The sequence below is a fragment of the Cupressus sempervirens genome, chromosome 3, assembly GCF_028749045.1.
Source record: "Cupressus sempervirens isolate cs-2001-9-10 chromosome 3, ASM2874904v1, whole genome shotgun sequence".
Lineage (NCBI taxonomy): Eukaryota > Viridiplantae > Streptophyta > Pinopsida > Cupressales > Cupressaceae > Cupressus > Cupressus sempervirens.
In genome coordinates, this window is record NC_143120.1 from 45,638,545 (window position 1) to 45,782,723 (window position 144,179).

A 144,179-nucleotide genomic window follows, 5' to 3' on the forward strand; every position below is an offset into this window, starting at 1 on the left:
GCTACTATCTCATAACCATAACTCCCATGCACCCTTGCTGGTGAAAAGACATCACAAGATAAACAACAAGAAATGGAACCCAAACCAAATTTTCCATGAACAAGTGATACAACCCATTGTGACTGATCATGAGCTAAGTGAGGAGATGTCATAGCCAAAGGAGTAGAATCAATAAAAACACCTATTGAAGCATCACTCCAAAATTCTTGCTTTAAGTCATGTATTATCAAGCTATCAACTGCATAACCTATTGCCATGTCGTGCCCATCACAACTCTCATCTTGAGGCGTCAAACTATCCCATAACTGATGATAAGCACTAGGAACCAAAGTACATCTCTGTATCATCATCTCACCAACATGGTCATCAAAGGTAAATTGATGAGCATACCTCACAATGTAATGTCGATAGAATGCCCCAATCTTAGTTAGTGGCTCAGACTACAATCCAGATGTAACTAGCTGCAATCGATCACTAATCAAGTTGGAACTGACTACTACCTTTGAAGACATCGCCAAGGGAGTAGTATTACTAGTAGGAACCATGCCAACTATCATCTCACCAACATCACACATGGTCTTTGATACAACATCTCTAGTCTTTGTGCCATTAGTGCTAGAGGTCACCACCATGTCAAGCATACCACAACAATCTGTTGCAGCACCCAACTCAACTGAACCTGACTCTAGTGGGGATGAACCCGATAGCCAATGTTAGTATCAAGGATGGATGCATCCCCATCTTCACTATCTTTGACAATCTCAACCATGGACATCCTCGGATCATTAGACACCATAGCTTCTGACTGTACATAATCTAGTAAAGACTGTAGTTTCTCTAACTCCATGGTCACCTTAGCCAAATGAAACTATGACTCCTTGAAAGCCAACTATGTACTCTCAAGAATCTCAGAATTCACCTCAAGTTTCTCAGTAAGCTCACTCAACTCATCTTCCTTGGCCAACAATGCATCATATGATGTATTGCCCCACTCCATAAGATAATCTCTGTCGGCTACCAACTGCATATAATCCTATCTCAGAATCTGGATAGCCTCCCATAAAGAGTGGAACTCTGTCAAGGAAAGATAACTGCCTCCCTATTCATCACTAGTAGGAGAACCCCATCCATAAACTGCTAACAATTGACGAGCAGCATCGAAATGTTGGCAAGCGATAACAATGTCTCGCTCACTAACTCTCAACTAATTAGACACATGATGGCACTGGCTTGACTGTCTCCTACAAACCTCCTCTGATGCACTGTCTAAAGGAGTATCCTCAAAGTTACTAGTCTCTAGAGTATTACCATCCATATCCTGTGAATCGACTCTAAAGCTCATATCAACATACTTAGTATCAAAAATTGTAGCACTGTTGTCCAACTCCTTTGTACCCAAGGAAACTAAGTCTTCAAAACTGCCCAGTGCATCCTCCTGGATATCATCAATGCCAATATGATCCTAGGACTCATATGTACACACTGCCAAATATGAAAGATCATCAACACATTCCAGCAAGTATGGTCGACTGGATATATGAACAAAGCCCAACACCGGTGTATAAAAACTAATACCAACATCGGACAAGTTGCTAGCACAAGAAAAGACAACACCGTGCAATTTGCTAATCAAATCCATGATAGCACCCAAACAAACACTGCTACCAAAAAGTGTTAAAGATCTCAGTCAACTGAATCCCAAATGCCAATATAACAATCTCGAGTCCATATCTGTAAACTAGAATCGACTGGTAACTCAAGAAAAATCCTCACTTGAGTAATATAACCAATACCAACTAACTCCACATACCTGTCATGATGAGATAATGAAGTCACAATACTATCTTTGTTCACTTCTAGCTGGTTGGACAAATCATGTGAAGTACTACTAGCCTTAACCTCATGTGACGAAGCATCTAACTATGCTTGGTACTCTTTCTCAGCAAAGTCATGAATGCTCAATGTCTGCTCATCTCTACCAGGCATCTCACCATCATGCACAACAACATCCTCATAATCATCATCTAAACCCACTATGCTGTAGTCACTACCTGTTGTAAGTATACCATCCTGAATACCTGTGATATCACCCTTTAACGACCTGTATACAATTGTCTCAATTTGAGTATCAAGTTGACCATTACTATCAATCTGTGTAATATCCTTTCTCACTACCTCCTGCGGTGGAGTAGAATCTAAGACCTCTTCTTGGCTATAAGCTAGTTTCTCAAACTCCTCATGCAAGTTCTTGGTAATTGTGTCATCTGCCCTGTGGGAAAATCTACCAAATAGAAATCTAGTCAACTTATCCACCTTAGCTAGGTCGGACAACATGTCATTCATCATACGATGGTGCTCAACCAACTGTTTAGACATGTCATGGCTTATTTTCATAAGTTTATCTCTAATGTCTAAATAACCATCATTTCTACTGTTCTGACTCTGGATATCAATTGTCCAAGATCGTGTCCTCTAAGACTCTATAATATACCTGTCCATTCTGGATAAAGTAGAGTGTAACCGCAATAGGTTATAACTTCTTCAAACACCAAGAACTAACATGCAAATGATTAGAAGTAGCATGCAACCATAGATTTTGACATGCAACTGATTAGAAGCAACATGCAACCACCAAATTCACCAAGAACTAACATGAAAATTATTAGAAGTAGCATGCAACCATAAATTTTGACATGCAGCTGATTAGAAGCAACATGCAACCATAAATTTTGACATGCAAGATTTGGGTAGTTGTAAAAACTGACATGCAAACTTCTACAAACCCTCAGGCTGGCAAGATCATAGCTCTAATACCACTGAAATGTCCCTTCCTCTAATTTTATATGATATTTCAAGCCTCTAATCAGATCTTTAAGATCAAACAACCAATTTTCCAAAGATCCACCAATTTCTCAATAAACCCCAAATCGGGTATGCCGAAAATAGTGCCAAAAACTTCACAGCTTCACATATTATTCGTAAATATGAAAGTGGACATTTTTATAGAAATTTCAGCAGCATAACAGCCTATAAAATGAAATTTTCAGATCTATATAACATTTACACAACAGCTCCCAAACAGAGGATAAAAATAATGCTCATCGGGCTCCCGAAAACAACATAGAATAGCCCGAAAAACCACAAATCTACACTGTTCAGCACAAAGGTAAACTCTGCATGAGCATGCACATGGAATGGCTTCAAACTCCCATCCTTAGCCTTCTTGGAAACCTACAAACTCCCGTTCTTGGGTCTCCTTCTCCACAGGTTTGGCAGCCTCTGAAGAATAACAAAGAAATGAGCAAAAATCAAGTTCTGGAATGAGCCCAAAATGCCTCCAAACCCCTTAAAAGAGGGCATAACCCTAACTCATGTCCAAGAGGGGTTAATAAAACATATTTTAATAATAATTTTCATTTATTAGTCCATTAGCTTCCAAATATTATCCCCTTTTTCCAAAACTACACCTTTTTGGGCCTGCCTGCCTTAGAAAAGATTATTATTCTTAATTATTTGAAAAGGGCACATGACAGACATGATTAGATATTAGATCTCAAAGGATTAAGATCATAAGGAGCAGATCAAGTGCTTGAAATTAGCAATTGAAGATTGTAAGCAATCAGGTCAAAGGTTTCTAATACTCTCTAGCCATTGTATTAGATAGTGAAAATCATATGTTGATAGGTTAGCTTAACAACTACTTTGTAGATCCTTTAAAGAGGTGACTAAATCTTTTAAAAGGGTGACACTTCATGTAAAGTGTTTGTAAATCCTCTAACCAAGTCACTATTGACATAGTGTAAAGCCTTTAATAGGGTAGGCCTTTCACAGGGTAGACCATCAGAAGTGGTCAAACATTTATTGCTACAATGATTTTTGTGGGTATCATCCACACTCCAATTTTACCTTCTTATTCGTAGAGGGTTTCTGGGTTACCAAATTTGGTGTTATGTGTGTTGTTGCATGTGTTTACTTCATGTTCATTTATATGTTTACATGCATGTAGTTTACTTTTCAATTATATGTTTTAAAGGATTGAAAAAGGTTAAAAGTGTGATACTTTTGATTCACCCTGCCCCCCCCCAGAAGTACTTTTCCCATTTTGAACATTCCAACAATGTTTCCTTGGTGAAATCCTTAGTGCAGGGTATAAGTAGTTGAATTATCAGAGCCACTTGCTTGAATGGTGGTGTCAAACTTTTCAAGATCTTCCATATAGCCTCATCTTCTTCCTTGGTTCTGCCATGAGTCTTGATTCCTACAATAATTTTTGGTTGTGTTCATTCTCAGGAAGAGCTGACAGTAATGCTTCTTTGGTTGTTACACATGAACAAATCCCTTTCTGCTTCACTACAGTCTTCAAGATTTTCTTTTTCAACAATTTTCTTGCTAGCTTTTGTCAAAATCTAATAACTCGAACCTATGCAGAACAAATGAATCTTCATCCTCTCCTTCCAAATTTCATAGTTGGCCCCATCAAATCTAGGACTATCATTTCTAAAAGGATTCACCATTGATCTCCCAAAGCTATTAAGCTTATCCTTCAAGGACTTGATGCTCTAATACCAATTTTTAGAATATATAGTCCAGTAATTTTTGAATTTTACAGTGTTACATTTAGGTACCACCTTTGATTAAAAAGTAATTCAAAAATAATAAATAAGCTCATAACACTGTAAAATTTAGATTTCCTAAATTAGGAGAGAGAGAACTCTAATGGGTTTTTGTTTCATAAGAAAAATTGATCAGGAAGACCCTCTAAAAATTCTAGCAAGGTGTGAATTTGTCAGTTCAATGCCTTAGCCAAATCTTGAGAGGTCAAGGCATAGGCTGATCTCACTACGCCTATCCTAAAGCAAAATTTAAGGTAGGAGAAAAAAATCCCATCCCATTTTGTATGAAATGGGCACTTGTTTGAAATTCAAAAAATGGGTGCTTGTTTTGAAAAAGTCAAATTGGCATGTAAAACACATTTAAAATCCCCAAAAAAAATTTAAAAATTTGATTTTTTAAAAACGGGCACCTGATTTTTGAAAAACAGGTTCTTGTTTTTATTTTTAAAAAATGGGTGCCCATTTTTATAAAAATTTAAATTTTCTATTTAAAAAAAAACTGGTACTCATTTTTTGAAAATAAAAAATAGGCACCCAATTTTTAAAAAAATAGGCGCCCGATTTTAAAAAATCAGTTACCCATTTTTTGAATTTTGGATCGGACACCTGAACCTACTATGGGTACCCGTTTCTAAAAGAGCATGATCTCAATCCATGGACTTCTACGGAATTGAGACCAAACTTCTCGCTTCTACCCATTATTCCTTGCAAAATAATAGAATGAGATGTATTTCCTTCCTCTTCCTTTGTCCTATCAACCAAACTTCTTGTTCATATCTTATAACCAGATCACAAAAATTACATTCAATAATCTCTTGGATCGCTTACTCACATTCAGTAAGCATTCTGCTCCTTTTCGCACTTCACACTTCTTCACAATGATTAGACTTGATACACACTTACAAGCAAGGAAAACATCTTTCCTTTATACCTTATCTTCATAATAATTTCTTGAGTCAGCTTAGAGGCTTTCCCAATTAATTATAATAAGATAATTAATTAATTACAATTACAATAGCACTGTCGACTCATAGTCTAGATACAAAACTTCATACGTGCAATATTAGGGCTTGCACACTCGCTAACATCAATGTATGACTACCCTCTATCACTGGCTGACTATGCACTTCTTCATTGCATCTCAGATGTAAGATAGCAAGCAAACATCAGAACATTGTTCTCCAATACTCTATTTTTGTACTACTCTTAATAAATAAGGTACAACTACCATATGCTTTTGACTTCGACTCTGTGCACTTAACCATGTCATCAAGACATTGTTTGGAACATGTCCTTAACTGCACATCACCAGCCAATCAAACCATTATCTATACCAGTAAGATCTCGTACTACTATTCTCCTGGTCTTTATGAAAATAATACTATGTTGAAATCAATGACAAACACAGTCATGAATGCAACATGTCAATACTTTCCAATGCTTAGGATATTCCCCCAGTGTAGTATCATCAACATTCATGCTAACAAAGCCTACTCTTTACATTAAGGCAACAGATGGTAAGATTCTAATTATTGTCTTATATATTGATGATCTCATTTAAATTGGGGATTATGATTTCCTTATTGGTAATTTCAAACAAGCTATGAAGAGTAAGTTTAAAATGACAGATTTAGGAATCTTGAGATACTTTCTGGACATAGAAGGTAAACAAACAAATGATGGGATTTTCATTTCTCAAGAGAAGTAAGCACATCATATTTTATAAAGGTGTAGAATGTTGAACAACAAGGCAGCCCCAACACCAATAGTGGTAGTTCTTAAGTTGAGTAAGGAAGATTACAACAACAATGTAAATCCAACTATGTTTAAAAGTTTGGTTGGAAGTTTGATGTACTTAACGTCAACTAGGCTTGACATTATGCATGCAGTGAGTTTGATTTCTAGGTTTATGGAAACACCAAAGGAAACTCATTGGCAAGAAGGCAGGAGAATCCTAAGGTACATGAAAGGAACCAAAGGATGCAGTATTTTATATATTGCTGAAAGTGATTCTAGGCTAGTTGGCTATACCGATAGTGATTGGATTGGAAGTCTAGATGATAGGAGGATCACTTAAGGCTATGTTTTTTATATGGGTTATGGTGTAATTTCTTGGTCTTCTGAGAAGCAACCCACAGTTTTCCAATCTACAACTGAGGCTGAGTATATTGCAGCAAATGTGGTAGCATGTCAAACGGATTGGCTAAGAAGGATCTTAGCTTATTTGAAGGAAGAACAAGTGGAAGCAACCACCATATTTTTTGATAATATAACTTCCATTGCTTTAACAAAAAATCTTACATTTCATGGTAGAAGCAAGCATATACAAATCAGTTACCATTTTATCCATGAAAAATTTGAAAATGGTGAAATACATATGGAGTTTTGTAGGTCTGAGTAGTAGCTAGCAGACATCTTCACCAAGCCTTTAAGAATTGGAAATTTCTAGCAACTAAGGAAGATTTTAGGTGTAGATGATTTAGATCAAGCATGATATTTTGAGAGTTTTTTTTGATGACCCAGACAAAGGGGGAGTGTTGGAATTTAGAAACTAAATTAGATTGTCTAATTCTATTCCTGAGTAGCTCATTTACTTCCCAACAGCTTGGAGAAGCTTGAGCAACTTGAGTTGTTGAACCATGTCAGTAGGACAATATTAATTGATGCTTAGAAATCTTATTTCGTGTTTCCTTGTAACTTAGCAACTAAGTTTTTGAAGCATCTAGAGAAGGAAACATTCCAAACATAGCAGTAGAGGAGCAGAAGAGCAAAGCATATAGCAAAGAGTAAACAAACCAACCTTCCTCTATTTCTCATTAAGTGTTTATAGGAGCAGTTTTAGCTTAATGTTTTATGTGTGTCTGTAGAGAAGTGATTGCTCCAGACTATTGTAAAGCTCATAGAAGCTTTACTAAACTTAGTATGCAACCATTGAGTGCTACACTGGTTACAAGAAATCGTCACTAAACCATCACTCCAAATGGTAAAATGCACAGTAATTTTTTTATAATCATAAAAAGCTAATTTTAGTAAATTCATATATTAATTTTTTATTTTGCATTCATTATATTCCGAGGCTATGAATATTTGGAATATATTATCAAATATTTGAAGAAATAAAGGTATATAGTTATAACCTCAATTTTCTCATAGTTATAGTAATGATCTATAAAGATTCATATGAAAATTCTAGTTTATAATCATGATTCCTATTCCCTATATATCTCATGTTTTTTGCCCTCATTTTGACGTACAAAATAAAATAATAGTATTACAAATTTTGATGATGTTTTCATTCACCACGCAAAAGCCTAATCTGCATAGTTAGAAATATCATACAAAACCCTACTGACATCTTGGAATATCTTCTCCAATGTCCATAAAATTGCCAAAGCACAAATGTGTACCTACCAAATGTGATATAAATGCATTTTGATACAATATGAGTAAATTAGAAAAACACAAAAAAATATTATTTGGGGAAAGAAAAACAAGTTGCATTTGCAATTTTCGCAAAATGTTAAAAATGTTCAAAACACTCCATTAGAAAAGTAATCCAGTTACAAATATTGATACCAAGGTATTTTTTAGTGGCTAATATTCGTTAATTGGTTAATTTTAGAAATTTTTGACTGATAATTTGGTTAATAATTTATGATTTAGCACAACCTTAATTGCCATATTTTTATAAATTTTAGCTCTAAAATATTTAAAATCGCTCAATAATTTATTTTATTAAAAAAATTATATTCAAAGATTCTCCATAATATTCGATATATGGTAATCTTTAATTCACCTAAATATTATATATTATTGAAGAAATTAAAATTATTTCACCAATAATTATCATAATTATTAGTTACTTTAGAGATATTTCACCAATATTTAGTTTTCACTATTGATTTAAATATAATGTAATGATCCTCATAATATTCCATGAGTTAAAAAATATTCAGTTTTCATTTGTAACATTCTATAGTGATTAATGAAATCTCTATTATTATTAGTGAGATTCACCAATATTTTATATACAAAAATCAGGACTCTAAGATTGGCCAATATTTTATATTTTTTTTGGAGGGAGATTTCTTTAAAATTACCCTAATCGATACAGTTCTTTATGTAGACTTATCAGTGCGTATGGAAACGAATATTATATCATGACTTAATTTCACTAAAACGACAGAAAAGATTGTAGAGAATCGTGGTGCACTAGATTTAAAAAAACCAGTAGTGAGAAAATTTGAGAACCCCGATGTTAGCACTCATAGCCCTGTCTTACTAACAGCATTTCTTTGTACCTCTATCAGATTGATTTTATTGATTTTTCCTCAAAATGATCCCTTGAAAGATTATTCAACAGTAAATCTGAAGAAGAATATTTCCAGTGACTATGCAAATAATATTTTTACCACCAAACTTTGTGATGCGAACAACAAGATGTATCTCATATTACAAGCCCGCATATAAAATACAAAATGACTTTTCACACTATTTTAGTCCTTCAGGTTCTCTTCCTCAATCATCTCCACAAAAGTAGACAGGAGGGGGATGTAGAGGAGAAGTTGCAGAGGAAGATCCTCTGCCCAGTGGTATAAAAAATTAAAATCAATAAGAAAAGTTTCTACATTGTTTTTTAAGCCATCACAATAAATATGGCCAATGCTTATACGGCTACCCAGTGTAATGAGATATTCTTACGTTAAAGGGCTGGCCAGAAAGCTATTGTTTTTGTTTTGTGGGGGTCAATCACATTGTCATTACAAGCATACAGAAAACGCTGGAAAATGGAATAAATTAAAAATGGCATGTGCAAAAAGAGCTATAATACAAACTGAAAGTAGAAAATTGCTTGAAGGAATAGATTAAAAAAGGGCAAATAGACATGAATCGCATTAAAAACCCTAGTTTCAGAAGTTCAAAAATAAAATGGAAAACAGAGGATTCTTTACCATTTGAGATTTTCAAAAGTCAAAAGAAGTTGAAACATATGCAATAGACGTTCCTCAATCAGACTAAGCCCAACGGTAGATCAATACACCTGAGTAAGAGTTCCAATTTTAGGAAAAAATTTCCTAACTTTAGAAAAAAGAAATGGAAAACAGAGGATTATTTAGGGTTTGTGATTTTCAGAAGTCAAAAGAATTTCAGGTACCTACAGAAATAGATGTTCAGCTAAATACTTGACACTAGAGAAATTTATAAAGATGTCCATACCATGTGATATTGTTTAAGCAATCAATCCATAAAAATCGGCCACATATATGAGATGGAGAGGGTGGACCCTTGGACCAATGCATTTTCCTTGTGACTCACTAATAACATTAACACTGATAATATGCACACTGCCTCACTGCTCTTCCGCGTCATCAGTAGCTGGTAACATTTGGGCCATCTGCTGATCAGACGCTCCTTGAGCAAGCAATGGGATATCATTACTAATATTACTAGATCCCAACATTGCTTGCACACTCTCGGATTGCTCTTCTGGATCCTCATTCGGTGGTAAAATATCGAGCCGTTGATCAGCAGGAGACTCATCAGTCACTCGTGCGTCGGGATTCATGGTTTTCAAGTTATAGAGGAGATTGGAGAAGAAGAGCATTACAGCCAATGTTGATACCGTTAATGTAATTATGAACCAACCCGAGAAATCCTTCACGCCTAAACTGCAGGGCGTCTCTCCCTCGTCTGGGATGATCTGCAGCAAAAGGAAAGGATCATTGAATAGCACGCTCTAGAATTGCATTAAACTCGGGATCGCATACAAAACTGTTGGCATAGCGACTATATCTCCGATGAGATCCCTCTCCACCATCAGTCCGTGCTTTTGGTGTGATGGCAAAATCTACAAAAACAGTGAAAAGAGTCATGAGGACATACACGATAGGCTGTGTAGCCACGGAAGTCATGGTAAGAATCACGATACACTTCCATCAAAATGGCTGCCACGCCTCCTATCTTTGGACCTTGTGAAAGTGCCCCCAAACACTCCTCTTCTGTTGCATATGCTTTCAAATTTCCCTGCTCACTTAGGTAATATTGTATGCCCATAAGCTCACTTAGGTAATATTGTATGGGATCATATTGCTTGTTTAGATAGCCTATTGGAACGACACTTAGCCGTCCACGAAGACTCTTGGTTGTAATTGATGGATCTGTTTCTTGTGCATTCAGCCTCGAATTGAAATTGGAGGAATAGCTGGAGACGATGATGGACATCACAACAAGCCAAACTGCAATAACAATTCGACCTGACCTGCTCTCGATCCTCACATCTGCAAAGTGGTATTTTTCATATTCAAATTAGACCAATATTTTTTGCATTTTTAGTAACTTCTAGGGATTTGAAAAATTAGGAGAAGACTTACTTTGAGATAACGACATAGTGGAGACTGCAGACCTGTAAACGTTTGGGAAGCAAAGAAGAAGAAAGAAAAAGTGACAATGAGTTTGGGATTTTAATTTTTTGTGAAATTGACGAGAGAGAATATCAAATTCTAAAATACCAGATGACAAGGAAGACTTCCATTATGGACATTTCTCTGTTGGGGGCAGGAGGATTTATTTTTTGCTCAAGAAGCCACACCACAAGTGCCGTATACATCATTATTGCTCCTGTCGCCCCCCACATTGCTGGGGTAAATGGTTTCACGAATGTCCATATTCTCGCTTCGTCTCCTTCCTTAGAAGCCACCATCACATAATAATTACGTGCAATGCGGGCGGTAGAAAATTTATCTTCGTCTGTATATTCTTCCTGTAACATTTGAAGGAGAATGGTGAGTGGATAATATTTGCAGACAAAGATATTTAGTTAACGAGAACAAAATAATCGCAACAGTAATAGGAGTCGACTCCTCTGGAAACTGTAACAGTTGAAGGAGGGCAACGAGAGGACAACATTAGAGGTAAACAATTAATCAGCTAAAAATAAGCCCAATAGTTAAAGTTCATCTTATTTTAAATGTTGCCGATGCTAATAACTTACAGTGCTAAAACGTTTCCTTTCCCGTAAAATTCGATGCGCAACAATGAGTTGATATAGTAGCACTGTTAAAACAAAGATAGTTAAAAGCAGTACTAATTTTTTTACTGTCACCCGCATCTTCTTCGACTGCAATAACAGACTGTTTTTTCAGGGATCACTTCACTACAATCTTCACAAGGCTCTTTAATCATCGTTATTTATTAATCCACAACAGCTATTTGTTTTCTAGGGGGGCAGTATATACCGCCTTTCCCTGAAGTTTCTTGGTAAGTATTTGGAAGCGCAAAGAAAATTGCAAGAATCTTCCCAATGTCAATGTTCCAGCTGGCAAAGAAAATGAGAGGATGCTTCCCAATATCCGTTAATTACGCCGAGATGGAGGTTCTTCTTTTCGACATCAACGGTGAGCAGCAGCGTAGAAGGCATGGACGACCATAGAATTGATCCTGGCCGCCGATGTATTTCACCTGCACGCAAACATAGTTCTACAACTAGCAATCGCATCTTAGTGTGCAATAGGTACGCCGCATTTTGGTGTAATTTGTTTTGCCTGACTATGACAAAGAGACATTTTAATTGTTCTTTACATTTAATACAATATGTTTGGTAATGAACAAACACATAGATAATTAGGTGGGAGATGGAAAGTAGCAAATATTATTGTGCAACACACTTTGATGAGTTTTGATTTTCCAATCCATCTTGTGTCTGGTCCTTTTTTTGTGTGTGTATGCAATGTCATTTACACTTGCGTAGATTATAGTATTTTTATGAGCTTGGAATTTGTAGAGTCTAATTTGTAATGTATGTATAGAAAAAGTAATTCAAGCTTACCTATAGTATATGTGTCACATGTGAGATTGTTGGAGGACTTGTATTTGATAATCCTTGAAGGCGCTTCTCGTCTTCTTTCCTTCGTGCAACAAATGGGTTTCTTTGCATTCGTGCATATCTTTCAAATGTGAATGTGGGTTGAATGCGGAGGTCAGTAACCTCACGTACTCTTGATATTGTTGTGAATGTTAGCCCCTCTGATTTGTTTTCCCAATGTCGATTGTCGCTCTTTGTAGTGTCAGTCCTTGCGACTTGTGGATTGTTAGGGCCCATGCCATTTTTAAAGGTATTTGTCTGTGAATGCCACGACTTATTGGTAGAACTAGAATATTTTGTAGGTTGTTATGGTTCCAGGGTGGCCCAATGTAGTTTGGAAAGTCAACAACTACAAATAAAGGGAGTTGAGGTGGCTTTTCACCAACATTATAGACAATTTCTTTTACTTGTCCAAGTGCGCCATTGACAAGTCCAGTTTCTACTTACAAGTTTGCACAGAGCAAGTAATATCATATTATTTTTTTAATATTCTAAACATGTATACATGCTCTTTTAATCTATCTATAATTTAAGATTAACATAATTATTCTATCATAGATTTAACTCATTAAAATTTACATCAAGGACATTTTTATTTGAACTTATCTAATTAAAATGGACGATTGAATCTTCAAACATATGTAACAAGATTAAATTGATCTCAACAATCAAAATTTCAATTATCTACCTCTTTTTTCTTTTTCCATTGATAGGAGAGAGCACTTATTACTTCTAAAACATGGATCAATGAGTTTGACCCTAAAACTACACATTGGAATCATGAAACCAATATCACAATTTGCGACAAAATATCTCCTACTCATTAATTGATGAGATTAAGGGGTTTTATATTGAATTGCTCATAAGGTAAACCAATTATTGAATGTTCTCCAATGAGATTGCAAGAAAAATGAGCTTAGCCTTAAAGAAAATTTTGTGGGTAAGCGCACTTGAGCTAGACTAGTACTAGGATGGATGGGTGAGCTCTTACGAAGTTTGGATGCTTCAACTCATCACCTAGATGCAATGAGTGCTAAGTATTGCATCAACTACTACTTACTATTGTTATTAAATCACACGTGATTATAAAATGAAACTTAAGGGCCACCATACACTCATTATAAACCTTGTTTAATTTTTTGGGTCAAGTGAGCTCTAACCTGTTGGAAAGTTATATGTATTTAATTATAAAAATTTTAATACCATATTTTTAATAGGTTTATTTATGTAAGATATATTATTTGTTCTATATCTATCTAAACATATATCCCTCTCTATACCCATCCATCTCTCTTCATTTTATGTATGTGTGTGTGTGTGTGTCAGTCTCCATCTCCACACCTCTCTTTATCTCCTTGCTCTCTCCTTCTCTTCCCTCTACATCACCCCCTCTTTATTTTCCCTACTCTCTCTCTCTCTCTCTCTCTCTCTCTCTCTCTCTCTCTCTCTCGTTTATAAATATTTTCTATATAGTATTAATTAAATTAATATCAAGACATTAGATTCTAGAAATTATTAATAAATTACCTTTCATAACTAATATACAATATATTTATAAGATAATAATTTAAGAGATAATTTATTATAATTTAACTATATATAAATGTTATAATATACGATTATAGTAATATTATAACCTAGTAATATTTTATGAATATGATATATTCCCATTAACATATTTTATTCATCGACAGATATGCAATATATATCATAGGAACTACAGACATTGATTAATATAGAGAATCTACATTGATATTTAGGTTATTCATATATAATTATGCTCTTTGATTACTATATATAATGTATTTATATTACGATATAAATATGAAATAAGATTATAATAATAACATTATATTCTTAATATAATAAATGGTACTAAGATTATAATGTTTTAATGTATAAAGGTATAAATATAAGTAAAAACTAATACATACCAATAATCTTAACATGAACCATAATTGCAATTACATATCTATAAATCCTATGTATAGATAGTGAGATATAAGATAAAGTATTGTATTAAGATTATAATGTTTTAATGTATATAGTTATAAGTGATATCATCACATATATGGTAATGTAAATATTGATAATATATAATAGCTATATATTTACGCCGTACAACTCTAACTTGGTGCAAAATCTGCTGGCCATCAAGGAGAAGAACGAGTTTCGATTGAAGGACAAAGATGTGACCGCGCTTGAGCAGTTTTTCAATGATTCATATTTGAGACGTTCAGAAGATTGATTTTGTCAATATGAGCACGAACGATGGGTAGCTGACCTGTGCGTGGGTACACTCTACTCGCTCGATCGAGGGGCTATGACTTCTCTGTCCCTCATCCACACCACAGTGGGCATAGTTCGTGGATCTCCTCCCATGTTTAAAAGCTCAAGAAGGTTTCTTATAAACGTATTTCTCATTTCACATTTCTTCATGGCAGAATGGTTTCGAGTATTGGATTGAATTCCTCCTACTCGCTTTGTTGTTCGGATGCCTCGGATGCCTGGTCTACCCCACCGATCGAAGCCTAGAATCCACCGCTTTGATTGCAAAGACAACCTTCATCGATGCCGAGTCTGGCACATATCTCTCCTACACAACACTACGCCACAATGTCAAAGCCTTGGAAACGGGTCTGGAATGCCTAGGGATTCACAAGTCTGACAACAAATCCAAGCCATTTATGGGAGATCTCAAGAAATACAGACGACATGTAAAACAAGGTTGCAAATTTGCCACATTTTTTTTTGGAGCATGTCTAGAATTGGATGGCAGCAATGGCAGTCTTTCGCTTTTGTACTGTATATGACATTTCTAAAAATTCGTATGAACGTTAGGATTGTTAGAAATAGTCAATAGTCATGCTATTATAACCAAATAACAAGTATGCCACACATTTCTTATTAAATTGGTAACAAGATAGGAATGTCCTCCATGAAACTAGGGCATACAACATTATCCTAAGAAGATATGAATGTCCTCCTTGATACTAGGTCATACAACCTTATCACCTTATCCTCTAGAATCATCTTCTCATCTCATGGGCTCTCTATAGAAGATGATTCTAGAGGATAAGGTGATAAGGTTGTATGACCTAGTATCAAGGAGGACATTCATATCTTCTTAGGATAATGTTGTATGACCTAGTTTCACGGAGGACATTCCTATCTTGTTACCAATTTAATAGGAAATGTGTGGCATACTTGCTGTTTGGTTATAACAGCATGACTATTGACTATTTCTAACAAGGATGTGGACAAATGAAAACAGTGACAAGCAATCCAATGGTACACAACCCCTCTATGGTGATAAGGGATGATAAGTATTGAAGGGAAGAATTTCACAATGAAAAGGTGAGAATCAAAATTGTGAGGTTGTAATCGGAGATAGGGATGAAGCTTTCCAAGCTGGAAAATCTGGTTCTGCCCAAAAATCAACTCAGTGGGGTGATTCCCAAATCTCTGGGCAATTGCTCGAAGCTTTCTGTGCTTGAATTGGCCTAGAATGAGTTGAGCGGGGTGATACCTGATGAATTGGGTCATCTTCTCTGTCTGACCAACCTCAATTTGTTCTGCAATCATCTCGTGAGCGGAAGTGGAAGTGCAAATGGTATTCAAATATTGAATTCACTTACTAATTGCTCCCGGTTGAAGAGGTTGGATTTGACGGACAATCATCTCGAAGGTACTCTACCTCCGTCCCTGGGTCTTCTTTCTCCGCTTCTCTCCACTTTCTCATTAGAATGCAATGGTATAATTCACAGATCGGCAATCTCACAGGACTCACAGAATTGTATTTGGGCGGCAATTTCTTGAACGGAGCCATTCCTTCTACAATTGCAAAGCTTCCCAATCTGGCGTTGTTAAATCTCAGTCGCAATCAATTGAAGGCTCCATTCCAATGGATTTGGGGAAGATGAAAAGCCTGGAATTCATCAGTTTGTACAACAATTCGCTCTCTGGAACAATCCCCGAGAGCTTGGGAAGCCTCGAGCATCTAAGATGGCTGGATTTAGGCATCAACAAGCTGAACGGAAGCATACCGCCGCAACTTGGAGAATGCGCAAATCTTGAGCTCCTAGATGTGTCACACAATTGTCTCACAGGAACCATTCCATTGGAAGTTGCCAATCTTCATATTATTCAGCTCTATTTCAATCTATCCAACAACCAATTGACCGGGCCAGTCCCTAGATCGCTTGGGGAGATGCAAATGGTGCAAGCAATTGATCTCTCGGCTAACAAATTATCAGGCCTAAGTTAACTCTAGTTAAAGATTTAACTATCATGGAGGACGCCGCTTCTGGGTGAGCAAATCAACCAAACTACGCCATGAAATAGATTTGCATAGACAACTGTGTGGCTCTTATTTTGTTTTACCATAATGCAGAGATGAGATTTTATCGAGACTATTTGAATGCCAAAATGCCAAAAATTCAAGGCTCCGAGTGATCATTTCAGATTTCTCCACCTGTGGGATCACACCTATTCAACTTTTATGTTTGACGTCTAATCTGGGGAAACTAGATATCATTGTGCAAATCTCCGAGGGATTTCATTTCAACACGCAATGGAAACTCAGCAAGTGACAAAATCAAATGTCAATTGAGTCAATATAGTCAGAAGGAAATATGTAATGTGATTATCTCGTGCCTGTCCAGTCACCCAGTGGCTGCTTTAATTCACGTCGAATCCACCGTCAGTGGACCTTTTTTTTTTTGTTGAACAGTGAAAAGATAAAGATCTACGTCTGATATCCTCTCAATGGCAGTCATTCGCTCTCCTCGATTGTCTACCGTTGGATGTCAAACTGAGCCTCTCAACTTCATAGAGGAAACACCTACGGCATAATTATGATACCCACAAGTCGCCGACGACCATACAATTGCTTATGCTTCCACATTTTATACAGGCTTTTGGCAAGCAATTATTAAAGGCATTCTGTCAAACAGTTCATGTTCATTTTCCATCCTTACACATTCAAAATGTGTCTGCTAGAGCAGTTCCAACTCTAAAATATAGAAAACTCACCCAGCTATATAACACCTGGTTTGCTCACGTCCTCTTTTAGTCTTCTGGTTGCTTTCGCACAGCCAGGGAGGACGCTTGCAGATGTTGCAGAGACTAGATTTACACCAACCAATCGAATTTATTTTAGAGTTCACTTTCAAATCTTGCCCATAAATCTTGTTTAATATATATTTTCTAATTATAGCGTTCTACTTGAGCACATGTATACGAGAAAAGTGTAGGAGACGCCCCCCGTTTCCAACACAAGATGACAATGAAGATGAAGTTTGGGGTAAAAGATAGTATTCCCGCGAGCCCTATAAAGATTACAGTGAGTTATCCTTCTCCAGTAAAAATATCCATGTTTCTAAATAATGGTCACAGTGTTATCAAACATTAAACCTCCATGCAAGCCTCTTTCGACTGGAGGATTTTTCTGCGATGGCAACAAGCATAGAATGCAAAATAAAGATGAAGACTGAATGTCTTATTTTTTATTTTATTTGGGAAGAAAATTGACCGCCCTTTCTTCGCGTCAGGTTTTACTAAATTCTTGGCTCGGAATGGGGCCTTTCTAAATTGAAAAGAGCGATTTGCTATGAAAAATATTTCTTATTTGTCAATTGATGGGTTTAAGGGGTGTCTAATGAATGGTTCATAAGATATAATACTTGGTGAATGTTTTTTAAATAGGGTTGCAAGTAGAGTGAGTTTAACAATGGAGGAAACTCCATAGTTCAGTGTTATCAAGTTTGAATAGTACTTGAATGGGTGACCTTCTGAGAGTCTTGGTGCTCTAATGTGTACTATTAAGTGTTTCATTCATTATAATGAGAGATGGGTTTGTGTAAACCACTACTCATGAAATATAGGTCAATGAGTTTGACTCAAAAACTACACTGTTGAATCCTGATAGCAATATCACAACAAGTCTTACCTTCTTTGAATAATCTGATGGGTGTACTCAAAATTGACAATGACACTATGGTCATCCACTCATTAAGAAGTTTTAATCAATTTAAAATAGTTAAAGCCAAAAAAAATTAAAATTAAAATATCATTCATTCAAATAATTATAATCACCATTCAAATAATGCTAAGCTTACATTGAATACATTACATTAATTGTTAGTCATATAATATAATTTTATTAGTTTATAATTTATTGAATAATAAGAAACAAAAACAAACACGTTATTTTATAATTATTTTTCATACGTTAATAAAATCTGAATTTATTGTGCCATACTAAGATAAAAATTAAAAAATTTAAGCAATATATCAAGAATTTAAATTAATATATAGAAAGTAACTACTTTTACCCCAAAAACATAATAGTTGAAAATTTTAAAAGGAATGAAGGCAAAAATCTTCTACACAATTTCTCCTATCAAGAATTACTTGTTATTAGAGGAAAGTTCATTCTTGCATTCATAGTATTAGTAGAAGTTATTAACAAGTATTTGTAAGAATGCATATTTTCTAAATCTATTATATATATATATATATATATATATATAGAGAGAGAGAGAGAGAGAGAGAGAGAGAGAGAGAGAGAGAGAGAGAGAGAGAGAGAGAGAGAGAGAGAGAGAGAGAGAGAGAGAGAGAGATTTGATTATGCCATCAATTTGCAACACGAACTACACAAATTATTAAAAAAATAGACCAACCTTTTCTTTTTCTTCTAATTGACCTCCCACAACATTTCAACATATCCATAGCACATTAAGGTGCAATTGCTAGTTATTAATTATTGGAGTTACATCACTCGTGACCTTCACTACTTTGCATTCATGTCTATATTGCTAGTGCTTGTCAGTTTATGCACTAGAGGAACCCTTTTTCCATATTTCATACCCTAGGTAATGTTGCTCACAACTTCTACATTGGATACCATTTGCTCCTTGAAAGGCCAACAATTTGTGACTAGTTATTCTTCCTAAATCTGGACAAGGCTGGCCAGTCCAAAGCATTGCTTCCCTTTCCATTGAAGATTTTCCTTTCAAATTGCACAAAGTTTTAAAAGAAGTAAAAATATAAAGATATATACTTCGAAATAAACGTTAAGAAAAAATAGTTGGTGAGAGATTAAAATTATGAGAGTATATATGGTTGAGAATAGATTGAAGAAGCTAATCAAAGAAGGAGATTGTTGAAAGAGGGAGATTGTCTACTTCAATCATTATTTTGTCATTGATGTCAAACTTGCTATTTGCTAGTAAGACAAATGCTTATAAGATTTAAGTACCATTACTTATTTGATTGATGAAGAGGATTTGATCAAAAGATGTAACAATAGCACCTAGAGGAAAGGTTGAGTTATGATTATGTAATGAAGTACAAGAATCAGTTAAGACAGTGAGAACATGATGTATTGATAATCTACTTAAGGTTACAAATGTTGGCTACACTAAGAAATTTTAGAAGAACAAGTTATACAACGTTTGTTTGCCAAGCTTGATCGAGTGAATAGTAGGTGTTGAGCAAAGTTAGCGCAAGTTGAGCATTAAGTTAGTTGGAGCCGAGTAAATGCTTATTCTAGTGGATGCCGAGCAAGATAGTTGATGCTGAGTAAAGTTTAGTTGATCCTGAGCACCAGTAAACTTTAGTTGATGCCGAGTGATTTTATAAAGGATGTCAAGTAACATAGTATGTGTCGAGCATCAGAAGCAAGATAGTGCTAAGCTCCTGCATTATTTTAAAGATTGTGGATTCAATGAATTTGAGCTGACAAGTTTATTTTCTTGGATTGTGTGAACTAGGTGGAAGATAAGGATGATGAGATGGTGGCACAGAATTCAAGGTAAACTGATTTTAGGCAAATTTAAAGAGGATTCAAGGAGAAGTTTCTAGAAGAGATATGGAATATGGGGTAGATACATTGTATCCTACCTAATTTGTCCTAACCCTAAATTGGATGATGGAGAAAGAGTAGCAAAAGATCTTAATTTCCTATTCATAGGAATGACTGGTCATGAAGCAAAGGTTGTCATGTGCGAGAACTTGAGGAAGAGAAGGAGTTAAGGGTTTTGCTTCATCAAGTGACCTAGAGAAGAGTTTGCATTGGCATGTTAAGCAAGAAGGCTTAAGGAGATGAATGCTTGAAGGGTGAACAAGCTATTAGAAATTGAATGAGTGAAAGCCAAGTAGAATGGAGGACTAAATAGTGGTTTGTAATCTACAAATGAAGTTTTAAGTTGTATCAGATCAAAGCCTTATTGCTACTCTCTAACAATTGTATCAGTCTAGGGTGAATCCTTTAGATTAAGGTTGACCTAATAGTCATTTGTAAATCCTTTAACTAGGTGACATTCCAATCAAATGATCCAAAGTCCTCTAAAAAACCTCACTCCTAATAGGGTAATTGAAATCCTTTAATAAGGTCACATTTATTAGTGTTTATTGTAACCTTTAACAAGGTTGGCCTTTCACAAGGCATCACTTCAAAAGAGTGAAAAGAGTAGCATGTTACTAGTGGTTTTTCCCAAATTGGGTTTCCATGTCAATCATTGTGTCAAGTGTGTTGATGAATCTGTTATGTTTCATGTTTACATTTTTGCAAGTTGATTTGATAGTAAGCTATAAGTTTTAAGTGATTGCATAATCTTATGGATGCATGCATAAGTATATATGTTTTATGGGTTGACTAAGTTGTGAAAAGTTTTATTTATACATCTGGACCTTGGATAACTGATTCGCCCCCCCCCCAGTTATTCTAAAGAGCTCTAACATATATATTTTTGAAGAAAAAAAAACATAGACACAAAGGAAAACAAGGGAAAACAAAGATAAGATTTATGTGTTCATTGTTGTGATACAACAGACATCAAATTCGATTCTCAGTCCATAATGAGTCAATTACATGGACTCTCATTTATAGAGTTTTTGACAATATTCATGTCCTTTGGGTTACCTTTTTTGACTTTGGGTACCTTTTTAGAATACTGCTAGTCTTTCTTAACTTTATAGTCTTATATTAAATATACAATCGAATGTATTTAATTTTGAAGTTGATATATTTATGATTGTACTTGCATTGTTAATGAATATGGTTGAATCTTATAATGTCACCTTCCTATTTAGGTTTCTATATAATAGATTGCCATAATCTCATTTCTTTAAGGCAATACTCTCATTTCTTTAAGGCAATACTAGGCTTTTGCATATTTCTTTGTTTTATAATTCACAGATCATTAGTTGAATGATTCAGTTGCTTTCATCTAGTATCAAAGATAGGTAGAGAAAAATCATTCTTAAGATTCATTGGCAAAGAAAGATAGAAGATGTTAAAGAGTGCAAGAGATCAAATCCAATGTGAGTTAAAGTTTTTATCTAATAGTGAAGGAGTGAAATAGAAAAGAAACAAAAATCATTGATTGCTTTAGAAACATAGTTTTTTTTTAAAGAAAGAAAATTTCAAAAAATGAAAATGTGATAATTGATAATTATTTTGAAAGTGAATTTATTGTAAATTGATAATTCAATATTGTGTCATTAAGTGCATTATCGATTGTAATTGGCAATTTTTTCAAAAAAGAAAAACATAATAAAAAGGAAAATATTAAGTGTGTGGGTCTCATTTGAAGGGATGTTGAGAGTATTCATTTGCAAAGATCTTTCATGAACTATGTTGAACATTTGGGTCACTGAGCATATTTAATGACAAATATGATAGGCAATGCAATATCCAATGTGTTGATTCCCATCTTTGAAGGTGATAATTTTACATTTTGGTGTACTAGAATGCAAATTCTACTCAAATCTAATGATTTGTTGGAGATTGTTCAAAATGGCTATGTTGAGATTGTAGATGTAAATTCATTAAATGATCAACAAAAAAGGGAATGTAAAGAAAATATAGAGAAAGATAACGAAGTTCTGTTCTTGATTCAAGGTACAATCACTCAAGCTATCTTTCCTAGGATAAGAGGTGTTATTCATTCCAAGTGAGTGTGAAAAATACTACAAAATGCATATCAAGGTGAAAAAATTGCTAAGTTACAAACAATGAGGAAGCATTTTCAAAATGTAAAAATGACAATTCGTGAATCTGTCAATGAGTTTTTGACAAAAGGTAGAAGCTCTAGTGAGTCAAATGAAAATACTTGGGGAAGATTTGGATGACAAGCATGTCATTGAATTTTTTTTTAGAAGTTTGATTCCAAAATTTGAAAATGTGGTCTCTACAATTGAGATATCTAAAGATCTTTCAAGCATGCAAATTGATGAGCTGAGTGGGATTTTACTATCTCTCGAAGAACTATTGAAAGACACTGAAGAAATCTTAGAATGAGAATTTTCCTCTAAAGAAAATATGAGAGGAAAAATAAACACATTCTTCAAGAATCATAGTAAAAGGGACGATAATAGAAAGAATGAATAAAAATGTGAATCTAGCAATTTTAGAGGAAGAGGAAACTATTCCAGAGGAAGAAGTAGCAATTTTAGAGGAGTTGGAAGGGGAAGAGGTAGAAGTAATGTGGGAGACAATAGTAAAAAGAATGTTCAATTCTTTCATCGCAATAAGTTTGGATGTTATGATTTAGAATGTTCCACTAGACAAGGTGAAACAAAAAAAGGAAGTGCTCATAACAAGTTATTGAAGATAAGTAAAATTTATTCATTTCTTGCTTCAATACAACTGTTTGTGAAAATTATTTTTTTTATATATAGAATTTCAATTTTCTTCACATGTGATATCTAATGGGAATATGTTCATCGATTTGGCTCAAAAGCATCAAAGTATTGCAATACTAGGTGATAATAATTCTTATGGAAGCAAAGGTAAGAGAACTATTACAGTTATAATTGAATATGGTAAAGTGAAGCATATCAATGAAACTTTATTAGTTCCAACACTAAAAAATAATTTATTATTTGTTGGATAAATGCAAGAGAAAAATTATCTATGACTATTGATAAGAATGAGTGCATAAAGGACATGTGAAGGATCACAGTGTAACAAACTACAGTCTTAAGTGGTAGTGAAAAATTAATAGACTAGGGTTATGTCAACTTGACATGCAATTTTGAACTAGTTATGAACTTTCTATCAAAAAGTTGTAAGAAAATAATTTGTTGAAAATTTAATATAGTTTCTAAAATACTAGGCCTTATATGAAAAAAAAATTGATTGGTCCAAAATTTGGATTTTAATGCAGTAGTACAGGAATTTTAGGAGAAAAATAAGTAGGTGTATGTCTGACCATCCTAATCAAAATCAAATAATAATATTTTTAAATAAGATTCTAGATATAAAAAGTAGACTTGTTCTCAATTGTGATGCATATTTTTGGGTATTTTTATTCTAAATCAATAATTAATTAAATTTTTTATAGTATAACATTTTTAGAATAGAAAAACTCTCATATCAGACAACCCTAACTAATTGAAAACTTTACAATTTTTTTTTTTTTGTTTTTTCTCCTTATAGTAGAAGCATAGAATGTGACACTTCTTTCAAATTCAAAATTTTTCAAAATATTAAATAATATAATAAATTCTTATTTTTTAATAATACATATGACCCTTTTGATTACCATTAATATTCATTTCTTTAAATTATGTAGGATCCTTAACCATACATATCAATGTTCCAAAGGATCAAAAGGGGTCATAGGGTACCTTGTGACCCCTTCTCCCCATTCGATCACTATATGTGTGCTTAGGGGTCCAAGACCCCTTACCACATAGATAATGTATTTAATGGGTCAAAAGGGGACCTAGGGTATCCTATGACCCATTTTGTTCCATTCAATATTATTAAGTATACTTAGTTGTCATAGGACCCCTACCCACATATATAATGAGGTCTCATGAGTTAAAAGGGGTCATAAGATACCCTATGTCCCTTTAAGATCCATTCAATGACATTAAGTGTGTCTAGGGGACATAAGACCCCTAACTACATAGATAACATGATATAATGGGTCAAAAGGGGTCATAAGATACCCTATGACCCCTTTTATACATTTGATGATATTATTTTTAAAAATAGAAAATAATAAGAGGGTGGGTGAATTAGTATTCCTCAAACTTTTTCCCAACTATGGATATCATTAACAATCTTGTAACTTTCATAAAAAATTAAACTGATTAACCTAACACTAAACACAACCATAACATAATGCAATGTGCATAACACTATTATTTGTTTACTAGGGAAACCCTAGCCAAGAAAAAATACCGATGGGGATGGTACCCACAAAATGATCCACTAATCAAAAGTATCTTGTTAAAGATATTGACCCTATTAGGAGTCTATTACATTCATATAGTGTCTCGGTCCTTCTCAGAGGATTAAACCTTGTTAGAAGCCTCAAACTTGTTAGGAGTTGGTATTACAATTACAAAATGTATACAAGATGATCCCACTATCCAAACATGAAATATAAAATGATATTTATGTTGATCTTATTTTGGTTTTGACAAGGCAGTGACAAAACACTTACTTATTATCTAGTAGAATTATAGTGCATGTCGAGTGATTAGAGTGAGTCAAGCAATCAATGTGAGCTGAGTGATCAAAGCATGCCAAGCATAAGTTTTTAGACAGTACATGCTGAGTATTATGACTAGTTAGTGTCAAGCACCAATATGTGGCAAGTAGATAGTATGTGTCAAGTCACTCAAGTGCTGAGAAGTCTATACATGTTGAGTAATAGTTAGTGCCAAGTTCTAAAAAATCTAAGTTACAACATTCAAGGAACAATGAAGGACTAGCATCAGAGTCTTTAGATGTCGGGTGAACAATTTTTGGCATAGTTGTTGTTAGAAATGCTTTAGAATAACTAAGAGGGGGGGTGAATCAGTTATTCAAGGTCCAAATGTCCTATTAAAACTTTTTCATCAAGAAAAGTGAGCCTATTAAACTGTTCATTCATCCAAGCTTAAGCTTTCTTACTTAGCAAGTTACTGTAAATCAACATGCAAGCATAACACATGAAAGACCAACACATAACATAGTGATTTACATAGAAACCCAATTTAGAAAAAACCACCAATAACATACTAATCAATTCTCACTCTTCTGAAGTGATGCCCTATGAAAGGCCTGCCCTGTTAAAGGCTACAAAACATTGTTAAATGTGACCTACTTAAAGGATTTAACCACCCTGTTAGAAGTGGGCTTGGTTAGAGGACTTTAGAACATTCACTTGGAATGTCACCCTGTTAAAGGATTTACAAATGGTTGTTAAGCCAACCTAAATCCATAGGATTTTACCCTAACTGATACAATTGCTAAAGAGTAACAATAAGGGGTTTTGACCTGATTACAATTCACAACTTATCTTGTAGATTTCAGATCTCTATTTAGCTCTTCATAATTTTCCTGGCTTTTAGTCTCTGCAGCTTTGACAACTTGTCCTCCTCTCAAGCTTTATCTCCTTGAGTCTCCATGCTCGATATATCAGTTCAATCTCCTATATGACCACTTATCAAAGTAGAGTCTCTATGCTCTGTTCTTTCTTCTCCTTGATGCCTTCTTCTTGACACCCTTCAACCACTTCACAATTTTGGCACTCTAGCAACTCTTACTTCTTGGTCTATGATTTCTTAAATAGAAGTCTGGAATTGCTTTTCCTGCTCAATTCTTCCCTCCTTTAATCTTAGTCTAAATGGATTAGGTCGGATTCAATGAATCTAACGCATATCTTGTTCCTTCTAGAAACATCATGAAGAATCCTCTTGAATTCACTCAAAAATGGTTTAAATAAAATTTTGTGCCACCAACTCATCATCCTTATCCTCCATATGGTTCAAAAAATTCAAGGTAACAAACTTTTTTGGCTTAGATTTGGTGAATCTTTGACTTTTCCAATGATCCAGTAGCTTGGCACTACTAAAATTTTGGTGCTTAGCACATACTGTGTTACTCAGCATCAACTAAGTTTTACTGATGCTCGACCCCTGTTACTTTGCTCGGCACCTGAACACACTCGGCTCCTTTTGTATCACTCGGCACACACTAGATTTTTCATTTGCTTGGCACTAACTAAAAATCTACTTGGCTTAAACTAGCTTGCTCGACACTCGCTAATGAACTTTGTTAAGTTTTGCAGACAACATCATTACAACTTATTCTTCTAGTGTTTCTAAGTGTGGCCAACATTTTTATCTTCAAGTATATTATGGATTCATATTATGAATCCCTATGCAATACATACAACCAATCAAATTAAGGGAATTTTAAGGCTGTAATCAAAATCAATCATAGTCATTGATTGTTACCTAGCCCATCTCCACCATTGCCTATTTAAGGAGGTAAAATCTTAGAGATTTTATGGATGAGTGAGGAGATGAATGCTAAGAGTATAGAGATCATTCATGGTGGATGTGGTGGCTATGACAAAGTTATGCAAAGAAGAATCAATCTAAGAGAAACAAAGACAAGTAATAAGAGGTTTAGAAAAGATAGATATGATCAAAAGGATCAAAAGACAACCAACAAAGAGAAGATCTGACATTAAGCAACAGAGTGTTAACTAAAGGATCATATGTTGAATCATTCTAACAGGTGATGCAAAGTAAATCTCTTAATAGAGTAGTCCTAACATGCTATTGTATATCTCTTAACCGTGTGCTTACTTAATTGTGAGTTTGAAATCCTTTAGCAAGGTGAGACCTAATACTCTTGTAACCCTTTAACATGGTAGACCCCTTACAAGATAGATCTTAGCTTATGAAAAAAACTTTGTAGCCATAATTGGCCACACTTTACAACTGCAGCAGTGAAGATTTGTGGGTGTCATCCCCACCCAATTTTACCTTCTCCTTGGATGGTTTCTAGGTAACCAATTTATTGTGTTATGTGTTATTTAGTTTATGATATGGATGTAATGCATGTTAAGTTATTTTAGTTTATATGTTAAGTTATGTGATGGATGATGGTGACATGTTTTAGAGGCAAAAATTTTAAGTGTTGATTCACCCCCCCTCTTAGAACGTACTTTCCCATTGTTATGTTAAACAATTAGTATTAGAGTTTTGTTATATTGAAGGAAAGTTTGACAACTTTGGAGGTAAGATCTTAAAGATGGAAGTCTACAAATTAGGAAAGACTATTGAGAACTAGAAGATTGAGATACAACTTTCTCTACATCAATTCAAGGAGGCAAGATATGAACTACAACATCCATTGAAGAGAAGGAAAGAGATAGCTATTCAACATGATGATACTCAATATCGAGAAGTAGACACTATTGGATTATTTGAGGATAAAAACTAAGAAGAATTTGATGCAACAATTATATATTTGATGGAAAAGAATGGTGCCCTAAATGAAGAAGTTAGGAATATAAAAGGGGAATAAGAAGCACAATCAATACTTTTGTGTGAGACAACTAAATTGAAAAAGAAAGCCGAAGAAGATAGAGTCACAGTTGAAGAAGACACAAGACTTCGAGCTAATAGACTTGAAGAGAAGATATTAGATGTGCAAAAGCTTGCAAACATGCAATTGGATATAATGAGTCAATTGATGATTGCAAATCAAGAACTTAATAGGAAATCCATTGATATTAAAAATTTGGAAACATAGAACACCCTACTACAAAATAAATTGAAGATTGAAAAATAAAAGCTCAATAAGCCTAGTGAAGCCATCAAGTACTTTGAGAAACTAATGGAATCACCAAGGTCAAACAATTATACTGCTAGTCTAGGCTATTCCACAAGTGAAAAAGGAAAATCATCTACTAGTGGTGAATAAAGGAGCAACAAGGGAAAGAACATCAAGCCCACTTGTCATCATTGTGGAAAATTGGGTCTCATAGAAAATGTTTACAATAGCAACACTATAAATTAGAACCCTAAGAAGAAATTCAAAAGGACACTTTCATAAATGCAAGAAACAAGGACATGAGGCACATGAATGTAGGACCAAGACCACCAAAACTTAGAGATTTGAAGGTTATTTCTAAAAATGTCAAAATTATGGACACAAGGAATATGAATGCAGATCCAAATCCAATTGGACATCAAACAAGCAAACAAACGTAAACCACAATGGACATTCTTATGATTAGGATTACAACACAAGGTACAATTCTCACTATTGCAAAGAATATGGTCACATTCCTAAAAATTGCATAAGAACACATTTCAGAGGAAATTATAATAGATGGTTGAATGGGATTGTATGCTTTACTTGTCTTAATATTGGTCATGTCAATAGAAACTATCCAACTCGGTCACCTACACCAAGAAATGAATTCAACAGAGGCAAAGGAAAGATTGATGCTACAAAGGTAAAGATCCAGATGAGCAAGACATGGAAAAAGAAGGAAGATTATAGCACATCAAATGTAGATGAGGTCACTTCATCCAATGGATTAGGTGATCACATCATCCCCAACTAGGCAATCAAAGGTATGTGTGGAATTGACACTTGAAAAGTTATATTATGCATCAGTTACAACTATCTAAGATCTAAAAAGATTATATATGCATCAATCAAGATGCAATAAAGTGATCATAACCTAGAGAAAATCTATCATATTTTTTTATTTTCTATGTTGTTGCCAAGCATGGAAAAAATTATAGTTATTGTCGAGCATGGAAGAAATTTTATTTATAGCCAAGTAATGGAGATATGGTAGCGAGTTCCAAGCTCACTATGTTAGTTGAGCATGTTGAAAAACCTATGATAGCTGAGTTTATAGCTATCTAAGAACTGAGAAATTAATGCCAAATTTGAATGGTTATATAGTCATTTTTTGACTCATTTGCACCTACCAGAGTTGAAGAGCACGAAGAGCACAAAGCTGAATTGAAAAAGGAGATTCAAGTATTTATAAACTAGACTCAATTACTACTCGACACTATTTTATAAATTCAAAAGGTATTTAGCTTGTCTCAAGTTATGTTTTTTCATTTTTACAAACCCTAGGAAGTCAAAATGGTAGCTAACTCTTCTACAACAACTAGGAAAGAGGGGAAGGAATTTTTATTATAGTGGGGTTACTGTTGCACCAAAAGACCGATCTGTCAATGCCCGATACAACCACTCAACTTATAGTATACAAGAGTTGATTAAGCCCTTGTCAAAAATCTCAAGGGGACCACTGAACAAATTTCTAACAATCTCCCCCTTAGCATTACTCGAGGGTATGAGGATTTGAACCTATGACCAAGCTCTAATGTCACTTGTTAGAGTGGGGTTGTTGTTACACCAAAAGATCGATATATCAATGCCTGATACAACCACTCAACTTATAGTACATAGGATTTAGTTAAGCCCTTGTCAGAAATCCTAAGGGGAGCATTGAGAAAATTTCTAACAAGTTTTCAATGTTCAGTTAATTAGTAATGATGTGAAACAACCTCTGTTCTAAGAAATTCCTAAGATTGCATATAAGGGAGATCCATCTGGTGCACTATCCATCATACTACCAAAGGTCCTAATAGTTTAGGATGTGAGATGTTGCTACACTTACCAAGTAGGTGAGGTAGGAGATATAGAAATTAGAGACATCTATAGTAAGTTGTGTGATAATGGAGTTTTGAAGGAGAAAAACAAAATCATCGAGAAGAAATGGTTGGCACATGCCCTAGACTTTCCTTAGGTTTTCAAAACTAAATGGATAAAAATCATTTTGAAGCATATACATGACAATAAAATTTGGTTAAAGAATGGACCAATCAAAATTAAAAAAAGGATTGTGCATAGAGTATTAGGGTACTCTATCCTAGATAGACCAAAGAGCATGCAGAGTGATGCAAAGGAGGTTATTGAGAAGACCATAGTTGTCCTATGGAACAAGTGAGGGATGTCAATTGATACAATTTTAGATCCCTTGGTAGCCTTTGTATTTAGAGTTATAGCTCACATATTCTTTTAGTCAAGCTGACTATATAGTGTTTCCTATATGGCAATTGATTTAGGTTATAAAATTGTAAAGAGAGGCCATTCTTATGACCTAGTTGAGTTGCAACTTTAACAATTATTAGAAAATCTAGAAGCCATCAGGAAGGCCAAAAGTGCATATTGTAAGTTTGGTTCTTTGATTGTTTGAATATTTTCCTATGTGCAAAACACATTCCCCACTTTTGGTAAAATAGTTTGGAAGAACAATAAGTCAATTACACACACTAGTAGGTTTTGGTGTTAATTTTTGACCTTATGCCATTTTCCATTTGATTTTAACTTTTTTTTTGTTAAGATCTTGAGTTGGTAAAAAATTTGACCATTGTGGGTTTTTTGGTCAAAATTTTGACGAACATGGATTATACACAAAAAAAAAGAGAAAAGTGCATGGGAGGAGGGATTTTCACTACATCTATTCACTTGTGGTGTGAGAGGAGGGATTGAGCTACAAGTGTATTGCCAATTTCTCTAGTAAGTCATCGACCCAATGCCATCTTGAATGCAAGTGGATGAAAAAGGATGCATGATTTCAAATGCAAACTTGATCTAATCACAAAGAAATTGAGCTCATTTTTGTTTTTAGTAATGGTAGAAAGCAAGTGAATGCAAAAGTAGGTTATAAATTGTAGGAGGTTATAAGTCATAGGAGGTTATAAGTTGGAGGAGGTTGAAAGAAAGTGAATGCTAAACCCTCAAGTGAATGGTAGAAAGAAAGTGAATGTATAAAACCCTCATTTCAAACCAGAGCCAAACCTTGGCAATCATGAAATGAAAAGAAAGAGAGCTTGAGGGAAAAAACTAAAACCCTATGGATTTACCAGCTCATACCTATAGATTAGTACCTCTTATCTATTTTGATTCTTATGCTAGATCTTATATGATTTTTCATTTTAGGATCTCCTATAGGAATTTTAGTGTTGATCAAGTTTTAGGCCACATTCATAATAACAATCTTGTTTTGTTTTATTTTTATCTTGGTTTCATTGTCTTCTATATCATTATTTGAAGTTTGGATATTATTAGATTTCATTTCAATTTTGGGTTTGAAGATCTATTAGAAAATGTGGCTTCTATTTAAATAGTAAGTGATTGCTTTCCCAACCTTGTAGATGTTTCATCAAAGTTGTTTGCAAGGAGGAAATGAATTTGCATACTTTTTATCTATTCTCAATTTTATAGATGGGTTAATAAGTCTATCATATATATACTATGCTCAAATGATTGCAAGAGAACCATAAATCAATTTATTAAATTTTGAGATAGATAATGTAGGCTAGATCTTAGTGAGATTGGGACTATTCAATCTTCCCATCTGTAATAAACAATTACTGTAGCAAGTTTAGTAATCTTAATTTTACATTAGAAATAGGCAAAAGAAACTCTTCCATAATGATGTCCCCCATAATGTTTGCCTCCATTGAAATTTTTTTTTTTGGTGACAAGCTCCTTGTAAACTATGAAAGTATGCACATAATTTATTCTTTAATATGAAGTGTGTGTTTTTCTTTATCCCATACATTATCTTCAAATCAAGTCTCTTTAACTGTCCCATACATTATCTTTCCAAATGAATTTTCTTTAGTTTTAAGAGATGTTATTAAATGAATGACAATACTATGAGTGAAAATCTCTGGACTTTTAATTAGAGTGAGTTCACTAGACCTATTTAAGTTAAATTTAATACCTATCATCATTCTCCAAATACCAAAAAGGCCTTTCCTTAATGGGCATTTTTGACTCCTTGAAAATTAAGATGTGCTAAAGTGAGACCACACCACAAGCATATATAGAAATATCACAATAAAATATAATAATAATCTATAATGCTCATGGTTAGTGTTCCCATTAAGAAATGAGAACCTAAAATTATGCAATCTATTTAGAAGGTATGAAAAATTAAGCTATGAAAAATATAGAGAGTCATGAATCTTGTGTACATTTAATATTATGAGATTGATTCCTTCCTACCAAATAGTTTGAAATTAACATGAACTAGTTTTAGCTGTAGAAACAATTTTTAAGTGAAGAATCCTTTTAACATTATATAATATTGCCTTATATTAATTCCTAGGAATTAGGGACAACTAACTCACAAAAATCAGTGAGAAAATTCCTTTCAAGAAGACTCTAAAAGTCCTTTACAAGACTTGTAATGATAGTAATTGATATTGATTAATATAAGAATGTGTTAGATTGTGGTGACTGACCAAGGAAGTATTGTACATAGTCCATAATTCCTCGGCAGGGTTTGAGGCTAGGCTAGGCCCTGAGTAGAGGTTTGGGGGTGGTAACCCCCAATATAGCCAGGGCTATTACACCTTAGTTGTTCGGGGGTTTGAGGGTAGAGCCCCCTAGAATTTTTTTTTGGGCCCTATTTTATTGGGATTTTGGACCAACATGTAATTATTAATTATAAACCTAAAGTAGTAAAAATACTTGTATAAAAGAGCTTAGTGTTAGGGATTGTTTCATTGTGGGCACGATGTGAAGATTGGTTCTTATGGCAATATTGAGCCATAAGGGATTATAGATTGTAATTAGGTTGTAATCACTAGATTGTAATAATATTGGATGTGTTGTTTGGTGGACATAGCCCAAGGATTGGGTGAACCACATTAAATCTTGGTGTCTTGTGTTCTTTTATGTGCGATCTTTTTTTTTGATATTGATTATATTTGCATGTAATTATTATTTCTATCTGTGGTTTTATCCTAAAAGAATGAAAGATTATGATTTACAATTGATACTGCTTATAATATGATGCTATAAGATATATTACTTATCAATAAAATAGAGTATCACAACTATCTTATATATATTGATGAGATTAATGCCAAGATGATCTCTACTATATATCAAATCTGCACTTGTGTTATAACAATATGAATTGTGTGAAGCCTCCTTCCAATTTTTTCTATATGTTTCTAATATATCAATATAGGATATGGTACAAGTCTTCTCAATGTCCTGATAGACGACTTTGATATGGCACTAATATGTTGAAGTCTACTTTTATCGCTTATAGCAATGATGCATCTTCTTGTTCTTGGTCTATCTTATAAGTACAAAAACATCTCAATATCACTTATAGCATTGATATAGTTGTTTCTTATTTATGCTTATCTCCAACATCACTTATAGTGATGATATTGCTAATTCTGATCTGTACATTATATGTATGCAATTGTTAGCGATATTGCTTATAGTAATGATATTGCTATGTTTACCTTGTCTTTGGAAATATACAAGATAGTGGGATCTTCATGATTACTTTCCTTCAATATTTGCAAACTAATTTTCAAAAGGCAAGTGCTCCCTTGAGCAATCCAATAAGGATAAATAGCTGATAAGAAATACTTGATGATTTCTTTGAGAATAAGATTGATTCTTATAATAGATTTCATTGTTATTGGATACTTGCACCCATAGGTTGGGATAGCATCTTTCTTTTTTAGAAATGGGCATTTAATGGTTAATCACTGTCTTTGCATAGTTATTTATAATCACTACTAATTAGTTTGTTCACTTCACTTGTCATTATTTGATTAATCTTCCATAGGTGGTGATAAAGACAATATCATGATGATTGTTGATAATGTGACTATCTATTTTCTAATAGGAAACTACATACATATGTACACACACACACAACTATGGATGCATTTATGTTGTTTGATGTGAACATGGGAACACTTGAATGGTGTGACAAATTTTTTCCTTTGATGTTCAATCTTCCTAATCAATACCTCTTGTAATGGTTATAGTCAATGGGTGATTATGATGATCATTTGAGAAATACATAAGGTGATAATCTTGACATGTTTTCTAACTAATATTTCATGGTTAACATTACCATTTATTGCAGATGGTTGGTAATTAATGCTTTGTTTGTTTATCTCCTTAGTGATAATAATTGTTGGATGATCATGCTACTTGTCTTATCATGTTACTTTCTAACTTTATTATCTCATCTTTGTATGATTAATGATAAGGATTTGTATTCCATGTATGATCAATGGATGGATGCTATGATGTGACAACCATATTTTCATTAGGAATCATACTTCATGTTTTCTCGATGATGATCGATAAAGGATTCCATCTTAAGGACATGACATATTATAGAATTATCATTTATTAATAAATTCATGATTCACACACTGATAAGGTGGGTGTTGTGCATCCAAACATGTTCGGATCATACTTTAGTTCTATGTTGACGAAGGTACTTGATATCTTTAACCCTGGCTCACATCACTAGATCTCAATTCTCTTGTGCACTTACTTGAAGCTAGATAGGATAATTTTCATATATATAAGACTTCACAATTACCTTGTAATGGTTATAATTGATGGGTGATTATGATGATTATTTAAGCAATACATAAGGTGATAATCTTGATATGCTTGCTAACTGATATTTCATGGTTAACATTACCATTTGGTGCATATTAGTTTGGTAATTGATGGTATGTTTGGTTATCTCCTTAGTGATAATAATTGTTGGATGATCATATTTCTTTCTAACTTTATTACCTCATCTTTGTATGATTAATGATAAGGATTTATATTCATATATGATCAATGGATGGATGCTATTATGTGATAACCATATTTTCATTAGGAATCATACTTCATGTTGATCAATAAAGGATGTCATCTTAAGGACATGACAGATTATGGAATTATCATTTATTACTAAAGTCACGATTCACATACTGATAAGGTGGGTGTTGGGCATCCAAATGATTGTTATACTTGATAACATTTGAGCTCAATGTTTGGATCATAATTTAGTTCTATGCTGATGAAGGTACTTGATATCTTAAATCTTGGTTCACATCACTTGATCTCAATTCTCTTGTGCACTTACTTGAAGCTAGATATGAGAATTGTCATATATATAATACTTCATGGTTTTCCTTGATAAGACCTTGATGCTATTGAATTTATTGAAAGAGCATAAAAATTACCTTCTTGAACTTCTAACTACTACATACAGTTTTCCAATTCCTTTTTAGTATCTTGAGGTGCTCAAGTTCTGCCATCCTTTGACCATATATGTGTTTCATTCCTATCTTGTTCTTAGGTTAACAATGAGGTCATCACAAATCCAAATAGAAAATTACTCTATGAAGTAGACTAGTGTGACCAATAATGTATGTTCAAATTGCCACCCATGCACTGAAAACCATATAGATTTGTTACAGTTTTCTCATTTTAATTATAAGGATTTAGTTTGGTAGAAAATACATCATTTTGAATATTACTACACTTTTAATGTACCTATACATATTGTCATTTTTACAACTCTTTCTCATGACACATATTTCTTGTTCTTTTGTTTCTTGAATCTTAGTCTTTTCATGATTATAGTATCCTAGATATATTTTACTTGATGGGAATCAATTTTGATTTTTTTATCTTACTCTCTTTCTATTTGGCATAGGTATTTGGAATGGAGTTGGAAATTTTTTCAAGCTTTTGAGTCTCAAACTAAAGTTGATTCTAGGGGATATAGTTCTCTGAATGATGTGACTATTTTTCCACCTCCAAGAAGAGATAAAATAGAGACTTTCTTCTTGGGAGGGACTTTGAAGTATCTTTACTTTCTATTTGGAAATAATAATGTTCTTCCTTTAGATGAGTTTTTCTTTAATCACTATAGAGAGTTGAACCTTGAGGTTAGTGATTTCCTCCAATTCATCCATGAGTAGCATCATTATCTTTGATAAAGGGGTGGTATCCATTGTATCCATATTTAATAAAACTTTAGTTGAACTCTATAGGCAACAATGTAACGAAATTGAATCTAAAGTTGTATACTGAGTTGGATTTTGATTTGGAAGATTGTTTGGTTATAGTTGTAGTTGATTCGGTTGTCAATGCATCCATTTAATACTTGACCAGATTACTATTTATGTTTATTTTCATGTTTCCATTCTTTTATTTGTCAATTATAGCCCATTGTTGCTAAGGATGGTTGTATGTAGAGAACTTCCATACTCTTTCACTTGAAGGTGTTCCTACATTTGGGGCACACAATAGGGCAGAAGCCTATTGATTCATCACATTAGTTGATGTATTTTCTCTCTCTTTTATCTTTGAATGTTGTCATAGGATACACCAAATTTCATTTGTGAAGTTCAAATTTTAGTGAATCTTTACTCTTTTTGAACTTCATTTGAATTCTATATGTCTGATAATAGTTGCCTCTTGTAATATCTAGTCTCACAAAAATTTGTTTCCAACAAGGTCAATATTGATTCATCCTTGTGAATTAAAATAAGAGGCATCTATGTAAGTTTGTATTACTCATATTTACACATTAACTTAGAAAATTAGTTTGATTGTAGGTCACTTGTAAGAGAGACATTGAGTTTCTCATTTTACATAAGTGAGGTTCATAATCTAACTAGTTGGAACAAACCTTGTTTTATGAGTCATGTTTTCTCTTAGATTTATCTGATGTTTCAGTCGATGACTATATAGTCATTCAATGCTAAATTACCGCCATACTAATACATTGGAATGTCTATGTTGTGCCTTTTTGTATTGTGATATATATTGTTCTCCACAACAATAATAGACATTTGTTGTATCATCTGGTTATTGTATCACTAGAATAATTTGTAGCAAATGGATATTTTATCAAAAGACTAATTTCTTCAAGACATGTTTCCTATCTTTTCTAGTTCAAAGGAAATAAGTTCAATCAAAATTCTTATCTTATAGGGTCATCATACTATTTTTTATTTGTGAATTAATTACATTCATAAAAAAAATTTCATAGGAAAAAATGTGTTTGGCTCATAGTTACACTTGTTGTGATTTTATAATGAAATATTTAAGACAAGTAGGAGCTACCAAAGAAGACCAAGGGATTTGTTCTTAAGGCTCTAGTTAGTTATTAATTTATATTTCTCTTGTAGCAGATTGATAGAGATGAAGATCAAGGAATATTTGGAAGAAAATTCTTTATGCCTCAACAAGAAAGAGATACAAGAAGGTTTTCAGTTTGGGATGAAAAAAGATCCAAAAGAAAAAATTGAATATTGCTTTTGACCTTTCAAATGTTTGAATAGTTCTTTGAATATTTCTTGATTAGATTATATGAATCTTTTTATCAATATTTTCATATTCATATTCTACAATCCACCATAAAAATGAACAAAAGAGAGAAGAAAATGATTAATCTAACTGGAATATTTTCAAGCTATATGGAAAATTTTGAATGAATGTTTCATGAAAAATATAAATATGATACATGGTTTAATTGTGTATAAATAGATGGGACATAGCCATGGAAGATAATACAATGTACAAAAGTATAGACTAATGGTTTCTTATAGAAAAGTCCCAAATACTTGGACAAATTGGGCAAATTCATAAGTAGATTTCAAGAAATCAATGATATTTTCAGCACCATGGTACCTCACAATTCAAGGTTGGTCATATTATATGATATTTATTTCTAATTTTACTCAAAAAGTTTTAAATTTTTATTATCATGCACTGTAGTAAATCACGCTACATTGTTCATAATATTCATGACAAAATTTTCATCATAATTTGACTGCATGAAAATTCTTTCCACGAATGTTGTTTTCCATACACCACATGATCTATCATTAGAATATAAAGATAGTATTTAGACAAAGAGAAGATCATAAAGGATGATTCATAACATTGGTAGAAATAATTCACACAATCAAGCCTTAAAATATTTTTCATGATTAATTTCAATCTAAACATGTCCACTTGAACTCTAGTTAACATAATTGACATGATTTTAATATAGGTGTAAGAAAGATGTAGAACCTTTTCAGAGCACACATGTATAGAATCCTCCATTACCATTTTAGGTATCAATACTAAAACAAGTTGTGAACAACACAAGTTTTCCTCTTATTTTTTTGGATATAATAGGAATGTCCCAGCTACACAAGGATGCACATCCCTCTAAATATGGTGGTTTTAGCATCTCCTTAATATGTTTCAATAAACTCTTGATTGATAACATTTCCTTCTACCACTTGGAATGAGTGATGGGATGGAAGTGTTGACTAGGTGCTCAAAGCTAGTATTATTCATGTTGGAAATATAAGGTAGGCTAGGTTACTAAGAGGAGAGGAGTAAATCAGGAACTAATAAAATTTTAACTCACTTCACCAATTAATCCTTCATATATTATTATGATCTAATTGTATTCATGAAAGAGTGAAAGAAACAAAATGTTCATAACACTTTGACACAAGATACGGTGACCCAGAAACCTTCCAATTAGAAAGTAAAAATGGTGTGGGGATGATACCCACAAACTTTAATACTGTAGTATAAAGTCGGCCTGTTAAGGCTTACAATTGACCACTTCTAGTGATCTTCCCTATTAGGAGTAATAAGGATTGTTATGTCCACCTTGTTAAAGGATTTACAAACATATAGTGAACTATGCACTTTTTTAGGAGATTTGGAAAAAGACTGTTAAGTCAACCCAATTAAAAGATTTGATTGATGCACCTATTAGAATGAATTAGTGGCTAATCTATGATCTGCAACTTTGATTTGCTAAATGAGATTCCTTGAATTGTAATGATCACTTGACTGTGACTGATAAGTCTTTGTTATACCGTATGCTTCTTGTAGCCTTCTTCCATTCACAATCATCTACTTTTTCTTCTTCACATACTCATACTTAATTATATTTGGATATGATACAATACATTACATATATATTAATCCAATTAACTACTTACTAGAGTTGGCTATAATACCAAATTCATCATAATTCACAAAGTCAGACCATTACTATAACTTAGGTTCTGAACTCAACTCGGTGATATTATGACACTCAACAAACACCATCAATACTCAAAAAAATTTGGCACTTGGTTGAAGTTGAAGCTTAGTCCATATTGATCACTTCCAGTAGCACAAACTTAGTTAGCACTATATGACTCAATGAACACTAAGGAAATTAGTAGATACTGAATCACTCGATTCACACTCCATGACTCAATGAACACTAAATTTTCTTTGTTAACTCTATGAGCTCAGTTGACACTGTAGAACTTGGTTAATACTATACATGTTGGTTAGCACTACAAACTTCATCACTTCTATTGGATAGCTCAATAGACTCTGCTATGCTTGGTAGATACTATGAAGCTTGGTTTGAACTGCAATTTGACTACTTAGCTCAGTAGTAAATGAAACAATTGGTTAACACTACTAGATGAATGATAAGCTTGGTAGCAACTGTAAAACTCCATAGCAATGTAACCAACTGACTAAGTGTTAAGTCACTAATAGACAAATTGACCTTAATGTCAACAATACCCCCCTTTTTTATTAGTGATAAAAATACTTATCAGACCAAAAATTTGAATTCACAAAATTACAAGTCAAAGGCTTCCTTTATCAACATTGTGTGTCTTCAACTCAATTTTGACTTACTACTATTGTAGCTCGATAAATTACTCTATTTTTCTAATTTTTCAAAATTGTTTTTGTAAAGATATTTTCTTCTTATCTATACATATTACTACTCCCCCATACATATATCTCTCCTATACATATATATGGAGTATAATAATATTCTCTCTTTTATCAATAAACAATAAACAATATCTTCTCCCCTTATAAACATATCTTCTCCCCCTTTTTGACATGAATGGAAAAAGTGCAAAATATTTACAAGTTAATACCAAAATGTAATAAGAAATCAATATGTACCTTCAAAATGATTGACATGGTCCTATCCCAATTCTCTTGCAATACCTTACTTGCATGCATTGCTATATGTACCTTTGCTGACAATTCCATCATGTGGTTAGCTATGGAGAATTTATTATGATGGATGAGTGCCTTTGAATGTACAATGTTCTTTTGTAGTGCATCCATGTTTGGAAGAATCATGCCCTGAAGTTCTGCAAGTGTGGCCCTAATTTTGTCTTCCACCCTTAGCAATTTTTCTTATAGATCTATTAAGTATCTGATCTTTGTAAAGTATGTAGAGCTTCAACTAGGATCAAGTGACATTTGATGTGCACTTACCTTCATATCCTAATCTATCTTGGATAATTTATACTTGATTTCCTTTGTAAAGATATATGTGTCATGCAATTTTGACAAATAGTGAAACAACATTATTTACATATGTTTCTAGTGTAGCAAGAATAGTAGATAGCTCTACTTGATCAATAGTAATATTCTATGCTACTTGCTCCAAAAATTTATTTTCAAATTTTCTCTTAGCTCTCTACAACAATTTTTCTTGTCCATTTAGTTCTTCATTGTACTTGTGGATAATTTTAAGTAACTGATCCAAAATATGTTGTTTCTCATCAACCTCAATATTTAGAGCATCTACAAATATGCTCTTGATATACTACAGGGCTTGATTTTTCATTTTCTTCTCTTCTCTAAGCTATTTTTTCCTTTCTCTCTATTTCCATAGTTTTCCCATGGTATCCATTTGATTATGAGTGAGGGTAGAGGTATCCCAATTTTGAATAACAATTTCCTCATCTAGACCAATGTCTTCCTCTTTTATACTCCTTTCTATTGGAATAGAAGAATGAAAAATTAATTTTCCCTTATTCAAAACTTTAGTGCTTGGTTGAGACTAGGTCTCAACTATCATTGCACTAGCCATGGTGGAAACAATAGTTCTAAAATTAGGAATAGCACCAAATGTACTAACAGTATAAATAATATTGACAATAGGAATACCTTGTTGTTTCTCAATCAATTTTGATGTTGGAAAGACTTGCTGCTCAATAGATGAAGTGTTAGACACTTTATTCATTGAAACACTCGACAGAACAATTCCAAAGATTGGTTGGGTGCTAGGTACTTCAGTTTTAACCACAACCAACTTGGTGGAAACTAAGTCACAACTTTTGCTACAATCTTTTCTACAACAGATTCCTCAATACTCTAAATTTCTAGAAGACTTCCTCTAGTGGCTTCCTATTCTTCTTCTTCTTCATCAAGACCAAGATTGTATATTCATCATCTTTGATTTCTACTTCTTTCGCATAATCTTCTTTGCAATCTTTTTCATCTACTTGTACAACAAAGTTGCTAGGTTTGTGCAACCCATAGATTTTTTCCCATATGGTAGTAGTAGACTTCACCATAGATTCAATTCCCTTTAGCAATATTAGACATATATTAAATTTAGATGTAAGCTTCTTCTCATTTGTTTTCAATGATTCCTTCACCTCTTTTTTCACTAATACTCAGCATAAGCTATCTCAAGGTTTGTTCACTAATTTCTTTAGCAACCTTTATTGCATTATCCCATTGATGTTTGAATGTTTTCAAAAGTACACTAGAAACTTCTTGTGTTAACTCATTAGGTGAATACTTCTACTTACCCAATTTTTCCACAAGGGAATCCTCAATTTTTTTTTCCTCCTCTTAACTCCTAGTCTCATACTTAAGAGACTTGAGACATGACATAATTGTTCCCTATTCTAATTTCTTCAATCTTTCTTGAAGGGTAGGAGTAGAGCTCTAAAAGATAATCTATTTGGCTTTATCCTCTTCACCCAACTTTAGTTTCCTCTTGGATTTGGTGGATCTTCTTGTGAACATAGTAGGGGAAGACTTTTTAGGCTTGGTTATTGTAACCTTCCCTTTCTTCTTTGAAGGTTCCTCTTCCTTTAGTTCTACTTCCTCTGCTTCATCCTTTTCATCTTCTTCTACCATATTATCTCCTTTTCCCTAAATAAACATGAGAGAAGAGCTTGATTTCTTAGTGTTCTTCATTATTTTCTCAATCCCTTTCCTTCCTTTGTTCATTGCTTGGGGTAACTTAATCTCAAGCTCAATTTTGGCCTTAGCTTCTTCATAAGTTCCAAATATGTTTCCTTTGGATCCACAGGTTCATTTAGTAGATCTTCAACAATATCTTTGGTGTCATCTATGTTAACCTCATATTCAAGAGGTTTAACCAATGCCACTCTAGGCCTAACTACTTGAATGTAGACTTTGTCATAGTCAACCATAAAACAAATGTCTTACTCATAATATTCTACTAGTTTTCTTGGTATCCTATATCTTCTTTGAATTTTCTCCTTGAATGTCTCAAAATAATTATCCATAATACTATCAAAGTTTTCTCCCATCTCTACCATAAATTCATTGATTTGACACACTACTGGAGTATGTTTCTTCCATATTAAAGTACCTTTTGAAGGGAAAAAAATTGAACATAGAAAAATAAACATGTCAAGAGAGAACCAAACTTACATGGATTGTTCTTGGATACTCATATGCTATCCATGTTATACCTCTATTGATTTATTAGTAGCTTGGCAAGGTCAAAGGATAAATTATCCTTCACCACCTTGTATGCCAGGTTCACTATTTCACATGGCATGATGTTGAATTTACTTGAGCTATAAATTTTGTGAGCCATCACATCGATGCCAAACTTCAATTCCATGTTAGTCTGCACTTAGTTTCATGCCTCTTCCATCCCATTCAGAAAGAGTCCGCTTTCTCAATTTGACCCAACCTAGAGTTTTAGTGGTCTTCACTTTGTTCAACATGGGCAATCCAATAATCATGTGTATCATCTTCTTGGTTATAAAAATAAGATGATCCTAACCATAATTGCATGTTATGAACACAACTCAAGATAGGTCTGATCCACTTCACTTGAAAGTGTGTTAGCATACATAAAATATGTCAAACCCTTTGTCTCCAAATGTTTGTGCTTAGGTTTTAGAAAACCATCCACACATAGTTCATTGAATGCCTCATTCATCTCTAGGGTTCCAAGCTTTTGAATGGAATAGTGATAAAATGATCAAATTTCATGAACAAGTAGTACCTTAGGTGGAATTTGGGATTGCACTCAAGTAGGGTCAAGTGCCTCTACAATAGTTGGTATCAGTTTTAGTGTGGAAGCCTTGTAATCCACTCCACGAACCATCATCTTCAAACCTTTATTAACCTTGCTACTAGTGTATGCATGAATTGTGGCCTATAATAACACACACACTTCAACACGGTCCTTATTTTCGAATTCATCTTGGAATGAACATGAGATTGTTCACCTAAGATTTTCCCTACAAGACGACTTGTTGCCTCCTATCTAAAGGGATTTTCCCTATTAATATCCTTAGAATCGAGGTGTAGGCAACTAGACCCTCTAAGAATGAAGGATTTGAGAATGTAATTAGTCTATATGAGTATGTAGATTAATCTAGAATGAAATATGCATTTTTAATATAAAAATATGTAAAAGAAATTAAACTAAAATGTATACATATTAAATCTAGATGACAATAAGCTAAGAATGAAAATATATGAGAATATCTTAAAGCTAGATGAGTGCAAAATGCAATAGCAATTTGACATCTATTCAAATTTTCTCCTCTCAAAATGAAGAAATGAGGGTCTCTTAAATAGATTTTCCTAGAATCCATCAACGATTGAGATTGATTTCAATCAATGGTCAGGATTGAAGATGAGGTTCAGTTAAAGTGGAAGATTCCCAAATTAAAGGGAGTTAACTAACTCAGATCTGAGTGTAAGAGTCGGTCAACTCAAATAGACTTTAGTGTGAAAGCAAGTGATCTGGGTCACTTCTAATTTGATTAGCAGTGAACTGGGAATTTCTATTTTTGAATGGAAGAGAAGAATTAGAAAGAATATTTATTTAGTAAAATGAGATATGCTCTCATAAATACTTTTTTATTTAATTAATTAGAGACACTTTTCTTATTTAATTAAATAACTTCATTTAATTAATTAGGAATGGCTTCCTATTTAATTAAATAACTTTTCTTAATTAATTAGAAATAGCTTTTCTATTTAATTAAATAATTTCATTTAATTAATTAAAATAGGCATATTTATTAAATTAAATAAATTTAATTCTGTAGTACATTAGCCTTAGGAGATAATTTAATTTAATAAAGTATGAATACTTTAGATTAAATTAAATTGAAATAAAATAGGTTTAACGTGGCTAATATGAGTGCATACTATAGAGATTAAATAATGAGTATGATGAATGCAGATCAGGGTTTTCTGCATCTGACAATTAAGTCAAGTAGTGAGTAGCAGAATGAGAATTGCCTATTAGAATAGGTCTTAGAATTGATCAAAATAGACCAAAATTGGTGATCATGGCAATAAGCTAGTTTTGGGGTATTACATTTTTCCCCTCTTTGAATGAATGTGTGAGCAACACATTCGATTCAAAGAAAATCAGAAAGCATGATGCGAGGATCAAGAAATGAGATTGGTTTCAAAGTTGATGATACAAAGATTGATTGATAAGCTTTTAAGGACCATCTCTAGAACAAAGCTTAATCCCAAGGAATCTAAGTAGAATATCCAGATACCCAAAATTGATAAGCATTTAAAAGGTTTCCTTCAGAAAAAAGTTTAACCTTTAAGGATCCAAACATAATGTCTAGATACCTGAGATTGATAGCATTTAAAAGACCATCTCTAGAATGGAGCTTAACATTTAAGGATCTAGATAGAACACCTAGATACCTGAGAGTGATAAGCATTTAAAAGATTATCTCCTAAATGGAGCTTAACCTTTAAGGATCCAAACAGAATGTCTAGATACCTGAGATTAATAGCATTTAAAACATTGTCTCCACAATGGAGCTTAATCTTTAAGGATCCAAACAGAATGTCTAGATACCTGAGAGCAATAGCATTTAAAAGATTGTCTCTAGAATGGAGCTTAATATTTAAGGATCCAGATAGAACACCTAGATACTTGAAATTGATAAGCATTTAAAAGATTATCTCCAAAATAGAGCTTAATCTTTAAGGATCTAGATAGAACACCTAGATACCTAAAATTGATAAGCATTTAAAATATTATCTCTAGAATAGAGCTTAATCTTTAAGGATCCAGATAGAACACCTAGATACTTGAAATTGATAAGCATTTAAAAGATTATCTCTAGAACAGAGCTTAATCTTTAAGAATCTAGATAGAACACCTAGATACCTAAAATTGATAAGCATTTGATAAGCATTTAAAAGATTATCCTAGAATGGAACTTAATCTTTAAGGATCCAAATAGAACACCTAGATACCTAAATTGATAAGCATTTAAAAGATTATCTCCAGAATAGAGCTTAATCTTTAAGGATCTAGATAGAACACTTAGATACCTAAAATTGATAAACATTTAAAAGATTATCTCCAAAATGAAGCTTAATCTTTAAGGATCCAGATAGAACACCTAGATACCTAAAATTGATAAAAGATAGCAAGATCAAATTATGAGTCATAGAATCATCCCCAGAATAAGGCTTGATCCTTAAGAGTCAAGGTTTAGATTGTCCTGGTACTTGTAATCAAATGATGACAAGATGAAAAAGATGCCAGAAAGAGGGAAACAAGATGCACCTAGTGGTGAGATGCCTCAAATGATGAGGACATAAGATGGCAACGAGATGCCTTGAGCAATAAGTATTCAATGATGTCTCAATAATGTTGTAGTTCTTCTCATAAGAGACCAGTGTTCAACTCAAGTAGTAAATAGCTCTTTCTTTGTTGTCATTATCTTCCTAAGCCAACAGGATTCCCACAAATGTTTCAATGGCTGAAATGTATAAAAACAAAGGCTTCCTATGAATAGGAGGCATCAAGATTGGTAGATTGACAAGATATTGTTTGATTTGTGTTAAGCTTTGCTCATAATCCTAGCTCCAATTAAATTTTACACCCTTATGTAAGGTCTTTGTGAAGGGTTTTGGTCTATTTGCTAATTGTGAGATAAACATGTGAATAGATTGGAGCCTTCCTTGTAGTCCTCTCATCTGGCTGATGTTCTGAGGTGGTGGCATGTCCATTATTGGTTGTACTTTCTCTAGATCTACATCAATTCCTTTTGCAGAAACAATGTATCCCAACAACTTCCCTAATGTGACACCAAATGCACATTTCTTAGGATTGAGCCGAAGACTGAATTTTTCCATACGATCTAGGACAGGCCCCAAATCTTGTAGATGAGTATTGCATTTAGCACTTTTGACCAAGGTATCATCAACGTAGTCCTCCATGGTTCTACGCATCATGTCATGGAAAATTGTAGTAATAGCCCACTGATATGTAGCACCAACATTCTTCAAACCAAATGCAATCACATTCCAACAAAAGGTTCCCCATGCACATGTGAAAGCCATTTTCTCTTGGTCTTCTAGCATAATTTTTATCTGATTGTATCCAAAAAAACCATCCATAAGTGAGTACATCTCATAGCCAGCCATCATGTCCACGATCATATCAATATTAGGGAGAGGAAAGTCATCTTTAGGACATGCCAAGTTAAGATCACTAAAGTCTATACAAACCCCGATAGATTTATTGTGCTTAGAGACTAGAACAATATTGGATATCCATTCAGCATAATCAATTGCATGGATGAAACTAGCTTTTAGAAGTTTCTCCAATTCTTCTTTAACGAACAATGCAACGTGATAATGCATTTTTTGAAGCTTCTATTTAATTGGTTTGATGCCTGGTGCTATGGAAAAGTGATGCATGATAAGATCAAGATCCAATCCTAGCATGTCAGAGTATGTCTAAGAAAAATTTATTTTCTTTTCTTTGAAAAAGGCAATGAATACTTCCTTCTCTTCAGGTGACAATGACTGTGTCAGATGTATTATATGAGGATGTTCTTTTGTGCCTAGATTAATTGGCTATGTTGGCTCTATCAACATTGATGATCTCTTCTGAAAGTGACTAGGAAGTACATCAAATATCTCATCCGTAGGCACCTCAGAGAGGTTTTCACCCTTGGATACGTCTTTTGTTTTTACTTTTTTGGGTTTCGACATTGCCACAATGTGGTTTTCATCATTGGACCTTTTGCATTTTTTATTTTTAATTGTATGACTAAGATATTTGATGTTAGCCTTAGTCATGTTGACACTCTTCTCATTGGTGGAAGATGTTACAAGTTCGATAGTGTTTAGGTAATAGGTGAGAGCATAGTCATTCTAGAATTGGGGGACTTTGCTAGATGCATTGGGGTTCCAATCTATAAGATCGAGATGTGTGAGTGAGAGAGTAGTGGCTAGTTCAATTACGTTCACAGTATAGTCATTAAGTGCTTGGACCAACAATTCAAGACCTATGGTGACCTCGTCCACAGGTGTGTTCAAATGGATTGAAGTACGAACATCAGTAATTGATGACTCTAGGACACTAGTTGGATCTGACCCATGTGACCTAACCCTAGATGTTTCACCCACTTTGATTTGGTTTTCATAGACATGCACTTGGTCAATGTCTTTATCAGTAGTCGCTTCTAAAAGAGAGTCAAACTCATATTCCTTAGAATTAGTGCTACATGGCGAGAGATTATAGAACTCCCCAACAGTGATAGGGACATACTCACCTTCATCCTCTAGGTTCTTACACAAATACTCAACATGACATGACTAACTAGATTCTCCCTTTTCTGAATGATATTTGAGTTGCTCAGTATTGCCCTCAAAAGAGTCACCAGTATCATCCATAGTGCTAACACATGGCACAAAGTCATCTGGCTCAGCAAAGAATTTAGCAAGATCATAAGGAATAGGATGAGGATAGGAATCCTCGTCATTAGATTCTTCCTCTTGAGTATCTGACTCAGCTTGTGACTCATTTTCAAATGAACTCTCAGGTGTTGGTATGAATTTATTTGGTCCTAAATGAAAAGGAACCTTCTTAAATCCTAGGCCAGTTGTATCATGGTTGCTTCGAGCTCTTGCTTTGATAGGATCGATTAGGCCATTCTTATTGCACCCAATAGGGCTAGTTCCCTTGTAACCAAATTGCTTCATAAGCCTAAGACCAGGCCCATATTTCTTAGGAGTGATTTCTCAAATTTTCTCTGTTAGGTCCACTGGAGCCTCTTCTCTATAAAGCCATGCAACAATGGCTCTATTTTCACTTTCATCCTCTAAGGGAATTGTAGCCTTGATAAAAGTGCCATTGTACTTGGTCTGGGGTGTCAACATGAATGACTTCTTTGCCTCTGAGGGTCTCCCATAATGTCGAGGAGACTTTGGGAGAGACGTCAATGACAACACTGGTTCAATGTGGTACTCTCCCATGCCAATTTCTTTTAGTTTGAATGACTGTTCAATTTATTTCAGCTTACTATCCTGATAATCAGTGGATTCACGATTGGTAAGGACAAAAGTTTCTGCAGCCTTGAGCATATTGCAATTATAGTTAGTAGTGGTAGGAATAGTAACTCCGGAACCATGAAGTGGGAACTTGATTTATTGGTGGTATGTGGATGGCACAATGCACATCTCATGTATCCATGGCCATCCTAACAAAATTTTGTAAGCCAAGGAAATGTCAAGCACCTGATAGGTGACATCCCTTTCTACAAGACTGACACGAATGGGTAAAACCACAATACCTAGAGACTTTCATTCCACTTCGTCATATGCTTTGATAGTGATCTTACGTTGAGGATCAATAGAGTCCTTAGAATAATTCAATTGTCTAAGCAGAGCAGTAGAGACAATATTTAGGCCAGCATTGTTATCAATGAGTACCTGATGAACACGTGTCTGATGGATCATAACTTTGATGTGTAGAGGTTAATTGTGTGGGTGACTCAGCAAGTTATCATCCTCCTTAGAGAATGTCATAAGATAAGGCGAGGTTAGGTGACCTACTATGGATTGAAATCGCTCAAGATCAAGATCTTGAGGAACATTTTCCTCCATGAGGGCTTTGTCCAAAATCTGCCTATGAGCAGACAAGATTTTAAGGAGCTCAAAGATGGAAATCTGAGCATTAGTTCATTTCAATTGATCAAGAACACTATAACTAGTTGCTATCGAGTTCATTGTGGGTTTTGCACCTTTTCCAGATGGTCCAGCAAGGGCTTTGTCTTTATGTTGTTCAAGATTTGAAGTAGGAGGCGTAGGGCCTTTGAGCACCAACTTGGCACGAGAACGAGTGACAGCATTAGCACAGTGTTGCAAGGGCATATTATCCATTGTGTTGAAAGTAGAGCCCCTCAAGAAAAATGGTGTCTTGGGTTTTTCGTCATCTTGTTTACCCTTAATAGTAATAACATCCCAGTATTCAAAATCTACAGGTTCAACCATGTGAATGGCATTGTCATCATTGGAATATGTATAGTTGACCTTGTTGTAGGGTTGTGTTTTTGAGGTCTCTCTCCTTTTTCATAAGCTAGGAAAGGCTCTTTGAATGCCTTGTGGTCTGAGTTTTTGTTATATCCATCTACCACAAGATCACCAGCATCAATCATGTCCTATACTTTATGGTGCAAGTTTATGTAGTTGCTAGTTTTGCGTCCCTTATTTTGGTGATACTCACAGAATGAGGTTTCATTCCACCATGGTGGACATGGTTGTGGATCATAGGGACAAGGATTATCCATTGGTGAAATAAGCTTATGTTGTAGCAATGTTTTGTAAACCACATCCAAAGGTTCTCTCAAGGGTGTATACTCTCACTTGGGGCATGTTGTCCATGAGTTTCTTGGTTTGTTCTTGGATGTTTTGTTTTCAAGGGGAGGTTTCTCAACATTTTTGGCCGCTTTAAGGCCATCTATGAGATTAAACGCTGCTTTAGAAGGTTTAGGTGTGACATTGTCAATGACTCCATCATGTACAATTTCTCAATTCTTGTTGACATGTTTGGTTTTATCCTTGTTGGAAGTGGAACCTTGTTCTATGTCCCTCTAAAGAGCGAGTTCACCTTTCTTGACCATAAATTCCTCAATATGGATAGCCTACGTGATCATGTCTTCAAAGGTACGTGGACCTTGAAGTTGGACTCTATATCCGAAATCAGGTAGGAGGTTATCAGTGAAAATGTCAAACTTCTCCATTTCTGGAATTTTATGGGAATACTTAGTGTACAGTTGTCTCCACCATTGGAGAAATTTGAGAGAAGTTTCTCTAGCTTTCTGTTTAAGGTTGCATAGATCTCAAATATTGATAGGGTGTTGTATGTTATGAGAATACTACTGAATAAATAGATTAGCAATTTCATCAGACATCTTGATACTAGGAGGTAAATGTGAGAACCACTCCAAATCTTGACCACTTAGGCTTCTAGGGAATAAACACATGAGGTATGTTTGATCGTGTATAAACTCCATAGACAAAGCACCAAATTCTTGCAAGTGATCTTGGGGATCAGTAGTACCAAATTACTTGTCATACTTGGGTAGCTCTATGCCTCACGGGAAAGGTGGCATGTTTATGTTTTTGTCAAATGGAAATGGACAAAGAGCGTCCAATGTGTATGTCTTCATGGGTTTCTCCTTCTCATGCATCATCTGAGCCAGTTGGTCTTGCATAATTTTCAATTATCTTTGGAGTTTAGAAGTCTTAGTTTCTTCTTCAGGCGTGATAATGGTTTCCACATTGAAATGAGAGGGTAGTTTAGCTCCCTCTTGGACAAGTTTGAGAAAGTACTTTTCTTTCTCTTTGTTGAGTAGGATTCCCATGACCTTTTGAAATTTTTTGTCTCTTTGACATTTTGCTATGTGTTTAGGGAGTATTTCCACCTCTTCCTATTCGTCATCGGTGTCATGGTCTTTCTCTTTCTCTTTGTCATTCTTGGGTGGTTCTTGATGTTGACTATAACTACCATGTTCAGGTTCATGATTAGTCATTATAAGAACATGTTCAGTTTCACTGTGTTGTGTTTCAAAAGGTCCTCTGAAAAAGGAATCAAACATCGTGTTTGGTGATGTAGGACCTCTACCTATCTCAGTGTCCTCTTGGTATAAAGGATTCCTAATTTGTTGCAAGTGTATGGAAAATGTTCATTGAATTCGAGGTGACTTGGCAGGTGAGGGAGATCATGAAGATGCCTCACTAGCCGAACTAGATACAGATTATGTAACAAAAGGTAAGTGACCTTTGTCGCAATTACAACCCCTAGCATGACCTCACCTAAGTCTAAGAGGATAAAACATGTTGCCGCTCCTAGTTTGTCATGAGCCCAAATTTAAGGATAGATGAACATTCGAATAACATATTATATAATGATAATAATTAAGAATAATAATATTATAATCCATTATAATAATGATATATTTGACAATATAAAACAATATATATATAGATAAGATAATATCATGTCCCCACATTTATAAGATTTAGTAATTAAATAAATAATAAAATAAATAAATAAATAAATAAAAATATTATAATTACACCTTCTTCCTTGTACAAAATCTATATTTTTGTAACAAAACAATAAGGTTGTGACAATTGAGCCAAACAATCATCACACCATCTATTCATCAGGTAAAAAAAATGTTTATGATGCCATTTATGAGCGGCCTCCATGATCACTTATAAATCTCACAATAACATGTTGGCTATATGAGGGGTTGATGACTTGATGGTTGGTTGGAGCCACTCATAATCTTATGATCACCTTCATCATATATCAAATAGCGGTCAATCTGCACTCTCATACTCTGCATTTATACATTCATGATAGATCATATCATATTTTCATTTTTCCATGCATGTATGCACAACTATCATAAAATTGCCATGCCTATTACCTAATAGTGCCTTCATACCATCATACACATATGCATATCAGGTCGATGTCACATTATCTTTCATATAATCATGTTAAGTCCTTCATCACCACATACATTATACATTGCATATTGTTACTTAGCCTAGCCTTTGCATACAATCACATCACAATCACATTTACCATGTCAGTACATAAATTGCATCAAACTCCAGATTATTATCACTTGATGTATAAAATGAACATTATGGCATGATTAATATGAGAACACAATTAGCATAATAATTGTTCCATGATTATTATAGCAATAATTCAGTCAAGAGATGTGTCTTTTCACAGTAACCTCTTCCTTTCAAATTTCACATAAATAATGATGATCCTATCACTCAATCAAGATATGAAGGGAAATAATATAACAGGAAGAAGTATGACTCAATATAAAGAATATCAAACTAGGTGAACATCGTATAGTCAGCAAAGCCTATAGATCAGTTTCTATAAGACTTCACATTAGAGGAAGCACATTCTAACATCACGTCAACATTAAGTATAAGGGTTATCATTACAGGATTACATAGGAACAACATATGAAGGAGGTCATGGTAGTCAGAAGTATATTAAAATTGCAAAACCTAAATTACTCATAATATCAACTCAGAACACGTGGATGGCATACTCACTGTTACAAGATCATTGATTACAGAGGGCAAAGTAATAAAGAGTGCAAGGGATCGATATTAAATTCATACAATTGAATCACCCATATATATTAAGGAGACTAAACTATAAGGACAGAGGAAGTACATGGTATATGTGATTAGGATAAATTTCCAATTTCAATTACATTCTATTTTATACACAAAACCATTATTCTTTTATATAACAAAATCATTATCACATATATATTACAAAAATTATATATATATATATATATATATATAAAGTTCAAAAATTGGAATTATTTGAAAATAAATACATTTTTAAGTATAAAGTGAAAACTTAGAATCATTCATACGACCTTTAATTAGAAACTAAGAGTGATCTGAGGAACTTTGAAAATGGGGACATTACATAGTTGCGATAGTCATAGACAAGGATAAAAAACAAGAACCTAGACAAGGACTGCACTAAGATTGAGCCTCAAAAAGGATAAGATAATAGTAAGAATGCAGTCCACCAAGGCACAAATGGTCTGATTTAAAGGCTAGAACAGCTAGAGATTATGACCAATGTGACACAAAGTATGACAAGCATTAAGAGATGAAGACAAAATATAAATTAAGAGATGAGACCAGTCAAAGTATGAGACACAAGTTTTTAGCTAAGCAAAGTGCCGCTATTCAAGACTATTTTTAGACAAAGAACAATAAATGAATGCATAAAAAGGTAGTGTACAAGATGCAAATAGCTAAATTAGTCCAAAAGTATTAATGTTGACACAAGATCTCATGGAAGAAACCTTCATGGGCCGCACGAGGAAATATTTAGGGTCACACGAGAAAATACTCTGGATCGCACAAAAACTAATGACAGTGTTTAATTTCACATGAAGACCTTTTTTGTCTCGCGCAAAGAAATGACAAGAAAACTAAGATAGATGCAAGATCTTGCGTGAATATACGCAAGATCTCATGCAAAGACTTAAATGGGCTTGCATGAAAAGATGAATTCTCACGCGAGAAAGTACAAGTCTGCGCAAAAATTAGGACCAGATTAACAACAGTGTTGGATTTCAAAGAGATTTTCAAACTATTTAGATAGATTGGATAGATTTATCAGACAAATTTGATTGGACAGACAATGGGGTTAACTTAGTAAGACATTTGGATAATGCTTCAGGATTCAATTTAGGCAATGTGTTTGAACAAGATAGTTGGAAGCAAGCAGTAGTCAAAAATAGTCCTGCCGAGGGCAAATCAACTTGACAGGATAGGGGAGTCTCGACCTTTGTTTGTTTTAGATAGTTTTGGACTTGTTTATGACTCAAGAACAAACACACTTTTATCCTTAAAAACAAAAATTGGTAGAGAAGGAAAAACCTTTGTCCCACATCTTATGCGCATGTGTGTACCTCAGACAACCGTGTCACCCCCTAGAGGGCACCTGTGTTTTTGGTATATTCAAAGGAATCAATAGTATACGCTGAACGAGTGCCCTTGTAGTAGGGAATGAGCATGTATACCACCTTCAAACATCCAGTAGCATACCTATGGTGAGTTCTATAGGAGAGATTCTTCCCCTTCCTTGCACAAAGATTATGCCTCCTTTTGGAGGTGAACTGGGTGGCTTCTAACTAAGAGGTTTTTACTTGGCTTCTATTTGTATTAATTTCCAATGGATCGACAAGCAGAGTTGAGGCTAGCAGCCCACATGAGCATCTGAAAGTGCACACTACTTGCTTAGCAAGCCAAGGGCTGGCACCGACCAGTGCACAGACAGAGCTTCCCCTTGATATGTGATATCAAGAATCAAGGGGAAGAAATTAATCCAGCTTTGGAGTCTTTCGCTCTACAAAGCATCTTGATTATAGTGAGTTGGAATCTCTGGTGAAAGGAGTGTGCTCACTTGGGCCATTCTCGGAGGTTGGATCACTCTGACAAGCCCTCTAAAGGATTAACTCAGACTGGTAGTTTGATCATAAGGGTCAAAGTTTTTGATTTCCCTAAAGAGGAAAGAGCATACTCCTCTACCTTACTTTCTCACCCAAACATGCAAAACAAGTTAATCATCGACTTAGCTTAATCAATCCCACCTTGGCCTATTCCAATACTTTGATTCCTTAAAAGAAAATCATCATCCCTTCATTAAAGGCTTCATGTGGGATAACCACTAAGTTGCTTGCCTCCCTCAAAATGCTATCTTTCAGAAGCATCTAGGTTTCTAATTCACCCTTGGTCATGACCTCCAAGTGGTGAAGAGCATAATCTCCTATTCTTCCGTCTTGCACCCTAAGAAGTTCACAAGCCCCTAATTAATCTAGTTTGGAAAGCAAGAAAATAATACATGCTATTTTGTGGGTTTGAAAATTGGTCTTCGACAAATGTACCTTTGACAGCGTCCTACAAGAAAACCGTTAGTGTTGGTGTAAATAAGTATTTACTTATTACACTTACTTAAGTTTACTTAGGTTAATGCATTATTTAATTATTTTTATTTGTGAGACACTTAGGAGTTTGCACACCTTTTGAGTTGTCATGTAGACAACTTAGGAGTACGCAACTCTATTTGAGCACATGGTGTCTACAACACTATTTTGTGTGTCCCACCCTTGTAGGCTTATCCTCTCATCACCGCACTTACTTCCGTGCTTAATGGAGGATAACCCATATTTGGTGGACATGTGCTTGGCTGTATGACACATCATGATGCTAACTTCTATGCATTCTATAAGCTCCCGTAAGGTGTTTATATTCAAGCACTCCTAGTGTACTCTAATGAGAAACCAGTTATTGAATACATTGTTATTCTAATCATACTCTATCTCTTTGGTCTACTGTGTGCTTGTGTTTGAGTTTTTAGTTCTTGGGTGAATTTTTCCCTTAGGCAAATTCTTACATGGTATCAGATCTTGGAGACTTTCTCATCACATAGCCGTTTGAGACCTCTTGCTTGCTTCATCACCTCAGCTCAAATATGGAGTGCTATAGAAATTGGGAGTGTCTAGCACCAGATCTGACCTCGCCATTGCATTCGAAACACTGAACTGGTGAAAATCAACTATAAGCATGCCTACCTTGGCCCAAAGTTGACCGTGAGGCAAATTTTTTTTGCAAATCAAAACCTAGAGGCCCAATTTGCGGTATGGGTATGATCATTTTTTGCAAATTCGCTTGATTTATTTCAGATCTACAATTTTTTCTCTATATTTTTTTTCTGTCAGTATCTGTTAGTATATTTCGCAAAAAAAATTTAGTGGAATTTCAGAGAATTTTTTTTTGACAGACTTGGGCAGTGACACCCCAAATTTGTCGTTTGGAGTTTATTATTATTTATTGCAGGTTATTAATTTTAAATTTATGGGTAAACCCCTCTAACCGGAGGCCAACATCACCTCCTTCTGGCGCGGGCCCTTTTTCTTTTAAATAGGCCGACCCCAACCAACCAACAGCTTCCAAACCACCAGTCGTGCCTTTACTAAGGCATCCGTGGGTGTTTGTTTAAAAACAACACTTGTATCCCTGGCACCTTGCATGTGGGATTATACCCACATAGGCTAGTGACACTGCCTCACCTTTCCAGCACAGACTTTGCACTTCCTGGCAGGTTCTTTCTTTTGGCGTCTGCAACTTTGGATTTCTCGGCAAGTTCACTATGTTTCTGCCAATGCCCCACTCAAACTCTTGCTTGTGGATTGTTCCTACTGACATCACATTAGTATTTTGACGTCTGTGGTCGTGTTCCCGGCACCTGCACAGTCATTTTCGGTGACCTACGTTTGATTTTCTGGCAGCGCAACTCCCGCCTGATCGTAGATTTTTTGCCCATGGATAGACATTGCACATGCAGCAAAAGAAGGAGCTGCCACGTGGTGCAATCTTCCCACCCCTGACTGCTTCCAAGCCAGCTATATCTGCCACGTGGTAGAATTTAAATTACTCTTTCGCCAACTCAAGAGGTGCCACGAAGGACCTGCCATCTCGGACATGTCATCCTGGACTACCACATCACCTATGGAATCAGGTGATTTGACATGTTAGATCCATACATTTCGTACAGTACGAACAAACACATCAGCTGCCACGTCAACCTAGGGCATCTTTTTTTGCTGACATTAGCAGAACACTGGATTAAATTTGATGCCAGTTTGAATGTCATTTTAGGGCATTGTACAAATGTAGTGACGGCCATTTGAAAGTGCATATTTTTTTGTCCACTTTCTAGATCTGAAGTCAGATTCTAGGGTTGTGTGGAAAAATTTCTCGCTTTCAGAATTAGGCCTTCTTTGGCATTGTAAAGCTTTGGTTCTTTTTCAAAATTGTTGTAAATCTAAGCTACAGTGCTTAAGTGACAGATTTTAGCCTCATAAGGCAGTTGTAAAAGCCAAATCAAAAAGTCCAATTTGTTCATTTTGACAAGTGGCCCATTGTAAACACACTACTTATAAAGTGCCATAAGCATCTTTTTTGGGGGGGTCTTTTGATTGAGTGAAAAGGCGAGGTGTGTATTATGTTCTTGTGTCTCTATTTTGTGCTCTTTCATTTCTGCATCATGGGTTTTAAATGTCCTCCTCTAACTTCGTGCAACTATTCTACATGGAAAGATATTGCATGGAGTAGATTAATGGAAAAAGGATATAGTTTATATGTTGATGGTACAATTACCCAACCTACTGATGCTAAATAACTCATTGATTGGAAAAGACAAGACCAACAAGCTTTAGGTGTTATCAGAAGTTGTGTACATGGGGATCTTCTCTTTCACATTAAAAATTGTTCAGACTCTAAAGAAGCTTGGGATAAACTTGAACAATTATATGGTAAAGTGGATGAAGAAAAGGGATTTCAGATTGAGGATGATCTACTTCTCTTAGATCCTAAAAATTATGACACAATTCAGGATTATATCATTAAAGTCAATGAGTATAGGGCACTTCTAAAAGATTGTGGAAATCCCATGAATGATGACAGGTTGATTCATCACATCCTAAAGAAGCTACCTTCTGAGTATACCAACTTTGTTTCGAGTTTTAATACTCATAGGTTAACCATGGGATCTGCTTACCAGAAGCCTTCCTTTGATGGATTTGCAGACATGTTGATTGTTGAACAATCTCACTTGGTGGATTTTGGCCTTCTCAAGTCATCTAAGACTAAAGCCTTGGTGGCTAGTGATGCTCAAAAATCTAGTCAAGGGGAAAAAGCAACAACAACAAGAAGTAGTGGAAGCAGAAAATACAATCTAAGACACAACATGACTCCTCTCAACAAGGCGGTTCTTCTTCAAATAAGAAACGAAGTAATGAAAAGAAGGACAAACTCTTTTGTGCATATTGCAAAAAGCCAAATCATGATGAGCATCATTACAAAACAAAAAGAATCGATGAGTTAGAAAATCTACTCAAGAAGAATAAGATTCAAGTGCTAGGTACTTCCAAGGATTCTACTCCTAACTCTTCAAAGGGTAGAGGTCAAGCACTTATGACCAACACAAGTTCTTCATCGGAATGGATACTTGACTCAGGTGCCTCTTACCATATGGGTTCTTCAAAGCAAGATTTTTCTTCATTGAAGCAGTCAAAGGTGCCACACATCTTCGTGGGAGATGATGCTAAAATGGAAGTTGAAGGGAAAGGACATGTAGAAATGGAAGATGGGGAATTCAAAGATGTTCTCTATGTTCCCAATCTAAGCTCTAATCTCCTATCAATTTACCAAATCACTTACCTTGGAGATGGTCATAAGGTTGAGTTCCTTCCCAATTCAGTGATGGTGTGAAGTCTCAAAGATGATTCATTGGTAGCAGTGGGGAAAGTCAATGATGACAAGAGGTTATACTCCTTCTCCCACTTTGTGCTTAAGAGTCCTTCTCAAGCCTTGTTAACTCACTCTACTTCAAACATCAATTCATGGCACGAGTATTTTGGTCACCTTGACTTCCACTCTCTTCAGCAACTTTACTCAAAACACATGGTCAAAGGTCTACCTAACATAAGCTTTTCTAAGGGGGAGTGTTCATCTTGTTCAGTGGATATGAATCTCAAGGAGAAGTATGATAGAGGGAAGTCTTCTCGAGCTCCAGTTGTTCTTTAGCTTGTTCACATGGTATTAGTAGGACCCTTTGTAGTGACTTCAGTCAGCCAAGGCCGCTACATACTCACATTTGTTGATGACTTTTCAAGATTCACTTGGGTCTTTTTCCTTCATCATAAGAATGAAGTAGTTCATAAGCTTCAAGACTTCAAGACTCATGTTGAACACAAGTCAAGGAAAGCCATCAAAGTATTAAGAGTGGACAATGAGAACAGATATGTTGACAGGAGACTTAAGAACTTTTGCAAAATTGAGGACATTGATCTTCAAAACTCACTAGCATTCATTCCGCACAAGACAGATGTTGCAACTATGAGGATTAGGACTCTCAAGACCATGGCAAGTTGCATGATAAAGGAAAAGTCTCTTGATCCTACACTTGAAGTTGAAGCCATTAGTAGTGCTACTCACATAATTAATAGGTCTCCTCATCCAACCTTGGATGTCAAGACTCCTTTTGAGGCATGGTGTGGCAGAAAACTAGTTGTGAGTCACCTTAGAGTCTTCGGTTGTCTAGCATGGGCTAACCTTTCTTCCAGGAGTTGCAAGGCATTGACATCTAGGCCTTGTACCTTTATTGGTTATGAAGACAATGTGAAGGCTTATAGACTAATGGATCTAGAGACTCATGATATTTTTGTGGAGAAGGATGTTCACTTTGAGGAAAGTTCACTAAGCTTATCCTCTACTCCTCTCCGCACATCATACATAGTGGAAACTGATAGTGACATCAACAATAGTGCTTCAATAGGTTCAAACACATGGGGTTCTATCGACAGTTGTAGTGAAAGGTCACATTAGTCCAGTTCATGTGCTTATATTGCCACCATGAAAGGTCCAACACAACATGGTACATCTCATCTTCCAGCTCTAGCTTCACTTGACTTGGGAGACACATTTGAGGACATACATCTTCTCATTGATGATGATACTTCTACAGTTGTTGCAAGGGCTCAGTCTAACCCTCATGTCCATTCTCTACATGATCAATCTGCATAGGTTGGCATGATTGTGGGTTCTTATGAACAAAAATTAGTGGAGGTCTCTTTGTAAGTAGAGGAGATAGATGGTTTAGTGGAACAGGCTCAGCAGGCATCCTTGCCAGATCTGCATTCGTTCTTTTCAGCATAGTTGGAAGGGGTGAACTTCAGCATCAGTACAGGGATACTTGAGCAGGTTTTAGGGCCACCATACATCTTTAGGAGTGTACCTTTTCCATTGTTTCTTCCTAAGGGGAGGAACACAATTTTGCATTCTTGGACCAGCTTCTTCATTGGAGCAGCTTTCACTTGTTGGCATTCTTCTTTTAGGGGGGGAGCCTATTCTGTCTCTCTTCCTTCTCTTATTCTCTTTTGTATATATTGGATGTATGTTGTCATGGGGGGGTCTTGATTACTCCATCCATCACTGCATCCTCTCTTATCTCTCTTTTTGGAGGAGGGTTTTTCCCATGAGGTTTCCCTCTTTCCCTGCTTTATGGGAGATTGCATTTCATTATGTACATGGGTACCTTACACGGCCTAGTAGCCGGGACCCATTATGCACCTTCATCCTAGTTCGTAAGCTTAAGGGCATTCCCCTAAGTTTCACTTAAGGGGGGGGTGTTGGTGTAAATAAGTATTTACTTATTACACTTACTTAAGTTTACTTAGGTTAATGCATTATTTTATTATTTTGCATTATTTTATTATTTATATTTGTGAGACACTTAGGAGTTTGCATACCTTTTGAGTTGTCATATAAACAACACAGGAGTACGCAACTCTATTTGACCACATGGTGTCTACAACATTGTTTTGCGTGTCCCACCCTTGTAGGCTTATCCTCTCATCACTGCACTTACTTCCATGCTTAATGGAGGATAACCCATATTTGGTGGAGATGTGCTTGGTTTTATGACACATCATGATGCTAACTTCTATGCATTCTAAAAGCTCTCCTAGGGCCTTTATATTCAGGCACTCCTAGTGTACTCTAATGAGAAATTAGTTATTGAATACATTGTTATTCTAATCATACTCTCTCTCTTTGGTCTATTGTGTGCTTGTGTTTGAGTTCTTAGTTCTTGGGTGAATTTTTCCCTTAGGAAAATTCTTACAATTAGTCCATGTTTGAGTAGGTTGTATAAGGAATCTTCAACAAATCATCCTACAAACAACAATTAAGTTGTAGAAAATTAGAGAAACAGAGCAACACAAATTTTAAGAAAAGTACGTTAAGGAAATTGAGTAAATTGCAAAGTAAAAATTCTTGAAACAGAGGCTGCTGTTACAAGATCTTGTGCAAGATCTCTACTAGAGCTATGTGAAATCATTTTATGACCCACACGAAGAAACAAGGTGCCATGCAAAAGTTCGTGCGCTCGAGCAATTTCTCACGCAAATCGAAAAGAATCTTCGCACAAAGATTTAGAATCCTTGCATGAAAATGGATTATCTTGCGCGAAGATTTCTAAACTTGCATGAAACTATATGGAATTGTACAAACAGAGAGCTTCAAAACTAATTTAAAAAGTGCAGAAAAGGCCTGAGAAATTGATTTTCTCGGCCCCACGATGGGCACTAGAAATGTATGTGTGAATTGTGGCCTATACTAAGAAACAAACTTCAACACGATCCTTATTTGTGGATTCATCCTAGAATGAACATGAGATTGTTCACCCAAGATTTTCCTTGCAAGATGACCTATTTCCTCCTATCTAAAGGGATTTTTCCTGTTAATATCCTCAGAATTGAGGTGCAAGCAACCAGACCCTCTAAGAACGAAGGATTTGAGAATGCAATTAGTCTATATGAGTATGCAGATTAATCTAGAATGAAATATGCATTTTTAATATAATTTTTTTTAAAAAAAATTATACTAAAATATATGCATATTAAATCTAGATGACATTAAGCTAAGAATGAAAATATACGAGAATATCTTAAAGCTAGATGATTGCAAAATGCAGCAGCAATTCGACGTCTATTCAAAATTTCTCCTCTCAAAATGAAGAAATGAGGGTCTGTTAAATATATTTTCTTGGAATCCATCAACAGTTGAGATCGATTTCAATCAATGGTCAGGATTGAAGATGAGGTTTAGTTAAAGTGGAAGATTCCCAAATTAAAGGGAGTTAACTAACTCAGATCTAAGTGTAAGAGTCAGTCAACTCAAATAGACTTTAGTGTGAAAGCAAGTGATTTGGGTCACTTCTAATTTGATCAACAATGAACTGGGAATTTCCATTTTTGAACTGAAGAGAAGAATTGGAAAGAATATTTATTTAATAAAATGAGATATGCTCTCATAAATACCTTTTGATTTAATTAAATATTTTATTTAATTAATTAGAGACACTTTTCTTATTTAATTAAATAACTTCATTTAATTAATTAGGAATGGCTTCCTATTTAATTAAATAACTTTTCTTAATTAATTAGAAATAGCTTTTCTATTTAATTAAATAATTTTGTTTAATTAATTAAAATAGGCATATTTATTAAATTAAATAAATTTAATTTCGTAGTACATTAGCCGTAGGAGATAATTTAATTTAATTAAGTATGAATACTTTCGATTAAATTAAATTGAAATCAAATAGGTTTAACGTGGCTAATATGAGTGCGTACTATAGGGATTAAATAATGAGTATGATGAATGCAGATCGAGGTTTTTCTGCATCTGACAATTAAGTCAAGTAGTGAGTAGCAGAATGAGAATTGCCTATTAGAATAGGTCTTAGAATTGATTAAAATAGACTAGAATTGGTGATCATGGCAATAAGACAGTTTTGGGGTATTATAGCTAGAAGATGCCATTGCTTGGTAGGGTTTCAAACATGGGAGAAATTTTCAACAAAAACTACTTAAATCACTCAGGGGATCTAAATTCATTCTTTTCTCTATGCTCTAAAATTTTGTGACAAAACAATACATTCAATTTCCTCCTTTTAATGAATTTTAGTCTTTATGATCACCATTGATGCTTTGTATGCATATCCACTTGGTGACAAGCTATCCTCCACTTAGTTTGGTCTTTAATACTCATAAAACACCTTCAACTCTATAAAGTCTCCTAACTCAATAGGAACTACCAACTCAAAGAAATTCAAACTCGGTAGGGTTGCCATCACTTTGTCTGGACTTGGTACTTGGTAGAGTCACCAACTCTACATCTACATCCTAAAAAATCATCACTCGGTGATCCTTGTGCATCTTGAATGTTGATACAAATATTTTTGGTTGCTATTTGGAACTAATGTTAGATGAATTCTTCTAAATCATAGTTCCATGATCTCCATAGAGAACTAAGTTGAAATGGTTGAGTCACGCAACTCATTGACTTGAGTGTCAACAAATTCATGACTTTGGCTTGCATCCTCTAGAGATTTCTACACCCATTATTGCCTCATTTTTTTTTTGATATTTTTAGCTCTGGCTTTCTTTTCATCTTCAATTTTTTCTTTGTTCATACAATTCTTGGCAAGATGTCCAAGTTCTGTTCAGAAAAAACATCTCTTTGTAGTGTCTCTTTTCCTCATGTGATATTTTACACAATTTTCTCCAATGTGCCCAAAATCATCCCAACCAAATATTTCTTTTGCAATTTTCTTTGTTGGGTTCCACTTCTTGGTTTTTCACTCTAGAGATTTGTGTCCTTGTTTGTTTCAATTGTGACACTTTCCTTCAAACTTTGGTTTCTCTATGTATTCACTTGCTCTATGACCATGCTTATTACAGTTGTAACACTTTTCATTGAATTTTTCTTTACCATTGCTCCAACACTTGTTTGATGTATGACCTATCTTTCCACAATGATTGCAAGTAGGTCTTTTATTCTTTTGAGATCCTTGTTGAGATGATTCACCTTCATCTGTATATCCTCATCCAACTTTTCCTTTGTGTCTATATTTAGTTTTCTCATTCAATTGATTCATGCTTTCTTGATATTTGATCATTCTCTCATTAGTTTACTTTTCAATGCGGAGATCATTCTGAAATATTTCATTCTCTATCCTCAGATTGATAAGCTCTTGATTTGCATCATTGAGTTGATCAATAAAGTTTTTTTGCTAAAGGGATAGTTAATTGATTTCATTGTCTTTTTCTTCTATCTCTTCTTTGGCTTTGTCCTTTTGTTCCTTGACTTCAAATTGTTGGTGTTTGAAAATGTTACCGGTTTTCAATTATCCTGAAGAGAACAAAACACATCTAGGGGTAGCTAACTCCCATTTTCAACATGCCCATTTAGACACCAGGCCAATTATAAGGCTAGACCCTTCTTTTTCTTCAGGCTCTGCAAAACCTAGGCAGGTAGACCTATAGATTCTTTATATGGTACCAGTTATCAAAGCATACATTGAATCTAATGTGAAGCAGATAAAACCCTTATTTCTCCTGATAACTCATGAAATAATCATCAATCTATAGTAGCTAAATGCAAATCTAGGAATCTCATAAGCTGAGTGAGGGCATTCTATTATAGCTCTTCAACATGAAAGGGGAAATTGATTTTATTGTTGATGTTGATCTTAGAAAAACATGACATGAACAACACAACCTTATGATCCTTCAAAATGACCAGTTCCTTATCTATTGGGCAATTCACACAAAACCCTAACACACATCCCTAAAAGTCACTGACATATGCCATACATCAGGACTTCCTGATCTATCTATCCACTTTGTGAATTAGACATCTGCATCCTTCTGAACCTCATACTCGACTTATCCCTTCATGAAATCTGCAATCCTATGATGATGAATCAAGCATTTACATAACTCTTTGAGTCATAAGCAAAATAAATCAACATATACAACCAATAGGTTGCAAATAAGTTTCATATTCATTGTTTACAAAACACAAAAGATCACAAACAATATAAATGGGAGACAAGATATCAAAATGAAGATTGACTTGCTGTTGCCTTATCATTCATTCCCTTGAAAAAAATTACAATAAGATACATGAAGTTTAAATGCAAAGCTACCTAACAGATCACAACTATCTGTATTCTTATTTCTTGTTGTTCATTACATGAGAAATTTGCTGAAGAATGGTATCACAAATCTGAGAGAACTCAAGATTGGAACCAACTGGTTTCTCAGTAACAAAAAACTGGAACCAAAAACTGGAACCCCCCAAATGGAAGAAAGAAAGAATAATATAGCTAGGAGAAGATGAAATTCTCGAATCTGATGTGCAACTGCCATCTGTCCACTTGAAATTCAATCTTTTCCAACCGAATCATCTCTCTCTTCTTTCTACCATTTGATCTAATTTTTTTTCATCATCACACTCTAACTGATTTGAAAATATCCTCTGCTCAATCATGAAAACTTGTTTGCCAAAATATCTGATTTACCTCATGAAATGCTAGTGAAATTTCAATTTTTACTGAGTGAATGTGTTCAAATTTTGACCCATATTGCATTTCAACTGAGACAGACCCCCCTATAGCTTGAACCAATTGCTTCCTGTGCAAAATCTGATTGCAGAATTAGAAAGTTCATCTTCTCATGATTTTGACGATATATAATAAGCCATATCTAGCCTTCTGGAAACTCCCTGAAAGTCATTTTGAAAATGACTCCCCTGCTAGAAACATCAGGTCTACACATCCTTTAGATTTTAAATTTTTCAAAAATTTAAATCAATCTCTAAAGTCAGAACTTTTACATTTAAAATCTTTTAAATTGAAAAGGAATTTGCATGTCGAACTTGAAAGAGAATAATAAAAAATAATATTTATTATTATTATTATTATTTTGAATTTCTCTTCCCTCCTTTGAATTTGGGGTCAAACTAGTTTGACCAACCACATGGCACTTTTTGATTGGTCTACCTGATCGCCACATCATCACTCCTTGCTTCATCATTGCCATGTCACTATTCACTTTGACGCATTGCCACATGTTGTATGCCTGCTTACCCGCAATATTTAACTGGCGTGCATCTTGTTATTGCGGGGAAGCGTCATTCGCCAAATCATGACACGTGTCACGATCCAGGTGATTCTCCCCTGATCTGCATTAGAGTGCCACCTCATCGTGCCTGGGTCCTGCATTTCCACATGGCGACAGCTCACTTTCCCACAATATTTATCCCGTGCACATCTTATTAATGCGGGGAAGCGGGCGCCGTTCGATCCACCATGTGGCGCAATCGTTTTCAACTGCATCTAAACTCGCCATGTCATCAACTTTTTTTTCTCGTTTAAAATTTTGTCTTGGGTGACCTTAGCTGACGTCATCACCTAAGTCAACTATTCATTCAACCAACCAACCACGGGCCCACCTGCGGCTAAGGCTTCAAAAGCCTTTGTCTTTGTAGACATCTCACTTGTTCAGTTTTGTTATATTTAATGTTCTAAAAACTCCCTCGACTCATGGATGTGGGATAAAGATATTTAACTATTTCTCTCCTACACATTACCCTTACCCTGTGACTCTCTTTTTACTGATCAATGGCTGCGGTTTTGAACTTGGCGTGTTCTGGATTGTTAGCTGGCTCTTCTTCATTTTGTGCGTGGGACATTTGCCTTTGCTTGCAATGCTTCATACATGTGGATGCTCCTTTTAATTTGCATTAATACTATTGGTCAATGGCTGGGATTGCTTGGAGTTCTTTATGGAAAATTTTCCTTTGGATCTGCAATTTCATTGTTCTTAGATGCCTTTGCTGCATGAGATTCCTCCTATTTGTGTGCTGAGGTGATGTTTTAGACAAGGCTTGATCTTCCTTTTAATGGTGTTAGAAACTCCTCTGCCTGTGGCTTTACGGCAAGATGTCTCCCCTTCTATCATATGTTGATTGCCTTTTTCTTTATTGTGCAGATCCCTCTTTATTTACTTGCGACTTGGTTCATTTCGTGTTTTAAAGGCATGGTTTGACTTACTTATACCTTGGCATCTTTTATTGCTGCTTGTTGCTCTTTTTATAGCACTGGCTTCCCTTATTAACACCATGGCTGCTTGCTCTTATGAAATCCTCCACTGTTCACAACTTTTAAACTGGCTGATTCATTCCTCTCACGTTATTCGAAATGTCTTGGAATCAAAACCTTTGCACATTGTAACTGGCGGATTCCTCTTTTGATGTGTTGACTTTGTTATTGAAAATGTGGGGCCTCTGCATTTTGACCTGCAACCTAATCTTTGTTATTTTGATATCCCTTGCTACATGATACTACGCTTGGGGTCTGCTCCAAGCTGGGTATCTTTCTCAGTTTTTCTTATAAGTCAGTGGCACATCCCCTGACTTCTATACGGTTCACAAGTTACAAAAAGAGGCATGCCATTTAATAGATCCTCTACCTCACCAAAATGTTCAGTATGACAAAGAATCTCAATCATAAGTACATAATGATCTGGCCTAGGTGGAATCCCAAAATCTTGGCACATGGATTCAAAAATGGTGATGCCCTTGATCAACTAAGTCCACATGAGTGCATGCATATCAACAAAAGCTCTTTCCACAAAGGAACTCTCATATAAGTCACTTCTGATTATATGGCCATGAACTTGCTTTCCAATTCTAATGCCGATTTGCATTGCTCATGCACTTAATAAACTAGCAACAGTAAACTTATTAGGCTTCATTCCTGCCATTTTCATTTGAGAAAACAAATTCAAGGCATTCTCACCCTACCCATTCTAAACAAGACTCCCAATCATAACAATCCATGAAACCACATCTCAGTCATATATTTTCTTAAACACTTGGCATGACTTCTCTAATCTCCCACATTTGGATATGGTATTTGTTTATTGTTGATAACAGTGAGCAATTCTTTCACATGTTTAATCTTTAGTCCTGAAATGCCAAATTGATTCATTCACCCATTTGATAACAATTTCAAAAAAATTTGAGCACTAGATCAACATTTTAAAACTCGTGACATTTTCTACAGACTGTCAACTTGGCGCCTGAAGGTCCTTTGACTGGCCTTAAGAACTAACCCAAACAACTGACCAAGCCCTGAAAATTGGCACATTGAATCTTTGTTCTACATACTTGCATCCTGCCAATTCTCATCTTATGATGAGATCCCAGTCAAAAGATATTGACTGTCAAAGTTGCCTTCTCAGATTTACCTGTGAGCAAACACGTCAGAAAGCAATAAATTGGGTTTGGGTTCGGCTTGGAAAACTAGGCAAATGAGCACATGGGGAAATGAAAACTGGGACACTCAATCTCTGTCATGAGGACATTATGGATCTATGATTTATGCTCATGAAAAATAACTGGGCAAATTTGGAAAGCGTCTGAAGTTGGCTACCTAGATTTGCAGGACAGGAAACAATGACAACATAACAATTTTTACAAATGAAATGACCCTGGAAAAGTGTGCAAACGGATTTTTCAAGATTTGAAAACTGACACACTTGGAGTATTTTGAGTATAGAACACATGGAAACAAACCATTTGATCTCACCTATCATGGATCAGGATATATGACATCATGAACAGGGGTTCCAATCAATCTGCAGATACTTGACACCAGTAAAACTTTAGAAATTCCATTTGGAATCGTGTTTGAAAACTGATCAAACGGATTTGCTAAGAGCTGAAACTTGAAACATGACAAGTCTCTAATGTCTATAATGCAATGCAAAAGGAATTTTAGCATTAGGATCAACTGGTCAAAAGTTATTACAAGTCAAACAGGGCTTCCCAAAAATGTGCAATGTGCATCAGCATGACAAATTTAAAAGACCAACTTTGAGGGATTCAAAACCTAGTCAAACAAACTCAAAATGACTCGAAATCAGAAACATAGGTTCTTGGGTATGGACACTAGATATTCCCAAGGTGGGAAGTCACAAAACATTTCCATGTGCGAGATATTCAGTTGCAAACATAGCCTCCTGTCGCTATTTGACACTTAGGTGAAAATGTAGATTTAACACTAGCTCAAAACAAGATCTGGCCAAATAACTCAGAATGACAATTTATAATCATGGAACACTTAGATAGGCTGAATGTAGGGTGTTAGAAATATTGGACACCTTTGGGGCCTTATAGGTACAATCAGGTACAAAAGCATTTGAAAGCATTTATAGGGCTCAAATTTCTCAATAGTGCTCAAAATTTGGGCTACAATTTTGAGCGCCAAAACACATAATCTAATTGATTGGATTTATTGCTCTCTTTTCAGCTTTTTGACTTCTTCTTGAAGAGTGAGATTCTTTTCAAGTAGGTCTTTGATTGCTACATCACCTTCATCTAAATTTATTTCTAGACATAAGTCTTCAATTCTTTCTTCAATGTAGAGATTGTCAATCATTTGTGTTGCAAGATCTTTCCTTCTTTGCAATGATTGAGAGAGTTTCTCCTTTTCTTTCTTGAGTTATCCAATAGCTATCAAGCCATACAATGCTTTCTTCAATCTTCATACTATGTCCTTATCATCTGTTAAAGGAAAACCTTTAGGCTGTTCAATGTATACCTCTTCTTCAAGTTCTCCATTTAGAAATGCTGACTTGACATCTATCTGATATACTTTAAATTTCTTATATGCTACATATGCTATGAATAATCTTACTACAATTCTAGCCACAAGAGCATAGGTCTCATCATAGTCTATTCCTTCTTGCTATGAGTAAAATTTACATACCAATCTTACTTTGTTCCTTACAACTTCACCTCATTCATTCATCTTGTTTTTGAATGCCCATTTAGTTCCTATCACATTCTTTTCTACTGGTCTGAGGACCAATTCCCATGTCTCATTCTTTACTATCTGATCTAATTCCTCTTTCATAGCTTATTTCCAATGATCATTTTTACATGCTTCATCTGCATTCTTCTATTCAACTTGAGGTATCAAACATAGTTCTTCAATGACTTTTCTTTTTGTCATCACACCTTTATCTTTGCTTCCAATGATCTTCTTGGGTGGGTTATTCTTTTTCATATTCTTACCTAAAGTAGGAGTTGTTATCTCAACTCTTAGCTCTGCTAAAGGTTCTGAGCTTTGTTCTTGTCTTAACTCTCCTTCATTTTGCAAATCATTGTTAGTCTCAAAGAATACTTCATCATTTGAATTGTAATCAACTATTCTCTCTTGTATCCTGAATTTCTCATCAACTCTTACATTTGCACTTTCCATAATTGTCACCAAAGCTATCTCTTCTATTACTTCATCTTCATTAACCAATCTAGGATCATTATTATAGTCATTCAAGAATGTTTCCATGCTTTAAATTCTTTAACTTGATCAGAAAGTATTTTTTTCTCATTTTCCTTAATCTCTTATGACATCTAGATGAAAAATGACTAAATTCTTTACATGTCTAACAAACCAAAATTTTCATACCTTCTTGTTCTCTCTTCATAATTAAATCAATACCTTCCTTTATCTTTATGTCTTTTTCGGATCTAGATCTATCTTTTCTTGAGCTTCTATTCTTTTGTATACAATAGAAGGATTTTGGATCTAAAAACTCAATACTCTATTCTTTACACAAATTTGGTAACTCACCAAGAATTTTCACCATCTAGGTGTGGAAATTTCCTCTATCAAATCTAGGACTATCTTTCCTAAACATGTCTACCATGGATCTCTCAAAGTTTTTAAACTTTATCTTCAAGGACCTGATACTCTGATACTAATTGTTAGAAACAATAGTCCACCAAGATAGCTGAGAGGGTGGGGGCTGAATTAGTTATCCAATTAATTAAAAAGATTTATTAGCCTTAAACAATCTTATCCATTCAACCAAAGTAAATAGAAACCATAACAAGCTACACATAGACAATTACACTAGATATGTTAACTAGGGAAACCCTTGATTAGAGGGAAAACCCTAGTGGGAATGATGCCCACAAGATGATTTACTAATATAATTATTACTTGTTAGAGGATGGACCATGTTAGGAGTCTATTATAATATTTAGTACATAGAGTCCCTATTACAAGACTTTGAATCCTTGTTAGAAGATTCCAACCCTGTTAGGAGTTGTATAAAATAGGAGGACCCACTGTCCAAACAACTTCTAGGGTAAGACCACTAAACTCACTATCCAAATGATCTCTTAACTATTCCTTGCAGAATAATTGTGTGTACTAAACTTTATCTTTTTTTCTCTATCTTGTCAACTAGACCAATCATTGTCAGACCTTGTAGATGAGGTCATGAACCTCGGATCCAAGTATCCAACTTTAGATCACTCAATAAAACCTCAACAATGAAGTTTCCTTCACTTCCACTATGCTTTGCTCAACTTTTCATTCCACTCTCTATGTTACTTACAATCACTTCTCTTCAATTCCAAAGATAAAGTAAAATGTCCTTCCTTTATACCAAATACATAAAATAATTCCTTGAGTTGGCTATTACACCTTCTTAATTAACTATTATAGGACCACATTAAAAACATGTTACACTTAGAGATAACATTAATATTTCATCTTGAAACTTAAATAACTTTCCATACAAACAATATTATGATGAGCGAGCTTAACTATGTCATCATCAACATTTCTTCTTCACATCCTCAACCTCAATTCTCAAAATAACAATTATGCTAAGTGATATAACAAGTTTACCAGAACATGCCTCTGTAAACTCTATCTCAAAATAGACAACACCAAAACTTACATAACTTCTTCCAAACTTAAAATTTTTTCACTTGATGTTAACTTCATATACTAGATACTCAATAGTATCTCCCATAACCATGGATAGTGAGAATACTCAACTAGCCATCCATACCAACTTGATCTTTCCATTGTTCTTATGTTAGATACCATAGAAGACTGCTATGTTGACATTAATGACAAACTCAGTCATGAATGTAACATATCATCTTCTACAATATTTGCCCATAGGAATATCATCAACATTCATGCTTCCAACATACTTCCATTGATTTTTCCCCTTTTCTAATTTTTTTCATTTAATGTCATATATATGATATATCTTTATGCTTTTCTTCTAGACACACATGTTTAGTTCTCTTCATTTTTGTGTAAATGATAAAAATATTTATTCAACATCTATGGGAAATATTTTGTTTGTGCTAATTGTGCATGAAATTAAATCTACTTCTATAATGCTTCTTAGCAAGCAATATAATTTTTAGTATTATAGATGTTACTAAGAATTTGGAGCATTTTGTTAAAAAAATTAATTGAGCATTTTTTTAACATTATTGTGGTTGAACAAATGATTGTTTAGTGTGTTCAACTTTATTCAACCATCTTTTCAATTTTCTTTGTAAAAGTGTCTGGAAAGTGCCTAATTTCAAGGCACTCTTATAGTGATGATGATGATGAGTAGAAATATATTTTGTATGCTTTTGTTTGAAATATATAGAAAAGGTGCTTGGATATTTGGATTCAATGATTTTTAGTTGACTAGGTCTTGTGTTTTTATATAGGTACTAGTGGAGAAAATATTTATGGTGGAAGATTTGTAGGTTTGTTGGTGTAGATACCAATGGATCTCAGTTTTTCATTACTTTTGTTGCAACACCTCATCTTGATGGGTATTTACTTGATGCTAAGCTTATATTTAGTGGGGTTATGTTTTTCTTTTGAAAATGCATGCCTTGCCTATTTTTATAAATTGTAGTTATATAGCAACCTAGGTTTGTGTGTAAATTGATAAAATTTTGTTATCCTCTAAAAGAATAGGTAGTTCTCTATTAGAAACCTTTTTGATTTCTAACAATTGACCTACAAATCTTCATAATCTTTTGTAGGTTGTTCTCTATAGTGCAATTCAATTGGTATATATGTCATTGATGAGGTGAGGCTAATGTTTGGTTGAGAAATGTGATTCTCTTGCCTATCCCCATCTTTATCATATCCTTACTATCTACTAACCATTTTTTATTGTTTGTAGCAAGTAGGTTGTTTTTGGAAAAGTCATAGAGGGAATGGACATCTTGAAAAAAATTGAGTACTTGCATACTTCAAATCAAGAAATGCCTATAGTTCCAGTGTAAATTATTAATTATGGTGAAGTGCCAAAGGGTCAGGAGAATGATGCTATTGTGAATGATGAAGGTATAAATTTTGGTTGGTTGCAATAATAATATTCTAGTTTGGTGATAATTTTTTTTTTTAAATTTCTACATTTAATTTGTCACATTTAAAGTTATGGCTTAAATATTTAGATAAGAAGAAATCAAAGAAGCTAAAGGGAAAAGAAACTTTAGAGTTTCAACTTATGGATTGCATTTTGTCTATATGTGAGCATAAATAATAAATTGAATTCTTATAGTAGTGAGGAATATTTTTAATGAAATTCTATTTGGGGTCTTTGCACTGTGAAAACCATATTGGGTTTCATTCAGTAATTAGACAAATGCATGGGTTGACATAACCTACGTGCCTTAATCATTAATCATATAGTGGAGACCTCGTGTTACTAGGAGCTTCAATCATTTTATGAATATGATATTAAGCATGGTGAGTACCCTCTATTCTCTGTGTGGATTCAATCATTTTTTTCACTAGAGGTGTTAGTTTCTTATAGTAGTGAGGAATATTGTTTAATGAAATTCTATTTGTGATCTTTGCATTTTGAAATCCTTATTGGGTTTTATTCAGTGTGAGCTCGTTGGAAAATTGTCTAGAACAAAATGATGACTCATTGTCTAAAATATATGATGTAAAAAATGAATCAATTAGGGCTTTTTCTAACACTAAAAATATTTTTTCTTGGAAGCTATCTGTTATTATACAAATGCATTGGCCCATCTTGATCTCAATGCTTTAATCATTTAGTGGAGGCCTTTTGTCATAGGAGCTTCAATCATTTTATGAATATGATATCAAATGTGGTGGGTAACCTCTATTTTGTGTGGATTTAATCATGTTTGGTCTAGTTTACCTTTGACATATTCTACATGTTCAATGTCCAATCTTAATTCTAAATATGTATCAATAGTATTCATAGAAAGTGTAGATAATATTGTATATGTTTTTTCACATTAATGTTTCAGTTCAAACTATGTTATCTTCTTGATGATGAATCACAGGGTGATATGAAATGTTAATATACTCATGGCACAAACTACTAAGTTCTTGGAACAAGGACCTAAAGAAAAACTAGTTCCTTGTTTGTTTTGTCTTAATTTTTATGAACATATGTGGGTGTGAGGGAGCTAAGCATCAACAGGATAAGGTTAACTCACATGCCTACTCATGGTATAGGTGGGCCAACATGCTATGACCCCAACACATATTTTCTCCCTCTCCATGGTCTAGATGTAGGGAATGAGACACCCTGATAGATGGGAACCTCATCCATACGTAGCCACCTATAGTGCCATCAATACAAGTCTCTGAAATCTTATCTCAAGATGGTGGTAGACCCACCAAATACCTAAAGATAAATATCCAAACTAATCACCAACTAGGATGTCATTGGTGATTTCTTTGGATATTTATCTTCTAGTAAATTTTTGAAAACAAAATATGTTGGTTGAAACTACATTACAGTTTCATCCATATTTTTATTATGTAATCAAACACATTTATACATATAATAGTTTCATCCAAACCCTACCTTGACTTCTTTGTATATTTCTTCAACACCTCACCTCACTCGAATCATTGAATAAGCATTGGAATCCATCATTCAACATTTTGTTTAACCATTAATGAGATTTATTTTACACTGGCGCATTGGAAACCTCAATCGATATAAATGTTGTTTCTTCATTTGATGCTCTTATACCACTACAGTTATAATGATTAGGCTTCATGAGTCAAGATACACTATAGCAATCGTAGTATGGTCAAAATAGATTTTGGGTACTATATCACTATAGAATATAGAGAGCTCTTCTATCACTATATGGAGAAGGCCTAATCTTGACATAGCATGAGAGATGAGGAAAGTATATCACTAATAGAGATCCCTTTTATCGCTATGCGAAGAAATTGCAAAAATAATATAGTGATCAATGATAAAGGAGGCTTATCACTATAACATATAGGGATCTTTAGCAAATGAAAAACAAATATGATCATTATAATGATGAGTGATAGAGATGTTGTATCACTATAAGGCATGGAAATGAGTGTTTTTGGTGATAAAAAAGGAGGAGATATCGCTGTAGAATATAGAAAACTCTTCTATCACTATACAAAGAAGGCGTAATATTGACATTGTGATGAGTGATGAAGAAAGTATATTGTTATGACATATAGAGATCCCTTTTATCACTATGCAAAGAAACTACAAAAATAATATAGCAATCAATGATAAAGGAGGCTTATCACTACAACATATAGCGATCATCAAAAAATGGAAAACAAATATAAGTCATGGATATGAGTGTTTTTGGTGATTGAAAAGGAGGAGATATCACTATAGAATATTGCGAACTCTTTTATTGCTATACAGAGAAGGCCTAATATTGACATAGCAATGAGTAATGAAGAAAGTATATTGCTATGACATACAGTGATCTCTTTTATCTCTATGTAAAGAAACTATAAAAACAATATAGCGATGTGCGATAAATTAGGTTTATTGCTATAACATATAATGATCATCAACAAATGGAAAATAAATATAATCATTATAGAAATGAGTCATAGAGATGTTGTATTTCTATAAGTCATGGTGATGAGTGTTTTTAGTGATCGAAAAGGAGGAGATATCACTATAGAATATAGCAAACTTTTCTATTGCTATACAAAGAAGGCCTATTCTTGACATAGTGATGAGTGATGGAGAAAGTATATCACTATGAAATATAGTGATCCCTATTATTGATATGTGAAGAAACTACAAAAATAATATAGTGATGAGCGATAAAGGAGGCTTATCGCTATAGCATATAATGATCATCAACAAATGGAAAAAAAATATAATCATTATAATAATAAGCAATAGAAATGTTGTATCGCTATAAGTCATGGCGATGAGTTTTTTTGATGATCAAAAGGGAGGAGATATCTCTATAAGTCATGGTGATGAGTGTTTTCAATGATAAAAAAGGAGGGGATATTGCTATAGAATACAGAAAACTCTTCTATCAAAAAGGAGGAAATATCACTATAAGTCATGGCAATGAGTGTTTTTGGTGATAAAAAAGGAGGAGATATCACTATAGAATATAGTAAACTCTTCTATCAAAAAGGAGGAGATATCTCTATAAGTCATGGAGATGAGTGTTTTTAGTGATTGAAAAGGAGGAGATATCAATATAGAAAATAGCAAACTCTTCTATTGAAAAGGAGGAGATATCACTATAAGTCATGGGGATGAGTGTTTTCAGTGATCCAAAAGGAGACTTATCACTATAACATATAGTGATCATTGACAATTTGGTCAAAATTTTGACCAAAGATAAAATTGGTTAAAGTTTCAATGAAAAAAAAATAGAGACAAAATAGTTTGTCAAAAATTCAACCAAAGTGAGTAAAAAATTTGACCATTTTTCATCAAAAAATGAGTCAAAATGTATTAGTGACAACAGATAGGAGAGCTCATTGAGAAACTTGGAGAAAAATTTGAGTTAGTAATGACAAGCTATTTTGAGGATTTCAAGAAATCCATGAAGAAAAGATTGAGGATTCCTATATCATTAGTGGAACAACATTACAATGCTATGTGTTTCCTAGTTGATGCCGATTACACATATGTACAAGTAGCAATACCTAGGGTTAGATGGTTAAATCCTTTTCCATGTGAAATTAATGTGGATGAAGCCTCAACAATAATCACATCTCTACTATTCGAGGAAATTGACAAGGATGCTACATCCTTTGGAAACTATGATGAGGCTAAATAAAGAATAACAATAAAATTACAAACTGCCTTAGTAATAAGAAAGAAGAACAAGATAGTAAAGAAGTTGAAAGAAAACTTTGGAGAAGGAGAAGAAGAGGAAGAGGAAGAGGAAGATGAGGTAAAAGAACAAGGTCAAGGACCTCTTGAGCTCACTCCAGGTTTGGATGAAGACAAAGATGTTGAGGAAGAAGGTGCCAAGGAAGAAGAAGATGAGGAAGTATCTAAGGCAATTGAGAAGAAGAGAGAAGAAAATAAATAGGTAGTGAAGAAACCAAAGAAGACTATGAAGAAATGACAATAAAAGATAGTTATACCTTTGATAAGGTCAAGCACAATGGCAGCCATTGCATAGGCTAAAGAACAAACAAAGCCTAAAGGCAAAAGAAAAAATTTCATAGTAGAGTTAAGCCAGCTTACTCAAAAGCCTTTCAAGAGATTGAGGAAGAAGTACAAGCCGCAAGAGGATTCAAATGAGGAGAAGATAGAGTTTAATGGATTAAGTCAATACAAAGTGGTAAACCACAATCCTTCATCTAATAGTGATAATTTGTGTGGAAATATTAAGACCAATGCAGATTTCTCAGGTTTCACACATATAGATTTTGATAAGTTCAGAAGTAGAGATTAAAATAATATAGAGGAGGCCATATATGATATGATGGTAACCCTTAAGACTACTCCTCTATAGATTTCCAACTCCGTACAAAAGAGTTTATATGAAAGAGTTGAGAAAATATGGAAATTCATTTTAATAACTAAAAGATAAATAAGGGAGACTACATTAGCCCAAGTTATCCTTGAATTGGATAAGCAAATGATGGCAACAACAATGGAGAAACACAAAGGGAATTTTTCTTCCGAATATAGAGCATTCCATATTTTAAAGAAGTAAATAGAAGATGTGGTAACCAAGAGTACATCAATTTTGAAATGTATTTATGGGTTATCCAATAAAGTAATAACTAAGAAAGGTGAGCAAGAAGTAGCAAATGCTATTAAAGAGAACCTAGTAAAGGAAGGTACTATGGAGGGAATAGAAGGAACAACAGAGTAAGACACAGCTTGAAAAGAGAAATAGGATGTATAAGATCTATAAGTGTCAAGTGCCAGTCCCCCACATGGTGACCAAGCAAGTCAAAAGGAATTAGTGAGCATCAAGGATGTTCTTGATACTACATCATAGAATGTAAATCCTTTGACTAAGGATGATTTGAAGAAAATTCTACAAGACTCTACCAATGCAGCAATTCTATGTAGTAATTCAATATTGGTGATAGTGAATGAAATAAAAAAGGAAAAACTTGGATCTATAGGGAGAAGGAACTAGACACATCAAATATGCCCCCACAAACTACAAAGGAAAAGGAAAAGGAATCACAGGATCTACGTAAGTGTAAACCTTGAATAGAAAGATGTTACAACAAAGACACCATCTGCAATGCCAATAGTTGTCATTTAGATGAAAGAGGCAGAAGCACAACTACAAGTATACATGTGCCAAGCCTAAATAGTTTACGTTTACCATCTTTACTAATTTTTGATAGGGATGAAACATAAGTGAAAAAGGGTAAGGAAGGAAGAAAGTACTATACCTATTCCAATATCACAAGGTGAAGTTTAGAAAGAAGGAGAAAAGACTAAAGAGGTCAAGTTGACTACTGCACCTGAGGAGAAAATTTCCATATAGACACTAGTTACTTTGCCAGTTCCAGAAGTTGAGGACACAAGACACCCCATTATAAATATCAAGGCTAAGTTTTAGCACACCAAGAGTATTGATGCTACATCATTTGAGGATGTACGCTTAGATGAGGTTATTGAGCTACCAAAGTTTTATTTGAATATAATCACTATTGAAGAAATGAGCATTCTTCTAGATGCTCTACAAAGGAAGAAGGGATAAGAAATATTAAGGAGGGAACATAAAATTATTTTTGTTTGCAAGAAATCAAAGAAATATTCATTGATGCTTTCAACCTCCCAGAAATAAATGAAGATAAGTTATTAAAGAGCAACTTGTCACCATTGTGGACAAGATTAAGAATGAAGACCTAGACACAAATGTCAAATTATTAGAATTTTCTAAAAGGAAGTTTCATACCAAATTTTTGTAGAAGATTTCTAGTGCTATTGCACTCAGAGAGGTTGATCTAGCAACCAAAATGGAAAAATATAAAGAAGGTGTTATAGAAATTTTTCTTTCTATATACAAAGCTATACAATGTTGAGATATTTACTAAGGAGACACAATGGGCTATTAACCAACTATAGGGAGATTCGCAATTCATAGGTACCATAGTGAAACAATCTCCTGGTAATACTCACTTACATTTACAATGGTTACTATTGACTCAAAGTAGGATTGTTGAGCTGAAAGCATTGGATGCTAATATTAGATCTACTCTTATCAGTATCCAATCCATGTTAACACCTCACATGTATTGCCACAAGAAACTAGCCTATGTAGAAACACTGATGAAGAAAGATTCCCATCTTTCTACATATAATGGCTTAGTTGACCTTGCTACTCAGCTAAACATTCAATATCAATCCCTAGGTGTAGAAAGAAACAATTGTGATGCAACATTGAAGATGATAATAGAGATACACAAATCATTTTTGGATGAACACACTATCAGTGTACAACCCAAATGACATAAGTGTCAAAAAGGGAGATTATGAAATTTTTGTGGAGAAAAATGTTTGCCATGGTGGATATCTACTCAATAGGAGTAATAAAAGAAGAAATAAAAATAAAGTATTTACTCAGGGGGAGTAATAATGTATGGGAGATAGAGACAACAATTTTTCAAATTTTGAGATTTTGAAAGTTTTGTATAGAAGCTGAGCAATGAATATACACGGTCTGACTTATGCACAAAATAAGGATGTACATGTCATGATGAAGTGTTTTTTCTACTCATGTCAAAAGGGGAGATTGTTGATATTATTTTGGTTTTGAAAAGGCAAGGACAAAACACTTAATCATTATCTAGCAGAATTGCAGTGCATGCCGAGTAATCAAAGTGAGCCGAGCAATCAGTGTGATCTAAGTGATTAAAGAATGCCAAGCATAAGTTTCTAGATAGTACATATTGACTAATATCACTAGTCAGTGTCGAGAATATAGTATGTGCCAAGTCACTCAAGTGTTAAGGATTCAAGTGTTGAGTAATAGTTATTGCCAAGTTCTACAAAAGTCGATTTACAACATTCATGACACAATGAAGGCCACACATCAAAGTCTTTAGATTTTGAGTGAACAATTTTGGCATAGTTATTTGTTATGATACAAACTCCTATGTAAACCATTTTTGGCTAACATAACCTTGAATTTATGATTATAAGAGATAAGTATGGAGTCATATTATGAATCCCTATGCAATAAATGAACCAATCAAACTAAGGGAAGTTTAAGGTGGCAATAAGAATCAATCATAGCTGTTGATTTTGACCTAGCCCATCTCCACCATTTTCTATTTAAGGAGTTAAGATCTTAGAGAGTTTATGGATGAGCGAGGAGATAAATGCTAAGAGTATAGAGAGCATTCATGGTGTCTATGGTGGTTATGAAAGAGTTATGGAAAGAAGAATCAGTGTAAGAGAAATAGAGACAAATAGTAAGAGGTTTAGAAAAGATAGATCTGATTAGAAGGATCAAAAGAAAACCAACAAAAAGAAGATCTGACACTAAGAAACCAAGTGCTAACTGAAGGATCAGGTGCTAAATCATCTGAATAGGTGATGTAAAGTAAATCTCTTAATAGAGTAGTCCTAATGGGATGTTGTAAATCTCTTAACAAATTTATTACTTAATTGTGATTTTGAAATTCTTTAGCAAGGTGAAACGCAATAGTCATGTAAGCCTTTAATAGGTTAGCCCCCTCATAGGGTAGATCATAGTTTATGATCAAAACTTTGTAGCCATAGTTGGCCACACTTTACAACTATAGTAGTGAATATTTGTGGGTGTCATCCCCACCCCAATTTTATCTTATCCTTGGAGGGTTTCTCAATAACCAATTTATTGTGTTATGTGTTATTTACTTTATGCTATAGATGTAATGCATGTTAAGTTATTTCAATTTATATGTTAAGTAATGAGGTAGATGATGGTGATGTGTTTTAGACGCAAACATTTTAAGTGGTCATTTACACCCCCCCCCCCCCCCTCTCAGAATTTACTTTCCTAGTGTTATTTCCAAAAAAATTGTATACAAAAGGAATAGATACAAACACCTCTTTATAAATGATGATATCGTTAATATTTGATTTGATCTTTATAGCTCACTGTACCAAATTTGCATACACTACCTCTTATTGCTTTGATAAAAAAAATTGAATCACAAAAAGATAGCATAGTTATCAGAATAGCTACAGTTAACTTAACATTTCAAATCTTTCCTTTATGCCATTATATTACATAATAGTCTATTTTGTCAGCCTTCATGCTTTCACATGTGTCCCAAAATACAAAGCTACACTTTTCCCACTTAGGGTTAACATCTAGGATGTCATCCCTAATTGTTCAAGTAATTATTTTGGTAAACAAAATAATTCCTTAACTTAAAATATTTAATTTCTTAAATCTGTCATGTTTTATCTATTTAGTACTGCATCGGGTAACATTATAATAACTCTGTCTGTACTAATCAAAATGACTTGCGCGTAGAGGTACAAAATCCTAACGCTCTATAATACCTCTAAGTAAGTACACACATGCCAATAATGTCTTAGTAAATCTTGCCAATGAAAATTATGCCTGTGCTGACAAATAATCTTCACGATACTTAGACAATTTTCTAAGTCTATACACCAAAATTGCATCTTTGTAATTTACTCACTTAATGTTAAGTATATGTTTCCATAAATGATAACCTTGGGCTATCTACCCTAATCAAATTGCCAACAATCTCCCCTTTGGTATTGATGGAAACAAATGGAAAATTGGCTAAGTCCCAAAAAAAAAAGACTTCAAAAACTTGTGAATCTTCACATGGCCTTTACAAAATTTGAAAAATGTAGGTCATTTTCTATTTATAACATCTTACATCCTTATATCTTCTTTACATATTACATAATAATGTTTCATACTACACTCCCCCTTACATATACATATAATTCTCCTTACACTAACTCTCGCCCTTTGACATCATTGACAAAGGTGAGTCAAAATCTATACACAAAGAAAAACTTTAGGCCTACCTTTCTCCTCTTCATGTTGATGGTTTGTTTAACAATACAGTATAGTCAAAAAAATTATTCTTCAAATCATTTATTCCATATTCCATGTTGTTTTTACTAAATCAATAACTATCAGAATTGCACATACCCCATAAGATTTTAACCTAGTGGCTTGAAAATCAGAGTAGCTGAATTGTTCATAAAATATCTTTTCTTTTAGAGAATCTTCAAGCTATCTCTATGATGTATTGATCTTCAAAGATAAATGTTCTCTCAACAACAAGAACCTTTGCAATAACCGATCTTTGTTTCTCTCTAGTATCATTCTCTCATGATAGAGTTTGCTGCCCTTTTTTTCGAAGTGAATTACTTGAACATATGTCCTCTTCATCTCACTTGTCACTTTCTTCATTTCATCTTCTTTTTTTCTTAATATGTATAGTGAAGGTATTCATATATCCATGTGCTAGCACACATTGCTGAAAATAGATTGATACAAGTATGAGAATGTGTTTCAATCATTGTTTTGTCATTGATGTCAAACTTGATACTTGTTGGTAAGACAATTACTTAGATTATTTGAGTACTATCATTTGTTTGATTGATGAAGAAGATTTGATCAAATGAGGTAACAATAGCACCTAGAGGAAAGGTTGAGTTATGATATGGAAAAGAGGTACAATTATTAGTTAAGATAGTGATATTATAGTGCATTGATTATGTACTTAACGTTGCAAAGGTTGGATACATTGATAAAGTCTTGAAGAACAAGAGAGAAGAATTGAGTCTACCAAGCTTGACCAAGTGGATAGTAGGTACTGAGAAAAGATAGTGCAAGCCAAGTAAAAAATTAGTTGGAGCCAAACAAAGGCAAATTTTAGTGTATGCCTGCCAAGTAATATAGTGTTAGCCGAGTAAAGTTTAGTTGATGCCAAGCACCAATAAACTTTAGTTTGTGCTAACTAATTTGATAGTGGATGTCAAGCATCATAGTATATACCCAGCATCAGAAGCAAGTTACTGTTGAGTGTCAGCATTATGAAAAAGATCATGAATTTAATGAATCTAAGCTAACAAGTTTGATTTCTTGGATTGTGTGAACCATGTGGAAGATAAGCTCGATGAGTTGGTGGCACAATTCAAGATGAACCATTTTTTAGAAAAATTCAAAGAGGATTAAAGGAGAAGTTTCTAGAGGGGAATAAAATGAAAAGATGGGTAGATTTATTGAATCCTCCCTAATCCTACCTAACCCTAAAATGGACAATAGAGGATGAATGAAAAAACATATAATTTCTCTTTATAAGGGAATACAAAGCATCAAACAATAGTTGGCATGAGTGAGAACTTGAGAAAAGATAAGGAGTCTAGGGTGTTTTTTCATATGGTGGCCAAACTATAGAGTCTAAAATTGGCATGGAAAGTAATAATACTTAAGGGTATGGATTCTTAAAGGGTGGACAAGCTATTAGAGCTGAAGTGTGTGAAAGCCAAGAAAAATGGAGGACTAAAATAGAGAATTGTAATCTGTAAAGTGAGTTGTAAGTTATCATTAGATCAATCCTTACTATTACTCTCTAATAATTGTGCCAATCTAGGGTAAATCCTTTGGATTAAGGTTGACCTAACAGTCATTTATATATCCTTTAATCAGGTGGTATTCCAAGAGAATGATCTAAATTCCTCTAACAAGGCTCACTCCTAATAGGGTTATTGAAAGCGTCTACCTAGGTTACATTTAACAGTGTGCATTGTAACCTTTAACAAGGTTGGCCTTTCACAAGGCATCACTTTAGAAGATTGAGAATTAGTAGCATCTTACTGATGATTTTTTTCCCAATTTGGGTTTCCACATTAAACTATTGAGAAAAATGTGCTATTGAATTTATTATGTTTAATGCTTACATTTCTACAAAGTTGATTTGATAGTAATCTACAAAGTTTAAGTGATTGCATAATCTAATGGATGCATCCATGATGAATATGTTATATGGATATGAGTTTGCTAAGTTGTCAAAAGTTTTATTTGTACATGTGGACCTTGGATAACTAATTCACACCCTCCCCCCCTCTTACTTATTCTAAAGAGTTCCAACCCACATTTCTCATAAATTTCTTTTCCTTCATGTACACAACATTGCAACCCCTTTATGCATGTGTCTAGATTAACCAAATCATCTTTTATATAATGACGAACCTTTGTAATGATATTGGCATCATGCTCCACTTGTTCTTTTTCTGTTGCAACCTCAGTCATGGTCCTGAAGTGACTATCAAACTCTTCCAAGACTCTAGTGTAATTTTTCTATAGATTTACCTTAGTAATTTGGATATCATTAAGATTTCTATCTTCTCTATCTTGTTCTCTAGAATTTATCCAATCCCTTTATTACCTTTTCTCTTTTCAATCATTCTTCTTGTAGCCAATACAAATAGTTTTCTGAGAATTTCCATTTTAGGGACTTCACTTAATGTCTATGGAGTGGTGCTTACAATATTTGTAATCAAAGTCTTAAGGGATGACTTTGAGAAACTTAACTTATTCTTTGTTGATTTCCTTAACAAGTGTTACTACTTGTAGTTGTAAGTTTTGACTGTCTTCTTGTTTACTGCTCATCTTTTCTTCCTCTACTTCTTCTTGATCTTCTTATTTATCCTTGTTGGAAACTACAATTAGAAAATTTTTTATGTTGTCATTAATGTAAAACTTACTAGAGAGACATTTACTAATAGTGTAGGGTTCCATATTATTTGATTGATAAAGATGGTTCAAAAAGATAAATAACTAGATGAACTAGTGAATTTGTTGAGTGACATGGAGTGAGTATGTTGGAATTACAATGAGAACTTGATTAGTTAGTCTTTGAAAAGATGATGTATTGTTTAATCAGAGTATGGAGTATAGAAGTACTGAGTTAAACATAAGAAAATCCTAGTGATCAATGGTCAATCAATGACGGAGTTGAAATAGAAGATTAAGGAATTTAAGTGTGAGATGAGAAAATAATATTAGGTGAGTAATAGTCATGGATAAGAAAGTTGAAGAAGATAATGTAGTTGTTGGAAATATAAGAGGAGTAACTGAGGGCGGGGGGGGTGGGTGAATCACTTACCACAAAATTAAATCCCAAATCCCTTAAATGTTAGTACAAATCAAACTCTGTGTAAATTGAACTTTGATGTAACTCGATAAATACACATGCGCTCAATTTACATTAACAAATGTTGTAACTCAGTAAATATTGAAATAACTCATAAAATGATTAATATGAAAATATTAAGATACTATATGTGATTGATCTTACTTTAACTTATTTGCATACATATAAAAGAAATAGCATGAACACAATTGACTTCAAGATTTAACGTGGAAACCCAATTTGGGAAAAACCACCAATTGCAACTAGTTACTAATTTTCACTCTTTTGAAGTGAGCCCTATTAGGAGCCAACCCTACTAAAGGTTACAAAACACACTATTATGTGTGACCTTGTTAGAGGATTTAATCACCCTATTAGAGGTGGCCTTGTTAGACATTTTTAGACACTTCAATAGAAATGTCACCTTGTTAGAGAATTTACAAATAATTGTTAAGACAACTCTGTTAAGAGATTTAGATCACTACTACAATGATTAGAAAGTAACAATGAGATGACTTGATTTACGATGCAATTGAATTGCTGATTATAGATCTCAATTCTGTCTTATATACTTGATCCTTCCTGATTGAATCTATATTTACATCTCACCAATGCCTGAGTGAGCTCAACATACACTGACTGACAATGATATGGCATTTTGTGTAACATCAAAGACAATACACAATTAATTAACTATTTCCAACAATACTAGTGATCAAGTATAGTAAACACCAAGACGAAGAGTACAGTGATGATGGAGTGTGTTAGCATGCTTTCACACTGGAGTTTTAAATTTCAAAATTTCCCCATAGAAAAAAACTCTAGTGATTTTTATTGCTAATGATGCTATGGTAAATCTCAATTTGTAAAGATGACAATGTTTCGAAGTTATGTTGAACTTGAACTTTGAACCTCAAAGTTCAAAGTTTCAAGTTCAAAGTTCTAGATTTGCTAGTTTAGAGGTTAAATGTAGTTCGAATATGTAAGGCTCATAATCAAAGTTTAAAGTTTTGGCATAGTTCTACAATTCAAATTTAGTGATCCAAGATATAGATTCCAAATATAGATTTCAAAATGCAATCTCAATTCAAGTTCATATTTCTTCTTCATGGTTCAAAATCAATGATTTAGATTCCAAGTACAACTCATCATTTCAAGGAGGTAGGCTTTAGATTTCATAAGATGTCCTTGATGGGAATGTGTTCTTTTATTTCTTAGATAGTGAAAGAAACTATTAGTGTCTCAATATAGATGGTGATGTAGTAGTGTTCTACATGGTACTTTAGAAAGATACAGATACCCATTAATTGGGTCATATGTTATCAAGTCATACATAACATGGTAGAGTTGTGTTTCACTAAACAATTTAGAAGGCTTGACATGCTTTAATGTTCTTTATTCAATCCTAAGAAGAAGACAATGAGTGAAGAGATCCACCACATATACCTCATAGTGGTATTGAATTCACTAAATAAATATTTGAAGATACTTGCCCGACTTGATGAAAGATCATGAAGAAATCACCTCATGACCTCAAGTTCAAGATTAATATCCCCAAAAAGTAGTGGCATTAGTGGCATGGGACTCTACAAGCATGATATTCACCAAGTTGTTGACAAATTCTAGCATAAAGAAATTAGCCCAGACCCATAGAATAACTTTTTAGGCGAATTCAAAATTTGAAATTGGAATGGGCTCTTGATCAAGAGTGAAATATGGAAGGCTGCAACTCATGATCTTTTGTGCTAGCTACACCCAAGCCATTCAGTTTAGTGAGGAGAAAACATGAAGACACTTAGCTTTATAAAGGATGGTTGTAATCTATTTGATGGAATGATCCCACATTTGAAATGTAAATTAGTAACTCATTATAACCAATGATATGGATATCGAAAATCAAGATGCATTGAAGTTGTGAGTAAAGGAATTTGATGTTAAATATAATGCGATGCCAAACCTTTCATGTTTCTCATTGATTGGTTTCAACATAGTGGATAACTGTTAATTTTGCATCATCAACATGGACTAAAAATATTTGTGAATTGCCAAAAATGTCACAAATTCCCAAAGCCCATTTGATAATGGTGTGAATATTTTAAAAGTGTAGATGATAAGTATGAAAAGTGTTGGTCTTAGATAGTTTTGACATTTGAGTGTCAATACACTTAACTACTTTCTACATTGAAGCTTAGTACACTATGTATGCTAAGCCACAGTGTGTGCCAAGTCAGATTTCCAACATATAGTTGATGTTGAGCAAGTCATAGTGCTTCATATGCCGAGCAAAATAGAATGAAATAGGTGCTGAGCAATTTAGGATCAAACATGTGCTGAGCACCAGTACTCCAGTATGTGCTGAGTAACACAAAATCAACATATGAGTTTGTATCTTCACAAACTTAGATGTAAACCATTTTTGGAGCTGACATAGAAGCATTTCATAGGAGAAAAAGGATTAAGGAAAAATCTCTTATATTTCCTATGCGATCAGCATGCAGCCAATTGGAAAAATGGAGAAGGTATGCAACCAATGAGAAAAATGCAAGGAATGAGTGGGAACTTAAGATTCAATATGGATTGTAGATCCATACCTAACCGTAGGTCTTCACAATCTTTAAAAGGAGGTTAAAAACCCATTGTAAGTGTGGAAGAGAGTAGTATATGGGTAAACTATAGAAAAATTTAGTGTGAAAAAGAGAAAGACTTAGAGGAATAGAGCAGCAACTACATATCTAGTTGATCAGAATAGTACAAGGGACACAATCAAATATCAGATCTTAGAGGATCAAGGTCAGAAGGAGCAAATCCAATTCCTGAAATCAACAATTGAAGATTGTAAGCAATTAGGTCAAAGGTTTTCTAATACTCTCTAGCCATTTTTTTAGATAGTGAAAATCCTATGTTGATAGGTTAGCTTAAAAACTATTTTGTATATCCTTTGAAAAGGTGACTAAATCCTTTAATAGGGTGACACTTCATGTAAAGTGTTTGCAAATCCTTTAACTAGGTCACTATTGACATAGTGTAAAGCTTTTAACAGGGAAACCCATCAAAAGTGGTCAAACAATTATTGTTGTAGTAATTTTTGTGGGTATCATCCCCACCCCAGTTTTACCTTCTTCCTAGAGGGTTTCTAGGTTACCAAATCTGGTATTATGTGTAAATGCATGTGTTTACTTTATGTTCATTGATATGTTTACATGCATGGAGTTTAATTTTCAGTTATTTGATTTAAATTGTTAAAAAAAAATTAAAAGTGTGATACTTCTGAATCAACCCCCCCCTCCCCTTAGAAGTACTCTTCCCATTTTGAACATTCCAACAATTGGTATCAGAGCACTGGTTCTCACAATGAGAAGCATAATAGCTTAGAGAGAAGATATAAAGACAAATGTCTTCAAACTTGGGAAGATCATAGACAAACAGGTGATTGATGTACACCTCACTCTACACAAATTGGAAGAGGCTAGAGAAGAATTGAGAAAATCCTTAAAAAGAAGGAAGGACATAGCCATAGCTGAAAATGACATACACTACAAGGAGATTCCAAGGAATTTGATTCCAATGGAGATCCCAAGGAATTTGATGCAGCAATAGTAGAACTGATGGAGAAAAATAGAACACAAGCTGAAGAAATCAGGTTACTCAAGCTTGAACAAGAATCAAAAGCCATAATGCTTTGTGAAGTGACTAAACAAAAGAAGAAAGTCATTGAAGACAAGGCCATGATAGAAGATGACAAGATAAATCTTACTAATAGACTAGAGGATAAGACAATTGAGTTTGAAAGGATCTCAAACATGCAACTAGACACCTTAAGCCAGATGATGAATGCTCATCATGAGCTAAACATGAAGGACATTGAGATTTCTACCTTGAGAATGCAAAATGAGAAATTGTAGAATGAATTGAAAAGAGAGAAGGAGATAGAAAAAATATTTAACAAACCCAATGAAGCCATCAAGTACTTTGAGCAACTATTGAAATCACCAAGGGCTAGTAATAATACTTAAGGACTTGGTTACACCAACATTGGGCAAGGAGAATCATCCTGTAGAAGAAAGGAGTAACAAAGATAAGAAGACTAAACCTACTTGTCATTTTTGTGGTAAAAAGAGACATACCTCTAATGTGTGTAGGAGCAAGAATAATCATTAGCATGATAAGCCTACAAATGCAAGCTTTTGTCACAAGTGCAAAAAGCAAGGACATCAAGCACATGAATGTAGAACCAAGACCATGGGGACATCAAGATTTGAAGGTCACTACTACAAATGCAAAAACTATGGACATAGAGCATTTGAATGTAGTTTAAAGCCTATGTGGACACCTAATCAGCCTATAAGAGGAACCAACCATGCACAACACTACAATTGGGATTACAACACCAGGTATAGCTATCACTATTGTTAAGAGTATGGAAACATTCCTAAAAATTGCATAAGGACACATTTTAGAGGGAATTACAACAGATGGTTAAACCAAACCACATGTTTTAGTTGCTTGAAAATTGGCCATATCAATAGGAATTTCCTAACAAAGTCAAAATCAACTAAGATAAAAGTTAGCAAAGGAAAAGAGAAGGTTGATGTTGAACAAATAAGAGGACAAATGAACAAGACTTAGAAGAAGAAAGATGAGTGCAGCACATCAAATGGAGAGATCACTTCACCCAAGAGGTCAATTGATCACACTTCATCCAACTAAGCAAAATAAAGGTGTATGGGACTGATAGACAATGTTATATCATACATCAGTTCCAAGACAAAGAAGTACTACAAGGAAGAAATTTGCATGAGAAAAGATGCCAAGTCAAAACTTTGAGGAAGTTGTCGAGTTACCCTTGGAAGCTGAGTAAAGCTCTAATGGATGCCAAGTTTCTAATAGCAACCAAGTTGATAAGTTGAAGCTAAGTAAATGAAATACAATGGGAGCTGAGTCATGGTGAAACTTTCAAGTGCCGAGTGTAAAGCTATTTGTACTAAGCATTTAATGCTAGGTTTAGAAAGGTATAAGATCAATTTTTTTGTCATTTTCACTTCATTCAGACATAGAGCAAGAACAAGAAGAGTGCAGGAGTGATCATACAACAATCTTGAAGCCATTTACATCAATCTCAACATCAATTTAGCATACATTTCAACAATCTAAGGTATTTATCAAGTGTCGAGCTACACAGTGTTAAATTTTTTTTTAATATATTAAAACCCTAGTTCAGTATAATGGCTTCTAGTTCAAGGAACCCCAAAGGAAAGGAGATTCATGAGGTCTAGTTAGTTAGTAATGAGGTCAAAGAACCTGAGTTTAGGTGAATTCCCAAAGTCACCTATAGAAACAACCCTATTGGCTCATTGTCCATTATCCCACCAAAGGTTGTTATGGTACAAGATGTAAGAAAGTGTTATAACTGCAAAATAGGAGTAGTGGGTGATCTTAAAATATTTCAAGCCTATGAAAAACTATGTGAAAACAAAATTTTGAAGGATGAATTTTAAATAATCGAAAGGAAGGGATTAATAAATGTCCTAGTATACCCTATAGGTTTCAAAACTGAATGGATACAGATTGTTTTAAGTAGAATTCATAATGGATGTTTGTGGCTGGAGACAGGACCTGTAAAATTACAAAAAAGGATAGTACATAGGGTTATGGGTTTTTCAACCCTAGAATGGCCCAAAACCTTATGAAGTGACTCCAAATAGGTAATTGAAAACAACACAGGGGCTAAATGGAATAAAAGAGGCATGTTAATTGACACGATCATAGATCCACTTTTGAACTTTATTGTGAAAGTCATTTCTCACAAGTTCTACCAATCCAGTAGATTAAATAGTGTACCATGTATTGTTGTGGATGTAGCCTATAAGCTTATGAAGAGAGATCACACATATGATCTGTTAGAATTGATGTTGCAACAAATAAATGAAAACTTGGGAGCAATAAGAAGATTAAAAGGTGCTCAATGCAAGTTTGGTTCAGTTCTTATGTGCATATTCTTTTTTGTCATGGAAGAGCTTCCATCTATTGGAAAAGTGAATTGGAACCCTAACAAAACTATAATTACACAAACAATTGAGTTCATTGATCAGATGGGAGATATTTTTGACAACTTTAAAAAGTCCATGAAGCAAAGAATGAGAATACTAGTTTCATTGGTAGAGAAACATGTCAATGACATATGTTTTTTGGTTGACATTGACAATACCTATATCTAGGCAACAAGACCAAAATTAACATGGCTAAGGCCATTTGATTATGAACTTGATATAGATGAAGCCTTAGTAGCAATCACATCACTACTTGTAGAAGAGATTGATAAGGAGGCTCCTCATTTTGTCACATATGATGTTGTCAAATCCAAAGTTGAATTAAAAATGAAGACAACATATGCAATAAAAAAGAAAGACAAACTAGTGAAGAAGATAAAGAAGAGCTTTGGTGTAGATATTGAAGGAGAAGCAGGTGTTGAAGTATAAGAAAAAGAGAGTGAAGAAGAAGAAGAACAAGGGCAAGGCCCAATGGAGTTGACCCAAGGCTTAGAAGGAGACAAGGAAGAAGGTATAGAAGAGGTAGAAGCCAAGTCAAAGAAGAGAAAGGCTAAAACTCAGTCTTCAGCTCAGCCCAAACCCAAGAAGATGACTTGTGATGTCCCCAGAGTGGGCCCCTAATAGAAGGTGACGTAAGTCTGTCCGTGCGGTTTGTCGCTACCACGTGTCCAGGGTCCTCGCTAGTGAGGCTATCCTGGGGTTGCCCCCTTAATGCGGGGAGGTGCCATTTACTAATAATCTGGGCTTTTGGTACAATGGTTACTAACTTGGTATCAGAGTCGGAGGTCTCAAGGTCGAGACCCGCAGAGCGTGGTGGGCTGTGATGTCCCCAGAGTGGGCCCCTAATGGAAGGTGACGTAGGTTTGTCCGTGCGATTTGTCACTACCACATGTTCGGGGTCCTCACTGGCGAGGCTATCTTGGGGTTGCCCCCTTAATGCAGGGAGGTGCTATTTACTAATAGTCCAGGCTTTTGGTACAACGGTTACTAACTGAGAGCACTGTAATGACACTTACTATAAAGGCCACTGAAACCCTCAAACTGGACTTAGGAATTTTGTCAAACAGTTGGCATGTAACTGAATAAGGCTGCAATATTACTAATTGTTGTACAACAAAACCTCAATATATGATGCCAATAATGTATGAACAACAATTCTAGATTATAACACTACCAATCTAAGAGATAGATGACAATATGAAACTCAAATATGAAGTCCAATGCAATTCTGATTTTATGACAACAAATAGAACTGATTACAATGAGAGACTGTCACAACTATGCACTTCTAATACATCAAGCTCTTGACAATGCAATGTTGTGACATGAACAATAACCCAGTTCAAATTTGGAATGCAAATGAGGAAACTTTTACAATAGTTATTAATGACTGGAAATAACTATTTATGCAATGACAGTGCTGACTGTTCTAATCCATAACATGCAATATTTTGGCAATCAAAACTTCAGTTTGTGCACTTGGAATAGCTCCAATTTTGCTGGATATGAATGCTGAATTAATGCCACATGAAGACCTCACAATCTACCCCAAACCGACTCACAAAATTGCTGCTGCTGCCCAACTGACAGGGTCGTACAGGTACGGCCTGGTACGGCTGCTAGATAAAAATATTGCAGCATTTTTTGTCACTCCAAAAGCAATAAATCTGGGCACCTAGGGTTGCTGAATAACCCCCTAAAATATGAAATTCATCCGTCAAGCCAATTAGGAGTTATGAGCAAAAACGTGGGTCCAAACCCTGGACTGGCAGTCTGAAAATAATGCACAACCAAAAATGCTAGGGCACAACTGAAACCCTTATTCCAACCAAAGTAAACCCTTATAACTGAATCTCAATGAAGTCCAAGTGAGATGGCTGAATTACCAACTCCTCAAATGCAACAATTCAGGTGATATTTCACACCCTCAAAGTCGCCAATCCAAGGGAGTGATTCGTTCCCAAAGATCAAATAATTTGCAGACCCAAGAGACTACAAATTTTCTCCACAATGGAAGAAGTAGAAGAAATCTTAAATCCAAGCATGTCCAAAATGAGAGGCCCACCCCTCTATTTATTCACTTTTCTAAGAAGTTGCTAGAACTTCTAGAAACATCCTTTATAAAATCTCATTATAATGCACTTTTTCTAGAACTTCTAGAAACATCCTTTATAAAATCTCATTATAATGCACTTTTTATAATAAAGTAATTTTATAAAATAAAAAGTGCAACTCAACTTAAAATTATAACATGTAGGCCCCAATAACACATAATAATAAAATATAACCTCTTAACACTTCTTCAAGAGCAAGATATGACCATCTGATCCGCAGAATTGACCTTCTCTCCACACTATTTGCCTACGAGAGTCTGGAATAGGCAAAATCCATGATCAATGTCATGTCAAACTAAAGAGGGGACATTACAGTCCACCCCTCCTGAAATTGCTTGGCCTCAAGCAATCTCAATGCCGGGTGCTGCAAAATAGCTTCCCCCTCCCAAGTAGCATCCTCAACAGGTAGATCTTTCCACTTAACCAAGTATTCTCTGATCACTCTTCTGCGAAGCTACTTTTCTCTGCTCTCCAAGATGGATTCTAGCACTAAAATCAATTTTCCCTCATCGTCTAAAGGAGGTAATACTGTGGAAGGCATCACATTCTGACCCAACGCCTTCTTGAGGCGGGACACATGAAACACATTGTGCACCCTGCTGTCTGCCGGAAGCTCCACCTCATAAGCCACCTCACCAATTCACTTGATAACCCTGAATGGTCTGTAATAGCGTGGCTTGAGTTTCTCTACACCACTCTTCTTAAGAGTAGATTGCCTGTATGGCTACAACATGAGGTAAACCATATCATCCACCTCAAAACTATGCTCAGTCCTCTTCTGGTCTACATACTACTTCTGCTGGTTATGAGCTCTCGCAATATTATCTTTGAGAGTAGCAACTATATCCTTACTCTCCTGTAATAATTCTCCTGCACTGGGTACCTGGCTATCGCCCAAAAACAAATCCAAGAAACTAGGTGCTTCATAACCGTAAAGTGCCATGAAGGGTGTCATCTGTATAGTGATGTGATATGTAGTATTGTAACAATACTCGCAGAGATATATCCATCTGACCCAAGCTCGCTGCTGAGCTGCCACATAATTCCTTAAATACCCTTCCACCCATTTGTTCACAATCTTCGTCTGACCATCGGTTTGTGGGTGATAGCTAGTGCTGGGTGTAAGCTTCGTGCCACATAACCGGAATACCTCCTGCCAAAAATGACTCATGAAATGGCTATCCCTGTCACTCACAATGTTCCGAGGCAATCCGTGCAATCTGAAAACCTCTCGAAAGAAAACCTCTGCCACCTGAGCTGCTGAGTCGGTAGTGGTGATAGGAAAGAAATGAGCATATTTTGTTAATCTATCTACCACAACATAAATACAATCTCGTCCTTGTACCTTGGGCAAACCTATGATAAAGTCCATGGAGATGCACTCCCACTTCCTGTCAGGGATCGGAAGTGGCTGTAGGAACCCTGCCAGATAGGTGTGTTCTTGTTTGTTTTGCTGGAAAACAAGACACTCTTGAACGTACTACAAAACATCATCTTTCAGCCCCTTCCAAGTGAACCGCTCTTGAACTGACCTGTAAGTCTTGAAGTACTTGGGATGGCCTGCTGTCGGTGAGTCATGAAATGCTCTCAAAATCAGTTGCTTAACCTTTGATCCTAGGACTAGGTAAATCCTGTTCTTGTAAATGATTAAATCATCTACAAGTGTGTATCTGGTATCAATCACTGTTCCCTCCACTATATCGAAGGCCCATGTATCCCTAGCATACTCTGCTATAATCAAGTGTCACCAATCCTCTGATATCTGAACCATAAGAGTGAGGTGTGGCCTTTGAGAAAGAGCATCTACAACAACATTCTGAGTTCCCTTGACATATGATATGTCAAAATCATATGCCTGCAACTTACTTACCCACTTTTGTTGGTGATCATTCAGGTCCCGCTGTCCCAAGAAATGCCTCAAACTGTTATGATCAGTTTTAATACAAAACTTGCTACCCACAAGGTATTGTCTGAATTTGACCAAAGCATGCATGATGGCCAACATCTCCTTATCATATATACTGAATGAACGCTCGAGGCCTCTGAGCTTCCTGCTCTCATAAGCTATGGGGTGCTTATTCTGCATAAGTACAACACCTACTCCCTCTCCAGATCCATCACATTGAAGCTCAAATGGCTTCATGAAATCAGGTAACGCTAGAACTGGGTACGTAGTCATTATCTCCTTAAATCTCATAAAATAGTCCTGTGCCTTCTGAGTCCACACAAATTCCCCTTTTTTAAGTAGATCTATCATGGGAGCTGCATGTCGTGAGTATCCACTAACAAACCTGCGATAGAAACCACATAAACCAAGGAACCCCCTCAACTGTGTAAGGTTCTCTGGTGGAGGCCAATCAACAATAGCGCGAATCTTTTCAAGATCCATCCGCACTCCATCTGCACTAATAATGTGTCCCAAATATAACAGCTTGGTCATCCCTAAGTCGCATTTGGACTCTTTTGCATACAAGGACTCCTTCTGTAAAATGCTCAACACTGTCTCCAAATGCTCTAGATTCTCCTGCCATGATCGGCTATAGATCAAAATGTCATCAAAAAAACACCAACACGAATTCCTCAATTGATGGTGGAAAACTCTGTTCATAGTGGACTGGAAAGTGGCAGGTGCATTGGTCAGGCCAAAAGGCATGACTACAAACTCAAAGTGCCCACAATGACATCTAAAAGCAGTTTTCTCAATATCTTGTTCACGAACTCTGATCTGGTGATATCCTAATCTCAAATCAATTTTCGTGAAATAACAAGCCCCATGCAATTCATCTATCAACTCATCAATGCGAGGAATGGGATACCTATTCTTAATGGTTCTCTTATTTAATTCCCTGTAATCAACACACATCCGAAGAGTTCCATCCTTCTTTTTTACCAAAACAACAGAAGATGCAAAAGGTGACTTACTTGGTCAGATGTGCCCCATAGCTAGCAACTCCTCAATGGTCCTTTCGATCTCATCCTTGAGTTGCTTTGGGTGTCGATATGGTGTGATCATGATAGGCTTAGCACCTTCCTCCAGCTCAATAACATGCTCAATGCCTCTATCCGGTGGCCTGCCTGGTGGAATCTCACTGAATACCTTTTCGTACTTAATCCTCAATTTCTAAATATCAGGATGATATTCCATCTTATGTTGCTCCTCCTGTGTAGGTGTCAAAGTACAAACTGCTGCCCACTCTATATCATTATGCCTAGTTAATCTCTCCAGTTGCCTAAATGAGATAGTCCTGATGTCTCCATTACGGATAGCCTTAAGCACATGAGTCCTACCATTCACTTTGAATTGTATCTCCATATCCTCTAGTCTCAGGGTAACCACCTTCAATGAATGTAGCCATTGCATTCCAAGTACTATATCCATGTCACCCATGTTGACCACATGATAGTCTGCCTTAAACTCATAGTTGTTCAGGCGCAAAGGTAGGTCTCATACCATCCTGTCACAACGAAGAGTGTATCCATCAGCTACCTTGACTCTTAGTCCCACGAACTCCTCAATAATGAGTCCACACTTCTCTACAAATCGTGCATCAATGAAATTATGTGTGGCACCTATGTCCAATAATGTAATAACCTTCTGCCTAGCCAAAACTCCCCGAAGTCTGAAAGATCCCTCTCTCTGGATACTAGACAGTCGTGCTTCCTGTAAATGTAGCTCTGTTCCCTGATGTTGCCCTGCACTGTCTATCTCCTGCTCTCCCTCTGCTTCATCAGGATCCTCATCATGATGTTCTGAACTATCTGAATCTGAGCCTTCATAATAAGCCCACATTGCTCGGTTGGCCTTCCCTTTTGGCCTCATAGGACAGTCATGGCCATACTCATACGGGCCTTTGCAATAGAAGCATAGCTTCTTCCTACGCAAGTCATTAAGTGTCTCCTTGTCCAACCTCTTACTTTCCTCCTTAGGTAGCTATGCCTCTCTATGAAAGGGTTTCCTGTCCCTATCTTTTCCCAAAGGGAAACTCTTTGCCTGGAATTTATTTTTAGAAGCTGAAGAGGAATCCATGTCACGAGCTTTCTTAATGACTTCCTGCAAAGTGGGAGGGTTGAGAGCTTTAATCCACCCTCTCAACGGATCAACTAGCCCATCCATAAATAAAACCAATAGCCTCTGTTCAGATACATCTGTTACTAACACTGCAAGTTTCTGAAATTCTGAAATGTATGTTTCCAATGATCCCCATTGTTTAAGCTGAGCTAACTCCTTGAAATGGAGTTCTGGATCCTTCTTATCAAAATGTTCAATTAGTCTCTTCGTAAACTCCACATATGACGTAATGTGTGCATGACCCATAGTGATCATACCATGATGCCACCACTCGTGTGCTAACCCATCCAAGTGAATTGCTGCATACTTAATAGCTTCTTCCTCAGATACAGGGTTCAATTGAAAGTATGTGTCAAGTTTTTGAACCCAAGCTCTTGCTGTAGACTTCCCCGAGCCATCATAATATGGTAACTGAAGTTTCCCTACTTTCTTTCGTAGCTCATAGCTCTAAGTCCTGTCATGTCCACGGGGCATATGCTTCATCCGCACATCCATATACTCTCTAAAGGTGATTGCAGCTGTAAAATCTGGACCTCCTACTTCCCAATCTCTCCTCAGCTGATCTTGTATGTTAGTGATCTGGGGTTCTGGTACTGGTTTCTTTGGAGCTCTAGGAAGGAACGTGGGAATCATAGGTCTTGAACTCACTGTCCTAGCTTGTTGGGGTGCATGACCGAAATTGTTCCCAATTTGTTTGCCTCCATTATGTATCCCATCTTGATTATTCCCATTCTGATTGTTACCATTCTGATTATTTCCTCCACCTATGTTAGTGTTCAACCCCATTTGATGATCCATCATCTGCATCGTAAGCTCCATTCTCTGATTCTGTTCCTGTGCTCTTTGTTCGGCTAATCGCTGTCCCTGTGCCAAGGTGTTTAATAACTGTAAAAATCTTTCCTCTTGCTGATCTGGACTGGCATTCCCACCTCAATCCATATTGTAGTTGTAGTCTTGATCAAAGAATACCTCCCTTGTGTCTGTATGACTGGATTCTATGTCCACCTGTACAGATGAGCTAGACTGTTCGCTCTACAGGTCTGAAATCCTATCTTGTCTTGCTTTGGTATTGCGAAAATTATAAAGCCTCTGTCGCATGCTCAAACATAAATGTTCTGATTTTAGTGTTTTGACATTTCGTCAAACACTTTCCCTTCTATCCAGCTGTTCCAAATTCCCTATAAGACCTCCACAGGATGGCAGGACTTATAGCTCTGATACCACTGTAAGTAACCGTTGTACCAAAAGCTCAGACAATTAGTAAATGACACCTCCCCGCGTTAAGGGGGCAACCCTAGGATAGCCTCGCTAGCAAGGACCCCGGACACATGGTAGCGACAAACCACACGGATAGACCTACGTCACCTTCCATTAGGGGCCCAGTCTGGGGACATCACATGACCAAGCTTGCACAAGCCAAGCCTGCACCAGCAACAAGGGCCACTACAAGGGCATCCACACAAAAGGCCAAGGAATAATCGAATGACAAGAAGAAGGCTAGTGAATAGTTTACTGAAGAACTAAAGAAGAGAATAAGGTATGTGGCACAACCAGACACTGATGATGAGGAGATAACAGAATCATAGGATATTAGCCAATTTAGAGTGGTAAGCAATCCTCCCAAGTTTGCAATTGACAAACTTTGTGAGAATATTAAGAATGCAAATTTGAATGATTTGAAAAATATTAATTTCAACAAGCTAAGTAGAGAGGAGCAAGATAAAATAGAGGAATCTGTGTATGCCATGATGGCAGAATTCAAAAACACACCTCTAGAATTTGACAATACCATGCCCAAGGAGCTATATGAGATAGTTGAAAATAAATGGCAATATTGTCTAAAAATGGAAAAGGAGATTAGAGAATCTACCTTGGCTCAAGTAAAGCCTAACATGACAAATGGTCAAATAACAAAGGCAAACAAGAAATATGGTGGCAAATTTGCACCAAAGTATAGAGCCTTTAGCATCCTTCAAAACAAGATTGAGGATGTAGTGAATAAATCCACACAATTGTGGAAAACAATTTATAAGATAACTGATGACAAGCAAGAAGAAATAAATGAAGTAGAAACCAGTTCGAGGGAAAAGAAAGAGGTAAAGGAAACATAGAAGTAGGAAAAAGAAAAGACAGAGGAAAAGAAAGGAGAGGAAGAAAAGCAAGAGGAGGACAAGGAAGCAACATCAAGAGCTGAAAGAGAAAAGAAGAAAGAAGAAGAAGAGGAGAAAGAGGAAGAAGACAAAGAAAAAGGTGAGGAGGAAGAACCACATTAAGGAGGATACATGGAAACAATTGAACAACAACAAGAAGAGGAATAGAGTGTGCAAGAAACACAAATGCCACCTCCTAGCCCTCCACAAGTAACCGTCACACCTACAGATACAATAACTATCAAGGATGTTACTAAAAATTTAGCCTAGAACATCAATCCCTTAACTGCAGATGATCTCTCCAACATCCTTCACCAATCCACCCTATAGGCACAATTATGCACAAGCCCTATATTGGTGAGTTTAGATGAATTACAAAAGGTAGTAGTAGAACCACAAAGGGAAAAGGTGAAACCAAAAGAACCACCTTTCACTTACACAACTACTCATACTAACGTTTTGATGCTTCCATCACCTACAATAGCAGATGACAACACATAGAAGCCAAGCATAGAAGAAGGGAAATCAGATGAGAAGGATGATACCTCAAAAGAAAAGAAGCAGGCTGCCATACAGACATTAGTAGAACTAACAAAGACTAGCACTCCTACAAAGACCCTTCAGAAGTTGAGCACTGAAGCCATTCCTTTGCAATTCTCAACTCTAGGCTTGACCTCAACCAGAGTGGCTAGGGTACTTCACTATGGAGACCCTAAGTTAGATGAAGAGATAATCATTCCTTCTTATGATTCCAAGAACATCACCATGGAACAAATGAATGAAATCCAAAATGCATTAGATAAAAGGATGAGGCAAGAAATACTCAAGAAAGAGTATAAACATAAGCAAGCACTTCATGAGATTAACGATATCTTTATGGATGCCTTCAGCTTATAGTCACTAGATGAGTCAAAGCCCATAATGGAAAACTTATCTAATATAGTTGACTAGGTGACTAGTGAAGACCAAGATATAAGTAATAAAATTATGGAATGGTTTGAAAGGAAATTTCAAGGAAAAGTAAATGAGAAGATATCAAGTGGAATAGCACTTGAATAGGTAGAATTGGCCAAGAAAATAGACAAGGTCAAAGTTGTACTTGAGAAAATTTTCTCATTGTACAGGAAGCTATGTGATTTTTCCAATTTCACACAAGAAATAAATCGAAGAATAATGAGCTTGGAAAGAAATTTGAAAATATCTAGCATGTAACTACCAAAGGATCTAGCTCAAAATGAGAAGAATTTTTCACAATTTCTTCACACTCAAAGGGAGTTAGCTATACTCATAGCAGAGGAAGCCAATATAAAGGCAAAATTAATGTAGATTCAATGCTCCATAAACCCACATTTGGAAGTCCTCCACAAGGAGCAAGTATATGCTGAAATAGTTCTAAAAAAATATCCTAATCTTTCTACACTTGATGGACTTGTACACCTTGCTACAAAGACTACCATCCAGCACAAGTCACTTGACATTGCTTTGGAGAATTGGGATGCAACTCTGAAAACAATAATGGAGGTAAATAGTAATTTTTTGGCTAAGTATGGTATTACTCCTTAGAACCCTTTGACATAAGTGTAAAAAAAGGGGGAGAAATAATAATAGGGAAGATATATCTAAGGGGGAGTATACCATATTTTGATCACATTCTTTTATGGGTAGATATGAATGAAACACCACATAGGTACAAATTACAAATATAGAGCAAAGGCAAAAGAATTTCAAGGCACAATCAGCTCAAGGGGAGTTATAAGGTATTTTGAACAAATTTTGAACAAGTTTTGAAATTTTGTGGATAAGGTACTCATAAGGATAGATTAGTAATGTTTAGTTAAGTGTTTTTGACACTCATGTCAAAGGGGGAGATTGTTGGTCTTAGATGGTTTTGACATTTGAGTGTCAATACATTTAACCACTTTCTACATTGAAGCCAAGTACACTTTGTATGCCAAGCCACAGCATGTGCCAAGTCAAATTTCAAACACATAGTTGATGCCAAGCAAGTCAAAGTGCTTCATATGCCAACCAAGATAGAATGAAATAGGTGTCAAGCAATCTAGGATCAAACATGTGTTGAGCACTAGTAGTCTAATATGTGTTGAGTAACATAGAATCAACGTATGCATTTGTATCTTCACAAACTTAGATGTAAACCATTTTTGGAGCTAACATAGAAGGATTTAGAAGGAGAAAAAGGATAAGGATGAATCTCTTATATTTCCTATGTGATCAACATGTAGCCAATCAAAAAAATGGAGAAGGCATGCAACCAATGAGAAATATGCAAGGAATGAGTGAGAACTTAAGATTCAATATGGATCGTAGGTCCATACCTAACCCTAAGTCTTCACAATCTTTAAAAGGGGGTTGAAAACCCATTGTAAGTGTGGAAAAGAGTAGTATATGGGTAAACTATAGCGAAATTTAGTGTGAAAAAGAGAAAGACTTAGAGGAATAGAGCAATGAATACATATCTGATTGATCAAAATAGTACATAGGACACAATTAGATATTAGATCTCAGAGCATCAAGGTTAGAAGGAGTAGATCTAGTGCCTGGAATTAGAAATTGAAGATTATAAGCAATTAGGTCAAAGGTTTTCTAATACTCTCTAGCCATTGTATTAGATAGTGAAAATCCTATGTTGATAGGTTAGCTTAACAACTATTTTGTATATCCTTTGAAAAGGTGACTAAATCCTTTAATAAGGTGACACTTCATGTAACGTGTTTGCAAATCCTTTAACCAGGTCACTATTAACACAGTGTAAAGACTTTAACAGGGAAGACCATCAGAAGTGGTCAAACAATTATTGCTACAGTAATTTTTGTGGGTATCATCCCCACCCCAGTTTTACCTTCTTCCTAGAGGGTTTTAGGGTTACCAAATTTGGTGTTATGTGTAATTGCATGTGTTTCCTTTATGTTCATTGATATGTTTACATGCATGTAGTTTACTTTTTAGTTATTTGATTTAAATTGTCAAAAAAAGTTAAAAGTGTGATACTTTTGATTCACCCCCCCAGAAGTACTCTTCCCATTTTGAACATTCCAACAAAAATTATGCTAAGTTTCATCAAAATATCATATATAAAGTTCAAATGTTAAAATACAACGAGCATCATCATGAGCTGTAAGGAGGAATTGGAGCATCATTATGAAAAGTAAAAGGGGGCATACATACTGAAGATACATAATCTATGTTGGTAAATTGTTGTAGAAGTCCTGATTAGAAGAGATAGTGATATCCATGAAATGCCCAAAATATGTTTGACAAAAGGCTCGGGTGTGATAATGTCTAGAGTTGTGGAAGTTATCCAATGTTTGATAGGTTTGTGATTGATCTCCTTTACTCTAACAAATCCATCCTAAATCAAAATATAATATATGAGGAGAACAAAGATGTAATTAAATCATGCCAAATACTATAGACCCATGTTCAATCTAATTTCAGGTTTGGGAATATCCTCACTAATAAATGATCAAGAGTGTCATATTTGTTAAGCAGGGGTTGTTGACACCTGTCTCAAATAAGAGACTAAGAGTCACCTCACTGCTCATTCTGGAAGTCTCTAACATAGGTGTGGTTAACCATTTAATTTATGGTTATTGAAAAGAGATAATCATAAGAACCTATAATGGATAAAGGAGATGAAAAGATATATTAATGGTTGAGATCCAAATCCATTCAAGAATTAGTTCTGTTAGGAACCAAAAGGCCATGGAGGATTAATTATTGAAAATCTTTTCTCAAAAGTTGAGGCCTAATTCTTTTGCATGTCGTGTGGTTGCTAAAGGTGGGCATATGTTCTTTTTGTAATAGGGGAATAAGGGAAGAATATTTTATTTTTCTGCAAAAGTTGTTTGTAATCTCAGGGATAGGGAAATTGTGTGATTTCCATTGTCTTGTGTATAAAATGAAGACAAGGTTATGTTGATCTGATTTTGTGTTTGAATATATCTTTCTTGGATTGATGCTAATCATGTGGTCACATCTTTTATGTTTTGAATGCAGTTTTGTGGTTACTTGTAATTTGTAGAATAAATAATGTTTTCTTTTATTTCCTCTACAATGTAAAGAAGGATTGGATAAATGATTGTGTGACTATTTGTCGATCTTTCTCTCTTTATTATAATCTAAATCTAGAAATTGTATTCATTCATGCTTATGAATAAATGTAAGAAACCCTTGGTGTCTTCATGTGAAAGATATACCTTGTTATTCAATTTGTTGTAAATCTTTCAATGAGGGAATGGTACCTCTCAATTCAAAGGAGGGTTATTAGCCTATGATAGCTCATCCAACTGTTAGTTTTGTTTGTTCTTGTCTTTGGGCATTTAAGAGTTTGTTTATTTTTTTATTTCTTTGAAGGACAATCTATTTACTAACAGATTTTTGGCAACTCTACTTGGAACAGGAAACATGGATTTAGTGTTTGCATTTTTATTTCTTGGTCTTCATTTTGTCTCTATATATAGGAGACTAATGACTCTATATAAAGACCATACCTAAAAGAAGGGTCTAAAAGAAGAAAAGACCCGACCCTACCATCTTGGACATCAACAAGATCAATGACAAGGTGTTGCAAGATTTCTTGAAGTACTACAAAGAGAGTATTTCACATGCTCTGAAAACCAATCTTAGCCTTGAAGATGATCATACTTCCACCCTGCTATGGAGGAGCTTGTGTCACAGGTTTCATAAACTCAATGAACTTGATGAATATTAGAAAAGAGTACAACGACTTTGGGAAGAGCTAGAAATGGATGACATTGAATCCCCAATTATTCAAGTCTCATCTCTCTAATATAGTTACCTTGTGATGAATGAGAATGAGTTTCAACAAGAAAAAACATTGGTGAATCCAAATTAGCAAGGTTTTGAAAACACAATAAGCTTGGAAGAGAATGTTGCATGTGATTCTTTTCTACTTCCACAATGTAAAGGTAATGATGTAGATAGTCCTCCTTGCATAAAGATCTATAATGACCATATTCTAGAATATTTCTCCTTTAAGGATAATAAGATTTTTGACCTTCTTGATTATGCTCTTCCTCTTTCTTTTGATGAGGTTTGTGGTGAAGATGAAATTGTAAAGGAGATGCTCATGCCTACCAACAAAGAAATGGTGCAGCTTGATGTATATCAAATATCAACAAAGTTTGACTGTAGAAGTGGAGGAAATCTTGTTGAGTCCATCCCTCTTCCTAAGGATAAAAGTGTTGATATTTTTTCTTCCTCTCACTAGTAGAAAAATGAATGTTTTCAGCCACCCATACAATTTGATTCTATAAGTTTAATAGAAAAAGAAAAAGTTGAGATGTATGCAGTATTGTGTGATGGAAAGAAGGTATTGCATGCTCAAGCATCTGCAATTCACCCTGGTGGTGATTCTTTGAATGAAGACAAGATTATTGAAGATTTCTTGTTAGCACTCAAGAAAGTACATTTCAAAGGTAAATGCTTGGATAATAATGATGCAATTTTCCTGGTCAGGAAATTTTCAAGTCCAAATTTAGTAGTAAGAAAGGTAGAGGAATTGTATATAGAACTAAAGGATAAAATTAACTGGAGAAAACCTAATCCATTATACCTACCGATAGAATATTATGATCACATAGACAACCTTCTATTCCAACTATCATCTTTGGATAAGGAAGACTATCTCTTTTCTCATAGGATAGAAAGTGATAAGACAAATAGCACGCAAGGAGAATTTCCAAATCTAGCATTTGCAAGTTGTTGGTGTCTTGAAACATCATGGTTTCATGATGAGAATAGAATAAATCTAGGGGAAACTACTTTCCATCTACAACATATCATTCTACTTCAAGCTCTACAAAACCTAGGCTGGTGGACCTATTAGATTTTTCATATGGTACTAGTGCTCAAAAAAAGCATAAAACTGAATCTAAAACAAAATAGATTAGAACCCTTATAACTTATATACTTATGAAAATATCATAGACATGAAATATCTAATAACATGACCTAGGAAATTGATAAGCTAAGTGAGGCATTCTTTTCAATTCCTTCATTACTAAGGGGAAAATATATTTGATTAATGATGTTGATTTTCAGAAAAACCAAGACATGAACAACATAACACTTTGATCCTATAGTTAATCAGTTCCTTATCTACTGGGAAATCCCACAAACCCCTAACACACATCCTTGAAACTCATTGACATATCCCATACATCAGGACTTCCTGATCTATCCATCAGACATCTACATCTTTTTGAATCTCATACTCAACCTATCTCTTCATGAGATCTGTAACCCTATGATGATAAACTAAGAATTTACATGAATCCTTGAGTCACAAGAAAACAATATCAACATATACAATTTGAAATAGATTGCAATTTGACAATATGCATCTTTTACATATATCACAAAAGATCACAAATAACATGAATAGGGGACAAAACTCAGATAGAAGATTAACTTGTTGCTGCATTTTTATTTATTTCTTTGAAACAAATACTATAAGATGCATGAAATTGAATCATAAAACTACCTAATAGATCAGAAATATATGTATTCTTATTTCTTGATGTTCATTACAAGAGAAAATGCTGAAGAAAATGGTATCATAGTAGTGCAAAAATATCAAAACTGGAACCTATTGGTCTCACAGTAAAAAATGGAACCCTTAAATTGGATGAAAAAGAGAAAGACATACGAAAGGAATGTAATCTTGGATCTGGTCTAGAAGAGACATGTGTCCACTTGAGTATTCATTCCCTTTTGTTGCAATGCATCTCTAATCTTTCTACAACCAAAATCTAATATGATTCTCATCATTGTCTGTAACAAACTTGGAAATATCTCTTCCTTAATGATCAAAAACCTTGTTTTGCCAAAATATCTAAAATTCTGATAATGCCTTCATGAAACTGACTTGGAGGTGATAAAATCTACCCTTAATTGCATTCTTATTGTCTCTGGTATTCATCTAGTTCACCATTTCATCAGAAATTAAATTTGAACTGCCCAAACTAAACAAGGTTGAAAAATGGATACCTAAAATAAAATATTGAATACCTCAACCAAGTGGCTTCATGTGCAAAAGAAAAAACTAAAAAAATGGAAATTTTGTTCTCTTATGGTTACAATGATATATAATAGTCCTATATCTACATATTGGAGATGCCCAGAATCTTCATTTGAAAATCAGGTCCCTCATAGACGCATAGGTCTACACTTTATTGCAAGTATTTAATATTTCCCAAAGTACAAACTTTAGGATATAATTCAAAATTTATTTAAAAGACCTATTGTACATTCTAATTGAAGAAAATAATAAAAAACTTGATTCTATGCAATTTGAAAATTTTTCCTTTAATTTCCATCTAGGTTAAACTAGGTTTGACCATGTTGTAACACATGTCACATTCTAATTCACTTATTCCTACTTAGTCACTTATTCTATCAGTACTTTTGCCACTTGGGCACCATGTGGCACCACCTAATTGGTCCTCATTCTACCATGTCTTTCTAGTCCCCTTGCCATGAGGTGGTCTTTGATTGGGTTTCCATGTTGCCATGCTTATCCTCCTTGCATATTTCCTTGGCGACGTGGCAATAGCCATCTGATCTGCCACATGGCATGTCTTGGTGCATTTGGTCTACTCACTACCAATCACCACCCAGATGCCATGTATTGTGTTGTGATTATGTCACCATGTTGTGATCCTTAGCAACATTATCACCGTGTCATGATCCTTATCAGCATGGTTGCCATGTCATTGTGACATAGCGATGTCATGACATGTGGTACCTCCATCCACATCACCATCCAATCATCTACCTCATAATTCATGTCATGTCATCGCTATCATTTCATTGGCCCTCACATGTGGTGGCTTGTCGCTATGTGACTATAGGATCTTTGGTTCACCATGTCACTAGCGACATAGTGACATTGCACCACATGTCACTCCTCACCACATTGGCACCTCAATTTCTATGCCATGTTTAGAATGCCCTGCCACGTATCATTCTATGAGTTGTCCAATTGCATTTTTGTTCAAAACTTATCATGTCACCTCCAACTGGTCATTTGGGATCCACTACATGAGATTGGCCTCAAAATGAATTGATCAATTTTGTTTTCATTGCTTAAAAAATGGTGCTAGGAGTCATTGTGAAGGTTATGAGAGCATTCAAAAAAAAAAATCTACTTGCCCTACTTTGAATCAGTCTTAACTTGTGGCTTCCTCCTCTTCATGTAGTCCTCAACAGGTCCCTACATGTATAAAGGTAGTGACCTCTTCATGTTTCCATCCTTTATGATTTCAAACTCTTAGAAATGCCAAGAAAGTAGTGACAAATAAGGTGAATAAATTTGAATTGTTTTATGCTCATGCCTTTTGGATGATTTTAAAATGGAGACCCATTTGACCATGCCCTTCTTCATCATCTCCCATGCATAACTCAAAAAACCTTCCATTAACATCTTTACAACTTGCCCTTGTTATTTTCTACAAATTTGACCCTTGCACATCGTCTAGATTTCCCAATTTCTTCTGTTGTGGATTGGCTATGGATGTCATGGAGAATGCTGCCACTCAAGACCTATTATTACTGAAAGAAATACATTTATATTCTCTGGTGCTGGAAAATAACATGTATATATATGGAAAACTCCATTTGGTTGTGACTCTCCTTCCCATGCATGGGCTTGCTACTTTTGAAACTCCACTTTTTATAATATTCTCACATACCTGATGTAGGAGCATCCTAGGTGTAAGAGCAATCTTGCATCACGCAAAAATATTTTCTTTTTAGTGTTTTCAATTTTAATAAGGACTAGTAGATAGGGGAGTTTCTATTTCTAGGAGCTTACTATTTTTTAGTAGGTTTTTCATACGAGCTTGGAATGTTCTCACTTTCTACAGAAAGGTTCATTTTGGAATTATAAGCCTAAAATAAAAATCTCATTGCTCCAGCTCAAGTATCAAAGGAGTTGCAGATTTTCGGTGAAAAAATGTGTAGAAAAATCTTTAGGCTCACCATTAGAGGCCTTAGAGTTCCAGGATGAGGTCCAACATCTCAATGGAAGGGTGCTTGTGATGTTCCGAGCTTGTAGATCAGGAGCTGATGTTTCTGAAAAGTGGTTATAATAGCTAATCAGAGCAATTATTTGAGAGTTATGGCCTTCCAAAGTTAAGCTACCAAAATTTCTAAATAATTTGTCAAATATGTATTTAGCTAACTCTATATGTATTTTTAGAGTTTTTCAGCCCTAGGTATTAGGTTTGAGTATCTATAACCTTCCTAGGTGGCATAAAATTGCTTATTTAAGAAAGGCTTGAACATTGTCTAGGACAACTCTAGGTGATAGTTCACAACTTGTCTTGCAGATTATTGTAATGAAGGCATCCATGTGGGTTAGCATATTGTACTTGTGAATTTTTTAATATCGCATTTGTGGCACAAATAAGAATTCCATATTTTGTTCTCACATTTGTTGTTGTTTCTTTTTTTTCTATTATGTTTTATGGTATTAAGGGGAGCACCCTTCATCAATACCCAATATAAAATTAGGTGCAATATGTTTCCATAAAATGATCATCAAAACCTATAATAAACTATCGTGGAAAGAAATTGAAATTTGATTTCATTTCCTTGTGTTTCAGAATGAATAATATGATTGAGATCTTTAACTTCTATAATATGTCTTTAGTCTTTCAGTGAAGCTCTTTAATACTTGACTTGTAGCTAATAGAAGCTTTGAAGGTCTTTGAGCTCCCATTTATATCTATTGCTATTTTAGATTCCTTTTAGCATCTTCATTTTGCACACATTTTCATCAATTTGATGGAATCAACGAGGCCCAAAGTGGATCTGAATAAAAACTAATTCATTTTAAAACAACTGACATATCAAATCGATCCACTAAGTTACTTGACATTTATTGAAATCAAAATTGATTACTGAAGAATTAAAATTTAATGCAATTTTCAACCCTTTTCAAACTATCAATTTCGCGCCGAAGGGTCCGCTGACTAGCCTTAAATATTGACTAAAACTAACATCTGAGCCTTGAAATCAAACATATTAATTCTCTATTCCACATTCTTTGATGCAGGAGCATCCTGGGTTGCCATGTTATCTTGCTCATTTTGTTTGCCTAGCAGTTCTTCATGTGCCTAGAAATTCCTTCATGTGCCTAGCAATCCTATTTTCTTAATGTGCCTAGTAATCCAATTTTCTTCATGTGCCTAGTAACCCAGTTTTCTTCATGTGTCGAGTTACCCAATGGATGTCGAGTGATTCTTCATGTGCTGAGTTACCCAGTGGATGCCGAGTGATTCTTCATGTGCTGAGTTACCCAGTGGATGCCGAGTGATTCTTCATGTGCTGACTTACCTAGTGTATGTCAAGTGTTAGTATTTGGACATGATTTTGTGAGCCGACTTGCAAGATTTATTTCATTCACGACATTTATGTTAAGATCTTTTCTTGGGATGAGTCCAGACCATTTTTGTGTTGGCCTTCCTCTTATGTAATGTTCTAGAATGTTCTATAAGCCATTTTAGCATGTATAAATAGAGAGTTTAGGCTTAAAGCTAAGTAAGTTTTAGAAGGGAAGAAGTTTTGAGAGAGAGCAGAACTGAAAGTGCAAATTTGTAGTTGGATCTTTGAATGTGAATGTATTTGTAATTGGCCGTAATCCAGAAGGCCTTATAGCTAGACATGTATGAAGATATTTTGATAAATCAATAAAAGTATTTTCCTCTTCTCCTCCTTTGGTTGTTGTCCACTTGTGTTTGCTTCTATTGTGTTAACTCTTGCAGGGTGGTTTGGATAGCTGGGTGAGCCTTTGGCCCTAGTTATTATTCCTCCTTGTCTGTGTCACTTGGTATTAGAGCTTGAGGTTCATCCTTGTGGAGATTGGATTATGTAGTACCCTGATTTGGATTTGGTTGTAGGGTGGTAGATCTACGGATTTGACCTATAACTTGCAGAGGTTTATGATCTTATAGGAACCTGATTTGTAAAGATGGTTTGTGGTAGAGGAAATAATGTTGATAATGCTATATTAGATCGGTTGAGACAAATTGCAGCCAGATTAGATGCTATGGAGACAGCCCAGAGGAGAGGAGCATATCTTGGTGATGTAAGTAATGATGAAGCAGTAGCACCAAACCATAATCTAGAACCTGAAGAAGATCAAGATGAGGAAATATTGTTGAGAGTATTGTCTAGAGCAAATTCAAAACTTGATGTAGAAGTTGTTCCTTATGATGGAAAATTGGATACCAATGCTATGCTAGATTGGATCTCTGATATGGAGAAGTTCTTTGAGTATGAAAACACTCTTGATAATATAAAGCTAAATATTGCAGTCACTAGGTTGAAAGGTCATGCATCATTGTGGTGGGAGCACTTGCAAACTGATAGACAAAGGAGAGGAAAGGAGAAGATCAAAACTTGGCCAAAGATGGTGAACAAGGTAAAGAACAAATTCCTTCTTGCTAATTACCTAGTTAGCTTGTTGAGAAAGATGCAAAATTTGAAACAAAAAGACATGACTGTGAAAGAGTATACTGAGGAATTCTATAGACTGGACATCAGATCTAGACATGTGGATGATGATGTTGAGAAAATTGCAAGGTACATTAATGGATTGAGATCCAGAATACAAGATGAAATAAGTTTTGTGAAGCTGGAAAGTGTAGAAGAAGCATATCAATATGCCTTGAAAATTGAGGAGATCTTGACAAAGAAGCATGAACAAAGACAGAGAGGTAAAGGTGGTAGATTCCAGAGAGGTAGAGGTAGATCTTATGGAGAAAGTGGTAGATCTGATAGTTCTATGCAAGATAAAGGAAAATTTGAATGAAAGAATGATGAAAAAGGCAAGACTGAATGGAAAAGTGATAATTCTTACAGAGGAGGCACTAATTCTTACCGAGGAGGAGGTAATTCTTATTCTAGAGGTGGATTTCATGGTAATTGTTTTAGATGTGGTAAAGAGGGACATAGATCTTTTGAATGTAGATCCTCTGAAAGTAGACAAGGTAACAGAAATGCTATGATTCAAGAAGATGATGAGGGTTCACCAAGTGGACCTAAGGCTGGAGAAAATTTGATGGTGAGAAGAACCTTATGCAATAAGGGAAGTGATGAGGAACCTATTTTAAGGAGAAGTCTTTTCAAGACAAGATGTAAGATGGTTGGAAAATGTTGTAAAGTGATCATTGACAGTGGAAGTTCTACAAATCTGGCATCAAAAGAGCTAGTTACAAAGTTGTAGTTGGAGAGGCTAAAACATCCCAAACCTTATCATGTTTCATGGATCAAAGATGAGCATAACATATTGGTAAGTGAGAAATGCCTTGTGAAATTCAAAATTGGACATTATGTTGATGAATTTTTGTGTGATATTATGCCCATGGATTGTTGTCATATTTTGTTGGGTAGACCTTGGCAATATGATAGATATGTTGTACATGATGGAAGATTGAATCAATATACTCTTTGGGTAAATGGGAAGAAAAAAACATTGTTGCATTTGATTGAAGTTCCAGATGAGGTTAATTGTACTGCTATAAAAATTTGCATGGTTAATGGGAAACAATTTGAAAAGGAAGTAAAGAAGAATCAGGTTTGTTTTGCTATAATTCCAAGAAAATTGAGTTTTTTCAATGGAGACCAAGTGCCAAAAAACAATGTTAACCGAGTGCTAGTCAGTGGTGACCGAGTGACAGATGGTAGTATTAACCGAGTGACAAATGGAGAAATTGAAGAGTTGTTGAATGAGTATAAAGGCATTATTGCTGAAGATATTCTTGATGGTTTACCTCCAGTAAGAAGTATAAGTCATTGTATGGATCTGATCCTTGGAGCTAGTTTTCCAAACAAAGAACAATATAGATTGACACCTACAAAGAATGAAGAACTTAATAGACAAGTATATGAATTGTTGCAGAAAGGTTTGATCCAAGAAAGCTTGAGTCCATGTGTTGTACCTACTATATTAGCACCTAAAAAGAATGGAGAATGGAGAATGTGTATTGATTCTAGAGTCATTAACAAGATAACAATGAAATATAGGTTTCCTGTGCCAAGGATGGATGACATAATGGATTGTTTGAGTGGAGCAAAGTATTTTATCAAGATTGAATTGAAGAGTGGCTATCATCAGATCATAATCAGAGAAGGTGATGAATGGAAGACTGCTTTCAAGACAAAAGATGGTTTGTATGAATGGTTGGTTATGCATTTTGGTTTGACTAATGCACATAGTACTTTCATGAGGTTGATGAATGAAGTTCTGAAAAGATTCTTGGGTAAGTTTGTGATTGTTTATTTGGATGATATTCTAATATTCAGCAAGACTAAGGAAGAACATCTTGAGCATATTAGACAAGTACTACAGAGGGTGAAAGAGGAAAAGTTGCTAATTAATCTTAAAAAGTGTTCTTTTATGCAAGAAGAGATTGTGTATTTGGGATTTGTGATTTCAGTTGATGGTTTGAAGATGGATCCTGAGAAGGTTAAAGCAATTTTGGAATGGCCTACACCAGAGAATGTTAGTGAGGTAAGATCATTTCATGGTTTGGCTAATTTTTACAGAAAGTTTATAAAGAATTTCAGTGTTGTTTGTAATGCTATGACTGAAAAAATGAGAGGAGATAAAAATGAATTCAAGTGGATCCATGGAGCTAATAAGAGTTTTGAGACTTTGAAACAAAAGGTTGCTGAATTACCTGTATTGGCTTTACCTGATTTCAACAAAGTATTTCAAGTTGAATGTGATGCAAGTGGTAATGCAATTGGAGCTGTATTAAGTCAAGAAGGTAAGCCTTTTTCTTTCTTTAGTAAAAATTTGAATGATGCTAAAAGGAAATATTTTGTGTATGATCAAGAGTTTTATGCTATTGTTCAAGCATTGAAGAAGTGGAAACATTATTTGATGCCTAAGGAGTTTGTGTTGTATACTGATGATAAAGCTTTACAATACTTGGGAAGTCAACATAAATTGAATCAAAGACATATGAAGTGGGTTGAGTATTTGTAAAGTTTTACATTTGTGATCAAGTATAAGAGTGGAGTTACTAACAAAGTTGCTAATGCATTGAGTAGAAGACGTTCTTTGTTGACTGAAATGAAGGTTAAAGTTCTTGGTTTTGATGAAATGAAAGAATTGTATGATGCTGATCCTAATTTTGCTGAGGCATGGAGAGAGTGCTAAGCACCAAATTTGATAGATCACATAAGTAAGTATGATGAGTATTTCATTCAATAAGGTATGTTGTTCAAAGGTATTTAGTTGTGTATTCCTAGAAGTCCTATGAGGTTGAATCTGATTAAGGAAAAGCATAGTGGTGGATTAGCTGGACTTTTTGGAATTGACAAAACATTGAGTTTGCTAAAAGAGAAGTATTATTGGCTACAAACGTATAAGGATGTTCAAAAATTTGTAAAGAGTTGTGGAGTTTGTCAAGTTGCAAAGGAAGTGAGTCAAAATACTAGTTTGTATACACCTATTACTATTCCTGAGAAACCTTGGACTGATATCAGTATGTATTTTGTTCTGGGATTGCCTAAAACAATGAAGGGGTAGGATTCTATATTTGTTGTAGTGGAAAGATTTTCTAAGATGGCTCATTTTATACCATGTAAGAAGGAATCAAATTCTATGTATGTTGCTAAACTTTCTTTAAAGAGATTGTGAGATTGCATGGATTACCAAGAAGCATTATTTCAGATAGAGACAGTAAGTTTGTTGGTTATTTTTGGAAGACTTTGTGGAAGAAGATGGGTATTGAATTGAATTTTAATTCTACATTCCATCCACAAATAGATGGATAGACAGAGGTTGTGAATAGAAGCTTGGGTAATTTTCTGAGATGTTTAGTTGGGAATAAGCCAAGTAATTGGGAGATGGTATTAGCACAAGCTAAATTTGCATATAATAATTCTGTGAATAGGAGTACAGGGAAGACACCTTTTGAGATTGTTATTGGAATGCATCTTAGAGGTATATTAGATTTGAGAGATGTTGCTAGTGAAGAAAAGAAAAGCACTGCAAGAGAAGAATTTTCTAATTTTATAGAGTCCTTGCATAAAGAAGTGAAGTTGAGGTTGGACCAAAGCAATCAAAAGTATAAGGAGAATGCTGATTAGTCTAGAAGACACCCTAATTTTCAAGTTGGTGATGAGGTGATGGTTCATCTAAAGAAAGGAAGATTCTCGACTGGAACATATAGCAAGTTGAAGATGAAAAAATTTGGACCTTGTAAGATACTGAAAAAATTTGACAGTGGTAATGCTGATGAAGTTGAGTTACCTGATGACATGGATATATCTCCTATATTTAACATTGTTGATTTTTATAAGTATCATGAGTTAGAGGATGAAGTTGTTATACCAGATGATTATCCTAAGAAATAGATTTAGGAAGTTGAGCAGATATTGGATCAAAGAGTTGGCAAGAGTACAAGAGGAAAATATTACTATGAATATTTGGTGAAGTGGACGAACAGACCTATTGAAGATGCTTCATGGATTTCCCAATTTGAGTTAGATTCAGCTCAGGTTGGGACATCTCAATGATTCATGAGAATCATTTCTTTCAACCCTGATTGTCTAATGCAGGAGCATCCTGGGTTGCCTTGTTATCCTGCTCATTTTGTTCACCTAGCAGTTCTTCATGTGCCTAGCAATTCCTTCATGTGCCTAGCAATCCTATTTTCTTCATGTGCCTAGTAATCCTATTTTCTTCATGTGCCTAGTAACCCAATTTTCTTCATGTGCCTAGTAACCCAGTTTTCTTCATGTGCCTAGTAACCCAGTTTTCTTCATGTGCTGAGTTATTGTAGGAATTCCTTCATGTGTTGAGTTACTATAGCATTCCTTCATGTGTCAAGTTACCCAGTGGATGCCGAATGATTCTTCATGTGCCGAGTTACCTAGTGGATGCCGGGTGATTCTTCATGTGCTGAGTTACCCAGTGGATGTTGAGTGATTCTTCATGTGCCGAGTTATCGAGTGTATGTCGAGTGTCAGTATTTGGACGTGATTTTGCAAGCCGCCTTGTGAGATTTATTTCATTCACACCATTTATGTTAAGATCTTTTCTTGGGATGAGTCCAGGCCGTTGTTGGGTTGGCCTTCCTCTTATGTAATGTTCTAGAATGTTCTGTAAGCCATTTTGGAAAGTATAAATAGAGAGTTTAGGCTTAGAGCTAAGTAAGTCTTAGAAGGGAAGAAGTTTTGAGAGAGAGCAGAATAGAGAGCAGAACTGTAAGTGTGAATTTGTAGTTGGATCTTTGAATGTGAATGTATTTGTAATTGGTCATAACCCAGAAGGCCTTACAGATGGGCATGTATGAAGATATTTTGATGAATCAATAAAAGTATTTTCCTCTTCTCCTCCTTTGGTTGCTATCCACTTGTATTTTCTTCCATTGTGTTAACTCTTGTAGGGTGATTTTGATAGTTGGGTGAACCCTTGGCCCTAGTTATTCATCCTCCTTACCTGCATCATTCTTTCACCCTGTCAGATCTCATCTCATGAAGACTTCAAGGTTAGAAGATACTGACCATCAAATTTTCCTTCTTAGAACTACCTACAAGTGAACATGTCAGAAAACCATAAATCATGTTTGGTTTTGGCTTTGAAAATAGGTCAAACTAACTCTTGGGGGCACAAAAATTGGGCCATTAGTTCACTCTCACAAGGAGAATATAAATCTGGGATTTGGGCTCATGATGAATTTGGTGAGCGGTCAAAGTAAGGTACTTGGATTTGCAAAACTAGGAACACTGATAGAACTATGATTATTGCACGCAAAATGGACATGGGAAAATGTGTAGATGGATTCATCAAGACTTGCAAACTGGCATCCTTAAATAATTTTTAGAGTAGAACACAATGGTATAATCCATTTTATCTCACCTGTCATGGATTCAAAGCTATGGCATCTCGAACAGGGGTACCAATCAATCTACACTTTATGACACTAGTAAAACTTTACAAATTGCATATGTAATCGTGTTTGAAAACTGATCAAACATAAGCTCAAATTTGAAACATAACAAGTCTCTAACCTCTAGAATGCAATGCAAAAGGAATTGTCTCATTTTGGTCAACTAGGTCAAAGTTATAATTGGTCAAACAAGGCCTCCCATAATTCTAAACAATTTACATCAATCTGACAATAGTAAACAACTGACTTTGAAGGCCTCAAAACCTAGTCAAAACATGTCAAAATGACTTGAAATCTAAAAAATAGGTTCTTTGATATGTATATTAAATATTCTCAAAGTAGTGAGTCATGAAACATTATAGGGCACAAGATATTCAATTGTGAACTAGAACTTCACAAAATAACTTAGAATGGAAATTCATCTTCATGGGATGAGTGGATATACTGAATGCAAGGTGTTAGAAATATTAAACACCTCTTAGGCCTCAAACAGATAGTCGGGTAAACATGCATTAAAATGCACTTATAGGGCTTGATTTTTAGAATGGTACTCAAAATTAGGGCTTCAATTTTGAGTCCCAACACAAGTAATAATACTTTTTGATCTTGCTCTTTTCTCTTGGCAAGTAGATACTTTTGATCTTTGATTTTTCCCATGACTCTATTTCCCTAATGGATATGACATTGGTCTTTACCAAAGATTGTTGGATTCTTTTTTTCCCTTGCAGTCCACATCCCTAGTTAGAACAAGTTGTTAGCATGCTTTTGCACTTGTGCTTTAAATTCCAAAATTTCCCCATAGGAAGATTCTTTGGTGATATTTATTGCAGATGATGTTGTGGTAAATCTTGGTTTGTAAAGATGGTGGTGTTTTGAAGTTATGTTGAACTTGAACTTTGAACCTTGAAGTTTAGAGGTTCAAGTTCAAAGTTCTAGATTTGCTAGTTTAGAGGTTAAATGTAGTTTGGATATGTAAGGCTCATATTCAAAGTTCAAAGTTTTGGCATAGTTCTATAATTTGAATATAGTGATCCAAGATACAGATTCAAAATGTAGTTTTCAAAACATAATTTCAATTCAAGTTCAGATTTCTTCTTCATGCTTTAAATCAATGATGCAAATTCCAAGTGCATCTCATCATTTCAAGGAGCTAGGCTTTAGATTACATAAGATTTCCTCGGTGGGCATACTCTTTTATCTCTCGGATAATGAAAGAAACTATCGGTACCTCAATATAGATTGTGATGTAGTGGTGTTCTACATGGTGCTTTGGAAAGATACATATACCCATTATGTATGAGAAAATTGGGTCATATGTTATCAATTCATACATAACATGATATAGTTGTGTTTCACTAAAGAACTTAAAAGGCATGACATGCTTTAATATTCTTCATTCAAGCCTAAGAAGAAGACAATGAGTGAAGAGATTCATCATATATACCTCATAGTGGCATCAAATTCACTAAAAAGACATTTTAAGATGCTTGTTTGACCTAATGAATGATCATGAAGAAATCACCTCATGACCCAAAGTTCAAGATTAATATCCCCTAAAAGCAATGACATCAATAGCATGGGACTCCAGAAGCATGGTATTCATGAAGTTGTTGACAAATGCTAGTATAAAGAAATTAGCCTAGGCTCACAAAATAACTTGGTAGGTGAATTCAATATTTGAAATTGGAATGGGCTCTTGATCAAGAGTGAAATATGGAAGGCCACAGTCTGTGATCTTTTTCTCAAGCTAAATCTAATCCACTTAGTATAGTGAGGAGTGAACATGAAGATGCTCAATTTTGTAAAAGATGGTCACAAACTATTTAATAGAATGATCACACATTTGAAATTTAAATTAGTAACTCACTATAATCGACGGTATGGATATTGAAAATGAAGATGCATTGAAGTCATCAATAAAGGAACTTGATGATAAATATAATGCGACACTGCACCTCTCATGTTTCTCACTGATTGGTTCCAAAACAATGGATAATTGTCAATTTTGCATCATCAACATGGATTTAAAATGTTTATGAATTGCCAAGAATGTCACAAATGCCCAAATCCCATTTGATAATGGTGTGAATATTTGAAAAGCATATACGATAAGGATGAAATTATGCTAAGTTTCATCAAAATATCATATATCAAGTTCAAATGTTAAAAGACAAGGAGCATTGCCACATGCTATAAGGAGGAATTGGAGAATCATTATGACAAGTAAAACAAGACATACATAATGAAGGATACATAATCTATGTTGGTAAATTGTTGTGGTAGTCTTAATTGGAAGAGATAGTGATATCCATGAAATGTCTAAAATATGTTTGATAGAAGGATTGGGTGTGATAATGTATGGAGGTGTGGAAGCTATCCAATGTATGTTAGGTTTGTGATTAATCTCCTCCACTTGGCAAAATCCATCCTAAATCAAAATACAATATATGACGAGAACAAAGATACAATTAAATCATGCCAAATACCATAGACCCATGTTTAATTCAACTTCAAGTTTTGGAATATCCTTACTAATAAATGATTAAGAGTGCCATATTTTTTAAGAAGGGGTTGTTGAAACCTGTCTCAAATAAGAGACTAAGAATCACCTCACTACTCACTTTGAAAGTCTCTAACATAGGTTTGGTTAACCATTTAATCTATCATTATTGAAAAGAGATAATCATAAGAACCCATAACTACCAAAGGAGATGAAAAGATATATTAATGGTTGAGATCCAAATTCATTCAAGAATCAGTTATGTCAAGAACCAAAAGGCCATGGACAATTATTTATTGTGCTTTTTCTGCATGTCATGTGGCTACTAAAGGGGGGGCATATGTTTTTTTGTAACAGGGGAATAAGGGAAGAATGTTTTTTTTTTGCAAAAGTTTTTTGTAATCTTAGGGATAGGGAAATTGTGTGATTTTCTTTGTTTTATGTATAAAATGAAGAGAAGGTTATGTTGATCTGATTTTTTGTTTGAATATATCTTTCTTGGATTGATGCTAATCATGTGGTCACATCTTTTGTGTTTTGAATACAGTCCTCTAGTTACTTGTAATTTGTAGAATAAATAATATTTTCTTTTATTGCCTCTGTAATGTAAAGAAGGAATGGATGAATGGTCATGTGGCTATTTTCCAATCTTTCTCTCTTTATTCTAATCTAAATCTAGCAATTTCATTCATTCATGTTTATGAATAAATGTCAGAAACCCTTGGTATCTTCAGGTTAAAGATATATCCTATTATTCATTTTGTTTAAAATATTTCAATGAGGGAGTTGTACCTCTCAATTTAGAGGAGGGTTATTAGCCTATGATAGCTCATCCAACTCTTAGTTCTATTTGTTCTTCTCTCTAGGCATTTAACAATCAATTTATTTTGTTATTTCTTTGAAGGACAATATTTTTACTAATAGAGTGTCATAAAAATCACAATTTATAAAAGGATCAGATTTGAGGATGACCTAGTTGAATTTTTAGATTACTTAAAATGTGTGGATGATAAGGACTAATGAGATGGTTTATTTAATGTCTTGATTGAGTTTGTTATGCAATCAAAGGAAATGATTTAAGAAGTTTCTAGAAGTATCAAGAAAGGAGTAGACGGACAAAATGACAGATAGATTCGTTGAATATGACCTAACCTTAAGATTTATGGTGATGTTTAAGAGGAAAAATATCAAAAAGACCTATTTAAAGAGGCATAAGAGATGTTTTCTAAGGTTGGTTGATTGAAAATTTAAGGAGAACCTTTGAAGAAAAGAGCAATAGAAGAATAGTGAGAAGATTGGTGAAGTGTGATTGCTTGAACAGTTTCCAAGTAGATTCGAGAAAGAGATGATAATGAAATCCAATCAATGAACCAACAAATGAGATAGATAGAGATATAAATTTGTAAATTGAGTTATGTTTTATAGATCAAACTTGTTATTACTTTCCAACCTTTTTGGCAATCAAAATCCTTTAATCAAGGTTGACCTAACAATAATTTTTTAAATCCTTTAATCAAGGTGACATTCTAATAGAATCTTCCAAAGTCCTCTAACTAGGTTGATCCTAACATGGTGATTAAATCCTTTAACAAGATCACACCTAAATGTGTTTTATAATCTTTAAGAGTGTTGGCTCTTAAATAATAAGCTCACTTTAGAAGAGTGAAAAGTGGTAGGATGTTACTTTGTAGTTTTTCTCACATTGGTTTTCCACATTGAATCCTAGTGGACCATATATATGTCAATGTTATATGTGTGATGCATATTATTTACTATTGTTTTACTTACTATTGGTCAACATATACTGAACACAGAGTTAAGCAATGAACATAATATTATGTTGCAGATGATATTCTACATGGACCAAGTAGTTTAATGAAATTGTTTAAGTTGTTTGAAGTTATTGAAAGTAGAATTGGTATATTTGGACTTGAGGATAACTAATTCACCAAACCCCCTCTTAGTTATTCTAAATATTTTAGCAATCAATATCAGAGATTTTGGTACTTTTAAGGAAATTTTGAAGGACTTAAGCCAAAGATGAAGATGTACAAGGGAGAGGCACCTAAATTGAAAAAGGAGGACTTTCTAGCATGGAAATGATGAAATTATATCTATCTAGAGTTGGAGATTCTTCATTATGCTATCTGGAAAATGAATACATTAAAGTTCCTAGACCCATGACTATTAAAAAATGAAGGAGAAATAGGATCATAATCAAATGATGTTAGATATGGAATCTCCTTTACGTTGAATTTGAAGATGTGAAGGAATGTACTACTGCAAAGAAAATGTGGGACAAGTTGGTACAAATCTATGGAGGATACAAAAAATGTGTTGAGAGGTAAAGCTAAAAGTTTGAGAGGCAATTCTGATGACATGAGATGAAAGAAGATGAAACTATTGCACAATATTGTGGCCAAATCAAGGAGGATGTGAATTCTATTAGTGGAGTTGGAGGCATCAAATCTGATGAGACTATGATAAGTAGGGTATTGAAGAATTTACTTCTTATCTATGTAATTATAGTATCTTTAATTCAAGAAATGATATGTACACCTAGTAAACTCCCTACCATTTATTTTACATGTAACAAAGTGGATCATATTATTGCAAGATGTCATGATAGAGATGAGAGGGAAGAAAGGAATGATAAAAAATATCAAGGAAGAAGAGCCAACAAAGACAACCGAGGTAAAGACTACAACATAAAAGGTAAAATATCTTGTTAAATTGCTGAAGAAGATGGTTTTGATAGTGATAAATATGAAAATGATGAATAAATCATTTATTTTACAATGAAAGATGAATCTAATGAAGATGAGAAAACTACATTGATTTCACATGTGAACAAGAATGATAGATGGATAATTGATAGTGGTTGTTAACATCAAATGACTAGAGATACAAGCAAGTTTGAAAAGATAGAACATTATAATAGAAGTAGTGTTAAGTTGAGAAATGATGCACCATGTTATGTGAAAGGTAAAGGATCAATTATACTAAATGATAAGATCAAATGTGACAATGCATATTAGGGTTATATTTTAAAATATAACTTCTTAAGTGTAGCACAATTGAATAGTTTAGGCTACCAAGTTGAATTTCAAAATAAGAAGGGATAGATCTATGATGCTACTAGTGAACTAATTGGAAGTGGTGATCATACAAGACGTGGATTTCTCTTTCTAGACCTATCTAAAGATAATTGTCCATTTGTACAATTTGAAGATATTTGGATATGGCATAAGAGGCCATGTCATGTGAATTTTGATAATTTGGTAAATATTAATGAGGTGAAAAGAGTAAGAGGATTACCAAGATTGAGAAAACTTGATAAAGAGAAGTGCAAACAATGTCAAATGGAAAAAATGACAAAGTGTAGTTTCAAGAGCAAGACCTATTGTTTTGATGGTATTTTAGAATTGGTTCATACTAATTTATGTAGTCCTATTAGAGTGCAAAGCTATTATGGTGACAAATATTTCATTCTATTTGTTGATGATTTCTCTAAAATGATGACTATGATATTTCTTAAAGAAATATATGATGCATTTCATATTTTTAAGTGGTATTTGGCTAGAGTTGAAAAAGAAATAGGAAACTTCTAAAGTTCTTGAGATTAGATAGAGGAGGTGAATTCATATCAGACAAGTTCAACATATTTTGCAATGACAAATGAATCTAGAGACAAATGAGTGCATCGAGGACTCCATCACATAATTGAATATGTGAAATAAGGAATAGATCAATCATGTATTATGCAAGGACATTGATGATGCAGAACAATGTTTCCCAAAAAAATTGGAGAGAAGTAATAAGTATTGTTGTTTATACACTAAATTGAGTTCAAGTCAAGGAAGGTACAAACAAAACACCTTTTGAACTTTGGTATGACTATGCACCTAAAGCGAATTATTTCAAAGAAAATGTTACATATTGAAAGATGCAAGGAAAGGAAAATGTGATGCTAAAATTGATGAAGAAATATTCCTTGAATGTTCCACTAAAAACAAGGAATACAAGGGTTTATATTCTAATACTAAAAAATTTGTAGAAAATAATGAGGAAAGCAAGAAAGAACCTAGAGAATATAGAAAATTTGTATACATTTATGTGGTTGAATCTAATACTTTACCTAAACCATAGATAGAGGTCGTCAACCATCAGTAGCCAGACACTATTGAGGTTCAACAAAAAATCTCTTCTGAGCATCAATAGACTATTGAGATTTGTTTAGTTGTGAAACACTCAACAAATTATAGTTAAGTCCTTCAACTTAGTAAAACTTTTCACATGTTATCTTGTCAATCAATTGAATAGTGTCTTCACCTTTTATAACACATGGGATATCATTACCAAATTTAACACATCCACCATTGTATGGACCAATATCTTCAATTTTTTATTTATCACCAGTCATATGATTGGAACATCTACTATCAATAATCCATCTAGTTTCCTCATCTTCATCAGACTCTTCTTTCATAACAACATATACAACTTCATCATCATTACTCTCAGATTCATTATCAGTATTTTCTTCAGTAATATAACAAGATTTCTTACTTTTTCATCCTTCTTCTATAGTCTTTGTCATCTCTTCTTCCTTTGTACTTTCTTTCCTTCTTTTCATCCCTATCATCTCTATCAGGATGTCTAGCAACAATATGAACAACTCTGTTGCATGAAAAAGAAATGTGTTTACCTCTTCCTCTTCCAAACATTTTTGCAATGAGGGCTTCAAGTTCATCAATCTCATCATCAAAACTATCAATTTCACTTTTCGCATATTTTTCTTTCTTCTTACTAAGAATCAGCTATGACTTGAAAGTAGATTCAATGGTAGCAGGTGTGTAGTTATCAAAATTAGACATCTCAAAAGTAGTAATTTTTCTAGCTACACCTTCTAAGGTCAAATTGTTACCTGGTGTGCATCTTAGTTCTTGAATTGCAAAGACTCTAATTGCATACATAGGGAGTAGACTCCTCAATACCTTTCTTATCACTATTTCATCTTCAATTGTTTTATTTTCTCCTTGAATTGCATTAACAACCTCTTTAACTCTTGTGTAGTATTGTACTATTTTCTCACCTTCCATCACTCTCATATCATTAAATTTACCTCTCAGGCTTTCTATTTTGGCTTAGTACATTGTCATCAGCTCCATATATGTTCTTCAATCTATCACACATCTTCTCTATAGTATTGCAATATTTTAAGTTCATCAAACTTGACATAACTTAGGGTAGAGGCAATCTCCAACATTGTTTGGTTGTGATCTAACTTTTTTCTTAGTTCTTCAACAGTCAAAGGAGTAGTTGTTATCTCTACATATTCATTGCTTAGATAATTGATAGAAAAATTACTAATACTAGATATGTATAGCTTAATTAGTGTCTTCTATGTAGGAAAGTTCTCCTTGTTTAGCTTGGGTACATCTCTCTTGTTTGTCATGATCTTTAGCTTTAAGTGCCTTCAAACTTTTCTTTGTAAGTACTTAGCTCTAATACCAATTGTTGGAAATATTTAGAATAACTAAGAGGGGGGAGGTGATTCAGTTACTCAAGGTCTATATGTACCACTTGAACAATTAAACATTAAACAAATAAAAGTTCTTTTGATTTGTCTTATCCTGTTGTTGCTTGGATTCTACTACAAAACTATCATAAACATAACTTGCATTGCATAATGAAAATATCATCATAGTTTGACACTAGAATTTTACGTGGAAACCCAATTTGGGAAAAACCACCAGCAACATGTCACTCTTTTTCACTCTTTCAAAGTGAGCTTTGTTAGGAGCCAATCCTATTAAAGGTTATAATACACACTATTAAATGTGACCTGGTTAGAGGATTTAATTTCTATTACTTACCTTCTCATGCAAGATTACATTCTACTATATTTTTGAATGATTGTTTTGTTGGAAGCATGAAGCATGAATGTTGATGATAATTCTATGGGGGAGTATTGTAGAAACATGATTAGATCATTATTGTTAATATTTTGTAGCTTCATTTGATAAACACTAATGAAGATATATATATATATATATATATATATATATATATATATATATATATATATATATATATATATATATATATATATATATATATATATATATGAGATATACATAAATATATATACATATACATTTTATAATTATTTATATATTAAAGAAAGAGACAATATACAATTTGTAAATATAATTATAATGGTTAATATTATGAATAGACATTCCTAAAGAGACATGTCTATTCATAACTCTTTCTTCATATAAATATATCGATAGTTGCATTCGGAACACACATACCAATCATAATGGTAGTGGTTACTACATTTGTAATGGTCCAAGAAAACTAACATGTTATCAAAGTAGGTTCACTACTATACCTATGAGACTTGAAAGATAGTTTGAAAATAAAATTTGCAGATTATATGAAAGTGGATGTGCAAAGAATAAAAGAGTAAATACAAAAGTTCAGTGGAGCCTTATTACAAATAATGAAGATTCATCATCTATTTTTTAGTGGAGCCAACATTATAATGTATTAATTTGGGATGATACGCCTGATGAAAATCTAGGCTTACAACCATGGTGGTTTTGAGAAGATAAAGGACAGGAAATTGAAGTAGTATATAATCATTGAAAGGAAGATTTTAGAAATTGAACAATTCATAGACCCCTATCTTTGACATCTATAGACTTAGTGCAAGAGGTAGAAGTGCCTTATTGAATGGAACAAAAACAAGGATAGTGAACGATTAAGTGTCATGTGGAAAGTGGGACCGAAGAAAAAAAATAGTCAAAGGAGGATATTAAATCAGAGACCTGTATGCTCTAGTGGAGTGCATGACATGATGTATAGGGGAAGATCAATAAATTAATTTCTAATTAGCACAAACTTGAGCAAGTAAATAAGGAGTTGGCATATGCCAAATGGAAGGTCTGTATCCAGGCTCAACAAACAAAGGGTAGCCAAGATATGTTAGGCCACAGACTAGATGGATGTTTAGGCATTAAGTTTTGTAACCCCTTAAGTGTTTGGAAAGTTGTCAAAGGACATGTTGCCATCATGACAACTATGGAAGAAAAATAAGAGGAGTAGGATTCAAAATATAAAGAAAGAACATGAGGAGATGCATCTATAGAGGAGTAGTACACAAAGGATAAATTTCAAATAACATCAATCAGAGTAATCTTAATCGACTGAATGAACTAATTATTAAAGCATCTGCATGAGATCAATTATGATAATTAAGAAAGATGGTTTGTCATTGGTATTAAAGCATCAAGACCCAGATACTTGGCAAAGGTTTGTAAGGATTTTTTTAAAAATAAAAATAAATGTATGTCTGTAACTTGCTTGTCTATATATTAATAGGTATATGGTAAGTTTTAAACAAAATGGAAAAATATAGAATGTTTGACGATAAAATTTTAGGATGATATTAAATAATATGAGATTTAATAAATCGATAGATTTTATGGATTAACTGATATGTTGCAACATAGCAATGTAATTTACTATGATATTATTGTGTATTTTAGTAATCTCTCTCTTATTTTTATTATGTACTATAAGAGTTATTTTCCTTGATCTTTTTCAAGAATGTTATTATAGGAAAAAGGAGATTGATTTCAAACTCAAAGAAAGTTTGACACTTCTTCAAAGGTAAAGAAGCTCACAAGATTGATGTTTAGAGGGAGTTTCACACATTCATTTGAAAGAGAGGATAGAGGATATATTTCAATTGATCCTTGAAGATATTGATCATATCAGAATCAGAGGGAGTAAACCATGATGAGATGGATTCTCTAGTGATCAATAAATTGTCACAATTAGGTGGACCCTTATTCATACATTGTGACCATGTGATTTTAATGGGCCTACCCCTTGTGTATATCATGAGGAAGTGATGACTTCCAAATGATGTCTCTTGTATTTGCAAAAGTTACTGTAAGGTGACAATCTTACAATAACTTGTATCATGAGATCTAAATTTGAGTAAATAGTGAATGTTTTGCATCTCAATATTCTAGGAGGCCATTACTCAAAGTAATTGGTGAATATCATTGATATTATGGGAGGCTGCTACTCTTGATATCAAATGTGATATCACACCTTATTTGAGTACTTGGTGAATATCTTTATATTCTAGGAGACCAATACTCATGATGTCAAATGTGAAATCACACCTTATTTAAGTATTTGGTGAATATCTTTGATATTTTCAGATGCCAATACTCGTAATATCATCTGTGATATCAAAATGATAGATAACATCTAAACAAAGATATAATTTTTGCTATATCTAGTATTACCAATGTTGTAATACATGTCTTGTGTTTATCCTCCCTAGCTAAGAGGGAGTGTTAATGTTTTGTAGCTTTATTCTGATAAACTCTAGTGAAGATTTGTATATATATATTTGATATATATGAGATATACATATATATTTTATAATTATTTATATATTAAATAAAGAGACAATATATAATTTGTATATATAATTATAATGGTTAATATTATGAATAGAAATATTCCTAAAGAGACATATCTATTCATAACTCTTTCTTCATATAAATATATTGATAGCTGCATTTGGAACACACATACTCAACATAATGGCAGTGCTTACTACATTTGTAATGGTCCAAGAAAACTAACAATTATCATGATGATATGTTACATTTATGACTATGTTTTTCATTGATGTTAACATAGCAATTTTCTGTGGTATCTAGCAGAAGAAAAATGATAAAGATTAGTTGGTACGGATAGATAGTTGAGCAATTTCACTAAGCAAGGTTAAAGGGAGATATTACTAAGTGTCTAGTATATGTAGCTAACCTCAAAAGCATAATATATTAAGTCTAGAAGAAATTATGCAAGTTTTGGTGAAGACTATTATGAGATAGAGTTTAGAGAAGCATGTTCTGGCAAACTTGTTATATCTCTTAGCAGAATTGATATTCTAAGAAGCCGAAGTTAAAGATTTATAGAAGACATTCTGGAGATGATGTGGCTAAGCTTGCTCATGATTTCACATGTATGGAAATTTATTCAAGTTACAAGGTGAAATATTAATTTTTTTGCTAAGTGTAACGTGTTCTTAATGAGGTCCTATAATAATAAATTAAGAAGGTGTAGTAGCCAACTTAGGGAATTTTGTTTATGGATTTAGTATAAAGAAAGGATATTTTCCTTTATCATGGATGGAGTGCATGAATAATTGTAAGAAGTATGAATAAAAGAATGTGAAAATAAGTAGAGTAGAGTGAAGTTGGAGAAAACTTCATTGCCGAGATTTTATTATGAGATTTGAGGTTTGATATTTGGATTTGAGGTTCATGAATTGGTCTACAAGGTCTAAGAGTGATTGGTTTGGTTGATAGGTAAAAGGAAAGAGGTTAAAGTACAATTTAGACAATTTTTCTACAAGGAATAGTTGAGAGATTAGTTGGACAGTGAGTTCAATGGTCTTGCCCCAGATGTTATTTGGACAGTGAGTCCTTCTGCCTTCTACTACTCCTAAAAAGGTTGGCACAACTCCTAATAGGGTTGGAATCTCCTAAAAGGAATTCAAAGTCTCCTAACAGGGACTCATATGTACTAAATGTTGTAATAGACTTCTAACAGGGTCCATCCTCTAATAAGGAATACTTATATTAGTACATCATTTTGTGGGCATCATTCCCACTAGGGTTTTCCCTTTGATCAAGGGTTTCCCTAGTTAAAAAATATGGTGTCATTGTGTATGTACATCTTGTTATAGTTTTTGTTTACTTTGATTGAATGGTTAAGATTAATTAAGGTTGATAGTTGTTTTAATTGGATAACTAATTCATCCCCCCCCCCCCCACCCTCTCAGTTATATTGGTGGACTACTATTTCTAACAATTAGTATCAAAGTATTAGGTCCTTGAAGATAAATTTTAACAAGTGTGAGAGATCCATGGTGAACATATTTAGAAAGGATAATCCAAAATTTGATGGAACAAATTATGATAGTTGGAAGGAAAAGATGAAGACACGTCTATTGTGTATAGATCTAGGATATTGGATCTTGAAATAATTGAAAAAGACAATTATTGTTGAAAGTGCTTTGAAAACTTCTACCAAGGAAGAGAGAGAACTTTTCATGTGTGACATGAGAGCTAGAGAAGCACTATTATCTACACTTCCTAAAATTGACTATAACTAGGTAAAATCACTTAATACTTCTCATATGATTTGGAAAGCTTTGGAAAATAGTTTTGAAGGTGATGAAAATTCTAAGAAATTGAGGCTACAAAGCTAGATTTATGAATTTCAAGATGCTAAAATGATGGAAGATGAATCTATAAGAACATATGTAGGTAGGATATCAAAAATTACTGCAGGTATCAGATCTTAAAGAGGAATCAAGGAAGATAATGAGGTGATCTAGAAGATATTTAAGAGCTTAAAACCATTAGTTAAGAAAGAAATTCAATTGATACATTTGTTGATCTCTTGTACCAAATATTTCACAAAGGAAACACTACTTGGGAGACTTGTAGTAGTTGAGAATGAGCTTAGACAATCTAGAGAATTAACTAGAATAAAAATAGCTTTCAATGCCCTAAACATTCAAATTAGTTTATCAAGGAGCACAAGTGCTAGAGGACATTTTGCTAGCAGTATAAGATCTGATGCGAACATAAAGATAGAAGAAGGAGTAGCCATTTTGGTAAGAAGAGAAAAAGATGGTAAGAAAATATTTAAATGTTGGACTTGTAATGAGTTTGGTCATTATGCATCTACGTGTCCTAAAAGAGAGAGAAAGGATAAAGGAAAGTTTACACCTAGAAGATATAGAGATAGTTTGCATACAAATGAAGAAGATAATTCTTATGAACAAGCAATAAGTGATAGTGATGATGAAATAGGATTTGTAGCTATTAAAGAAGAAAGTCTAGAGAAAATGGATTTGGTATCACAAGTTGAAAATAAATATGATTGTATAATTGACAGTGGTTGCTCACATCATATGACTGGAAATATGAACAAATTTGTTGGCTTCAAAAGTCATGATGGATGCATTGCCAAAGTTGGAAACAATGCAAATTTCCATGTTAAAGGTATTGGATCTATAACTCTTGATGGTAAGACTAACACTGAGGATGTATATTTGGTTAATAGTTTGAAACACAATCTTTTAAGTGTTAGACAACTAGTGGATAAAGGTTATCAATTATAGTTCACAGAGAAGACATGCATGATCAAAGAAAAAGATGAAAAGGTAATTGGAATAGGAACCAAATCTAGAGGTAATGTATCTCAATTGAATCCCACTAAAATGACATTTTTGTTTGCAAAGGTAGATGACAATTGGTTATGGCACAAGAGATTTTGTCATATAAAATTTGGCAGCATTGTGAAAACTAGTAGTATGATTGCAATTAGAGATTTTCCTAAGATTGTAAAGCCTACAAACACAATTTGCAAGGAGTGTGTATTGGAAAATCATACCAGAACTTCTTTTTTGAGGAAGAAGTTTCCTACTATAGCAAATTTGGAGATTATACAAACTGATCTTAGTGGTCCTATGAAGACTAAAAGATTCTATGGTGAAAGGTATTTCATGATTATTGTTGATGACTTTTCTAGAATGATGTGCATTACATTTCTTAAAGAAAAATATGAGGCATTTGATAAGTTCAAGTTATTCAAGAATAGAGTTCAGAATGAATTAGGTATGAAGATTAAATGTTTAAGATTAGATAGAGGAGGAGATTTTACCTCAAATTAGTTTAACATCTTTTGTGAAGCTAATGGAATCAAAAGATAGTTTTTAGCTCTGAGAACCCCTAAACAAAATGGCAGTATAGAGAGAAGAAATAGGTCAATAATAGAAGCAGTAAGAGCTATGTTAGCTGAGAATGATCTATCCAAGATGTTTTAGAGAGAAGCTATGAATACAATAGTCTACACTATGAACAAAGTGCAAGTTAGGAAAGACAAAAATAAGACCCCTTATGAACTATGGTTTGGTCACTCACCTATAGTTAGGTATTTCATAATTTTTGGTAGCAAATGTTACAACAAAAGATATGATGATGTTGTTAAAATTTGATGCTAGAAGTGATGAAGGCATGTTTCTTGGCTATTCATTGAAAAGAAGAGCTTATAGATGTTATAATTTGAGAACTAAGACTATTGTTGAAAGTGCAAATATAAGAGTTGGTGAGAAATTTAGGATACAAGAAAGAGTAGTTGATTGCAATTTTGATGATGAGAATTTTGTTAATAAACCAAGGAATGATGAAGTATTCTTTGAGACTAATAATGATTTGTGGAATGAAGGTGAGAACAGGTAGGAAAAAAACTCAGAACCTTCAATAGAGCTAAGAGTTGAGATAACAACTCCTACTTCTGGTAAGAATATGACAAAGAACCATCCACCAGAGTAGATCATCAGAAGTAGAGATAAAGGTGTTGGAATGTTCAAATGGGAAGAGTACTTCTAAGAGGGGGGGTGAAACATAAGTAACCATTTTTTATCGTTTCAAACCCTTAATAATATTTAACTAAAATTGAAATGCATGCAAGTAAACACATAAACAACCATAAAATGAAAGCATGCATTAACACGTAACACAAGAGATTTGGTGACCCAGAAACCCTTGAGGAATAAGAAGGTAAAACTAGGGTGGGGATGACACCCACAAAAATTATTGTAGCAATGAGTTCAACCACTTCTGATGGTTTTCCATGTTAAAGGCCTACCCTATTAAAGGCTTTACACTGTATCAATAGTGACCTGGTTAGAGGATTTACAAACACTTACATGAAGTGTCACCATGTTAAAGGATTTACAAAAGGATGTTAAACCCACCTAGTACATAGGATTGTCTTGAGCTTCACCAAAGGCTCTCCTACCTAGCTGTCAAGATAACCTATCACTATAGGATTTCAACCTCTAATACAATTGTGAGAGAGTATTAGAACATTTGACCTGATTGAATGCAATCTCAAATTGTTGGGTTCAGGCACTTGATTTGTTGTTCCTCTTTTGATCTTTGTTAGATCTGATCTCTAAATATGTCCCCTATTCTATTCTGATCAACTAAATATATAAATTATATCCTTTCACTAAGTCTTTTCTCTTCACACTAAATTTTTTCTATAATCTCCCCTTATGTTATTTTTCTTCCACACATACAATGGTGTATTTTTTCTCCTTATAAAGAATGTGAAGACTTAGGGTTAGGTATGGATCTATGATCCATATTGAATCTCAAATTCTCACTCATACTTTGCAATTTTCTTATTGGTTGCATGCCTTCACTATTTTTCTAATTGGTTGCATGTAAATTACATAGGGAATGTAAATGATTTGTCCTTATCCTTTTTCTCCTTCAAAATTTCTCTAAGTTGGCTCCAAAAATGGTTCACATCATAGTTTGTGCAAATACAAACTCTTATGTTGATCCTGTGTTGCTCAGCACATGAAGTATTACTGATGCTTGACACATACTATTTTTGGATTGCTCGGCATCAACTACATTTCTTAGTTTTCTTGGCACCTATTATATCCTGTGTTACTCAGCATATGTTGTTCTAAGTTGCTCAACATATGAATGATTTTGTTACTTGGCACATGAGCAATTCTAGATCACTCAGCACATGAACATTTCCTATATTGCTCAACACATACTATACTATGATCTGCTTGGCACTAACTATGACTCGACACCTATTGAAATTTTGGATTGGCATCTATTGTGTACTCACCATGTATGATGAAAATGATTAAGTGTGTTGACACTCATTTATCAATTCTACTTATTTGACCAACAATCTCCCCCTTTGACATGAATTTCAAAAACACTTAACTAAGCATTGGTGATCCTAACCTTATTGAGTACATTCTTTACTTGCTCAACTTATATACAAAATTTTAAAAATTGTGAGTAGAAATATACCTTATGACTCCCCCTGAGTTTTTTATACCTTTGAAATTGAAATTCTGTGCCGATGTGCCTAATCCTCTATGTACTTTGATCTATTTCTACATTTTGAGCCTGTATGTTGTATTTGATCTATGTGACATCCCTGTATCCCATGTGATTTCACTCCTTTATTCTTTGTCTCCCCCTTTTTGGCTATTTACAATCATTCCACTTTGTTCTCAAAATGAATGAAAGAATGGAGTGAAAGAATGTAATCAAAAGTGATCAAAATTTGTCAAAATTGGGTAATTACCCATAGTATCTATATGTCTCCTCCTTTGCTTATTACTCCCCCTATAATACATCTCCCTCTTTTTTGACACTGATGTCCAAGGGTTCAATGGAGTAATACCATGTTTGGCCAAAAATGAGTTGTTAACCTCTAGGAGTATCTTCAGAGCTGCATCCTAGTTGTTTAATGCAATAGCCAATGACTTGTGTTGGATTGTAAGCTCTGTTGCTAAATCTACAAGTCCTTCATGTGTAGAAAGATTGGGATCTTTCTTTAGGAATGTCTTTGCATACATTTTCTCCTTGTGGAGTACCTCCAAGTGAGGGGTGATGGAGGATTGAATTTGTATTAACTTGGTTTTTATATTAGCCTCCTCTACTGATAATACAGCTAGTTCCCTTTGAGTGTGAAGCATTTAAGCAAAATGCTTCTCACTTTTAGCTGGATTGGTTGGGAGTTGCATACTAGAAATATTTAGATTTCTTTCCAAGATTATTATTTTCTAGTTAGTCTCATGTGTGAAGTTGGAAAAATCACACAATTTATTGTAAAGGGAGAATATATTCCCAAGTAAAATTTTGACTCTATCTATTTTCTTACCCAGGTCAACTTGTCCCAAAATGATATCATTTTATATTTTCTTATTGACCTTACTTTGGAACTTCTTCTTTGACCATTCTATTAGTTTTTCATTTGTATCATGGTCCTCATTTGTTACCTGATCTGATAATTGCTCTATAATTGATCTGGACTCATCTGGAGATTGTAGGCTAAAGGCATCCATGAATATGTCCTTGATTTCATTTAATGCTTGCCTATATTTGTAGTCTTTTATGAGTGCCTCTTGTCTCCTTCTTCTATCCAATGCACTTTATATCTCATTCATCTTTTCTTCTACGAGAGTGCTGGATTCATAATAGGGTATCTTTATTTCTTCATCAAGCTCAGGAATTCCATAATGAATTGTCCTAGCTACCCTAGTTGACCTTGAGCCTAGTGTTCTAATTTGCAATGCTAACATTTTAGCGCTCGGTTGCTGAAGATTTTTTGTAGGAGTACTTGTTTTGGGCAATTCAACCAAATTTTGTATTGTTGATTCCTCCTTATCTCTTGTCTCTTCTTTCTCTTCAATTTTTTTATCTTCTGCTATCATTTTGGCTAGGGGTGTACTTGTTGATTGTACTAATTTTCCATTATCATCCCTTGTTGCTACACTCGGCTCTTGAAGTGCATCAGTAAATTATTTTGGTGGAGATGGTGGCATGAGGAGGGCTAGGAGGTGGCAGTTGAGTGTCCTACACACTCTGTTCTTGTTGCTCATCTATCCTCTTCTCCTCTTCTTTACTCATTTCCTCATCCTTTTCTTCTTCATCCTTCTTTTCTTCCTCCACTTTCTTTTCTTCTAGCTTCTTCTCCTCTACCTTGTTCCTTCTTGTGTCTTTTATTTCTTTTATTTTGGCACTAGCTTCTATCTTGTATTCTTCCTCAAATACATCATCAATTTTCTTGTAAATAATTTTCTACACTTTTGTGGTTTTTCTTACAACCTCTTCAATTTTATTTTGTAGAATACTAAATGCCCTATATTTAGGAGTAAATCTATTGTTGTTCCTTTTGACTGTATTTGTTAGTTGACTTTTACTCAGATTAGGCAACATTCTTGCTAAGGTAGACTCCCTTATTTCCTTCTTAGTTTGCAGAAAAAAATGCCATTTATCCTCTATAATCTTATATAATTCTTTTGGCATTGAACTATCCAGTTCAAGAGGTGTATGTTTATATTCTGCCATCATACTATAGACAAATTTTTGTATTTTATTTTGCTCATCCTTTGTGAGCTTATTGAAATCTACATTCTTCAAATCATTTAAGTCACCATTCCTAATCTTAGCACATAATTTGTCAATAGAAGACTTAGGTGGATGACTTACCACCTTAAATTGACTATGGTCTTCTAATTCTATCCTTTCTTCATCTGAATCAAGTTGAGCCACAAATTTTCTTCTTTTCTTTGGCTCTTCTTCAATCTTGTCAGTGGATTTCTTCCTCTTTGTTTCCTCTTCTTTTTCCTTTTGTGTTGTAGCTCTTGTAGTAGCTCTAGTAGTAGGTTTCTTGGCTATAGGCTTTGCCACTTTCTTTGGCTTGGGCTAAGGAGTAGGTGGGGCTTTTGCCTTTCTTTTGGTGACCTTGGCTTGGATGGATGTTTCCTTGGCTTGTTCTTCCTCTGCACCTTCCTCTTCATCCTCTCCTAAGCCTTGTGTCAATTGTAAAGATTCTTGTTCAGGCTCATCTCCTTCATTTTCATTATCATTCTCCTCCTCATCATCACTTACTTCCTCTGCTTCTTTTGCAATGCCTGTCTCTCCAATATCTGCCCCAAATTTATTTTTGATCTTCTTGACCAATTTATCTTTCTTCTTCATTGTTGTGGCTGTTTTGAGGTCTGTAACCACCCTTGATCTAACAACACCATGTGTTCCAAAGTGCTTTGCAGCTTTATCAATTTCTTTTGCAAGCAATGCTATAATAGCTACTAAAGCCTAATCTACATCAAGTTCATAACCCAATGATCTAAGCCATCTGACTCTAGGGATGACTACTTGTATGTAGGTATAGTCAATATCCACTAGAAAAAAAAATTCTTTTCCATGTTGCTCCACTAGTGAGATTGGAGTTCTTATTCTCTATTTCATGGATTGTTTGAAATCCTCAAAATAACTAGTCATTTGGGCATCAAAATTTTCACCAATTTGATCGATGAATCCATTTATTTGATCAACAATGGTCTTATTTGGATCCCATCTCACCTTGCCTATTGAGGGGAATTCTTTCATAATGTAGAAAAAAATGCAAATAAAAAATGAACCAAATTTGCATTGAGCCCCTTTGGATTTCCTTGTGGCTCCTAGGTTTTCATTGATCTCCTGCATCATCAGCTCTGCAAGATCATAAGTATGATCCTTCTTTACTAACTTGTAAACAACATTTACTGCTATGGAGGGTAGACTGTTTAACCTGTTGGACTGGTAAAATTTGCGAGAGATAATCCTCACAACAAAATCTAGTAGGGGGTCTTTAATGGTGTCAATTTTCATGCCCCTATTATTCTACTTGGCACTAGTATTTTTCTCAATTACCTCCCTCTTATCACTCCTTAGAGTTTTGGGCCAATCTAGGGTTGGAATACCAATAACCCTATGCACAATTTTCTTTGTAAACTTTACTAGCCCTATTCCTAACCAAAAAGCTCCATCATGGATTCTTCTCAGCACAATGTGTATCCATTCTATTTTAAAGATAATGGGGAAAACTAGGGTTTTGGTCAGACCCTTCTTCTCAACTATGGAGAATTTGTCTTTAAGTATCCCATTTTCATAGAGTTTATCAAATGCATTAAAAATATCCAAACCTCCTATTGCTCCTATCTTATAGTTGTAGCATTTTCATACATCCTAAACCATTACTACTTTAGTAGGGATCATGGATAAGGCACTAGCGGGATCATTTTTGTAAGTGACTTCAGGGATGGGTCTAAACTCTAGCTATCTAACTTCATTGCTAACTAGTTGAATTTCCAAACCTTCCTTTTCCTTTGCAGACTTAGAACCAGATGCCATTTCTAATTGAAGTAGGGTTTACTATTCAAATAGACTTTTTCAAACTACATAACTCGACACTTGAATGAAATATCTGGTAAATCGATGAACAAAGTTGGGTTGCTATTAGATCACTACAAATCACCTTTTGATCGTTGGGAAATTGCTCAATCACTCTACTTGTCTTTGCTCTTTGTTCGAATGATTAAAAAAGAATGATTTTTACCTTTTATTAGGCTTAAAACCTAGCATTTATTGGTTTGGTATTTACAATTGTCACTTAGCTTCCAAAGGATTTTCCAACTCGACATCAACTCTATTTCATTCACTCGGTAGCTACTAATCTTGTTAATTGCTCGGCAGCCACTAGACTATTCAACTCAACATGTATTGTAGTTTTACTAGGCAGCCAAAGGTAACTTGGCATCATCTTCCAACTTTTATCCTGACATCTTAACTTATGTAGATTTCTTCTTTGCAATGCTCCTATGTTCTTTTGGGTTGATGTATGATACATCTTTACATGTATTATCCCCATGTGCCTTTTTGGTGCTTAATTTGATGACGTGTGATCACTTGACCTCTTGGGTGAAGTGATCTCTCCATTTGATGTGCTGCATTTACCTTTCTTCTACCATGTCTTCTTCATATCTTCCTTGATGTGTTCCACATCAACTTTTTCTTTGCCCTTGTTAACTTTAGTTTTGGGTGCCTTGGCCTTTGTTGGACAGTTCCTGCTAACATGTCAAGTCTTTAAGCAACTAAAAAAAGTAGTTTGACTCAACCATCTACTATATTTCCCCTTGAAGTGTGTTCTTATGCAATTCTGCGGTACATGACCATATTTTTGATAGTATTGACAACTTTGCCTTGTATTATAGTCCCAATTGTAGTGAGTGCATAGTTGTTTCTCCTTGTATGCTAATTAGGTGCCCACATAGGCTTTGATTTGTATTTAGATGCTCTATGTCCATATTTTTTGTAGTTATAGCAATGACCCTCAAATCTTGGTGTCCTCATGGTCTTGGTTCTATAGTCTTGTGTTAAATGTCCTTGCTTTTTGCACTTGTGATAGAAATTTGCATTTGTAGGCTTATCATGTTGATGATTGTTCTTACTTATACACACATTAGAGGTATGTCCCTTTTTACCATAGAAATGAAAAGTAGTTTTAGTGTTCTTACCTTTGTTTCTTCTTTCTTTTGTAGCCTTGGATGATTCTCCTTGTTCAGTGCTGATGTAGCCAAGTCTTGTAGTGTCATTACTAGCCCTTGGTGATTTCAACAATTTCTCAAAGTACTTGATGGGCTCATTGGGTTTGTTGTAACTTTCTACTATTTCCTTTTCTCTGTTCAATTCATTCTACAATTGTTCATTTTGTATCTTCAAGGTGGAGATCTCAATATCCTTCATGTTTAGCTCATGATGAGCATTCATCATTTGGCTTAAGATGTCTAACTACATGTTTGAAATCTTTTCAAATTCAATTGTCTTCTCTTCTAGCCTATTGATGAGATTTCTCTTGTCATCTTCTACCATGGCCTTATCTTCAAGAGATCTTTTCTTTTGTTTAGTCACTTCACAAAGTAATATGGCTTGTGATTCTTGTTCAAGCTTGAGTAATCTAATTTCTTTAGCTTGTGCTCTATTTTTCTCCATTAATTTTGATATTGTTGCATCAAATTCCTTGGAATCTCCATTGGCAAATATGTGTGTGGTGTCAATCTCCTTGTAATGTATGTCATTTTCAGCTATGGCTATCTCCTTTCTTCTTTTCAAAGATTTTCTCAGTTCCTCCTTGGCTTCCTCTACTTTTTGTAGAGCTAGTTGCACATCAATCACTTGATTGTCAATTATCTTCCCAAGTTTGAAGACTTCCATCTTCTAACCTTTTTCTCCAAGCTATTAGGATTCTCCTTGTGAGAACCAGATGCTCTAATACCAATTGTTGGAATGCTCAAATGGGAAGAGTACTTTTGAGGGGGGGGTGGGGGTGAATCAAAAGTAACCAATTTTTATCCTTTCAAACCCTTAATAATATTTAACTAATATTAACATGCATGCAAGTAAACATATAAACAACCATAAAATGAAAGCATGCATCAACACATAACACAAGATATTTTGATGACCCAAAAACCCTCCAAGAATAAGAAGGTAAAACTAGGGTAGGGATAACACCCACAAAAATTACTACAGCAATGAGTTTAACCACTTTTGATGGTTTGCCCTGTTAAAGGTCTGCCATGTTAAAGGCTTTACACTGTATTAATAGTGACCTGGTTAGAGGATTTACAAACACTTACATGAAGTGTCACCCTATTAAAAGATTTTAAAAAGGTTGTTAAACCCACCTAGTACATAGGATTTTCTTGACCTTCTCCAAAGGCTCTCCTACCTAGCTATTAAGCTAACCTATCACCATAGGATTTCAACCTCTAATACAATTGTGAAATAGTATTAGAACATTTGACCTTATTGAATGCAATCTCAAATTATTGGTTTAGGCACTTGATCTACTCTTCCTCTTTTGATCTTTACTAGATCTAATCTCTGGATATGTCCCTTATTCTATTATGATCAACTGAATATATAAATGATGTCCTTTCACTAAGTGTTTTCTCTTCACACTGAAATTTTTCTATAATACCCCCTTATGTTATTTTTCTTCCACACATACAATGGTGCATTCGTTCTCATTATAAAGAATGTGAAGACTTAGGGTTAGGTATGGATCTACAATCCATATTGAATCTCAAATTCCTGCTCATACTTTGCAATTTTCTTATTGGTTGCATGCCTTCACCATTTTTCTGATTGGTTACATGCAAATTGCATAGGGAATGTAAATGATTCATCCTTATCCTTTTTCTCCTTTGAAATTTCTCTAAGTCGGCTCCAAAAATGGTTCACATCATAATTTGTGCAAATACAAACTCTTATGCTAATCTTGTGTTACTCGGCACATGAAGTATTACTAATACTCGGCACATACTATTTTTGGATTTCTCAACATCAACTACATTTCTTGGTTTGCTCAACACCTTTTATATCTTGTGTTGCTCGGCATATGTTGTTCTAAGTTGCTCGGCATCTAAATGATTTTGTTACTCGACACATGAGCAATTCTAGATCACTTGGCACATGAACATTTCCTGTATTGCTTGACACATACTATACTATGCTCTACTTGACACTAACTATGACTCGACACCTATTGAAATTCTGCCTCAACATCTATTGTGTACTTGGCATGTATGATGAAAATAATTAAGTGTGTTGCACTCATTTGTGAATACTATTTATTTGACCAACAAAAGGTGTAATGACAAGAAGTATAATTAATGAAGAACTATGTTTGATATCTCAAGTTGAACCAAAGAATGCAACTGAGGCACGTAAATATGACTATTGGAAGTAAGCTATGAAAGAAGAATTGGATTAGGTAGTTAAGAATAAGACATGGGAATTGGTTCCTAGATTGGCAGACAAGAATGTGATAGGAACAAAATGGGTATTCTAAAACAAGATGAATAAACAACGTAAAGTTGTAAGGAACAAAGAAAGATTGGTATGTAAAGGTTACTCACAACAAGAAGGAATAGACTATGAGGAGACCTATGCTTGAGTGGATAGAATAGAACCAATAAGATTATTCTTAGCCTATGTAGCACAAAAGAAATTCAAAGTGTATCAAATGGATGTTAAGTCAACATTTCTAAATGGAGAACTTGAAGAAGAAGTATACATAGAGAAGCCTGAAGGTTTTCCTTTAATGATTAACAAAGGCATGGTATGGAGACTGAAGAAAACATTGTATGGCTTAAAGAAAACACCCAAAGCTTGTTATGCAAGGTTAGAAAATTATTTAACAAAGCTTGGATTTAGCAAAGGTATGGCAGACAATAATCTATAATGGAAATAAATAGATGATGGCTTGATGATTTTGGTAATATTTATTGATGATGTCATATTTGGAGGAAATGATGATGAAAGTGACAAGTTTGCAGAAGACATGAAGAAGGAATTTGAAATGAGCATGATAAGAGAGATGAAATACTTCCTAGGGTTACATATTATGCAGGATAAAGAATGAATCTTTATTTCTCAAACTAAGTATTTCAAATATCTACTGAAAAGGTTTGGTTTGGAAACATGTAAACCAGTTGGAACACCTATGGTAACTGGACACAAGTTATCTACAAAGGATGAGACACATACTATTGAGAAGAAGAAGTACAAATCTATGATTGGAGGGTTGCAATATCTAACTCGTACAAAGCTGGATATAGAAAATGTAGTTGGAATTGTTGCAAGATTTCAAGTTGATGCCAAAGAAGCACATTATGTAGCAGTCAAAAGGATATTTAGATACCTAAAAAGAACACTAGAGTTTGGATTTTGGTATGAAAGATCTAATGATTTCACTTTATATGCTTATACTGATGCTGATTGGGCAGTTAGTATGGATGAAAGAAAGAGCACCAATGGTGGAGCCTTCTTTCTTGGAGGAAGATTGATTTCTTGGTTAAAGAAGAAGTAGGACTATACCTCACAAAGTACAACAAAGAAAAATTCCCCACCGCCTCTCATTAATATTTATTTTTATTATTATTATTGTTTTTTATTATTTTTTAATAAAATTTTTTTATAAATTTAAAACTAAACCCTCTCACTATATATATATATATATATATATATATATATATATATATATATATATATATATATATATATATATATATATATATATATATATATATATATAATCCTAGCAATTCACTAATAGAAAAAATATGACAACCATAAAAAATTTCAATACAAAATTTTCATTCCATTCAAAACCCTTCCTGATTAAATTACTAATTTATTTCATCTACAGAACGAGGGCTTTTTTTTTAATTGCTTTTTCAATCCTAATATACAAATGGAATTCAATACGAATAACAATAGATTTAGAATAAAAGATTGAAAGATTCATACAATGAACTTTGGAAAAAAAAATTCAACAATCACAAAGAAGACATGAATAATAAATAATGTAATTAATTGGGTGAATCAAAACACAATAATCTACCTAGTTCTAATGCTAAATTCACAAACACCCGAAAGATTTGTGAGAGAAATTTCTTCTCTCAAAACCTTCTCTCTAAAAAATTCTTCTCCAAAATTCCTAGTCCTCGAAAAGGAACCCTCAATTGCTAATAAGATATTATCTCCTAAATTCATGGCACTAATTGTGCATTCACCTGAGGGAACTCTTAATCACAACTTTTTAACTTTCTATTATCTTTTTGAAAACTTCATGCATACTTTATGCAATTTTAAATATCTTTAATAAATTAATTTCTCTTTCACTTTTTAATTAATACTATTATATTTTAATCTCATGCATAAATTTTATGCAATTTAATTAAAATAAACTTGTTAAATAATTGCTTACTCTCTCTTATTAATTTTTTGAAACATTTTTTATATAATATTTATTAAATTAAGTAATAATAATATTTAGTATTTATTTAAAAATGATCTTCTAAATATATTATTATTAAATTACATAAATATTATTGTGCTCTATAATTAAACTATAATTTTCTCTTTTAAATTTAATTCTTTTTATTTAATTAATTAGATATAATTAAATATTGAATTTACAAGATCAAACTCAAGGTTTATAATCACAAATTTATGTCATACGATGCATTTGGAAGGGTAATCATCTTAGATACTTGTCCTAGTTTTTCCTAGGACAATTGATTTAAGGTTAGGATTTTGACTTAAGAATTTATCTCCCCTCTCTTACCATTGAGATATTGCAATAGGGTATGCTCATCCTAGAAATTCAAAGAAGTTGATACTTGGTACTTACAATTTGCATAAAATCCACACATGTACAAACACAATATTCTAAACTAAATAGGCAATGGCAAAAAGTGGTGCATTGTGTAGTTCTTGACTACCAAGTGACTACGACTCCTTTCCTTAACTAGATGCTAAAGGATATAAAGATAGAATTCAGTGAACCTGTTGTCATACATTGTGATAACACAAGCATAATGATTATTTCTAAGAATTCAGGGTTTCATTCTAAGACTAAGCACATTTCTATCAAATATCGCATGTTGAGAGAGAAAGTTGCAGAAAAGGAAATTAGACTGGAGTATGTAAGCACCAAAGAGAAGATTTCAAATATTTTCACCAAGTCTCTTCCCAAAGAGAATTTTGAGTATTTGTGAGGTATGTTATGGGTTATGCCCCTTCCTACATCAAAGTAGATGATGCAAGAGTGCACCAGTCCAGTGTTATAGAGCACAATTGTTTGTTTGGACTGAATGTTGATGCTTCCTATATGGAAGAGTATATGTGATGGATAGAGTCATCTAGGACTCTTGTTGAATGTTATTTTGAATAGTGTCTTTGGACACTTGAGCAAGTTAGAGACAGTTTTTGTAAGATTGATGATTGTTGAAACCTTTGACATTAATGTTAATGGGGGGGAGATTACAACATGAAAAATAGTTTGACATAAAGTATATTGAAGTAAAAATAGTATGATATAGAGTATATTGAAGATTGATGCAGAGTACATCAAGGCATATCAATGGAAAAAATGATTGAGGAAGAGGATTTGAAAAGAAAAGATAACAATCTTTTACAGTTGGTATTTTTGGAACTAGATATTTTTCATCTATGTTGCCATCAATACCAAAGGGGGAGATTGTTGGAAGCATGAATGTTGATATAATTCTATGTGGTAGTATTTTAGAAACATCATTACATCATTATCATGATAATATGTTACATCCATGACTATATTTGTTATTGATGTCAACATAGCAGTTTTCTATGTTATGTGACAGAAGAACAACGGTAAAGATCAGTTGGTACAAATAGATAGTTGAACATTTTCACTAAGCAAGGTTAAAGGGAGATACTACTAAGCATCTAGTATATGTAGCTAACCTCAAAAGCATAAGATATTAAGTCTACAAGAAGTTATACAAGTTTTGGTGAAGATTTTTCTAACATAGAGTTTACAGAATCATGTTCTGGTAAACTTGTTATATCTCTTTGTAGAATTGATATTCTAAGAAGATAAAGTTAAAGATGTATAGAATACATTCTGGAGATGACATGGCTAAGCTCACTCATCATGATGTCACGTGTACAAAAATTTATTCAAGTTATACAGTGAAAGATTAATGTTATTGTTGGAAATCTGATTTAAAAGATCATCAATGAAGAAGATTGATTGAAAGAGGGAGATTGTTGTTAAAAGAATGTTTTCAATCATTGTTTTCTCATTGATGTCAAACTTGGCATTTTTAGGAATGGAAATTACTTACAAGATCCAAGTACTATCACGTAGTTGATTGATGAAGAGGATTTGATCAACAAGATGTATCAAGAGCACCTAAGGGAAAGGTTGAGTTATGATATTGTAATAAAGTACAAGGATCAATTAAGACAATGGTGAGATGATGTATTGGTAATATATTCAAAGATAAAGAGGTTGGCCACACTTAAAAACATTGGAGGAATAAGTTGTAACAAGGTTGATTGTAAAGCTTAAACTAAGTTCATCAGTGGGTGTCGAGCAAGCTAGTTGAAGCCAAGTAAATTCTTAGTTGGAGCTGAGAAAAAGAAAAATCTAGCACGTCTTGAGTGAAGTTCAAGTGCCAAACAAAGTGACAGGTTTCAAGCATCATAAAATCTTAGTAGGTGCTAAGTGAACTTCAGGTTCTGAGCATTAGTAAAATGTAATAGGTGCCGAGTAACATAGTATGTGTTGAGTACCATAATTTCAAT